The sequence below is a fragment of the Hyperolius riggenbachi genome, chromosome 1 (assembly GCF_040937935.1).
Source record: "Hyperolius riggenbachi isolate aHypRig1 chromosome 1, aHypRig1.pri, whole genome shotgun sequence".
NCBI lineage: Eukaryota > Metazoa > Chordata > Amphibia > Anura > Hyperoliidae > Hyperolius > Hyperolius riggenbachi.
The window spans coordinates 48704873-48849051 of record NC_090646.1 but is presented as its reverse complement, the minus strand read 5'-3'; the positions used below and the strand labels follow the sequence as shown (position 1 = coordinate 48849051).

At 44.9% G+C, this 144179-nt stretch overlaps 1 protein-coding gene across 1 annotated transcript; it reads right to left on the bottom strand.

Annotated features, from left to right (window-relative positions):
- Positions 1–50723: 50723 nt before the first annotated feature.
- On the bottom strand, positions 50724–137730 carry LOC137550344 (vomeronasal type-2 receptor 26-like). The gene is made up of 7 exons (XM_068271265.1): positions 137673–137730; positions 136162–136298; positions 135829–136028; positions 130259–130550; positions 105136–105771; positions 79891–80014; positions 50724–51478 (listed from the first exon to the last, which is right to left on the bottom strand). Exons 1-7 carry the CDS (start codon positions 137728–137730, stop codon positions 50724–50726), a joined length of 2202 nt encoding a protein of 733 aa, XP_068127366.1.
- Positions 137731–144179: the final 6449 nt, after the last annotated feature.

Genomic DNA, 144179 nt, shown 5'->3' with positions numbered 1-144179 from the left:
TACTGCCACTCTGTGTCTCTGCTGGGAACAGTAGTACACCGCTCACCCACCACTGTATAGCATTGTGCTCTGTATCGCTGCTGGGAACAGTAGTACACCACTCACCCACCACTGTATAGCCTGTTTATGGAACCTCTTATCTTTATTACATTTATGACTGCATGGCGGCAAAATGCATGCTATCCGCACGCTTCTTGTCCTCATGCAAGGCCTGGGTTGTTGTGTCTCAAAGCGTGGCCTTCTCCTCCTGTGCCTCCTCCTGTTCCATCACGTGTGCTGCTGCTGGCTGGGTTAGCGTTGCCGGTCCCTGTTTATGGAACCTCTTATCTTTATTACATTTATGACTGCATGGCGGCAAAATGCATGCTATCCGCACGCTTCTTGTCCTCATGCAAGGCCTGGGTTGTTGTGTCTCAAAGCGTGGCCTTCTCCTACTGCGCCTCCTCCTGTTCCATCACGTGTGCTGCTGCTGGGTTAGCGTTGCCGGTCCCTGTTTATGGAACCTCTTATCTTTATTACATTTATGACTGCATGGCGGCAAAATGCATGCTACCTGTGCAAAGAAAACAGACATTTCCCGCATTTAAAAGACAGTTTTCCCTTTGAAACTTTAAAATCGATTTTCTCAAAAATTATAAGCTCTTTTTGCTAAAAAAAATTTCCTCTTGTACCCACTCCCAAGGTGCACATACCCTGTAAATTTGGGGTATGTAGCATGTAAGGAGGCTTTACAAAGCACGAAAGTTCGGGTCCCCATTGACTTCCATTATGTTCGGAGTTCGGCGCGAACACCCGAACATCGCGGCCATGTTAGGCGAACGTTCGCGAACCCGAACATCCAGGTGTTCGCCCAACACTAGTTGTGTCCACTGGATGACCAAGGAAAAGAAATATGCTTGATATACTGAGGAAAAGGCACAGGAGAATAAGAAAACTGAGGTTCCGATTGTTAGCAGTAACTATGGGAGTGTCCCGGAAAACAAAAAAAAACATCCAATTATCAAGGCTGATGCCACAGAAAATAATACAGAACCTACAATACACCTGGCCACACTAGGGAGACCATGCCCACCTAAGCCCTAGCAGGGATCCGGATGTCTGACCCCCCCAAAACGCATCCCCCCATGCAAGATTGCCTGGTCCTTATGGGGGTTCCTGGTCCCGAAAGGGTTAAGAATAATAAACTACCATATTTTCTGGATCATAATACGCACCCCCCCCCCCCCCCCCTCAAAAAAAAAAAAAAAAAAAAAAGAGGAAATATTGGTGTGTCTTATGGTCCACATGTGCCACCCCAGACCTGCCTCCCCTAAATCCCTGGCAGTCTAGTGGTCCCGTGTATGCCGTGCAGCAGCTCTGCTGGCTATACATGTGTCCTCCTGTGTTGTGATGTCCTGCATCCCCTGTTTGGTACTCCTTTGTCCCCTGTTGTGTCATCCTGTGTCCTGTTGTGTTGTGCCATTTGCGCAATGATCTTGGCAAGCCTCTCTCCCTCTAATGTGCATAGTGCTGCTGTCTTCCCTCCCTCCCTTCAACATACCCAGTGCTGCTGCTTGGAGCGATCAGCGTTACTCACTCACTGGCTGGATAGTGTAAGGAGTGGCTGGATAGTGTAAAGGTTAAGGGCTCTGCCTCTGACACAGGAGACCTGGGTTCGAATCTCGGCTCTGCCTGTTCAGTAAGCCAACACCTATTCACTAGGAGACCTTAGGCAAGTCTTCCTAACACTGCTACTGCCTATGGAGAGCGCCCTAGTGGCTGCAGCTCCGGCGCTTTGAGTCCGCCAGGAGAAAAGCGCGATATAAATGTTATTTGTCTTGTCTTGTCACACTCTGTATGGGAGAGTGGTGGCTCTGCACGCTATACCCGGAGCCTTCTTCCAAACTCTGGCTTTAAGAATACCTCACTTGATGAGGTCAACAAGCAAGGGACCCTAAGCCAGAGTATGGAAGAATGCTCTGGGTATAGCGTGCAGAGTCACCACTCTCCCAGACAGAGTGTGAGTGAGTAATGCTGATCGCTGCAGGCAGCAGCACTGGGTATATAAGAGAGTCAGAGGGAAGATTGCAGCACTATGCACATCAGAGGGAGGGAGGGAGTCTTGAAGGGTTATTGCGCAAATGGCACAACACAGCACAAGGGACGCAGGAAGACAAAACAAGGGACACAGGAGGACACAACAGGGGACACAGGACGACATAACAGGGGACACAGGAGGGCACAATAGATACCAGGAGGGCACAGGAGGACACAATAGGTACAGGGGGGACACAGAAGGACACAAAGGGGACATGGGGGCACAGCAGGACACAATAGTGACATAAGATACAAGAGGGACATAATAATTGGGAGGAGAAGATCCATAAGACGCCCCTGCACCATGAACACACCAGGGCTAGTATATTTTTTTACCTGTTTTTTGTCCTGTAAACCTAGGTTTCTGAATGATAACTATTCTTGCTGTTTTATTTTTATTTCATACTACCTCAAGAGCTGGCATTGTCCGGGTATGTATTTCGTTGTTGTTGTTGGGTCCAGGCTCTTATTCTAACTTTGACACACAGTCAATCAATGACCAGGTTTGTGAGCTTTCGTGCCCTTGGCATTAATAATATGAGAATAGAAACAGTTACAATGTTCAAATGAAAATCAATCAAACAAATCTGATAGACCATTAGTGTCTCTGCCCCCTTTACAAAATTTGAACCCTTGTCACCCAATAATCAACTGTGGATGTTTGTTGTTCCACCCAGGTGTGTGTGTGTGTGGGGGGGGGGGGGGGGGCATGAGACCCCCAGAACCTATATTTCCAGGTAGTAAGGGATCTGTACACCAAAGTTTGTTAAAATTGGTCAAGTGTTTTTGAGTGATTGCAGCACACATATAAACACACACAAAGCACAGACCTGGCATTGCTTGAGTATGTATTTGGTTGTTAATGACCAAGTTTGTGAGCTTTGGGATCCTTGGCATCAATACAATTGGAATGGAAGCAGTTCTTGAATAAAACACATGTGCTTGACTGTTTTTGGCTTTGCACCTTTTCTGAATTTGAACCCCAGTCAACCAGTGACCAATTGTAGCAGGTTTGAGGCCTTTACAATTAACAATGTAAGAGTGGCATCAGCTTGAATATTTCCCTTAAAAATCAATAGGTGAATTTTGATTGGCTGTTGTAAGCTCCACCCATATTAATCCCATTCACTTAATGACCAACTGTGCCAAGTTTAAGACCCCTGCCATTAACAGTCTAAGAAAAGCTGCATTTCCCCATTTAAAATGAATGGCTGAAATGTGATGGTCTGTTTTAAGCTCCGCCCATTTTTCCCTGGATTGTTAACCTAGGTCAACAAGTGACCAATTGTGCCAGGTTTGTTACTGTAAAAATGGGAGCCTTCCGCTTGCAGCAGTGTGGTGTGTGTAGGGGCTGTCAGGGAGGACAGGGAAGGGAGCTATGGGTGCCATGGGTTGTGGGTGTGATACATGTTGATAGGGAGAGGGCAGTGGGTCCAGACAGCCAAATTCCCATTGGTCTGTTAAAAGAACAATGGGGGCTCATTTAGAGATGTTTTGCCATGGCTTGCTAATGCTATACTTAAGTATGGCAATGTGTGTGGACATTGTTTGTCAGGGATATTCAAACAAGATAGCATGAGACAATTGGCAGGGGATATTTCTGAGGATATTGATGTGGGGTTAGATTAAGCTAGGTATTTCTGATTGTTAAGAAAAATAAAATACCTTTTTTGTCTTTGTGTTTTTATTTCTTATTTATTCTTTGTGGAAATGGGTAAGGAGTACATCAGTTCTATATGCATTTCACCCAGGAAGCAGGCATCCGGGGGTCCCCTTGTTAGGTCATGTACCCCCCCTCTCCTCTTGAGCAGTGGAATTTGGAAAGTGCCTCATGCCAATGGTATGGTCAAGAGCTTGGAAGAGAGGGGAAGGCTTTGCCATCTAATATCATGGACCATGCGGGCTGGCATAGCTAAGGGTGAAGGAGCCCCCATGCAATCCAGGTTCCCCATTCTGTCTATACCAGCCTGCATGGGTGACAAGTGCTTTTAAGCACTTGTCTCCACAAATGGTGTGGGGACCCCACATCATTTTTTTATTTTTTTTATTTATCTATTTACTTAATGTTAAAAATTACAATATTTGCCAAAAATCCTTATACAGCAGTATTGCAGCTGCACAGTGATTCCTGGCAAAAGTTTTGCTACATTGCCCAGAGGTAGAGATGGGCCGAACGGTTCGCTCGCAAACGGTTCCAGGCGAACTTTGGGTGGTTCGCGTTCGCCGGCTAAGGCAATCTTTTACAGAAGTTCGGTTTGCCCCCATAATGCTCCATTAGGGTCAACTTTGACCCTCTACATCACAGTCAGCAGGCACATTGTAGCCAATCAGGCTACACTCACTCCTGGAGCCCCACCCCCCTTATAAAAGGCAAGGTTCTCCAGCCGTTTTACTCACTCGTCTGCCTACAGTAATTAGTGAAAGGACAGCTGCTGACAGACTCTGCTAGGGAAAGCTTAGTTAGGCTCTTGTAGGCTTGTTAGCTTGCTCCTGGCTTATTCTTATTCCTTGAACAGCAACCCACAACAGCTTCTCCCTCCTCCTCTTTTGGAGGAAGATCTTGTCTTTCAGGGATTTGTAGGATGTCAAAAACATACTCACATACATTGGCCAGGATTCAAACCCAGGTCAACTGCTTGGAGGGAAGCTATGCTCACCACTATACCACCAACACTACAGGCTGAAGCCAGCCTAGCTGGCCTGGGAAGGATGAAAAGCTAGGTGGCCATGCAACCATTCCTGCTAACCTAAAGCTTACTTGTGTCTTACAACACATTGGCTTAAGACTTTACCAAATCCAATGCTCCAATATGGGGACGCTTCTCTGTTTGCTGTTTTTTTTTTTTTTTTTTTTTTTTAAGTGTGGTGTCACAGTTCGCTCATCTCTTCAACTACAATAAAGGCCCAGGAGTAGTCTTAGCTACCGTAATATCTATGTTACGGCAGGGCCCTTATTACACTTTCTCTTACAGGGCTACGGAAACCGTTCTCCCCATGCAATAAAGCGAGGTGCAAAAATGCAAGCTAATGTACCCTTCTTAAACTTGAAGATTGTATACAAATGTAAGCAGACTGCAGATCCTACAAATCCCTGGAAGACAAGATTCTCCTCCTCCAGAGGAGGGATTACACTTCCTGATGGATGTATACACATGCAATATGTTGTGAAGCAGTTTAGGCCTGCAATTCAACATTCAATGTGATTTCTGAACTTAAAACAGTGGTTTGCATCAAATATAGGTTTTTTTATTGAGACTTTTGACGTGTATCCCAGTCAACCATGCCTCCGTCCAGGTATTAGACCGCTTGAAACATCTTTTCCATCATTTTTTGGGCAGCATAATTTTTTCTCTCCATTGAAGTCTAATGCGGTTCACCGAAAGTTCGCGCGAACAGAACCTTCGTGGTAGGTTCGCAAACCGGGTTCGCGAACCTAAAATCGGAGGTTCGGCCCATCTCTACCCAGAGGTTGCCGCTGTGTCAGTACGCAGTAACTATAGGGTTGCCTGTGTGTCAGGCAGAAAATTCATGCTGTTTCGGTGGAAATATGTACATTGTTACTACCAATGGGTGGATACGTTTATCTATCATTTAACCACATTTAAAAAACATTTTTCTACTGTAACTTCAAAATAGATTTTCTCAAAAACGACATGGTGTTTTTGTTCCCATTGATCTCCTTTATACACCGAGCAAATTTGATGATGGTAGCATGCAAGGGGGCCTTACTGTTTACCATTAAAGGTGGCGCCATTGATTTCAATGTAACTCGTAAACTGTTTTATAAAGTGACTCCGAGAAAAAAAAAGTAGAAATTACATAGATTAAAAAAAAAAAATCATTGTAGGAAGCAGTGGGATTGATTTTAACCACCTTAGCGGTATGGACGAGCTCAGCTCGTCCATTACCGCCGGTGGCTGCCGCTCAGGCCCTGCTGGGCCGATTTGCTCCCCGTAAAAAGCAGCACACGCAGCCGGCACTTTGCCAGCCGCGTGTGCTACCTGATCACCGCCGCAGCGCGGCGATCCGCCGCGTGCAGCGGCGAAAGAGGGTCCCCCCAGCCGCCTGAGCCCTGCGCAGCCGGAACAAACAGTTCCGGCCAGCGCTGAGGGCTGGATCGGAGGCGGCTGACGTCAGGACGTCGGCTGACGTCCATGACGTCACTCCGCTCGTCGCCATGGCGACGAGCAAAACGAAACAAGGAAGGCCGCTCATTGCGGCCTTCCTTGTTACTGCGGATCGCCGGAGGCGATCAGAAATATGGGATAGGAGCGCTCTCTAGTGGGCTTTCATGCAGCCAACTTTCAGTTGGCTGCATGAAATAGTTTTTTTTTTATTAAAAAAAAACCCTCCCGCAGCTGCCCTGGCGATCTTAATAGAACGCCAGGGTGGTTAAAATGTATGAACTCTCCCCCTGCTCATAGCGTATTTTTTTTCTTTCCATTTAAACTTCATTCCCTTGAAACCAAAAATATACTGTTTTTTTTTTTACTTAACGTTTTGGTATGCTTCCACAGTTCAATGCGATACATGAAGCCAATTTGTGGTTTTGATACTAGCGAGCCTGGAAGTTTAATGCAAAATATTTGGTGTTACCAAAACAAGGAAATAAGCAATCTTTGACTATTGTAATTCCATTCAGAAATTTCCAAATCCAAATCCAATTAGATTTTTAAAATGTGCAATGTTGCCAGAACGGAGACCAATGATCCCTGTTCTGGTGGGTTTTTTTTTTACACTTTTATTAGTTTATTAGAAGTAGTTTTTTGTTTTTGACTTGTTTTTCATTTTATAAATCCTTCAACTATTTGTCCTTATATTGTTATCTCCTTCATTTTCAACATTTTAAACACTAAAGATTTAACAAGTAAAACACTTAAAATAAAAATAAAGCAACCAAATAATATTGAAGTTTCTATGCTTACTTTTTTAAAAAGAAATTTTACTGTACAGTTGAAGTAAAAAATTAGCATGGAGAAATGATTCAAGAATTTTTTCTGAATCCACTCCAACATGAGAATTTAGTACAGGTATAAACATAAATCTGTTTATATCTGTTTCAAAATTTTTATTAAAGTTTTTCCATTTAACATTGTATAAAGTTTGTGCAAGAAAAACCTGCTTATCACAACAGTTGAGTTAGGGTACAACATTGAGTAGCTTATAATACAGCTGGGTTCACGTCATGTCTATCTTTTGCTAAACTCATTTATTCTGTTGATATTGTCCTGACTCTATTCTAAAGAGTGGGCCGAGGCCCTAACATGAAACACACAAAGCACATACAGGAGTGGGTATGGAAGGAAAGAGCTAGAGGTGGGAAGAGTAGTGGAGGGGGGGGAGGAGGGGGGGGTAGATAAGGGGGTTCGAGGTCCCTGCTCCAGTTCGCAGGAGAGTAAACATTACGGGTAAAAATTTTCTGGATACTAGGTAGAGGCTGAGGTAATGTAATGATTCCATGTGTCCCATATTTTATGGTATTTTGATACTTTGTCTTCGAATACCCCGGCCATCTGTTCCTGTATCATATAGGCTGATACTCTGTTTTTCAGTTCTTCAAAAGAAACAAATTGGGTTTTCCAGGCTTTAGCTATTGTTTGCGAGGCTGCTACAAAGATAAATTGGGCTAGCGCATTTTGATATTTCGTAAGGGATTCCACTTTATAATGTAAAAGAACAGACCACGGGTCTCTGGTAACTGTTTTGTTGAATAAGGCTTGTAGCATCCTGTATGTACGGGACCAAAATCTGGATATCATTGGACATGTCCAAAAAATATGGAGTATGTCTCCCTTTGTTTGGCAGCCGCGAAAACAAAATCCTGGGTTTGTTTCGGAGACATGTCGGAGTCTGGCTGGAACCCAGTACCATCTTAGCAATACTTTGTAAGATGATTCTACTAAAGCTAAGTTTAGAGATAGTTTAGACGTGGTGGCCCAAATAAACTCCCACTCCTCTTTCGATTTTGTCCCTCTGAGTTCAGTCTCCCATTTTTTAACATACTTGTGCTGGAATGGCCTCGGTGGGTCATTTAGTAGAGCATATAGAGTTGAGATGGCCCCCCTGGCAAAGGGTTCCAGGGCACAGAGTCTCTCAAATCTGGTGAGAACAATCGGGAATTGGGTCTGTGATGGGAAAAAAGATTTCAGCCAATGTTTTAATTGAAGATAGCGGAATTTTTCTTGAGATGGGATTTGGTATTTGTCTCTTAAATCTTCCCATGATATTAATCCAGGACTATTAGTAAGGGACTTTATCTGCTCTAGACCCTGGTCTCTCCACCACTTAAAACCTCTCGGATTTTCGTAGGCTGGAAGGAACAGGGGGTTGTCTATGAAGGATAAGAGCGGTAAAGTTGGAGACATTAAATTTTGGGAGTATCTGACCGTGTCCCACACTGAGAGACAGTGGCGCATCACTGGACTTAGGCCTGCAGGGCGGAACTGTTTAGGCAGCCATGTGGGTGTTTGAATTGATTGAGGTGCGGCTGCAGGTATATCAAACAGAGTCCATGCTGGCATGCTGGATCCTTTATACAAACTAAGAAAATGATTTAGTTGGGCCGCCTTATAGTAGTCGGAGAGATTGGGAACTCCCAATCCCCCTTCCCTTTTGTGTACATATAGCGTGCTCTTACACACTCTCGGGGAGGCGTTATCCCAAATAAATCTATTGAGTTTGTTCTGTAACATTCTGAGGAAGTGAGGGGGGATTCGGACAGGCAACAATCGGAAATGATATAAAAGTTTAGGGAGGAGCGTCATTTTAATGGAGTTTATCCGACCCAACCAAGACAGACCATAGGAGGACTAGAGATGAGCGTAATGACCTAATTACGATTTCGCGAAATTTCGCGTAATTAGTGTAATTACGATTATGGCCGTAAGTACATAATCATAATGAAGAAGGATTTCGCGAAATTTCGCGTAAGCGTAATTTTCGCGTAATTTTCGCATTACAGTCGTATCGTGCCGTAATTTCGCATTAAACGCTACCGTAATTTCGCGTTAAACCATAACACTCCGTATAATATAAAAAAGCCGCCGACTTTAAGGGTTAATAGCAAAGCCCCCTTAAATGCTAAAAGCCTCAAATTTGGAGAATATATTAAGGAGATCAGGAGGAACAAGAGGAAAAAAATTTTTTTCAAAAAGACCTTATAGTTTTTGAGAAAATCGATGTTAAAGTTTCAAATGAAAAATGTAAACATTTAAAAACCCGCCGACTTTAACGGTTAATAGCAAAGCCTGCTTAAAGTTTAGGAACACCAAATTCCCAGGGTATATTAAGGGGATCAGTGGGAATAAGAGGAAAATTTTTTTTTTCAAAAAGACCTTATAGTTTTTGAGAAAATCGATTTTTAAGTTTCAAGGGCGAAAATGTCTTTTAAATGTGGAAAATGTCAGTTTTTTTTTCACAGGTAACAATAGTGTATTATTTTCATAGATTCCCCCAAGTGGGAAGAGTTTTACTTACTTCGTTCTGAGTGTGGGAAATATAAAAAAAAAAACGACGTGGGGTCCCCCCTCCCAGACCTCTTTAACCCCTTGTCCCCCATGCAGGCTGGGATAGCCAGAATGCGGAGCACCGGCCGCGTGCGGCTCCGCACCCTGACTATACCAGCCCGCATGGTCCATGGATTGGGGGGTCTCGGAAGGGGAGGGGCAGCCAAGCTTTCCCCTCCCCCTCCGAGCCCTTGTCCAATCCAAGGACAAGGGGCTCTTCTCCACCTCCGATGGGCGGTGGAGGTGGAGGCCGCGATTTCCTGGGGGGGAGGTTCATAGTGGAATCTGGGAGTCCCCTTTAAAAAGGGGTCCCCCAGATGCCCACCCCCCCTCCCAGGAGAAATGAGTATAGAGGTACTTGTACCCCTTACCCATTTCCTTTAAGAGTTAAAGTAAATAAACACACAGACACTTAGAAAAAGTATTTTAATTGAACAAAAAACATAACCACGAAAAAAGTCCTTTAATATTCTTAATTAACCATTAATACTTACCTGTCCCTTTAAATAAATGATCCCTCGCAATATCCTCGGAAATGTTCTATCAGTTACAATGTAACAAAGTTATTACAATGTAACAACTTTGTTACATTGTAACTACGCCGCACCCGACGTCACTCACCGCCGCCGCCGCCGCCGCCGCGTCTGTGCTGCAGGACCCGACAGAGCTCTGAGCTATAGCTCAGAGCTCTCTAAGCATCTTTGTATTTGGGCTCCAAGGAGCCTCATTGGTCCTTAGCAGACCAATGGGGTTCCTTTAAATCAGAAGGAACCCCATTGGTCTGCTAAGGACCAATGGGGCTCCTTGGAGCCCAAATACAAAGATGCTTAGAGAGCTCTGAGCTATAGCTCAGAGCTCTGTCGGGTCCTGCAGCACAGACGCGGCGGCGGCGGCGGCGGTGAGTGACGTCGGGTGCGGCGTAGTTACAATGTAACAAAGTTGTTACATTGTAATAACTTTGTTACATTGTAACTGATAGAACATTTCCGAGGCTATTGTGAGGGATCATTTATTTAAAGGGACAGGTAAGTATTAATGGTTAATTAAGAATATTAAAGGACTTTTTTCGTGGTTATGTTTTTTGTTCAATTAAAATACTTTTTCTAAGTGTTTGTGTGTTTATTTACTTTTAACTCTTAAAGGAAATGGGTAAGGGGTACAAGTACCTCTATACTCATTTCTCCTGGGAGGGGGGTCGGGCATCTGGGGGACCCCTTTTTAAAGGGGACTCCCAGATTCCACCATGAACCTCCCCCCCAGGAAATCGCGGCCTCCACCTCCACCGCCCATCGGAGGTGGAGAAGAGCCCCTTGTCCTTGGATTGGACAAGGGCTCGGAGGGGGAGGGGAAAGCTTGGCTGCCCCTCCCCTTCCGAGACCCCCCAATCCATGGACTATGCGGGCTGGTATAGTCAGGGTGCGGAGCCCCACGCGGCCGGTGCTCCGCATTCTGGCTATCCCAGCCTGCATGGGGGACAAGGGGTTAAAGAGGTCTGGGAGGGGGGACCCCACGTTGTTTTTTTTTTTTATATTTCCCACACTCAGAACAAAGTAAGTAAAACTCTTCCCACTTGGGGGAATCTATGAAAATAATACACTATTGTTACCTGTGCAAAAAAAACTGACATTTTCTGCATTTAAAAGACATTTTCGCCCTTGAAACTTAAAAATCGATTTTCTCAAAAACTATAAGGTCTTTTTGAAAAAAAAATTTTCCTCTTATTCCCACTGATCCCCTTAATATACCCTGGGAATTTGGTGTTCCTAAACTTTAAGCAGGCTTTGCTATTAACCGTTAAAGTCAGCGGGTTTTTAAATGTTTACATTTTTCCTTTGAAACTTCAACATCGATTTTCTTTAAAAACTATAAGGTCTTTTTGAAAAAAAAAAATTTCCTCTTATTCCTCCTGATCTCCTTAATATATTCTCCAAATTTGAGGCTCTTAGCATTTAAGGGGGCTTTGCTATTAACCCTTAAAGTCGGCGGCTTTTTTATATTATACGGAGCGTTACGGTTTAACGCAAAATTACGGTAGCGTTTAATGCGAAATTACGGCATGAACGAAACGCGAAATTACGCGTTGAAAATTACGCTTACGGTATTTTCAATTATGATTTTAATGGCAATTACACTACCGTAATTTCGCATCGTAATCGCAAATTTCGCATGCGTAATTTTAGTAATGCGAAATTACGAAAATTTCGGCTCAACTCTAAGGAGGACCATTGAGCCAGGGAGCGAGTGATTAATTTGGCCAATGGGTAGTAGTTATGTTGGAACAGTGTGTCATATGAAGGGGTAAGATTAATTCCCAAATACTCCAGGCTAGGATCTGCCCTCTCGAAGTGATTTTGGGATTTTAGTGTTTGGCAAATTTCTGGCGGTAAACTAATGTTAAGCATTTTGGACTTGCTGGCGTTTATCTGCAGTCCCGAGATTAAGGAAAATTTGGATATAAGGGACATTAGTGCTGGGATTGTGGATTGTGGCTGTGTGATAAAGAGTAACAGATCATTTGCGAAGAGGTTCAGTTTATGCTGTACCCCTGCTAATTCTACCCCTTTTATATCTTCTTGCTGACGGATGGCAGCTGCCAGGGGTTCTATGGCCATGATAAAAAGAATGGGCGATAGGGGGCAGCCCTGGCGGGTGCCTCTCTGGATTTGAATTGTGGAAGACGCCGAGCCTGCATAATGAATGTTAGCAGATGGGTTAGAGTATAAGGTTCTAATCCAGGTGGTAAAGGAGCCTCCTAGACCCCATTTACACAGTACCTCATATAAATAGTCCCAAGAAAGTTGATCAAAAGCTTTATAGATATCGAGCGATAGATAAAGGCCAGGGATATTTCGCGTTTGTAATATTTCGGTTATCTGAATTGCACGTAAGGTAGCGTCTGATGCTTGGCGCCCAGGCACAAAGCCTGATTGGTCCTTATGTATTATATCGGCAAGGAATCTGTTAAGTGGCCAAGATCTTCCCCAGTAGTTTATGGTCTATGTTCAGTAAAGATATGGGTCTGAATGTTGTGGCTCTAGAGGCTCCTGATCTGTCTTTGGGATCATAACTATGTCTGCTTGTAGTGAGCTGGGGTGCGGGGTTTGGCCTGTTTTATAGGCATTAAAGAGAGGGGCGAGTAGCGGGCTCAGAGCCGTTGCAAATTTTTTATAAAACAGGCCTGAAAACCCATCTGGTCCCGGGGTTTTGGAAGTCTTAAGGGTTTTGATTGCCAAATTAACTTCTTCTGGTGTTATGTTGCTATTTAATTGGTCTATAAAGGCTGTGGGGACATGGGGGAGAACTATAGAATCTAAAAAGGATCTAGTTTCCCCTGTGGGAGGAGGGTTTGGGGAGGAGTATAGGTTGCTTAAGAACTTTTGAAAGCCTTGCGTAATCTTTTGTGGATCTAAAGTAGTTTGCCCTGTGGGTAGGCGGACTGACAACGTGGGAGGTTTATATACTCTATGCTTTAATTTGTTGGCTAGTAAAGTGCTACATTTGTTAGCCCATCTATAATATCGATTTTTCTGACATCGCAGCTGCTTTTCCGCGTTGTCAGTGAGCCTAAGATCGAGCTGAGTGCGTAGGAGATCCCTATCTCTCTTCCGGGGAGCAGTGTCGTTTTCCTTCCAAGCTGCCTCAGCTTTCTCTAAGCTAGTGGTGAGGTCAAGTATCTCCTTCTGTCTTTGCTTTTTCCTAAATGAGGCTAGACCTATAATTTGTCCTCTCACTGTCACTTTTAGGGCCTCCCAGAGCGTAATGGGGGACATAACTGACCCACCATTCTCCTCCATGTATTCTTCTAGGTAGGTTTGGATTTTATCTAGGGAGTCTGGGTCTGAAAGCAACAAGTCGTTCATGCGCCATCTATAGTGTGATTTCCGGGGGGCCAAAGATGAGAGGTTTATTAGAAGGGGACTGTGATCAGACCAGGTGACCGTAAGGATTTTAGCTCTGGTCTGGTTATGTTGGGGAGAAGTTGCTGGTGTAGGAAAAAGTGATCTATTCGGCAAAAGCTATTGTGTGGATTGGAATAGAATGTAAAATCTTTGGTAGTGGGGTTAAACTCTCTCCAAGCATCAAAAAGGTTTTGTGAACGGAATAAGACCTTAATTGCTGAAGGGTTTGGAGCTCCGACTGGTTTGGGTAAAGTAGATTGACTAGTAGGTTTTGATCTATCTAGGGCCTCATCCAATACTGCGTTAGTGTCGCCACAGAATATGAGAGTACCTGTGCTATGTTGGTTTATTACTTGTACTAGGTGGGAGAGGAAATGCTCCTGAAAAGTGTTGGGGGCATAGTATGAGACCAGGGTAATATTTATATCCCCCAATGAGCCTACTAGAAGTACATATCTCCCGGTTGGGTCGGATATACTTTTTGCACATTTGAATGGAAGGCCCCTGCGAAATGCTATTGTCACCCCCCTCACTTTCTCTCGTGCCCATGAACTGTAGGTCTGTGGGAAATGATAACTAAGGAAGGAGGGGTGGGAGGAAACCGAGAACCTTGTTTCCTGTAAGCAGACAATGTCCGCTTTACAGGATTTGTAGTAATTGAAAGCCTTGGTTCTTTTCTGCGGAGCAATAAAACCTTGCACATTGTGGGATATTATTGTGAGTCCCTTTGTTGTGTCAGCAGATGCCATGGTGTGTTTCTTTGTTTTTTAAAGCTCTATATACTTCTCCCGCTCTTGGGGCTAGTGACCTCGAAAAGGGGGGTAGTGGGTGGGGAGAAGGGGGGAAAGGAGTACAAGGAAAAGAAAAGAGAAAAGCAACATTAAAGCGCGTCCCTCTGGAAGGAGTCCAAACAGAGGGAAGCATAACATTCTGAACAGGTGGCTGTCGCTGTGTCTGAAAGACACAGGGAGAGCCAGAGTCATTCCCGGTCGTACCTGGGAATTAACCTAACGTTCGGCGGGGGTCCAGTAACCTCCTCCGGCTGCATAGCTTAACTCAAAAACTCAAATGAATGAAAATTGAATGCTTGTCACGCTTTTGACTAAACAGTATAATAAACAATTCTTCTGAACAGCAGAGGTTCTACTGCCTTAAAAGGATCAATAGCATGCATAACCTATTTACAGATTTAAAGCAGTAGTTGCTATATATAGGACAAACAGGTGCCTAAGAAGATAGAAGGATCCATAGGATAAAAACTAAGTAACAACAGGTCTTTATCTTAAGTATGGCTTCCTGCCTGGTGCCAGTTAGCGTTCCGTGTGGTGTGAGATAAAGTACTCGATGCTCAGGACCTAAAACAAAAGCGAAAAGGCCCTGGCCATTTTAAACACAAAATCTGGTGATACCCCATTTTCACCCTGGGTCTGACATTCTCGAAGGAGAGCATGAAGGATCACGTCGTCTCGAGGTGGTGCGACGAGCCTTAACCGTTTCCCATAAAGGCGCTGAGCGTGCAGATGTCGTGCTGCGGGCGGGGGACCCGGCTGGTAGGCATAGGTGCAGTGCTTCAAGTTTTTGTTGGGCCTCTTCAGGGGATGCTACAGACACTTGCTTATCACGATAAGTGAAATTCAGTTTAAAGGGGAACCCCCATTTGTATTTAATTTTGTGTGCCATCAGGATCTGTAAAATTGGCTTCATTGCTCTTCTTCTCTGAATTGTGGCTGGGGCCAAGTCAGTAAAGATCTGATAAGAGTGTCCTTGAAAGGTTAAATTGTCCTTATCTCTTGCTGCACGCAGTAAGGCCTCTTTAGTGTTGTAAAAGGTAGGTTTTACTAGTATGTCCCGGGGTGGGCCGTTAGGTTTCAACTGGGTGAGGGCTCTGTGAATCCGGTCAAATTCCAACCGTTCTATCGGGATGGTGGGATCTAATTCTTGAAACAGGGCTGTGATGGTAGAAGTTAGATCAGTTACCGATTCAGGGATCCCACGGATCCGGAGGTTGACCCGCCTTGCCCTGTTCTCAAAGTCCTCCAGTTTAAGTTGGTTCAACTGCGTTTCTGATTGCACTATCTCTATGTCCTTTTCGTGTGCCTCCAGGACCACTGTAGCATTGTCCATTCTCTGCTCTAGTGCGTTCGTTCTGGCCCCGAGCTCTCTTATCTCCCTTTTGAGCTGGTGGGTGATACGGGCTGAGGCCTCGTCTAGCTTTAGTTGTAAAATCAGCTCAAATTGCTCTAACAGGATCTTATCCCTGTCCGCTATGTCCCCAGTACCTTGTATGATTGTCTCGGTTTGCTGCTGCTGTTCCTGTGCTGTCAGCGATGTGAATGCTGAGCTGTTTGCTTCAGATGCCGGGCCTGGGGATTCAGTGCGTGGAGACTCGGGCGCCATCTTGGTTGTCTTGGTGGAGGAGGAGGTAGGCTGCTGAGACTTGCTCCCAGGTGTCTTGCCTTTGGCCGGACCCTGTTGCCTCTGGGTTTTGCGGTCCCCCTGTTGCTGTTGCGAGGCCAGACTGCTCTCACTCGTGGACTGGGTGGGAGAGGCCGCCCCCGATTGTCCGTGCGCCATCTTGTTTCTATTGCCGGAGGCCGGGACCTGTTTGTGAGTCTCGTTCTCCGCGGTTTTGTCGGTTCGGCGACCGCCCATCTGGATGCCGGGTGTGCTGGGGGTCTTCTCTGAGCTAGTGAGCGCCTTTTGGATGCGCTGTGACAGGCATATATCGGGCGAATGCAGCCGGAGGGTGCAGAGCGGAGCTAGCACACGTCCATCTGCCTCGGCTGCCGGCCACGCCCCCCCAAATCTGTTTATATCTGAAGTACATTTTCACAATGAAAAACTTCCTCTATGTACAGTACAGACCAAAAGTTTGGACACACCTTCTCATTTAAAGAGTTTGCTTTATTTTCATGAGTATAAACATTGTAGATTCACACTGAAGGCATCCAAACTATGGATTAACACATGTGGAAGTATAGTACATAACCAAAAAGTGTGAAACAACTGAAAATATGTCATATTCTAGGTTCTTCAAAGTAGCCACCTTTTGCTTTGATTACTGCTTTACACTAGTGTTGGGCGAACAGTGTTCGCCACTGTTCGGGTTCTGCAGAACATCACCCTGTTCGGGTGATGTTCGAGTTCAGCCGAACACCTGATGGTGTTCAGCCAAACTGTTTGGCCACATGGCCGAACTAAGAGCGCATGGCCGAACGTTCCCCGAACGTTCGGCTAGCGCTGTGATTGGCCGAACGGGTCACGTGGTTCGGACCCGAACGCGCTCTGATTGGCCGAACTGTCACGTGGTTCGGGTAAATAAATACCCGAACCATGTCATATCTCCGCCATTTGTCTGTGGGTTTAGCTTTGGGTAGGCAGGCAGGGTAGTTCGCGCTCCAGCCACGCTAGCCAGGGTCCCCCCAGTCATTGTGTCGCTGCTGGGAATAGTAGTACACCGCTCGCTCAGCCACACTATATAGCATTCTGTTTACTGCCACTCTGTGTACCTCGCTCAGCCACACTATATAGCATTCTGTTTACTGCCACTCTGTGTCTGCTGGGAATAGTAGTACACCGCTCGCTCAGCCACACTATATAGCATTCTGTTTACTGCCACTCTGTGTACCTCGCTCAGCCACACTATATAGCATTCTGTTTACTGCCACTCTGTGTCTGCTGGGAATAGTAGTACACCGCTCGCTCAGCCACACTATATAGCATTCTGTTTACTGCCACTCTGTGTACCTCGCTCAGCCACACTATATAGCATTCTGTTTACTGCCACTCTGTGTCTGCTGGGAATAGTAGTACACCGCTCACCCGCCACTGTATAGCATTGTGCTCTGTGTCGCTGCTGGGAATATTGGTACACCGCTCACCCGCCACTGTATAGCATTGTGCTCTGTGTCGCTGCTGGGAATAGTGGTACACCGCTCAGCCACACTATATAGCATTCTGTTTACTGTTCTGTGTCTGCTGGGAATAGTAGTACACCGCTCGCTCAGCCACACTATATAGCATTCTGTTTACTGCCACTCTGTGTACCTCGCTCAGCCACACTATATAGCATTCTGTTTACTGTCACTCTGTGTCTGCTGGGAATAGTAGTACACCGCTCACTCGCCACTGTATAGCATTGTGCTCTGTGTCGCTGCTGGGAATAGTGGTACACCACTCACCCGCTACTGTATAGCATTGTGCTCTGTGTCGCTGCTGGGAATAGTGGTACAGCGCTCACCCACCACTGTATAGCATTTCTGTACTGCCACTGTACTGCTGCCAGTCAGCGTGTACTTTAAGGATAAGTGAAATGAGGAAGAAATCCGGTGAAAGAGGGAGGGGCAAGGGAAGAGGTGTTTCCCTTGACGGTTCACGTACAGGCCACAGGGGAGCACCCAAGAAAACCCACTCAATACCGCCCATGTTGTCCAGGACAACAACCCTCACAAATCCAAAAGAACAGGACCAGATAATTACTTGGATGACCTCTCAAGCGTCCAGCAGTGGGTTAAGCAGCACCAGCACATCACGCACGAGGTCCGAGTCCTCAGCCAGTTACAAGGAGCCAGTGGGCACAAAGCTGACACAACCGGCAGCGACACCACGCACACAACTGCCAGATAACCAGTTCGATGAATTACCTCAGGACACAATGGGGTATTCGCAGGAGCTATTCCCAGCCCAACAAACTTCCACCTTTCAAAGGTCAATGGAGGAACAGCCAGAAATGTTGTGCCCGGATTCACAACCATTAACTGTGGGAAATGCACCGTGCACTGAAATACAAGGCGAGTCCGAGGAGGACTCGGAAACTTAAATCCCAGAGCAAGTTGGGCAGGAGGGGTTGCAATTGCAGGAGGTCGGCCGACAAGATCTTGAAGACGACGTTGGGGTGAGCTGCGCAGAGGTTGTTCTGGGGAGCTCTACTCCACGGCGGCGGCCCCCCACAATGACATATGATGAGTTTCAGGAGATGGAAGAGGAGGGTATGGACAATGTGGACAGAGACCCAGATTTTGTTTGTGAACGAGAACATTGCCGTCGTAGCAGCAGCACAGATGAGTCTGTTGAAGAACCCACTGCTGCACAAGTTCGCCTTATGCCACAAGGTAGGCGGCGCGCAATTTCAGGCACCACAAGCGTGGAAGTTCAAGTGAGAGGCAAAAGAGGCGCAAACAGAAATCGCCAGCAAGGCAGGTGCTCCAAAGTCTGGGCTTTCTTTGAAGACTAAAGTTGAAGAGAAATCGAGAGCCCAATATGGTGTAGTATGTCAAAATTGATTGGATAAATGAAACAGTGAGATGGTAATACTCACAAACACGGGTTACCACCTAGGTAACCACTCATTAGGCAGGTGAGGAGATTAGACCTGTCCTCACTCAGGATTAAGAAGTCGCTCTCTGTAGATAGGAAGAAAGGGGGTAGATCACCCCTCCACCTGGGGTGGACTCAAATATATTGGTAGGTGAACAGAGGCGCCAGAAGGATAAAAGTACATAAAATTTTTTAAAAATTGCTGGGAGGAAGTGGTGGACTCGCCTCCGTTAAAGCAGACACCAAGGACTGTAAATGTATAGATATACACATTTATTGAAAATACCCCAAAGATGCAACGCGTTTCGCGGGCATAGCCCACTTCTTCAGGCAATAAGCAGGGGATAAACAACTGTAAACAAAAGACAGAGGCATAGCTATAAATGTTGCCATAAAAAGATACAAATGGATTATTATTTAGTGTAATAAGAATAGTATTTCAAACATAGTGTTTAGTGATATGTTATAGTAGGGGGGTGATTGCAAGGAATGGGTCGGTGTAAACTACATAATGTGTATAGGGGAATGGACTAGATAACAGTGGTAAAAGGTAGTGGTGCTCAAATACCCCTTTTTAAAATTCGAGTTTGGTCGAATTCGAATAGTAAATTATTCGAGGTCATTCGAATATTCGAGTCGAATAATTTTTACTATTCGATTCGACCTCGGACTTCGAGCTCACTATTCGAGTCGGTATTCGAGCTAACTATTCGAGCTGACTATTCGAATTGGCCTTAAATAGCTTCCAACACTTGTTTTGAGGGTGAATGATGCAAGAAACCTCTTTTTTTCCAAGTAACAACAGCAAGTGATTATGTGGGGATGTTCCTTTAAAAAAAAATGTGGAAAGAGAAGTTGTGTCCTTAATTTTGTTCAGTAGTGTTACTGTATATACTTCTTCTTCTTCTTCTTCTTCTTCTTCTTCTTCTTCTTCTTCTTCTTCTTCTTCTTCTTCTTCTTCTTCTTCTTCTTCTTCTTCTTCTTCTTCTTCTTCTTCTTCTTCTTCTTCTTCTTCTTCTTCTTCTTCTTCTTCTTCTTCTTCTCCTTCCTTTTCAATATCGTCTTCTTCTTCTTCACGTATTTCTCTTTTCAATTTTTTTTTAAAGAAATGCAGCTATTTTTGAGCGTAACAAATAGCTGGTGGGCGCACGCATGTTGGAAGCGCCATTGTATGTGCTCCCTGGCAGTGGAAACACAAAGACAGCAGGAGGTAAATTCATCAGCAGGAGGAGGAGGATGAGTGTGTGGCAGCAGGCAGTCAATGAGGCAGGCAGCTCGCCGTGACATAATAGCCCTGGTACCTAGCGGTGATACCAGGGCTGTAAATAAACACAACAGGAGGTCCCAGACAGCGGTCGTGCAGCCCACATTGTGTCCAATACACAACTGGGACAACACAGTTTTCAACCCGGGCACCTCAGAAAAATTAAACCTTTTTTTTTTTTTTAATGGTTTGTTTGGTTTTGGTTTTGCAACCAATATAGCTATTGTTTGACGTAATAGCTGGTGGCAGAGTGGCAGCAGAAGGTAAATCATCTGTGTACCCTGGCAGTGGGAAACACAGACAGACAGCAGCAGCAGGAGGAGGAATGGAGGAGTAGGCGAGCAGCTATTGTTTGACGTAATAGCTGGTGGCAGAGTGGCAGCAGAAGGTAAATCATCTGTGTACCCTGGCAGTGGGAAACACAGACAGACAGCAGCAGCAGCAGCAGGAGGAGGTATGGAGGAGCAGTGTGAGTGTGGCAGCAGGTAGGCAGCGTGACATAATAGCCCTGGTACCTAGCGGTGATACCAGGGCTGTAAATAAACACAACAGGAGGTCCCAGACAGCGGTCGTGCAGCCCACATTGTGTCCAATACACAACTGGGACAACACAGTTTTCAACCCGGGCACCTCAGAAAAATTAAACCTTTTTTTTTTTTTAATGGTTTGTTTGGTTTTGGTTTTGCAACCAATATAGCTATTGTTTGACGTAATAGCTGGTGGCAGAGTGGCAGCAGAAGGTAAATCATCTGTGTACCCTGGCAGTGGGAAACACAGACAGACAGCAGCAGCAGCAGGAGGAGGTATGGAGGAGCAGTGTGAGTGTGGCAGCAGGTAGGCAGCGTGACATAATAGCCCTGGTACCTAGCGGTGATACCAGGGCTGTAAATAAACACAACAGGAGGTCCCAGACAGCGGTCGTGCAGCCCACATTGTGTCCAATACACAACTGGGACAACACAGTTTTCAACCCGGGCACCTCAGAAAAATTAAACCTTTTTTTTTTTTTTTAATGGTTTGTTTGGTTTTGGTTTTGCAACCAATATAGCTATTGTTTGACGTAATAGCTGGTGGCAGAGTGGCAGCAGAAGGTAAATCATCTGTGTACCCTGGCAGTGGGAAACACAGACAGACAGCAGCAGCAGCAGCAGGAGGAGGTATGGAGGAGCAGTGTGAGTGTGGCAGCAGGTAGGCAGCGTGACATAATAGCCCTGGTACCTAGCGGTGATACCAGGGCTGTAAATAAACACAACAGGAGGTCCCAGACAGCGGTCGTGCAGCCCACATTGTGTCCAATACACAACTGGGACAACACAGTTTTCAACCCGGGCACCTCAGAAAAATTAAACTTTTTTTTTTTTTTAATGGTTTGTTTGGTTTTGGTTTTGCAACCAATATAGCTATTGTTTGACGTAATAGCTGGTGGCAGAGTGGCAGCAGAAGGTTAATCATCTGTGTACCCTGGCAGTGGGAAACACAGACAGACAGCAGAAGGGCAGTACACAGCAGCCCACTGTAGGTGTAAAATGTGTGGCTGCAGGTGACGTAATAGTCAAAGTGAACCAGGCTGGCTTAGTGAGCAGGAGCCAGGAGGTGGTAAAGGGTGGTAAGGCACATTAACGATGGTTCCGGCAGCCAGTTCATGTCCCCCTCTCGCCGACAACAGGGGCCAGGAACTCGCCTTCCACCCACGCCTGGTTCATCTTGAGAAACGTCAGTCTGTCCACAGACTTGTGAGACAGACGTGAGCGTTTCTCGGTGACCACGCCACCAGCTGCACTGAAGCAGCGCTCGGACAGCACGCTGGAAGGGGGGCAGGACAGCACTTCCAGGGCGTACTGCGCCAGCTCGCTCCAGATCTCCATGCGCTTGACCCAATACTCCATGGGATCAACAGGGGCATCGCTGTCAAGCCCGCTGTACGACCCCATGTAGTCAGCCACCATGCGGGTCAGGCGCTGGCTGTGACCGGAGGAGGATGCTGCTGCATGCATCTCCTCTCTAGTCACTGCTGCCGGAGCCTCTACAGTCCTGTAGAGCTCGTGGCTGAGAGACAGCAGGTCTGTGGGGCGCTTGCTGCTGCTGGATGCAGGCACCTGCTGCTGCCTCTGTGCTGGCTGCTGGACAGTGGGGGTGGAAGGCTGGGGGAAGGCTTCCTCCAAGCGCTCAACAAGGGCCTGCTGCAAGCTCCTTATTTGTTGCGCTGGGTCTCCTCCTGCAGGCGGCAGGAACTGGCTCAACTTCCCCTTGAGGCGTGGGTCCAACATCATGCTGATCCAGATGTCCTCCCTCTGCTTCATCTGGATCACCCTGGGGTCCCTGCGCAGGCACGTCAGCATGTGCGCTGCCATTGGGAAGAGGCGGGCCACGTCTGCTGGCACATCGACGTCAGTGCTGTCCTCATCCTCCTCCTCTGCCGCCTCATCCTCTCTCCACCCCCGCACCAACTCAGCTGCGCTGTGCTGATCCCCCTCATCAGCTGCCAGGTCAGGGACCTCCACCAAGTCCTCCTCCTCCTCCCCCTCAGAGGTGGACTGCGCAGCTGGTTGCCGCTCCTGCTGGTCCAAGGCTGCCGCTCCCTGTTCCAGCAAAGCATCGAGGGCCCTGTTCAGCAGAGAAACCAGGGGCACCCACTCGCAGACCATAGCATGGTCCCTGCTCACCATGTTTGTGGCCTGCAGGAAGGGAGCCAGCACTAAGCACACCTGCTGCATGTGCCTCCAGTCATCATCGGGGACGATGGACGGGATGTTGCTGGTCTTGTCCCTTCTCTGAGCTGCGGAAACATTGGCCAGGGCAAGGTACTGGTTGACAGCGCGCCTCTGTTCAACCAGACGCTCCAACATCGCCAGGGTGGAGTTCCAGCGAGTCGGAACGTCAAGGATCAGCCGATGGCGTGGCAGATCCAGCTCCTTTTGCACGTCTTCCAGGCTCGCACAGGCTGCAGCCGAGCGCCGGAAGTGACGCACAACATTCCTTGCCGTTTCCAGCAGTTCGCCCATCCCCTGGTAGGTGCGCAGGAACTTCTGCACCACCAGGTTCAGCACGTGGGCAAGACAGGGGATGTGGGTCAGGTTTCCCCTGTGTATTGCGGCAACCAGATTGGCCCCATTGTCGGCCACCACCTCTCCGACTCTGAGGCCTCTGGGGGTCAGCCAAATCCTCTCCTGCTCCTGGAGTTTGGCCAACACATGGGTTGCCGTCAGCTTGGTCTTCCCAAGGCTGACCAAGTGCAGCAGCGCTTGGCAGTGGCGGGCCTTCACGCTGCTGCTGAGGCGGGGGGTTTGGCCAGGTGTGCCGGAGGATGGCAGAGGATCGGAGGAACCTGCTGCAGTTCCCCTGACCCTGCGGGGTGGCACCACCCACTGTGTTGCTGCTGCTGCTGTGCCCGCTGCTGCTCTCCCATCCTCACCCCCTTCCACCAAGCTGACCCAGTGGACAGTGAAGGACAGGTAGCGGCCTGTCCCGAAGCGGCTGCTCCAGGAGTCCATGGTGACGTGGACCCTTTCACCAACCGCGTGCTCCAGCCCTCGCTCCACATTGGCCATCACAAAGCGGTGCAGTGCAGGAATGGCCTTGCGGGAGAAAAAGTGTCTGCTGGGGAGCTGCCAGTCTGGGGCTGCGCAAGCAAGCAGCGCACGAATGTCGCTCCCCTCCTGCACGAGCGTGTACGGCAGGAGTTGGGAGCACATGGCCCGTGCCAGCAAGCCGTTCAGCTGCCGCACGCGACGGCTGCTGGGAGGCAGAGCCCTAACCACCCCCTGGAAGGACTCGCTCAAAAGGCTCTGGCGTGGCCTTTTGCTGACACGGGAATCAGCAGACACAGCAGAGGAGGCCACTGAGGACTGGCTGCCAGAACAGGCCTCAGTTTCGGCGGCAGGAGTTGCAGAGGGGGGAGGAGCAGTGCGTTTCCGCACTCCTGCTGGTGCTGCTGGAGGAGCAGGAGGGCGGGTGGCTGCTGTTGCTGCTGCTGCTGCTGAAGGCTGTGCAGTGATGGGTGTGGTGCCACTGCCAGCACCAGATGCCTTCAGCCTCTGGAACTCCTCATGCTGGTGGAAATGTTTAGCCGCAAGGTGGTTGATGAGCGAGCTGGTGCTGAACTTTAAGGGGTCTGCACCTCTGCTCAACTTCCGCTGACAGTGGTTGCAAGTGGCGTACTTGCTGTACACAGTGGGCATGGTGAAAAAGCGCCAGATTGGTGACAGAAACATCCCCCTACGGCATGGAAGCGCTGCTGCCTGTCTCCCTGTGGTGGTTGGGGGGGGGGCTTGGGTGCGGCTGGTGGTGGTACTGGCTGCTGCTGCTGCTGCTGCTGCTGAGCCTGAGACACCAGCAGGGTGTGGGACGCTGCCAATGCTTGCAATGATGCGCCTCCTTGCAAGGCCCACAAGCGCATCCTCCTCCTCCTCCTCAGAGCTGCTGAGGACGACATCCCCTGGAGGTGGTGGCACCCAGTCTCTGTCTGTCACCGGGTCATCATCATCCTCCCCCTCCTGAAACATGTCCTGCTGGGATGAGGACCCCCCAAACTCCTCTCCTGATGCATGGATGGGCTGCTTGACTGTCGCCACAGTCTTGCTGTCCAATCCCTCATCCCCCAAAGTGCCCATCAGCATCTCCTCCTCAAGATCGCCAACAACAGCAGACAATTTACTCATGATGCCTGGGGTCAAAAGACTGCTGAATGACAGGTCGGCGAGTGACGGTGAACTGGCCTCCTCCCCAGACCCTGCTGGGCGGCTGCTGCGAACAGGGGTGGTGGTGGTGGTGAGGGTGGAGGCCTCGGATGCAGAGCTGATGGCGGGCTGCTCATCCTCCGTCATGAGTTGCACCACAGTGTCTGCATCCTTTTCCTCAATGGGACGTTTCCGACCCGGCTGGAGGAAAATGGGAGCAGGTGCTACACGCTGCTGCTGCTGTGTCTCTGCAGCGTGAGTTGCAGATGCTCCTGCTGGGCGGCGCCCAAGGCGTCCACGGCCAGTGGCTATGGGAGGAATGTTAGCCACTGACGCTGCTGCTGCTGCTGCGGAACTGTGCATGGTGGCGCGCCCGCGGCCGCGGCTTGCCACAATGCTGCTCCCTCTCCTCCTGATTCCCTTGCTGCCCTTCCCCTTGCCCAAACCGCGCTGGCTGCCACTTCCAGACATCTTCAATGTTTTGGGCGTATAGACAAAAGTTTTTTAAAAGGGCGGGTGAAAAGTGGGGTACTTTAATGGAGTGGGTTGGTTGGTGAGGTGACTGAGTGAGTGTCCCCTAGTACAGTAAGTAAGTAGTAACAGTCAGGAAGTACAACTAGCAGTTACAATAATCAGTAGTAATCACAAGTAAATTTAGTGTGTGTACACTCAGACAGTGAGTGACCGCACGCAGGAGCTAGTAGCCTATGAACACAGTGACTGAGTGTCCTAGACTCCTAGTACAGTAAGAGTAAGTAGTAACAGTAAGTAGAACTAACTAATAATCAATCAGCGATCAGAAGGAAATGGAGTGTGGGTGGTGTGTGTACACTCAGACAGTGAGTGACCGCACGCAGGAGCTAGTAGCCTATGAACACAGTGACTGAGTGTCCTAGACTCCTAGTACAGTAAGAGTAAGTAGTAACAGTAAGTAGAACTAACTAATTACAATAATCAATCAGCGATCAGAAGGAAATGGAGTGTGGGTGGTGTGTGTACACTCAGACAGTGAGTGACCGCACGCAGGAGCTAGAAGCCTATGAACACAGTGACTGAGTGTCCTAGACTCCTAGTACAGTAAGAGTAAGTAGTAACAGTAAGTAGAACTAACTAATTACAATAATCAATCAGCGATCAGAAGGAAATGGAGTGTGGGTGGTGTGTGTACACTCAGACAGTGAGTGACCGCACGCAGGAGCTAGTAGCCTATGAACACAGTGACTGAGTGTCCTAGACTCCTAGTACAGTAAGAGTAAGTAGTAACAGTAAGTAGAACTAACTAATTACAATAATCAATCAGCGATCAGAAGGAAATGGAGTGTGGGTGGTGTGTGTACACTCAGACAGTGAGTGACCGCACGCAGGAGCTAGTAGCCTATGAACACAGTGACTGAGTGTCCTAGACTCCTAGTACAGTAAGAGTAAGTAGTAACAGTAAGTAGAACTAACTAATTACAATAATCAATCAGCGATCAGAAGGAAATGGAGTGTGGGTGGTGTGTGTACACTCAGACAGTGAGTGACCGCACGCAGGAGCTAGTAGCCTATGAACACAGTGACTGAGTGTCCCAGACTCCTAGTACAGTAAGAGTAAGTAGTAACAGTAAGTAGAACTAACTAATTACAATAATCAATCAGCGATCAGAAGGAAATGGAGTGTGGGTGGTGTGTGTACACTCAGACAGTGAGTGACCGCACGCAGGAGCTAGTAGCCTATGAACACAGTGACTGAGTGTCCTAGACTCCTAGTACAGTAAGAGTAAGTAGTAACAGTAAGTAGAACTAACTAATAATCAATCAGCGATCAGAAGGAAATGGAGTGTGGGTGGTGTGTGTACACTCAGACAGTGAGTGACCGCACGCAGGAGCTAGTAGCCTATGAACACAGTGACTGAGTGTCCTAGACTCCTAGTACAGTAAGAGTAAGTAGTAACAGTAAGTAGAACTAACTAATAATCAATCAGCGATCAGAAGGAAATGGAGTGTGGGTGGTGTGTGTACACTCAGACAGTGAGTGACCGCACGCAGGAGCTAGTAGCCTATGAACACAGTGACTGAGTGTCCTAGACTCCTAGTACAGTAAGAGTAAGTAGTAACAGTAAGTAGAACTAACTAATTACAATAATCAATCAGCGATCAGAAGGAAATGGAGTGTGGGTGGTGTGTGTACACTCAGACAGTGAGTGACCGCACGCAGGAGCTAGAAGCCTATGAACACAGTGACTGAGTGTCCTAGACTCCTAGTACAGTAAGAGTAAGTAGTAACAGTAAGTAGAACTAACTAATTACAATAATCAATCAGCGATCAGAAGGAAATGGAGTGTGGGTGGTGTGTGTACACTCAGACAGTGAGTGACCGCACGCAGGAGCTAGTAGCCTATGAACACAGTGACTGAGTGTCCTAGACTCCTAGTACAGTAAGAGTAAGTAGTAACAGTAAGTAGAACTAACTAATTACAATAATCAATCAGCGATCAGAAGGAAATGGAGTGTGGGTGGTGTGTGTACACTCAGACAGTGAGTGACCGCACGCAGGAGCTAGTAGCCTATGAACACAGTGACTGAGTGTCCTAGACTCCTAGTACAGTAAGAGTAAGTAGTAACAGTAAGTAGAACTAACTAATAATCAATCAGCGATCAGAAGGAAATGGAGTGTGGGTGGTGTGTGTACACTCAGACAGTGAGTGACCGCACGCAGGAGCTAGTAGCCTATGAACACAGTGACTGAGTGTCCTAGACTCCTAGTACAGTAAGAGTAAGTAGTAACAGTAAGTAGAACTAACTAATTACAATAATCAATCAGCGATCAGAAGGAAATGAAGTGTGGGTGTTGTGTGTACACTCAGACAGTGAGTGACCGCACGCAGGAGCTAGTAGCCTATGAACACAGTGACTGAGTGTCCTAGACTCCTAGTACAGTAAGAGTAAGTAGTAACAGTAAGTAGAACTAACTAATTACAATAATCAATCAGCGATCAGAAGGAAATGGAGTGTGGGTGGTGTGTACACTCAGACAGTGAGTGCCCGCACGCAGGAGCTAGTAGCCTATGAACACAGTGACTGAGTGTCCTAGACTCCTAGTACAGTAAGAGTAAGTAGTAACAGTAAGTAGAACTAACTAATTACAATAATCAATCAGCGATCAGAAGGAAATGGAGTGTGGGTGTGTGTACACTCAGACAGTGAGTGCACGCACGCAGGAGCTAGTAGCCTATGAACACAGTGACTGTCTGACTGAGTGTCCTAGACTCCTAGTACAGTAAGAGTAAGTAGTAACAGTAAGTAGAACTAACTAATTACGATAATCAATCAGCGATCAGAAGGAAATAGAGTGTGTGTTGTGTGTGTACACTCAGACAGTGAGTGCAGTGCGCACACGCAGGAGCTAGTAGCCTATATGAACAGTGACAGTGAGTGTCCCTACGGGTACAGTAAGAGTAAGTAAGTACAACTAACTAACAATAATCTATCAGTAATCAGAAGGAAATAGAGTGTGTGTACACACAGACAGTGAGTGAGTGCACACACGCAGGAGCTAGCTAGTAGCCTATAAACAGTGACAGTCAGTGAGTGTCCTACTCCTAGTACAGTATAACTACAATACTATTAGTAAAGGACAGCAGAAATACTGGTATAGATGAGAGAAATAAACAGAGGACAGCTGCCCACAGAGGCAAGGCCCCCCTGAGGCCTAAACCTGTAAGCTTGCAGCAGCTGCCTGTCTCTAATGTAACACACAAGCTACTAACTAAAATACAATGTCTATCTAACTAACAACAATATAGGTGTATATGGCAGGTGTAGGTGAGCAAAAACGCTAGGTAAATGATCACAATAGAGCACTTGCTAAGCCAAAGCACAAAGGAGCAACTCTCTCTCTGTACAAGTCTCAGGCAAGCATGGAGAAACGGAACATGGCGGCCGCTATTTATAGGGTAGGGGCTGGCCAGGGTCCCCCTCTGTGATTGGCTGCCGTCAGAGGGCCTGGGAGCCCTCTGATTGGCTCTAAGGACATCAATCTGGGCTATGACGCTATTCGAGCTCGGTACCGAGCTCGAATAGCGCCGTTTGCTCGAATAGCTCGAATAGTGAATGGGCTATTCGAGTGTACTCGGATAGCCCATTCGAATAGCTACAGCTATTCGGAGCTCGAATACCGAGCTCGGATAGCTGAAAAAGAGCTCGAATATTCGAGCTACTCGAATATTCGAGCTCTGCTGAGCACCACTGGTAAAAGGTAGTTAGTAAATCAGATTAAGTTGGTATCAAATTGACCGCTTTAGGTATATTTCAGTAGAAGGTAGGGAATGGAATAAGTTGTAGCTGGCAAGAGAGAAAAAAAGGCATGTGTAGTGATTAAAAATAAAGATAAAGACTTACCAGCAATTCAGTTATAGCAAGCAGAGCACCTCTGTACTGTTGTGAGGTCGCTTGCTGCTTTAAATGTGTTAATGCTGGCAGCTCTGGCCTATCCAGAAGCTGCTCCAGTGTGGGTGGGTGGAGTCAGTGGCCATGGTGACAGAGAGTCCTCCAATCAGCTGCTGCCAGCTGTAAGGAGTAGATTGGTGTGCATGTGGTCTTACATAATATGCATGCTTTCTCTGCATGCACAGGGCAGTGTTGTCAGTGGGTGGAGTCAGTGGCCATGGTGACAGAGAATCCTCCAATCAGCTGCTGCCAGCTTTAAGGAGTAGATTGGTGTGCATGTGGTCTTACATAACATGCATGCTTTCTCTGCATGCACAGGGCGGTGTTGTCAGTGGGTGGAGTCAGTGGCCATGGGGACAGAGAGTCCTCCAATCAGCTGCTGCCAGCTGTACATAACATGCATGCTTTCTCTGCATGCACAGGGCAGTGTTTAGAAAGGGAACATGGAGCACAGTGGTGTGTTTGCTGCCATCTAGTGGTTCAAAAGAACAAGTACAGTGAAGAGACTTCAAATGTCATTATACATGCTGAAAGATAATGAAGATAAAAGCATGAACAATGTCCGACTTTTTACAATTGGTAAATAAAATAGTGTATACTTCTGAAATAATAATAATAATAATAATAATAATAATAATAATAATAATAATAATAAAATATATATAAAAAATATAATAAAGATTATAAAAAAAATAATAATAAAAATTTATATTAAAAAATAATGTGAATATGACATGAAGATATAAGCATAAAATCGAAGAACACATAAAAAACATAAAAACAATTGTAATATATCCAAAATATGAGGAGGCCATTGGCAAAAATTGTCCAGGCCTGGTAATATATAGTGTATAATCCCGTCTACGGTTTTGATATCATAGACGAATATTTTCAGCTGTAATAATTATCATTGTATTAGAAGGATGATAATAATAGTCATAATGAAGATAATAATAAACATCAGTAATAGAAGATAAGATATATATATATACATATATATACATACATATATATATACACATACATACATATATATATATATATATATATATACATACACATACATACACATATACACACACATATACATAAAAATATTTTTTTTTTCCCTGGGGGGGGGGGGGGGGGGGGGGGATAAAAGAGAGCGACCAAGATAAAAGCAAAACTTTTGACAGGGGTGGTTAGTGGATTTTTTCTATAACTTCGTTAAGGCCCTCCGGGGATAAGGTTCTTAATGTCTGTATCCAGAACATTTCGTGTTTTTTGAGGAGATCAAATGCATTTGGTTTTCTTGTATCCACTGAGTCAATCAGTGTAATATTGAATAGCAGTGGATTACTGTTGTGATGGGTGCTGAAGTGACGTGACACACTGTGAAGGGGAAATTGTTTAATGATATTTCTTTTATGTTGTCCGATTCTGCTGCGTACTAATTGGGTGGTTCTCCCCACATACTGGAGCCGGCACGGACAGGAGATGAGATAGATGACATATTTGGAGTCGCAAGTAAACCGTTTTTTCAAAGGGAAATTGCAGTTGGTACTGGTAGAATAGAATGATACACTAGTGTTGATGAATTGGCAGGCTGTGCAGCGGGTCTTGTTACATGGAAATCAGCCTGGTTTGAGTGGTTCTGAATGAGTGGGCAGGGGCTGTGTGGGCGGACGCAGTTTACTGGGTGCAAGAATGTTGCGGAGATTGGGAGCTCTCCTATATGTGATGGATGGTGCTTTGGGTAATAGCGGCCTTAAAGCGGACCCAAACCAAACATTTTTTTAATGAAAAATATTTAGTTGCACCACTCTGACACATACAAAGATAAATAAACACTCCTTCAAACCTATGATCATTTCAGTGCATGCTTTTCACCCTTCTCTTTTCATAAATAGGGTTATACTGGGGGCAGCCATTAGCAATTTCTCCATTCCCGGACACCATCTACTCCACCAGTTTGCCGGAAAAATCCCGGCAATTTGAAAGGAAGGGAGGGGTTCCTCCAATAAATGTAAAATATTTTATATTTGTCATCATGCAGCTGAAAAAATGCTGCTATTTATTATTATAATTTAGAAAATAGATTTTATTTCTGAAATCTTGTATTTTTAATTTGGGTCCACTTTAAGAAGGGGTCCTGCATCAGGATCTCCCATCTGTTGGTTAGAATGTCACGAATGTGCCAATGCTGGGCATTGTATTGAGTGATGAACCTTGGAGGGCCTGTGTTGTTAGTTAGTTTTGCATCAGTACTCGGGGGGTTGGGGCGTTTGGCTTTAAATTTAGCATTTTTTATCAAGGTCTTAGGATATTGGCGGTCCGTGAATTTTTTGGTGAGGATATTGGATTGGATGTCATATTGTGATGTATCTGTGCAATTCCTGTAGATTCTCCTGAACTGACTGTATGGTGTATTGGTAATCCAGGGGTGATGATGGAAACTTTTGAAGTGAATGTAATTATTGGCATCGACCGGTTTGAAATAAGTTTTTGTTTTGATGTGATTCGATTCAATGTATAGGGTAAGGTCAAGGTATTCTATGGAAGATGTGTGATGGTGTTATGTAAATTGTAACCCTGCTGGGTTGGAATTAAGATAATCAATAAAATGTGGGATGGTAGAAATGTCGCCTTTCCAAATAAAAATAAGGTCATCAATGTAACGTCTGTAAAATACTATATTATTGAAAAACTGGTTGCCAGGGGAGAGTTTCATTTGTTCGAGGTAACCCATCGTGAGATTAGCGTACGATGGGGCAAACAAACTCCCCATCACCGTTCCACTAATCTGATGGTAAACTTGTTCATTGAATGTGAAGATATTATTCTGAAGGATAAATTCAGCTCATTGTAGCAGAAACGTTTGTTGTGTTGTAGGCATGGAGGGATTGGAGGCTAGGAAATATTGTAGTGCGCTGAGGCCGAATGGATGGGGGATGTTGGTGTAGAGGGCAGAAACGTCACATGTCAGCCAGACATAGTCAGGCTGCCAGGGGACATCCTGCAATAAACAAATGAGTTGCTGAGAATCTTTGAGGAATGATGGAAGGGACTGGACATGTGTTTGTAAATGTTGATCAAAAAATTTGGAGAGATTGCTGGTGATTGAGTTGACTCCTGAAATAATCGGTCGGCCAGGAGGTTTATGGAGACTTTTATGGATTTTGGGTAAATAATAAAAGTTCGGAGTGGTTGGTTGGGTGTTGATTATAAAATTCTTTTCATTTTTGGTGATGATGTTGGATAAAAAGGCATTATTGATAAAAGTTTTCAATGTGAGGTTAAGCGTGGGTGTTGGGTCTGATGTCAAGATTTCGTAATGTGTGGGGTTGTTGAGGAGTCTAGCTGCTTCATCTAAGTAGTCGGACCGATTGAGTATGACAATGCCACCCCCTTTGTCGGCTGGTTTGATGATGAGATTATGATTTTTTTGTAAGGATTTAATAGCAGAGGTTTTGTTACGGTTGAGGTTGGAATTTAGTGGAGGTGGATTGTTGTGTAAAGTTTGTAGATCATTGAGTACCATGGAGTAGAATGTATCAATAAAGTGACCCTTGGAGGCCACTGGATAGAATCGTGATCTACCTTTCAGTTGTGTGGTAATGTATTTTTCAGTGTTTAGTTCAGCTTGTGTAATGAATGAGATGGGTAGGGCGTCGTTGTTCGTGATTATGAGTGAGGGGGGATCGGGGTCAGAGCTGGGTTTGAAAGATTTTATTGCAAAATGTCTTTTTAAAGTGAGCTTTCGAATATAGCTGTTAAGATCGGCAAAGAGTTCAAAAGTGTTGATTTGGTTGGTAGGACAGAAGGAAAGACCTTTCTCCAATACTGCTGTTTCATGTGCATTGAGGGTATGGTCAGACAAATTGAAGATACATTTATTTTTAGGGGTCAGGGAGTTTTGTGTGATTGGGGTTTGCTTCTTTTTCCTTTTTCCTCTACTTCCTCTTTTTCTAGGTCTGGTAATTGGCGTTTTGATTTGTTCGGAGGCTGGAGATATACCTTCTCTGAACGGGGGCTAATTATTACAGCTGCAAATATTCGTCTACGATATCAAAACCATAGATGGGATTATACACTATATATTACCAGGCCTGGACAATTTTTGCCAATGGCCTCCTCATATTTTGGATATATTACAATTGTTTTTATGTTTTTTGTCTGTTCTTTAATTTTATGCTTATATCTTCATGTCATATTCACAATATTTTTTATTATACATTTTTATTATTTTTTTTTATTTTTTTTGTTTTATAATCTTTATTATATTTTTTATATATATTTTATTATTATTATTATTATTATTATTATTATTATTATTATTATTATTTCAGAAGTATACACTATTTTATTTACCAATTGTAAAAAGTCGGACATTGTTCATGCTTTTATCTTCATTATCTTTCAGCATGTATAATGACATTTGAAGTCTCTTCACTGTACTTGTTCTTTTGAACCACTAGATGGCAGCAAACACACCACTGTGCTCCATGTTCCCTTTCTAAACACTGCCCTGTGCATGCAGAGAAAGCATGCATGTTATGTACAGCTGGCAGCAGCTGATTGGAGGACTCTCTGTCCCCATGGCCACTGACTCCACCCACTGACAACACCGCCCTGTGCATGCAGAGAAAGCATGCATGTTATGTAAGACCACATGCACACCAATCTACTCCTTAAAGCTGGCAGCAGCTGATTGGAGGGTTCTCTGTCACCATGGCCACTGACTCCACCCACTGACAACACCGCCCTGTGCATGCATATTATGTAAGACCACATGCACACCAATCTACTCCTTACAGCTGGCAGCAGCTGATTGGAGGACTCTCTGTCACCATGGCCACTGACTCCACCCACCCACACTGGAGCAGCTTCTGGATAGGCCAGAGCTGCCAGCATTAACACATTTAAAGCAGCAAGCGACCTCACAACAGTACAGAGGTGCTCTGCTTGCTATAACTGAATTGCTGGTAAGTCTTTATCTATATTTCTAACCACTACACATGCCTTTTTTTCTCTCTTGCCAGCTACAATTTATTCTATTCCCTACCTTCTACTGAAATATACCTAAAGCGGTCAATTTGATACCAACTTAATCTGATTTACTAACTACCTTTTACCACTGTTATCTAGTCCATTCCCCTATACACATTATGTAGTTTACACCGACCCATTCCTTGCAATCACCCCCAATGTACTATAACATATCACTAAACACTATGTTTGAAATACTATTCTTATTACACTAAATAATAATCCATTTGTATCTTTTTATGGCAACATTTATAGCTATGCCTCTGTCTTTTGTTTACAGTTGTTTATCCCCTGCTTATTGCCTGAAGAAGTGGGCTGTGCCCGCGAAACGCGTTGCATCTTTGGGGTATTTTCAATAAATGTATATATCTATACATTTACAGTCCTTGGTGTCTGCTTTAACGGAGGCGAGTCCACCACTTCCTCCCAGCAATTTTTTAAAAATTTTATGTACTTTTATCCTTCTGGCGCCTCTGTTCACCTACCAATTCTTTGAAGACTGCACTGAGGATGGTACTATGGCGATTTGCAAGGTGTGCAAGACCCGCCTGAGCAGGGGGAAAAGTATTAACAACCTCTCCACCACCAGCATGAGCCGCCACATGCTATCCAAACATCCCACTCTGTGGGCAAACGCGGCAGGACAGGGTACCAGCAACACTGCCTCCCTTGGGGTCACCAGACTCACCACCAGACCCGCCTCAGCAGCAGCAGTAGCCCAGCCATTGCGTGGTTCACAACATTCACAAACATCAGACGCTGACACTGTCACTTTCCGGAGTAGTGCTCTTGAGGTCTCCCAGTGTTCATCAAACACAACAACCAACAGCCCTTCAGTGTGCAGCCTTACGATTCAGTTGTCTGTCTTGGAGATGTTTGATCGCAAGAGGAAATTGCCAGCAAATGACCCCCGGGCCGTGGCAGTAACAGCCAGCATAGCCAAGCTTCTGGCGTGCGAAATGCTGCCATATCGAGTGGTGGAGACAAACAGCTTCAAGGGCATGATGTCAGTGGCCATCCCACGTTACGTGGTTCCCAGCCGCTACCACTTTGCGCGCTCTGCAGTGCCTGAGTTGCATGAGCACGTGGTCAGCAAAATAACCCGAAGCTTGAAGAATGCCGTTGCCTGCAAGGTTCACCTCACCACTGACACCTGGACGAGTGCGTTCGGCCAGGGTCGATACATCTCCCTTACCGCGCACTGGGTGAACCTTGTGGAGCCTGGCAGCGATTCCTCACCTGCTACGGCGCGGGTGTTGCCCACGCCGCAAACAGCTGCACCGCCGTCCCTCCCACTGGATAACAACAGCAGCACCTACCTCTCTGACTCCTTCTCCTCCAACGCATCTCAAAGCTGTACCTCATCCGGAAACGCTAACTCAGCAGCAGTAGGATCGTGGAAGCAGTGCAGCACAGCTGTTGGCATGCGTCAGCAAGCGTTGCTGAAGCTGATCTGCCTTGGGGATAAGCAGCACACAGGGGAGGAAATTTGGAGGGGAAGAAAGGAACAGACGGATATGTGGCTGGCACCGCTGGACCTGAAACCGGGCATGGTTGTGTGTGATAATGGGAGTAATCTCATTCGCGCTTTAAGGTTGGCTAAGCTGACACACATCCCTTGCCTGGCGCACGTGATGAACCTAGTAGTTCAGCGGTTCCTGAGGACATACCCAGGCGTGGCCGACCTTCTGTTGAAGGTGCGATGAGTGGCCAAACATTGCAGAAATTCCAGTACTGCTTCGGGGGCACTCGCCAAGATGCAGGAGCGCTTCAATCTCCCCCACCATCACTTGCTGTGTGATGTCCCTATGCGCTGGAATTCTACGCTGCACATGCTAGCCCGCTTTTGCGAGCAGAAGAGTGCAGTGGTCCAGTACATGACGGTGCAGTACCGAGGCACATCCGGACAGCTGCCAAGCTTCTGTGGATCCGATTGGGCCAACATGTTGGACCTCTGCCAAGTCCTCCAAAATTTTGAGCAATCCACGTTGCTTGTGAGCAGTGACAACTCTTCAGTCAGCATTACCATACCACTGCTGTGTTTACTGAAGAGGTCAATGTTGAAAATCAAGGAAACAGCTGTCATGATGCAACTGGGGGAATCTGAAGGAGAAAACGATCAGCGTGATGGTACCAACAGCAGGCCATCCGCATCAGGAAACGCTGGCCCCAGCAGCTAGGACGAAGAAGAGGAGGAGGAACAGCTGGAGTTGGAGCAGGAATTTCCTGCCACCACTGACGAGGGCCAGAGCGGTGCACGTTGGACTTCCACAATTCAGCGCGAATGGTCAGCAGAAGCAGACCAGGACGAAGGTGACAACTATGATGCATCACAACAACTATCACAACGCTCACAAGAGGATGATGAGGATTCTGGCAGGACTCTGGCACACATGGCTCAATTCATGCTAGACTGCATTGAACGTGACCCACGCATTGTGCGCATTCTGGACAACACCAATTACTGGGTTTATACCCTTCTGGATACACGGTACAAACACAATGTTCCAAAACTGCTTGAAGAAAGAGTCAGACAGGTCAAAATGGAAGAATACCAGCAGGCCCTTGTGGAGACTTTAGAGAGGAGATTGACATCCTCCCCCTCCTCTAGCCAGTTGTACGCCGACAGACTGACTTCCGCAAACCCAGGACGACCAGGAGGGCAGCAAACAACACAAGCCGCAGCTAGTGCCCAAAAGGGAATGGTATCGGCAGTGTCCTTGGAGTGGGAAAATTTTATGACACCCATGCAGCAGCAGCCCACAGAACAGCAAGCGTGCAGATCCACCTCCAACACCGATCGCCTGGAGAAGATGGTCAAGGACTACATGTCAGATGGCGTAGCTGTGTTGAACAATCCATCTGCACCCTTCAACTATTGGGTATCGAAGCTAGACACCTGGCACGAACTGGCAATGTACGCAATAGAGGTGCTGGCTTGCCCGGCAGCCAGCGTTATGTCGGAACGCTGATTCAGTGCTGCCGGAGGCATCGTCACAGATCGGCGTATCCGCCTCTTCACAGAAAATGCAGACCGTCTGACTCAAATTAAAATAAATCAATCCTGGATTGGAAACGACTACGCAACACTCCTGGACCCCAACCAAGTAACATGAACAATGGCCATCTGATGGGTTAGCGTTTCCGGTCCCTGTTTATTGAACCTCTCATCTTTATTACATTTATGACTGCATGGCGGCAAAAAGCATTGCTATATCCGCACGCTATTTGTCCTCATGCAAGGCCTGGGATGTTGTGTTTCAAAAAGCGTGGCCTTCTCCTCCTGCGGCTCCTCCTGTTCCCTCACGTGTGCTGCTGCTGCTGGGTTAGCGTTTCCGGTCCCTGTTTATTGAACCTCTCATCTTTATTACATTTATGACTGCATGGCGGCAAAAAGCATTGCTATATCCGCACGCTATTTGTCCTCATGCAAGGCCTGGGATGTTGTGTTTCAAAAAGCGTGGCCTTCTCCTCCTGCGGCTCCTCCTGTTCCCTCACGTGTGCTGCTGCTGCTGGGTTAGCGTTTCCGGTCCCTGTTTATTGAACCTCTCATCTTTATTACATTTATGACTGCATGGCGGCAAAAAGCATTGCTATCCGCACGCTTCTTGTCCTCATGCAAGGCCTGGGTTGTGTCTCAAAGCGTGGCCTTCTCCTCCTGCGCCACCCTCCTCCTGTTCCATCACGTGTGCTGCTGCTGGGTTAGTGTTACGGTTACCGATCCCTTTTCCTGGAACCTCTTCTCTGTATTACATTTATGACTGCATGGCGACAAAAAACATGTTACCTGTGCAAAGAAACATGACATTTTCCACATTTAAAAGACAGTTTTTCCTTTGAAACTTTACAATCAATTTTCTCAAAAACTATAAGCTCTTTTTCAAATATTTTTTTTCTTCTTGTACCCACTCCCAAGGTGCACATACCCTGAAAATTTGGGGTATGTAGCATGTAAGGAAGCTTTACAAAGCACGAAAGTTCGGGTCCCCATTGACTTCCATTATGTTCGGAGTTCGGCGCGAACACCCGAACATTGCGGCGATGTTCAGCGAACGTTCGCGAACCCGAACATCTAGGTGTTCGCCCAACACTACTTTGCACACTCTTGGCATTCTCTTGATGAGCTTCAAGAGGTAGTCATCTGAAATGGTTTTCACTTCACAGGTGTGCCCTGTCAGGTTTAATAAGTGGGATTTCTTGCCTTATAAATGGGGTTGGAACCATCAGTTGCATTGTGGAGAAGTCAGGTGGATACACAGCTGATAGTCCTACTGAATACACTGTTAGAATTTGTATTATGGCAAGAAAAAAGCAGCTAAGTAAATAGAAATGAGTGGCCATCATTACTTTAAGAAATGAAGGTCAGTCAGTCCCAAAAATTGGGAAAACTTTGAAAGTGTCTCCAAGTGCCTTCTCAAAACCATCAAACGCTACAAAGAAACTGGCTCTCATGCGGACCACCCCAGGAAAGGAAGACCAAGAGTCACCTCTGCTGTGGAGGATAAGTTCATCTGAGTACCAGCCTCAGAAATCACAGATTAACAGCAGCTCAGATTAGAGACCAGGTCAATGCCACACAGAGTTCTAGCAGCAGACACATCTCTAGAAGAACTGTTAAGAGGAGACTGTGTGAATTCAGCCTTCATGGTAGAATATCTGCTAGGAAACCACTGCTAAGGACAGGCAACAAGCAGAAGAGACTTGTTTGGGCTAAAGAACACAAGGAATGGACATTAGACCAGTGGAAATCTGTGCTTTGGTCGGATGAGTCCGAGTTTGAGATTTTTGGTTCTAACCACTGTGTCTTTGTGCGACGCAGAAAAGGTGAACAGAGGGTCTCTACATGCCTGGTTCCCACCGTGAAGCATGATGGAGGAGGTGTGATGGTGTGTGGGTGCTTTGCTGGTGACACTGGGGATTTATTCAAAATTGAAGGCATACTGAACCAGCATGGCTACCACAGCATCTTGCAGCAGCATGCTATTCCATCCGGTTTGCGTTTAGCTGGACCATCATTTATTTTTCAACAGAACAATGACCCCAAACACACCTCCAGATTGTGTAAGGACTATTTGACCAGGAAGGAGAGTGATGGGGTGCTGCGCCAGATGACCTGGCCTTCACAGTCACCAGACCTGAACCCAATCAAGATGGTTTGGGGTGAGCTGGACCGCAGAGTGAAGGCAAAAGGGCCAACAAGTGCTATGCATCTCTGGGAACTCCTTCAAGACTGTTAGAAGACCATTTCAGGTGACTACCTCTTGAAGCTCATCAAGAGAATGCCAAGAGTGTGCAAAGCAGTAATCAAAGCAAAGGGTGGCTACTTTGAAGAACCTAGAATATGACATATTTTCAGTTGTTTCACACTTTTTGGTTATGTACTATACTTCCACATGTGTCAATTCATAGTTTGGATGCCTTCAGTGTGATTCTACAATGTTCATAGTCATGAAAATAAACAAAACTCTTTGAATGAGAAGGTGTGTCCAAACTTTTGGTCTGTACTGTATATCTAAACATTCATACGTTACATTCCAGTGCTGATTCTGATGATGTAATATAAAAAGATCCCTTGAAAGTCAACCCTGACACAATTTGTTGGTTCAAAAAAGAAAAGTGTGTTATATTTCTTTTATCCTCTTCTACAGTTACCTCCTCACATTCACGTGTACAAGACTTCTCACGTGCCTCACCCCTCCTGGAATGCCCTTCCACAGCACATCCGCCACTCTCCCACCTTGGAAATCTTTAAACGCTCCCTCAAAACCCACCTTTTCCGACAAGCATATTCTCTAGCTTAGGCCATGCAACCACTAAATAACCTAATTACGCACTGCCTGTACATATACTGCATACTTCCCCACCTCTTGTTTCCACCCCATTCCTTTAGATTGTAAGCTCGCAAGGGCAGGGCTCTCACCCTTTTGTGTCATGGAATGTTATTAATTTAATTGCTTGCACTCTGTTAGACATTTATACATTTTAGTCATCATGTTAAATTTTCTATTGTAATCAGCAGTTCTGTATTTTGTATCAGTGTTCATATTTTATGTATATTATTGTCTGTATTATTATTCCCTTGTTTGTTTTCTTACATTGTACAGTGCCGTAGAATATGTTGGCGCTTTATAAATAAATAAATAATAATAATAATAGTTTATAAATAAGGAACACGCGCTAGTGATAATGATTTAATCTATAAAATTCTCATGTACATAGATAAAATGCTAAAAAAAACCACACCTATAACAAAACACTCATGCCTTTCATACTATTCACAATCATACCATAAATTCATCAGGTGTATCAAAAACCTCTTCCTAACAACCTGAGCTAATTAAGATCTACACCTAGACTCTTGATTGCTTGTTGGCAGTCCTTAATAGCATATGATTCCTGGAGCATAGAAAAAAGGCTTTTTTCTTTTCTTTCTTCCCAGCAACTATTCCAAAAATAGATCGTATATTAAGATCCTATTCATGAGAAGAGTTGATCAATTTTGTGCAATAAACAATTGTCAGTTCCAACAGTGCATCACTCAGCCTCAGTGGATTCAGCCCGTTTGATATGTGCTGTCAGTTTTTCACACAGGCATCTTTTAAGACTTTATAAGTCACACTGCATAGATCAGCCTCAGTGGATTCAGCCCGTTTCATATGTGCTAACAGTCTCGTTTACAAACGCTTTTTCAAGCGTGACTTTACAGCAAACTATGTTCAATCAGAGTACCTCTATGTCTTAGAAGCTCCTCTCCCCGATCTTCAAGCTATAGACTCAGCCGGGTACTTCAGAGCTCCCTTTTCCGTTCAGCTCTCGGGGATGCTTGGTCGCATACGTCACTTCCTGCTGACAAGTTCAGCGTGACGCCCGCTGTCTGTTCCAGCAAGCCGTAAGCTGCTCTTTCTGGTGACGTCACCTTAAAGCAATAGGATCCTTTGATGTGCAAATGGTCGCTAAGCGCTATTGCGGCCAGTTTAGTTCCTAAATGCTCCAGAAACGGTTTGTTCAGTTACAAGAGAACCTCTACGCGTTTCAGCTATAATACGTTAGCCTTCTTCAGGAGGATTGATTTTACTCGACATAGTTCATCCACTTAAATAGGTTTTTGCCTGTTCCACCACCCATGTGCAGGTTTATCTCCGCCCACCTCATCATTATGCAAAGTGTGGGTTTATGCAAGTACTTAGCTCATTTTGGCACCTCACAGCTTTTCTTATGCAGATTTATCAACACCCACCTCATCATTATGCACATGTGGGTTTATGCAAATCCTTATACTACCTCTATGACATCTCACAGCTTATCATGTGCATATTTATCTTCACCCTTCTCATCAATATGCAAATGTGGGTTTATGCAGATATTTTACTCATAACTTATCATACTACCATCACAGCAATCCATGCATAATTCTACTCCTTTCATCAATCATGCCTATTGTTTGAATGTATAGTCATTCATTAAAAAAAGCGAATGTTTCCATCTCGCTATTTAATCCTTTTGGCATCAATGTGTCCAGCTGAAAGATCCACCTGGATTCATTCCTAGACATTTTCCTAATAAAATCACCCCCCCTCGGACTCCTCTTTATCACTTCTAAACCAAAAAAGATTGTACCTTTCAAACTTCCATTATGTCTCTCTTTATAATGGTTAGAAAGTGGGTGTTTCTCATTTTTCTTAAGTATATTTTTAAAATGTTCCCCTATACGTGTATGCAATACTCTCTTTGTTCTCCCAACATATCTTTTATGACAGGGACATTGGATACAATATATGACCCCCTTCGTATTGCATGTTATGGAGTCTTTAATTTTAAAGGACACCCCAGCCGGTGTGATGACTTCAGTGACTTTTCCAGGATTATGTGTCATTCTGCAGTTATTGCAGAATCCACATCTTTTAAAACCCTGTTGTCCTTTTAATATCATTGACATATCTCCTTTATTAATTTCATTAGCAGCTGTGGCAATAGAAAGGCCCACATTAGGAAGTTTGAAAGGTACAATCTTTTTTGGTTTAGAAGTGATAAAGAGGAGTCCGAGGGGGGGTGATTTTATTAGGAAAATGTCTAGGAATGAATCCAGGTGGATCTTTCAGCTGGACACATTGATGCCAAAAGGATTAAATAGCGAGATGGAAACATTCGCTTTTTTTAATGAATGACTATACATTCAAACAATAGGCATGATTGATGAAAGGAGTAGAATTATGCATGGATTGCTGTGATGGTAGTATGATAAGTTATGAGTAAAATATCTGCATAAACCCACATTTGCATATTGATGAGAAGGGTGAAGATAAATATGCACATGATAAGCTGTGAGATGTCATAGAGGTAGTATAAGGATTTGCATAAACCCACATGTGCATAATGATGAGGTGGGTGTTGATAAATCTGCATAAGAAAAGCTGTGAGGTGCCAAAATGAGCTAAGTACTTGCATAAACCCACACTTTGCATAATGATGAGGTGGGCGGAGATAAACCTGCACATGGGTGGTGGAACAAGCAAAAACCTATTTAAGTGGATGAACTATGTCGAGTAAAATCAATCCTCCTGAAGAAGGCTAACGTATTATAGCTGAAACGCGTAGAGGTTCTCTTGTAACTGAACAAACCGTTTCTGGAGCATTTAGGAACTAAACTGGCCGCAATAGCGCTTAGCGACCATTTGCACATCAAAGGATCCTATTGCTTTAAGGTGACGTCACCAGAAAGAGCAGCTTACGGCTTGCTGGAACAGACAGCGGGCGTCACGCTGAACTTGTCAGCAGGAAGTGACGTATGCGACCAAGCATCGCCGAGAGCTGAACGGAAAAGGGAGCTCTGAAGTACCCGGCTGAGTCTATAGCTTGAAGATCGGGGAGAGGAGCTTCTAAGACATAGAGGTACTCTGATTGAACATAGTTTGCTGTAAAGTCACGCTTGAAAAAGCGTTTGTAAACGAGACTGTTAGCATATATGAAATCCACTGAGGCTGATCTATGCAGTGTGACTTATAAAGTCTTAAAAGATGCCTGTGTAAAAAACTGACAGCACATATCAAACGGGCTGAATCCACTGAGGCTGAGTGATGCACTGTTGGAACTGACACCTGTTTATTGCACAAAATTGATCAACTCTTCTCATGAATAGGATCTTAATATACGATCTTGTTATAAACTGTTCTTATCACCTTGCTTCGACACCATCGTCTCACAGACTGTGAGATCACTTGACTCTCCACACAGCAAACAGGAAATAGACTTTCTCAGGCTTCTCCAATGTTTCCGTTATTTATTCAAATCACAGAAAGACAGATAGATACAGTCATCATATCCTAGCTATGCAAATCTTCATGTTGCGTTACAAGCTCATGATTAGACTCCCTACTGAAGTCACTCAGGCACTTCTTCCTACCTACGTTACACTAAACTACCTATGTACATAGCATACATTATATCAGATTACATAAAGGAAGAACATGCTTAGAGAAATAATTGGGTTCCAGTCAGTATTGCGAGCTAGTGCGGCAGGAAGAAGCAGAAGTGAGTTCCCCATCGCTCGCTCCAGATTTAATACCGACTAGGAAAGAGTTAAATATGACATCATCTTCGCCACCCCCTATATCAGTCTATTGGTGGACCCACTCGTGGTGTCATCATACCCGCCTACTCGATTAATAATCAATGAGGCACTTGGCCTATATGCAGGACCGTGGATGTTTAGTAAACATGGCCAATGTTTTCTGTTCCTGTGGTTGAGGTCAGAGTAGTCCGATGGCCTTCTCTTAGGAACATGTTCTCAGTATCTGCGTGTATCCTCTGCTACACGCAGACCCTGAGATGCCTCTGCCTGCATCACAAAACCTCTATTTATTTTAAAGGCATACACAGCGGACAAGCCTTTTACACAAAACTCAGGCCAAGTAACTGAGGCCTACTTAAATTATAACAATCCCCCCTAAAACGGCTTGACCCGCAGATCCCAGCGTCTGAACCTCCCAGTACCTGGTTTCTTTTCTTTTATGTTTCACTTCTCGATGTTCGTGCTCACACAACTTCTCTGCTCTAGGCGATTACCCCTGGAAGAGAGAGAGCAAGACCTCTTGGTCTTCCTGTAACCAGGCTCTCTGGGGATGCCCTACTTCTAAGTCCCTCTATACCACATGCTCAGCATTTGCGTCACTTGCGTATCACTCACAAACTTGCATGACCACAGAAAAGTGAAACTCGTTTGTTTGTTACTCGATGGAGCAGTGCCAGGTGCCTTCTAAAAGAGCGCCTTTATACAATCAGCTCCATCACAGGTACTACTAAACCTATACCCGTAACCCTGTAGATCCCTTAATTTAAACTATTGGTTCAGTAGATTGTTTATGAGGCACCAATCTCTGGACCAGGTTAATTTATTTTACGTAATTTTAACCCGCAACCTCACCTGGACAATGATGCCTAAAGTTGTCATCCCCATCCAGACGACCAGTGGGTGTAGAAAGAACTTTGGAACTGCAGATGCCCCGTCCAAGTGTCCCTGGAACATCACTGGAACCTTTGTCCACCAGGGCAGACTGGAACTCACCTGCTCATTTTTGTGTTCTACCTCGTTAAGATCACCTGTATCATGGTGAAATCTTACCTCTAACTTAGTGTACTGTTTGTTTAACCTTTGTAACAAAATGTGGTCGTCTTGAATCAAACCCTGTTCCCCTTTGTCCCATGTCGGGTTCTCTTTCAGGACGGGAACTACCCGTGAAACTTTGACCTTTAGAGTTCTCTTAACAATTTGAGAAACAACGTCATCAAACCTGGATGACAGGATCCATATGGGATCTCCACTCACACAATATGTTCCCCTTGGAAACTCCCCCTTATCGGAACAATTATGAGAATATACCTTGAATGTATCATTAGACCTTATGTTAAAAAACCAAACCTTTCCTTCAGCCACCGGAACTATTGGTTTGGCTTCAGGGTGGATCTTTTGAATGGTAGCCTCGCATTCTGCGTTATTGAGCCTGCAGGCTTCTTCACTAAATTTGGCTTGCCCCGGCCAATGCAGATACTTCTGCAAGAATTGCCCACAGGAGGACAACTCTACTTGCTTCACCTCCCCGTCTAGCACCAAAAAAGGTTGACCTCTCAGGTCCTGGTGTAAGACACGGGTTGAGGTGGGAACTAAGGAAGTAGCGGTGCCTAAAGGAATGTTGCACCGTTTCCATTTGTTCACCCAAACATCTCGAAGCTGCCATGCAAAAGATCCTTCTCCAGAAAAATTAATATACCTCCCCTTGTCCAATCTCTCGCTGACAAAATATGTCCCCAGCTGTCCTGTTTGGACCTCTTCCCCCCTTATGTCCTGAGGCACACTATGTACCTGAGGTCGGGAAGACGGTACTCTCTGCAACCGTTTGATTAAGAGTACCTCTTCACTTACCCAATTATCATGAGGATAAGCTGCTGCATATGGACTGTGTAATATCGTCCCCTGTTGTGACCCGTGTGGTGTGGATGGGGTTCCCTGTGTGGGCTTTCCCTCCCCCGGGACCGCTCTCCCCACCCTCTTTGTCACCTGGAAATGTGGCTTGATCTCGATTTTTACTTCTTGTTTCGAGAACCACCCACCTTTGGCTTTCCAGCCTTTACGTGTGTATAGTTGTTTCAGAGGCACTCTCTGTTGGTAGCTCCAGAGTGTGATGTTGTCCCCTGTGTCTCTCTGGTAAGAGAATTGACGCCTCCTGCTTGTTCCTCTCCAATCTGGAACCATCTCACTCTGCATAACCAAGACAAGGTACCCCTGAATCACACACTCCACCTTTTGCATGTACCCATTGTACTGCAATGTACCTTTTACCAAACCTTTGGATCGGTGCATTGATTCTGGGAGTGTGGCATTCAATAGCAGATTTACACTGCCATTAAATTCCCACTGCCCGCACACTTGACCCTTCAGACCTTTCACCCACCTTGTGCCATGAAATTTGCTTTCTCCTGGCACAAGTGCTCTTTTCCTCCGTCCCTGCATGGTCCATCTGTGCCAAGCGGAGGGAGGTGTGAAAGGATCAGTACCTTTGTCACCCAACATTAACATGCTTGGGCCTTGCATTCTCATTAACCCCTTATTATACATGAGAATGTCCTCTCTTCATTCTCCTAGGACGGAATGGCAACCTAGGATCACCATCAGCATGGTACTCTTCATTATAAAAGCACCACCTTGGGAAAGAAAAACATTAGCACTTTGCATTATGCTTTGCTCCGACAGTTTTGTTAGTCTCTTTCCGATCTCCGAAATCTCGTGTTTTAGTCTCTTTCCGATTTCAGGAATCTCGTGTTTTAGTCTCTTTCCAATTTCAGGAATCTCGTGTTCCTCCAAGCTTAGATTGGCATCTGGAACCTTTCGCTTATCCGACTGACATCTCCATCTTTGCTGCCAGCACTGCAGCTGTCTCAATTCCATATTGCCAAACACCTGAAATCGAAATACAAACAAATCAATTCTTATTAATGATTTGGGATTCGCCCTGCGGCTTGTACTTTTTACACTTTAAATTGATCAATATATATCGTAATTGATCTCGTTGCTTTATGGTTCTCCTGAACTCTGTTTACTCTTATTGGTAGATTGGAGTTAAACTTCACCCCCCTACCTCAGTACTATCCTCAGTACTTACCTGTTTAAAATATGCTCCCGCGGACTTCACTTGTGGAAGCTCTCACCTCATTGCAGCTCACTCCACATCCCCCCTTATCTGTCCATGCGCGGCCGTCGCATGCACAGATTACGGATGCCACACCTGATGCTGCTTTGCAGGTGAGCCTGCAATACTCTTACTCATTATCGCATTTACTTATCTAGAACTTCATCGCGATACCAGCTCTGCTAGAAGTTCTGTGTGTTGTACCCTCTGATCCATGTTTGCCGTGCCACTACCCCCAGACTTCACAAAAAAACGGCTGCCTCCCTGTAGGAAGGAGCTCTTTACACTTAAACTACACAGGGTGCAGGGCTAAGCATACCAGCGTCACATGCCTGTATGCAGATCCCTGAATGCCCACATGGAAGGTAGTCCCATGGCAGACAGCGTACTGATACACTGTCACTCTGTAAACGGCAATTCTATCATCTGTATAATTGCCCCATGAACTGCTGTCAGTCCTTGTTCTTTGTGCTACAATTGATAGGAGCTGGAAAAAACATATTTGACCAATCAGTGGACCAAAAAAAAAGCACACAAAAACAGCTCCAGCCCAGCATAGACCTCTCAGTCCAGCTCTGGCCCTGTTCACGACAAAACCGGAAAAAACGTTACCGCTCTGCAGAAGCGGCGACGGAAACCCGAATTGGTCAACTCCCTTTTTTCCAACTCCGGCACCCCCCTGATGCACTGTCCCCCCCTATACTCTATTGGGAACTCATGCTGCACCACCCATTAAGGTGCCCCACTTACAGGAATAATCCCATAAGCAACCCAGTACAGACCCTTTCCTGATCTGCACTGCTACGTGTGTCCCTGCACCTAGCTGGGAAACACTTCCTATTCTGGCATTCCTGTCCATGGACCCAGGGAAAAGCTCTGGGGAAATACTTTGAGAACCGAGACACACAGGAGAATGTCTCTGTATTTCTACCCCCCTTCCTTTCAGCTGCTCTGCCCGGAGCCGCGAGCACAGCCTGACGTGACGTGGATCCCCCAGCCCCTCCTCCCCCCCTGCCATGACGTGTGGGGGCCATGACTCTCGGGGGCGGGCTCTCTCCACTGCCGCCATTTTGAGTCCTGGACTGCCAGCTAAGATGGCTGCTCCCATAACAGCCTCTCGTTCCTATACCTTAGGAAAGAAAACAAACTCAAATAGAACATACATTTTTTTTTATGCATAGTTACACACAGCATCTATCCACAGTGCACAAAAATCAGCCTCAGCATTCCTTCACGTCTCAGCTGTAATCCGAACTGCAATCAGACATACGGATCCCCAGAGACGTAGGAATCTTTCTCACTCTATCACAGACATAACTAAGAACCGCCCGAGCGAGCTATACGACTCCAAACCACTGTAACTGTTTTAACTGTTAACATCCCAGCTCGAACTTCAACACAATACAGACATTGAAAAAACATGTTAGCAGCAGCACCGACTGGAAATGCGAGAAACGTGCAGAACATCTCACAAACAGAAAGACACTTGCTTTCCTCCTCTCTCCCTCTATCCCCTCTCTCCACAACTCATCTGCAGCTTATCTCAGCCATAACTCAGAACTATTACAGCGCTATTACTGAGACGAACAACAGACGAGCTGGCTGAACAACATAACAGATGCAGATATTTACAAGCATGTTAGCAACTCTGACTGGAAACGCGCGGAGGAAAGACAAACAAAAACCTCACCCATTATCTCAGCTGTCCCTCTGCGAACTTCCACAGCTACCCAGAGACAAGGGCTGTCCACCCAGCTCCCCGAGAAAAACTTACTTCTAAGTTTTACAACTGTTCTCTCCTATCTACTCTGCTACCTCTCCCCCCTGTCCACCACTAACACTGTTGGTTTCCCTCTGCCGCGGGGGACCCCCCCCCCCCTTATCTATCATCCTGCCCAGTCTCTGGACAGGGAGAGAAAAACAAAACAAAACCCAGAGAGAGAGAAAACAAAACATCTGCCACACAGGAACATCGAATCCTAAGAAACAATCAAAGCGCATAAACTCTGAAAACACGTTCTGTATTTACATCAGAGCTGCACCTCTCCTCACCCCTCCCTTCACGCACAGGAGAGATGAGAAGCCCGCAGCCTCCACTCTGCAATTAACACAGAATGTACACATTAACACAGATAACGCCATATAACAACGTAAAACATACTTGCCTGAGCAGAAGACTTTGCAAGCCTGCGAATTCGACCAGCTTTTGGCAACTTTCCACGACACTGAGTGGATCTCTGGAACTACTGAGCGTCAGCTCTGTGTACCCACACTGGCTCAGCGGATCAATCTCCAGCGGCAGCTGCCAGCAGGCCTCGGAGCCTTCCAGTCACCTGTGATCCGGTTTAGGCTGTGACTGATGTGCACTGTCAGTCAAAGTTTAACATCCACGAGTGTCGCCGCTGGTTTCCCCGAATTGCAGCCCGTGCCCGTGTGTGCTCGGCTCCCACACACTACTCACACCAGCTTATCAGTCTCAGCTTGATAAGCTTTACAGTCCGTGTCCGTCTATTCCGCTTGTTTTGCTGTGGAATATCTTGAAACCATTTTCCTTCGTCCCCGGCCCCGTCTGCCTGTTTTGCTAGGCAGGGAAGGATTTCAGGCACCACTGTTATAAACTGTTCTTATCACCTTGCTTCGACACCATCGTCTCACAGACTGTGAGATCACTTGACTCTCCACACAGCAAACAGGAAATAGACTTTCTCAGGCTTCTCCAATGTTTCCGTTATTTATTCAAATCACAGAAAGACAGATAGATACAGTCATCATATCCTAGCCATGCCAATCTTCATGTTGCGTTACAAGCTCATGATTAGACTCCCTACTGAAGTCACTCAGGCACTTCTTCCTACCTACGTTACACTAAACTACCTATGTACATAGCATACATTATATCAGATTACATAAAGGAAGAACATGCTTAGAGAAATAATTGGGTTCCAGTCAGTATTGCGAGCTAGTGCGGAAGGAAGAAGCAGAAGTGAGTTCCCCATCGCTCGCTCCAGATTTAATACCGACTAGGAAAGAGTTAAATATGACATCATCTTCGCCACCCCCTATATCAGTCTATTGGTGGACCCACTCGTGGTGTCATCATACCCGCCTACTCGATTAATAATCAATGAGGCACTTGACCCAGATGCAGGACCGTGGATGTTTAGTAAACATGGCCAATGTTTTCTGTTCCTGTGGTTGAGGTCAGAGTAGTCCGATGGCCTTCTCTTAGGAACATGTTCTCAGTATCTGCGTGTATCTTCTGCTACACGCAGACCCTGAGATGCCTCTGCCTGCATCACAAAAACCTCTATTTATTTTAAAGGCATACACTGCGGACAAGCCTTTTACATAAAACTCAGGCCAAGTAACTGAGGCCTACTTAAATTATAACAGATCTATTTTTGGAATAGTTGCTGGAAAGAAAGAAAACAAAAAAACGTTTTTTCTATGCTCCAGGAATCATATGCTATTAAGGACTGCCAACAAGCAATCTAGAGTCTAGGTGTAGATCTTAATTAGCTCAGGTTGTTAGGAAGAGGTTTTTGATACACCTGATGAATTTATGGTATGATTGTGAATAGTATGAAAGGCATGAGTGTTTTGTTATAGGTGTGGTTTTTTTTAGCATTTTATCTATGTACATGAGAATTTTATAGATTAAATCATTATCACTAGCGCGTGTTCCTTATTTATAAACTGTTTATAGTTGATTTTTGAGGGTCTTGGGATTCCCTCTTTGGAACTTGCAGCTTAGGTGCTCTAGTCTCCTTAGCGCCAACTTCTGCTAATAAAATAATAATAATATTTTCTACTCAATCTTTATTTTGTAAAGCACAGAGACAACATTTAACCTACAATAAGGTGTTATGTAATAAATGCCTTCTGTCATTCATTTCAGGCCTCAGCAATATATTGTAGCATTTAGGGATGAATATACAGCCCAGTATTCCGATACTTGAGGCCAGTATAGCAAATATCTCCACAATGACCATTTGTTTCCCCTTACTGCTCAGGTAGGCCGGGATGGCAGCAATCCAAACACTGCAGAACACCAGCATGCTGAAGGTAATGTATTTGGCCTCATTAAATATGTCAGGTAATGTCCTCACCATGAAGGCCAGAACAAAGCTCACAGCGGCCAGAAGTCCCATGTAACCCAACATAATATAGAAAGCCAGAACAGAGCCTTCATTACACTGAACAATGGTCTTCCCCGGAGAAGAGTGGAAATCATACTCTAGAAATGGGGGAGAAACTGACAGCCAAGTAATTCCAGTGATCACCTGAACAGATGAGCAGACTATCATGACTGTATTGGGAAATCTGACTCCCAAACACTTCCTCCATATTGAACCAGGTTTGGTGGCATTGAAAGCAATGCAAACCATGATAGTCTTTGCCAAAATTGATGACAGAACAATAGTGAAGCAGATACAAAAGAACACTTGGCGCAGTAAGCAGGTTATATCCACTGGACGACCAAGGAAAAGAAATATGCTTGATATACTGAGGAAAAGGCACAGGAGAATAAGAAAACTGAGGCTCCGATTGTTAGCAGTGACTATGGGAGTGTCCCGGAAAACAAAAAAACATCCAATTATCAAGGCTGATACCACAGAAAATAATACAGAACTTACAATAAAAAATAAGGTTACATTATCCCGAAAATATAGAAATTCCTGATTTCTGGGAACACATTTATTTCTTGCTTCATTTGGCCACTCATTATCAGGACATTTTTGGCAATTCTCACTGTCTAAATAAAATTAGAGACATGTAAAGGTAGTCACTCTTGATGTTTTTTTTTTTAAATAAAATCAATTTCCTGCTCGATCCAATAATAAAAAATTAAAAAAAATGAACCGATACATCGTTCCCTTATGAATATTTTTTTAATAGATGTCAGAAAAAAAAACAATCAACTAAAACATTCAGTTTTTCTATATTTCTGTATTATTTTTTCATCTGATCAGATTTTTAATGAATACAATTTTTAAAATATCGATTATTTTCTCTTCATTTAAACAACCAAAAAAGCTTTCCAATTTCATATGCAAGTGATCTTTTTTATTTTAAAACTAGCTGATGACCCGGCGTTGCCCGGGTATGTATCTGGCTGGTGTCAGCTCCGCCCACTTTTTATAACCCTAACACAAAAATGCTCAATGACCAAGTTTGTTAGCTTTGGCATCAATAATTTGTATATTCTCACAGAAATTATGCAAATCAGATTGGCGGTTTGTGACTCTGCCCCTCTCCAGCATTTGAACCCTATACACCCAATGACCAACTGCAGCAGGTTTCAGGAATCTGCTATTAGCAGTGTAAAAAATGGCAGCAATTTAAATATTCCCCTTAAAAATCAACAGGTGAAGTTTGATTGGCAATTATAGGCTCCACCCACTTCCCTGGATATTAATCTCAATCACCCAGTGACCATCTGGGAAAAGTTTATATTTTCCCAGTGAAATTTGTTTTTGGCTCTGCCCACTTTTTGTAACCTGGACACACAGTCACTCAATTACCAAGTTTGTGAGCTTTCAGGTCCTTGGCATCAATAAAAACAAATCTGATTGGCTTTTTGAGAAAGAGAAGAACCGAGAGCCCAATATGGTGTAGTATGTTAAGACAAATGGATAATTGGAACAAGTATAAATTGAATACTCACAAACCAGGGTTACCTCCAGGCAACCACTGTATAGGCAGGTGAGGAGATTAGCCTGTCCCCACTCAGGATTAAGAAGTCGCTCTCTGTAGACTTGAAGACAAGAAGGGGTATCCCCCTCCACCAAATATGGATACAATATGTTTTATAATAGAGAACAGAGGCGCCAAAAGAATAAAAACAGTACTTAAAAGCCTTAAACATTTTGCTTAGGAGGCACTGGTGGACTTACCTCCCATAAGCAGACACAACAAACTGTGTATTCACAAAAGGGATATTTATTGGTATACTCCAAAAGTAGTCTACTTTTGGATTATACCAATAAATATCCCTTTTGTGAATACACAGTTTGTTGTGTTTGCATATGGGAGGTAAGTCCACCACTGCCTCCTAAGCAAAATTTTTAAGGCTTTTAAGTACTGTTTTTATTCTTTTGGTGCCTCTGTTCTCTATTATAACACTGATTGGCTTTTTGTGGCTCCACCCCTTTTCTGGATTTGAACCCCAGCGACCCAATGACCAACTGTACCGGGTTTGAAACTTGTGTCATTAACAGTGCAAGAATGGCAGCAATGTAAATATTCCCCTTGAAAATAAACAAGTGAATATTGATTGGCTTTTTTAGGCTCCACCCAATTTTCTGAATATAAATCCCAGTCACCTAGTAACCAACTGTGCAAAGTTTGAGAACCCTGCCATTAACCAGTTCACCCCCAAGGGTTTTTATCCTAACGGACCAGAGCAATTTTCAGTTGTCAGCGCTTCTCCCTTTTATTCCCTAATAACTTTATTACTACTTATCACAAGAAAATGATCTATACCTCGTTTTTTTCGCCACCAATTAGGCTTTCTGTGGATAGTACATTTTGCTAAGAATTTTTTTATTCTAAATGCATTTTAATGAGAAAAACAGAAAAAAAAGAAAAAAAATCATTATTTCTCAGTGTTCAGCCTTTATAGTTTTAAAATTAAACATTCTCCTGTGGATAAAACAAACACATTTTATTTGCCCAGTGGTCTCGATAATTAAACCGTTTAGATTATGTCCCTACCACAATGTATGGCGACAGTATATTATTTTGAAATATAAGTGGTTATTTTTCTGTTTGTTCTGGCCATAATTACAAGCCCCTATGTAATAAATTAAAATTAATTTTCCCCCATAAAATATAGAATAAAAAAAGCTGAGTCCCTAAGGCAACTATTTATTTATTTTTTTTAAGCTGATTTTTTTTTTTACAAGTGTTTTTTTTGGGGGGGAGGGTTGGAAGTGTAATTTTATTAATGATGTGTATATACTTGAAAATGTATGTATTTTGTAGGTGTAATATACTTTTTGGCCACAAGATGGCGCTAGTGAACACGCATAGGACGTGTTCACTTTTTTTTTTTTTTTACACTTTATTAAACTGTTACATTTCCTGTTTATGTGAATGGACGTAGCCGCTGTTCGCGGTCACGTCCATTCACTCCAGGCACTGCGATTGGGTAGAGGACTGTTCGGTCCTCTTCCCCAACCGCCCAGCACGGGATCCCGACGGTAATGGCGGCGGTAGCGGCAGACACACGGCGGTAGCAGCGGCGGGAATGCACGACGTATTAAAACATCATGTTGCTGTTAATAGCGGTAAGCATGACGTTTTAATACGTTAGGATGGCGGTAAATGGTTAACAATGAAGAAGGGCTGCAGTTTACATTTTCTCAAGGAAATCTGTGTATTTTATTTTATTTTATTTTTATTTTATTTTATTTTTTGGCAATGGACATGTGGGTTGCTTATCAATGCAAGGGTATTGGAATTGCAACTTTTGCAGTAATAATTAAAATATTTGCATTCAATGTAAAGCTTATTATATTTAATTTAATGTAAATGAATATCATTGGTATGCACTAAATATCTTATTCTGAAAAATCACATATAAAATGCTCACAAAAAAAAAGAAGATTCAGCACTTAAAAATTGCAAGATGGAAAAATTCAAATATGAGAAAATGTGTCTGGAAGTTTCAGGGATAAGTGTGAAGGCTGCTTAATTCCCCATCCACCACCACTGCCTATATAGGCCTTGATTCACTAACCGGTGCTAACTCAGTTAGCACGTCTTAAGGCTTTGGATGTGCAAACTAGGGTGCTAAGTAGTTTGCACGTCCAAAGCTATTAGTGTTCGCGCACAAAGTTTAGCGCTGCACGGTGCAATGTTTTGGGCGCACCGGTGCGACACTTTGTGCACGCTAAGGGTTTTTTCACTGGCGTGCTAACACTTAGCACCCTTTTGTGAATCAAGCCCATAGTGTTCCTTACATGTTTGGGGGATGAGGGGGGAATAGGATAAGCTAAGGGAGCCTCAGTCTAACAAAGTGCATACATTGCAGAAACAGAAACTGGTACATTATAAAGCAAATTCAGACATTTACCCAAAATGACTGATATCTCTCCATCTGAACATGGAACACAGTCATAGCAACACATGTGGTATCCTTCCCTCAGTGCTTTCCTGGTTCCTGTGGGACAAGGTCCAGAACAGCGGCCTTGTGGTACCTAAGATAATGATGTGATATAAAATAAAGAAAGGAATGTCAGTGGAGATTATTGCCAGCTGATTGAGGCCCCTTTTACACTGCATCACCTAGTGATACTCTTCCCCGCCCAAAGCTCATTGCAACAAAGATGAAAGTCAAAAGAAAACTTTCATACTTAAGCAATGCGGCACACCACGATGGAAGTGTCGATTTTGTCGCAATGCTGCTGCAAAGTCAACAGTGTGTTACTGCATGAACCGTGCCTACCACACGGATTATGCAGTAATACAAATCAATGGGTGATGCAGTCAATATAAGTAGCAGAGTTTTGTGCCATTCGCATCTGAAAACCAACAGGAATCTCAGTGACATACTTCATGCTCGGCAGGCAGTACATCACTGAGTGGGAGGGACGGGTCTATGCATATGACCCTGTGGTGGTCATGTGACTGCAGGCTTCCATGCCACACAATTAGTGCATCACAACCGGCCTAATGGTTTATACATGAAGCCACATTTGGTTAAATATACATTACACACATACTGTATACATTACACACATTATACAACAGACCACATTACACTGTGTAGGTATGGAACATTTTGATTTCACGTGCATAAATGTTTCACGGTGAGCTCCATTGACTTAAATAGCAGGGAACTTGTAGTTTTTGAAAAAAAAATATTTTAACCACTTGGCCAAAAGGGTACAGTATATCTACGCTAGTTATATGCACCTTCCGCCGCTACCGCTGCTTCCGCCACTGTCCGCACTCCCGCTCGCACGTGCGCGTGCTCCCGCAATCGTACACGCCACCGCCTGCTCGGCCGGAGATCAATGAATGGGAAAAACCATTCCCGTTCGTTGATCTCTGCCCCCCAGCAATGATCGGCTGCTTCTATGAGAAGCAGCGCGATCATTGTGAAAATCCCTGAACTTCCGGCAAGCGTGCTTCCTACGCTTGCAGGACGCATTTACAAAAAAATTACTGTGGCCATCTTGTGGCCAAAAAGTAAAACTACACCCAAAAACATGTTTCATATACAAATACATTATTTTACAAGATAAATTAACTGATTAACTCCCACACTCCCCAATTGTTACCATTTTTTTTTTTTTGTAATAAAAATAAATAAAAAAAAATTACAATAAAAAAAAGCATAAATAGTTATCTTAGGGACTGAAATCTTTAAATATTTATGTCAAGAGGGTATAACACTGTTACTTTATAAATTATGGGCTTGTAATTAGGGATGGACGCAAAACTGAAAAAAAATGCACCTTTATTTGCAAATAAAATATTGGCGCCAAACATTGTGATAGGGACATAATTTAAATGGTGTAATAACCGGGACAAATGGGCAACTAAGTTACATGGGTTTTAATTACAGTAGCATGCATAATTTAAAAACTTTAATGGCCAAAAACTGAAAAAGAATGATTTGTTTTCCAAATGTTTTCCCATTTTCCCATTAAAACACATTTAGAATAAAATAATTCTTGGCATAATGTCCCACCTAAAGAAAGCCTGGTGGCGAAAAAAAAAACAAGATATAGTTCATTTAATTGCGACAAGTAATGATAAAGTTATAGGCGAATGAATGTAAGGAGCGCTGAAAGGTGAAAATTGCTCGGATGCTGAAGAGGTAAAATCCCTTAGTTGTGACGCGGTTAATTTTATGCATGGAAACATTTTTTTTCCTTTTAGGTGTTGTTAAATGGCATATAACGTTTAACCTATTAGTAGTGTAAATTTGCATTTATCAAAAGAAAGAGCAGTGAATTTCTTGCCTGGATTTCCATGTGGTCACTATGACCACCAGGAAAGCCCATGTGGCAACGCTTTAGCCAGAAATTGCTATACCATTAGTTGGATACCGTCTGTAGAACGTCTTGTATTATGCATGTTATGTGCCTTCTATGTCCTAGTTTCTTAACGTGTGTGGTACACGTAGCCCAGGGGGGACTTCTGATGGTTCCAGGGGGTACTCGGGCTTGATATACGTAACCAAGAAAAACAAACTTAGAGTTGTATAAAATGATAAACCTTATTTAACCTTCCTGGCGGTAAGCCCGAGCTAAGCTCGGGCTATGCCGCGCAGGAAAATATCTCAGCCCCTGGTGGGGCGATTTCCTCCATTCAAAATGCTGTACGCGCAGCTAGCACTTTGCTAGCCGCGCGTACAGCTTGATCGCCGCCACTCTGCGGCAATCGCCCTTACGTAGCGGCGCAAGAGGCCCCCCCCCCGCCACAGCCCTGTACTGCCCAGACCAATGAGTTCTGGGCAGCGCTATGGGCTGGATCGGAGGTGTCTGACGTCAGGACGTCGGCTGACGTCCATGACGTCATTCCGATCGTCGCCATGGCGACAGGAGAGGCCAAACAGGGGAACGCGTTATATACGCGTTCCCCTGTTTGCTATTGATGCCGGCGACGATCGCACTAGAGGGACACATGCGCCCTCTAGTGGTGTTTCATGTAGCTACCACTCTGGTAGCTTTACATGAAACACAAAAAAAAAAAAAAAAAAAAAAAAAGGATTTTTGCCAATTTGGCAAAAAAAAATTAACCGCCAGGGAGGTTAAACAACACCAAATTAGTATATCAGCTATTTAAACATAATAGTAAAAGCTTGGAAATTGGTTAGAACCAATTATCATGCACTACAATTAAATATAAATTTGTCAAGGGGTACTTGTGATAATGATTACTAGGGGTGGGACGACGAATCCGGCGAATCCACAAATCCCTCGAATATTAGGAAATATTCGAGATTCGTGGATTCGAATCCCGACGCCATTTTCCACTATACGAATCCGCCGAATCCCGACGCCGCATCGCCGCGCATCCGCCGCTCGCACTCGTCCTCCTCCGACCTCATCCGACCCCCCCACGCCTCCTCCGCTCGCCCCCCCCTGCCCGCATCCACTCACCTATCCATAGCGGAGCGCAGAGCGGCAGACCTCTCGCCGACTTCCTGGTTCCCCCTAGTGACCGGCTCTTACGTCATCAGTAAGAGCCGGTCCGGCCACTAGAGGGAACAGGGAAGTAACGAAGAGGTCTGCCGCTCTGTGCTCCACGGGAAAGGTGAGTAGATTATTATGCAGGGGTGAGCGAAGGAGGCACGGGGGACGGAGGGGGCCGTGGGGGGGGGGGGGTTGGCGGGGGCGGGGGGTTCTATCTATCTACCTACCTACCTACCTACCGACCTAACACTATCCATACCTACCTACAGGCCGCTATACCTACTTACCTACAGGCCCCTATACCTACCTAAAGGCCCCCTATACGCACCTACCTGCCTACCTAAAGGCCCCTATACCTACCTAAAGGCCCCTATACCTACCTACCTAAAGGCCCCTATACCTACCTACCTACCTACCTACCTAATGGCCCCTATACCTACCTACCTACAGGCCTCAATACCTACCTACCTACCCACCTACCTACAGGCCCCCTATACATACCTACCTACCTAAAGGCACCTATACCTACCTACCTACCGGACACTATACCTACCTACCTACAGGCAACTATACCTACCTACAGGCCACTATACCTACCTACCTACCTACCTACCGGCCACTATCCTTACCTACCTACAGGCTTCTATACCTACCTACCTACCTACCTACCTACAGGCCGCTATACCCACCTACCTAAAGGCCCCCTATACCTACCTAAAGGCCCCCTATACGTACCTACCTACCTACAGGCCCCTATACCTACCTACCTACCTAAAGGCCCCTATACCTACCTACCTACCTACAGGCCACTATACCTACCTACAGGCCTCAATACCTACCTACAGGCCCCCTATACGTACCTACCTACCTAAAGGCACCTATACCTGCCTACCTACATACTTACCTATGCTTAAGGCCCTATACCCTGCTACCTATACTGAAGGTCCCTTTACCTACCTACCTACCTAAAGGCCCCTATACCTACCTACCTACATACCTACCTATACTTAAGGCCCTATACCCTGCTACCTATACTGAAGGTCCCTTTACCTACCTACCTACCTACACTGAAGGCACTTGTACCTTACTACCTATACTGAAGGCCCATATACCCTGCTACCTATACTGAAGGCACATATACCCTGCTACCTATACTGAAGGCCCCTATACCTAGTTACCTACCAATACTGAAAGCACATGTACTGTGCTACCTATACTGAAGGCCCCTATACCTTGCTACCGATACTGAAGGCACATGTACCTTGCTACCGATACTGAAGGCCTCTATACCCTGCTACCTACCTATACTGAAGGCACATATACGCTGCTACCTATACTGAAGGCCCATATACCCTGCTACCTATACTGAAGGCCCATATACCCTGCTACCTATACTGAAGGCCCATATACCCTGCTACCTATACTGAAGGCCCATATACCCTGCTACCTATACTGAAGGCCCCTATACCTTGCTACCTATACTGAAAGCTACCAATATTGAAGGCACCCATACCTAGCTAGCTATACTGAAGGCACCTTTACCTCGCTACCTAAGCCTGGGTACCTATACTGCGGGCAACTATACCACGGATCGCACAATTTTTATGTGCAGGATTCGTTAGATTCGGGATTCGAAAGGTCTGAGATATTCGAGAACCTTTTTAGATTCGGATCCGGATTCAGATTCGAAGAAATTGTGGATTTGTCCCATCCCTAATGATTACTATGCTAGGGGGTACTTGGTGAGTGCAGGGTTTAAAAAGGGGTACATACCCATATATTGTTGAGAAACACTGTTTTATGTGATGTCTGATTAGAATGCTATAAAAATGTTATAAAAAAAAGAAAATATATATAAAAAAAAAGAAAAAGAAAAAATAAAAGAAAAATACATTTCTATACAGCAGCAATACTGCTTTTATGGAATCCCTGGCAAATGTATCTATGCTTTGGCCATTAAAAATTTAAATAAAAGAATAATGATGTGAGTCCCCACTTCTAATCCTCTTTTACCCCTTGTCACCCATGCAGGCTGGGATAGCCTAGGGCCTTCTAATAGCCTTCTAACCCTAACACACAAATACTCAATGATCTAGTGTGTGAGTTTTGTGGTCTTTGGCATCAATAATTTGCATTGAAATGAAACAAATCTGACTATTTGTGGCTCCACCCCTTTTCTGAATTTGAACCCCAGTCACCCAATGACCATCTACACCAGGTATGAGGCTTGTGCCATGCTATTTGTGGATCCACCCCTTTTCTGATTTTGAACCCCCATTCGCACAATGATCAACTGTACCAGGTTTGAGGCTTGTGCCATTAACAGTGCAAGAATGGCAGCAATGAAATATTCCCCTGAAAAATCAATAGGCTTTTGTAGGCACTGCCCACTTTTCTGAATGTTAATCCCAGTCAACCAGTGACTAACTGTGCAACGTATGAGAACCCTACCCTTAACAGTGTTATGCCTCATACTCACGGGCTACAAAAGTGGCCTGTCGCCAGAACACGTGAGCGTGTGCACGACAGGCCGGCGACAGCTCGTTGCCAGGTCCCTCCACATACACACGTGGAAGAAGGAACAGCTGTGCGACAGAAGCTGTCGCTGACGCCCCCCCCCCCTCGCCGGAAGCGCCGTCTATTTTCAATGATGTTGCTGTCGCTAGTCCGCATACTCATGCGGACTAGCGACAGTTGCGGCGGAGTTGACCGCGTCGATCGCCTAGCGACATCAGCGATGAGCGATGGTTCGGGGTGCGCGCCCGTGTAAAGCCTCATATTCACGGGCGACCTCATACTCACGTGCGTGCCGCGTGTTGCGGCAACAATTGTAGCCCGTGAGCATGGGCCATAAGAATGGCTGCTGTTTACTTTTTCCCAGTAAAATTTGTATTTGATTGATTGATTGATTGGCTGTTTGTGGCACCACCCCTCTTTCTCAATTTGAACTGCCAGTCACCCAATGATCAACTGTACCAGGTTTGAGGCTTGTGCCATTAACAGTGCAAGAATGGCAGCAATGTAAATATTCCCCTTGAAAATCAATAGGTTAATTTTGATTGGCTTTTATAGACTCCACCCACTTTTCTGAATATTAATTTTAGTCACCCAGCGACTAACTGTGCAAAGTTTGAGAACCCTACCATTAGCAGTGTAAGAATGGCTGCTGTTTACATTTCCCAGTGAAATTTGTATTTGTCTCGCCCCACTTTTTAGTAATGGGAATAAAAAGTATCCTATGCTTTATTCCAGGTAATGTACTATGTGTGCGCCAAATTTCATTCAAAACCATTCAGCCATTTATGCGTGATCAAGTAACAAACATCCAAACATCCGAACTTTCCCATTTGTAATACTAGCTGGTCGCCCGGCGTTGCCCGGGTATGTATTTTGCTAGTGTTGGCTCTGCTCACTTCTCCTAATCCTAACACACAATTACTCAATTACTCAATGACCTAGTTTGTGAACTTTGTGGTCTTTAACATCAATGATTTTCATGATTTTTCATGATTTGAACCCCATTCACTAAAAGGCCAACTGTACCACGTTTGAGGCTTGTGCCATTAACAGTGCAAGAATGGCACCAATGAAATATTTACCCTTGAAAATCAATAGGTGAATTTTGATTGGCTTTTGTAGGCTCCACCCACTTTTCTGAATATTAATCCCAGTCACCCAGTGACCAACTGTGCAAAGATTGAGAACTCTACCATTAACAGTGTAAGAATGGCTGCAGTTTACATTCTGGCAGTGAAATGTGTATTTTCCTCCACCCACTGATGTAATGACGTTTCCCGGGTATGTATTTGGCTGGTGTTGGCTGTGGTCACTTTTTCTAACCCTAACACACAATTACTCAATGACCAAGTTTGTGAGCTTTGCGGTCTTTGGCATGAATAATTTGCATTGAAATAAAACAAATCTGATTGGCTGTTTGTGGCCCCACCCCCTTTTCTGAATTTGAACCCCAGTCACATACTGACTAACTGTACCAGATCTGAGGCTTGTGCCATTAACATTGCAAGAATGGCAACAATGAAATATTCCCTTTCACAGTGCGATGTTAAAGTCAGGGCCGCCATCAGAAATTTTGGGGCCCCTCACAAATCATCAGTCCGGGCCCCCCCCCCAAACTGAGAAATGTGCGTAGCCATTACATGTTGGCAGAGCTAGTTGGAGGCTTGCTGTCCACAAATTAATCACGAATAACCACGGTGGATACTCGTGATTCAAGTTAGCTCTAATTGCCTAATTGCCACAGCTGAGCGGCTAGATGCGGCGGGGTTAATTACCCAGAAAGCCGCTCTCCGCCCAGCGTTTCAACGAGGTGCAAGTTTCCGAATGGACGCGTTGCAAGCCTCGATATCGAGCACTTCCTCCTTCAAGCCGGAAGGAGGAAGTGCTCCATCATTTTTTTAGAACCTCCCAGTTTTATTTTCTGTTTAAAAAAACTAAAAAAGTAGGTTTAATGCTATTGTCTCATATGGTAATGATTCAGCTTTTCCCATAGTCTCGCAGTTAGCAATCATGTGACCCCCAACAAGACAAATTCAGCAATCATGAGGCCCCCAACAAGACAAATTCAGCAATCATGAGGCCCCCAACAAGATAAATTCAGCAATCGTGAGACCCCCAACAAGACAAATTCAGCAATCATGAGGCCCCCAACAAATCATGAGGTCCCCAACAAATCATGAGGCCCCCAACAAGACAAATTCAGCAATCTTGAGGCAATGAGGCTCCCAACAAATCATGAGGCCCCCAACAAGTAAAAATTCAATCATTAGGCCCCCAACAAGACAAATTCAGCAGACATGAGGCACATAAATAGACAGCATTTCACATAAATAGGCATAATGCCCCCTTATTATGGTAGACACCTCTCACCTGGATTCTGACAGGGACCCCCAGGTTAGGTAGTGAGTGACATGGAGCCCTTTTAGGTAGTGAGTGAGTGACAGGGAGCCCCTTTAGGGAGTGAGTGAGTGACAGGGAGCCCCTTTAGCTAGTGAGCGAGTGACAGGGAGCCCCTTTAGGGAGTGAGTGAGTGACAGGGAGCCCCTTTAGGGAGTGAGTGAGTGACAGGGAGCCCCTTTAGCTAGTGAGTGAGTGACAGGGAGCCCCTTTAGCTAGTGAGTGAGTGACAGGGAGGCCCTTTAGGGAGTGAGTGAGTGAGTGAGTGACAGGGAGCCCCTTTAGGGAGTGAGTGAGTGACAGGGAGCCCCTTCAGCTAGTGAGTGAGTGACAGGGAGCCCCTTTAGCTAGTGAGTGAGTGACAGGGAGCCCCTTTAGCTAGTGAGTGAGTGACAGGGAGCCCCTTTAGGGAGTGAGTGAGTGTGACAGGGGGCCCATTTAGCTAGTGAGTAACAGGGAGCCCCTTTAGCTAGTGAGTGAGTGACAGGGAGGCCCTTTAGCTAGTGAGTGAGTGACAGGGAGCCCCTTTAGCTAGTGAGTGAGTGACAGGGAGGCCCTTTAGCTAGTGAGTGAGTGACAGGGAGGCCCTTTAGCTAGTGAGTGAGTGACAGGGAGCCCCTTTAGCTAGTGAGTGAGTGACAGGGAGGCCCCTTTTAGCTAGTGAGTGAGTGACAGGGAGCCCTTTTAGCTAGTGAGTGAGTGACAGGGAGCCCCTTTAGCTAGTGAGTGAGTGACAGGGAGGCCCTTTAGCTAGTGAGTGAGTGACAGGGAGGCCCTTTAGCGAGTGAGTGAGTGACAGGGAGCCCCTTTAGCTAGTGAGTGAGTGACAGGGAGGCCCTTTAGCTAGTGAGTGAGTGACAGGGAGGCCCTTTAGCTAGTGAGTGAGTGACAGGGAGGCCCTTTAGCGAGTGAGTGAGTGAGTGACAGGGAGCCCCTTTAGCTAGTGAGTGAGTGACAGGGAGCCCCTTTAGCGAGTGAGTGAGTGACAGGGAGCCCCTTTAGCTAGTGAGTGAGTGACAGGGAGCCCCTTTAGCTAGTGAGTGAGTGACAGGGAGGCCCTTTAGGGAGTGAGTGAGTGACAGGGAGCCCCTTTAGCTAGTGAGTGAGTGACAGGGAGGCCCTTTAGCTAGTGAGTGAGTGACAGGGAGGCCCTTTAGCTAGGGAGTGAGTGACAGGGAGGCCCTTTAGCTAGGGAGTGAGTGACAGGGAGGCCCTTTAGCTAGGGAGTGAGTGACAGGGAGGCCCCCCCCAGCCGCCACCGCTGCTTCCCCTACCTTGCCAGGCTGCCAGCAGCATCAGACCTCAAGATCAGCGGCGACCCGACCAGTAAGAGCGGGCGCTGGACGCACCCGCTCTATATGCGGAAGTGACGTCACTTCCGCATATCAGTGCGGGCGCTGGGTCCTAGCGCCCGCACTATTGTCGCCGCCTGATCGGGGTCTGACGCGGCTAGAGGGATGGAGGGAGCAGCGGCCAGGGGAGGTTGAGCGGCGGTCGGGCGGCACCCGCTAGGGCCGCGGCGGGGATGGGGCCCCCCTGCAGGCCCGGGCCCGTGACGGCAGTCACGGATGTCCCCCCCTGATGGCGGGCCTGGTTAAAGTTGCACGTTAAAACAACATTTAACACAGAATAACTGACTGCAATGAAAAATCATTGACCTGTTCACAGTGCACACATTGCGTTGGTGTCTAACGCTGCACGTTAAGTGAATGTACTGCATGCAGTGTGTTATACACGTTATTAGCTGTGTTAGACTGTTTGCACATGCTCAGTAATGACTTGGAAGCATACTTTTCATTGCTTGTATGCTCTACTGTATGCAACGATAATGGGGCATTAAATTGCGTTGCAACTTTTTTGGGGCATTGCATTGTAATTTTGCATTGCGACTTTAACGTTGCATCAAAACACAATATCCTACTGTGAAAGAGGCCTGAAAATCAATAGGTGAATTTTGATTGGCTTTTGTAGGCTCCACCCACTTTTCTGAATATTAATACCAGTCACCTAGTGACCAACTGTTTGAGAACCCTCCCATTAATAGTGTAAGAATGCTGCAGTTTACATTTTCCCAGTGAAATTTGTATTTGTCTCCGCCTGCTGATGATCTGGCATTTCCTGGGAATGTACTTGGCTGGTGTTGGCTGTGCCCACTTTTTCTAACCCTAACACACAATTACTCAATGACCAAGTTTGTGAGATTTGTTGTGTTTGGCATGAATAATTTGCATTGAAATGAAACAAATCTGAATGGCTGTTTTCTGCTCCACCCCTTTTCTAAATTTTTAACCCCAGTCACCCAATGACCAACTGTACCAGGTTTAAGGCTTGTGCCATTAACAGTGCAAACACGGCAGCAATTACATTTTTGCCTTGAAAATCAATAGGTGAATTGTGATTGTTTTTTGTAGGCTTCAACCACTTTTCTGAATATTAATCCCAGTCACCCAGTGACCAACTAGGTAAAGTTTTAGAACCCTACAATTAATAGTGTAAGAATGGCTGCAGTTTACATTTTCCCAGTGAAATTTGTGTTTGTTTCTGCCCACTGATGACCCGGCGTTGCCCAGTTATGTATTTGGCTGCTGTTCACTACGGCCCCTTTTTCTAACCCTAACACACAATTACTGAATGACCAAGTTTGTAAGCTTTGCAGTCTTTGTCATCATTAATTTGCATTGAAATGAAACAAATATGATTGGCTATTTGTGGCTCCACCCTTTTCTGAATTTGAACCCCAGTCACCCAAAGACCAACTGTACCAGGTCACCCCAGTCACCCAGTGACCAAATGTGCAAAGTTTGAGAACCCTACCATTAACAGTGTAAGAATGGCGGCTGTTTACATTTCCCAGTAAAATTTGTATTTTTCTCCACCCACTTTTTAGTAATGGGAATAAAAAGTATCCTATACTTTATTCCAGGTAATGTACTATGTGTGTGCCAAATTTCATTCAAATCAGTTCAGCCATTTTTGCGTGATCGAGTAACAAACATACAAACATCCGAACTTTCCCATTTATAATATTAGTAGGATTAGGATATACAATAGGGGGTAATTTATAACAATAGCTTCAATTCACTAAGCAGTTTAGACTTAGTCTACTGACGGTTTTTAGTCTACTGATGGTTTGGTCAGTTGCATCAAACAGGAATTCACTATTACCAAATGTTTTAGACCTCTTTTTAGACCTGGTCTAAACCATTCAGTATCTAGGTCAGTAAAGCAGGGGAAATGATCAAAAGATGCAATTCACACACGAGTAGCTATAACTGACATCCTTCTCCTCTGATGAGCTCTCCTCTGCATACAATTAAACTCCTGCATAATTAATTCAAAAGGTTCCATCCTCACTTCTAAAATACCTCACAGAATTACTGTACCTACAGAAATCAGCTGGTGTAATCTCTGTCAGAAAAAGTGTGCGTGGTTACTACTTGTTTGCCTTTGTGAATTGTGTAATTACTGAATGTTAGACCTGGTCTAAAAACAGGTCTAAAACATTACACCAAGCCATCAGTAGACTAAAATCCATCTGTAGACTAGTCTAAACTGTTTAGTGAATTGAGGCCATCGTAAGCCAATATAGGGTAATTTTTATTGAATTGTGCCAGTATGGAATAATATATATTCATCTATGCCAAATGATGTTAATATATAGGGGCTAATGAAATATGATGTATATAAGCCAATCTATAGCTACTTGTATAATTTATGGAAATAGATGTTATTAGTACTGTTTCCTGCTAACTTATGTGCAATACTTTTATGAATATAGAATTAAAACAGCAGGCACAGTGGACTTCTGCGTTGGGGAGGGTTTTACCTTCTGGTACAGATACTGTATATAGGGTAACACCTTTTGCGTGCTTCAGATAGTTGAAAAAACGTCACAGTATAATAGAAACAAAGGATGAAAACATCTGGCACAGCTCCAAGGTCTTCATTCTGTCAGTTTAATATCATACTGTGTTACATGTACAAGGGTTCATTCCACATCAGACTGTACATGTCCGTGCGCACGGAGCCTCAGAAGAAGCTCGTTGAGCGAAACGGTCATCAGGCAGGCCGCTGCTGCTCCCACATTGCCCCACAGCAAGGATGAATATAGGGTAGGTCAGAGTTTACTGTACAGTCTGATGTGGAATGAACCCTTGTACATGCGATATGATATTAAACTGACAGAATGAAGACCTTGGAGCTGTGCCAGATGCTTTCATCCTTTGTTTCTATTAACTTATGTGCAATATGTGGTAATTTACATTACTTTATGCTAATGAGGGTTTACAATATTTGTATAAAATATGGGTGATGTATGCAATATGAGGCATGCTATACTAATTTATGCTAATGTTTGGATGTTCATGCTCATTACGGAAATGTAATGCAATTTATGCAAATACGTACAACAACATGGATGCTGACACACACTCTGCAGAGGGAGGGAAGCAGGGGCACATCTGTGCATAGGGACGGGGGGGGGGGGGGAAGAGGCACATACGGCTATCTAAAGGGTGCACATGCATCTAGCTATGGGGGGGTGTGAAGGAGGGGGCATGTCTAGCTATATAAATGGGGGAAAGGGGGGTACATATGGCTGTCTATTGGGGGGAAGGGGGCACATCTAGCTATCTATGGGGAGAGGAAGGTGGGGTGTATCAAACTATCAGAACAAGGAAAGGGGGCACATCTGGCTACCTATACAGGAGGGGAACCTGGCTACCTGTACTGAGGGAAGGGGGGCACATCTGGCTACTTATAATGACATCTTCTAAAGCATTTGTTCATTTGGTTCCACAGATGACCAAGCCCACATTTCACTGCGTAACTTACCACAACAACTGTCTTTGCCCCCAGACGCTGAAACCCTTAGTCACAGGCCGGCCCTAGAGTTTTTGCCACCTGAGGCAAATTTTTAAAAACTGCTGCCCCCCCCCCCCCCCCCGCCGAGCTGGAGGGGTAGCGGGCAGGACGGGGGTATTGGGCCTAGTGGTGGGGAGGGGGGTTGGACCCCCCCTCCCTCGCCTGGGTCCCCCGATCTGCGCTCACCTCCAGCTTTAAATAGTGAGTAAGCAGCCGACAGTAAGAGGCACGGGATGGGGATCACTCACCTCTTCCTCGTTCCAACGTGCGCTCCACTGACGTCACTTCCTGCAACGCCGGCCACGTACAATACAGTGGGCGGCGTTGCAGGAAGTGACATCAGTGGAGCGCACGCTGGAACGAGGAAGAGGTGAGTGATCCCCCTCCCGTGCATCTTACTGTCGGCTGCTTACCCACTATTTAAAGCTGGTGGGGGGTGCAGTTCAGGGGACCCAGGCGAGGGAGGCCCACCGCTAGGCCCAATAACCCCGTCCTGCCCGCTACCCCTCCAGCTCAGCGGCCGCCACCCCCCCCCCCCCCCGTACCCACGGACGGGCGGATGCCGCCCCTAGAAGTTTGCCGCCTGAGGCAAAAGTTTCACCACGCCTCATGAGTGGGCCCGCCTCTGACTACAATCATTCCCAGCTAATGCCTACAGCAAATTTCCCCAGCTTCCGGGATTGTTACTCACCCTGTTATCTTTCCATGTAATTAACTGCATTGACATATTCAGCTGCTGATCATCAGGTGCCGTTCCATCAAATAAACCAACTTCTAGAATATTGTAAGTACCTCCTTCTTGTCCTACATATGATATCCAATTCTCAATCTGGAGAGGACTGGGTAATTCTCCCTTCTCATTAAGAATGATGTACTTATTGTTTTGATCTATGTAGCTAACTCTTCTGATGTACCGAATGAGCTTAAAAAGAAGTGCGAGAGAATGGAAGCATATTTACCATATTTATCTCTAAAGCTGTGAGAAGTAATGTGTGAGAAGCCAGCGTGTGATCAGGTGACAGGTGTATTAGGCTCTGATTTGCTGCTTATAATCATGTAGTAAAGGAGGGAGTTATAACTGCAAATCAGAGCTTTACAGATCTGTCATGTGATCAAACTGATCATCATGTGATCCTCCATGACTTTGGCATTGTGTTACAACATATACTATTTTATTTGATGCATTTGTTGCATGGCATGCACGAGTATCACTGAGGCAGAAAAAATGCGCACATATGAGAAATGGACAAATCAGGTGCCACCATTCACTCCAATGATAAATATTGGCTATTGGGCGCAAAACTGGATGCTTTGGGCACCAAGCGCAGCACCCATTAAAAAACATTTTTTTTTGTTTACAGAATTAGTGGTTTGAAAAATATTGTTTGAAAATTTGTTTTGACAATTATAATTTTTGTTAATTATCGTTTTAACTTTTCAGCATTTTGAATGGAAGTATTCTATCCATAAAACCTGTACATTGATTGTTATTAGGGATGATCGGAACGAACGAATTCCGTTCCGCCAGAATTTGCGGATTCCGCCAGGTCTAAATTCCGTCGCTATGAAAAGGGAGGGAGGAAGGAGTGAGGAGAAGGTAGAGGAGGGAGTCCACTGAGTAGAAAGACTTCTTATTAGGCAGAAATCAGTTAGGGAGTGGGGGTGGGGACTGGGGGTTTGAATTCCACGGAAATCCGTTTTGTTCCGCGGAATTCCGAAAAACGGCTATAGCAATTCCGTTCTGTCGCTTCTGAACCGGAATGACCAGATTCCGTCCGGAATTGCAGAATTTTAAATTCCGCGGAATGCAGCAACCATCCCTAATTGTTATGAAGAAAAGTTGTGATCTCGGCCTGTATCTCTACAGATGCAGAGGAGGAACTGTGCTGAAATTGGATCTGTAGTGAAAATAGCATCTATATATATAAAATCGGATGTGGGTGTGTATGTGTGTGTGTGTGGGTGTGTATGTGCCGCGATCACTCGAAAACGGCTTTACCGATTTGAACTAAACTTGGTATACAGATGCCTTACTACCTGGGATGATAGGTTCTGGGGGTCTCGGGTCCCCCCTGCTCACATGGGCGGAGCTACAAACAGCAAATCACATTTCACCCATTCATGTCAATGGAAAAAATGTAAAAGGCTGCCATTCTCACAGTAAATAAGCCAGAGTCCCCACACTTGGCACAGTTGGTCACTTGGTGACCAAGGTTACAAATCCAGGAAAAGTGGGTGGAGCATAAAACAGCCAATCAAATTTCACCATTCATTTTAAATGGGAAAATGTAAACTGCAGCCATTCTTAAACTGTTAATCGCAGGGCTCTCAAACTTGACACAGTGGGTCACTGGGTGAATGCGATTAAGATTCAAGAAAGTGGGTGGAGCCTACAACAGCCAATAAAAATTCACCTATTGATTTTCAAGGGGAATATTTAAACTGCTGCTATTCTTACACTGTTAATAGCAGAGGCTTCAAACTTGCTACAGTCGGTCATTGGGTGACTGGGGTCCAAATTCACTAAAGGGGCGGGGCCACATACAGCCAATCAGATTTCCTTGGTGGATAAACTGCTTCCATTCACACATTTTTGATGCCAGGAATCTGAAAGCTCACACACTTGGCCATTGAGTGACTGTGTGTCAAGGTTACAAAAAGTGGGCAGAGCCAAAAACAAATTTTACTGGGAAAATATAAACTGCAGCCATTCTTACACTGTTAATGGCAGAGTTCTTAAACTTTGCACTGTTGGTCACTGGGTGAATGAGATTAAGATTCTGGAAGGTGGGAGGAGCCTATAAAAATTTACCTTTTGATTTTCAAAAGGAATATTTAAGCTGCTACCATTCTCTTATACTGTTAATAATAGATGCCTCAAACCTGGTACAGTTGCTCACTGGGTAACTAGGGTTCAAATTCAGAAAGGGGGCAGAGCCACAAACATCCAGATTTGTTTATTTTTCAATGGGAATATACAAAGTATTCATACCATGGACCCCAAAGCTGATAAACTTGATAATTTGACTGTATTTCAAGGTTAGAAAAAGTGGGTGGTGCCAACATCTACTTTTTTTACAAGGCAGGGTTCCCAAACTTTACTCAATTGGCCACTGGGTGACTGGGATGAATATTCAGAAAGTGGGTGGAGCCTACAACAGCCAATCAAAATTCACCTATTGATTTTCAAGGGGAATATTTACATTGCTACCATTCTTACACTGTTAATGGCAGAGGCCTCAAACCTGATACAATCAGTCATTTGGTGACTGGGGTCCAAATTCACTAAAGGGGTGGAGACACAAACAGCCAATCATATTTGTTAGATTGATTTCAGCCATTCTGTTATTGGCAGGGCTCTCAAACATGACACAGTTGGCCACTAGAGATGACGCGAACGGTTCCTGGCGACCTTCGGAGGTTCGCGTTCACCTACCAAAGGCGACCTTTCTCGGAAGTTCGATTCGCCCCATAATGCTCCATGGAGCAGAACTTTGACCCTCTACATCACAGTCAGCAGGCACATGATTGCCACTCAGACTGCACTCACGCCTGGAGCCCCACCCCCCTTTATAAAAGGCAAGGTCCTTGAGCCTTTTTACTCACTCGTCTGCCTACACTAATTAGTTAAGGGACAGCTGTTACACACACTCTGCTAGGGAGAGTTTAATTAGGCTCTTGTATGTTTACTCCCTCCTACCCTCTACCCTCCTACCGGAGGGAGGAGGGTCTCATCTGCCAGAGAATTGTAGTATTTCAAAAGCCGGTTTACATACCATGGCTGGGAATTGACCCACGTCTCACTGTGTGGTAGGCAAGTACCTTAACCGCTGTACCACAACAGTACTAACTGAAGCTGGCCTAGCATTTACCATTTATGCTCAATCCAATGGAAACATTAGGTTGCTTAAAGGGACCCTTAACTGAGAGTTATATGGATGTTTCCTGTTAAACAATACCAGTTGCCTGGCAGTCCAGCTTATCTCTGTGACTGCAATAGTGGCTGAATCACATCCTGAAACAAGCATGCAGCTAATCAAGTCTGACTTCAGTCAGAGCACCTGATCTGCATGCTTGTTCAGGGGTTGTGGCTAAAAGTATTAGAGACACAGGATCAGCAGGCGATTCAGGCAACTGGTATTATTTTAAAAAGAAAAATCCATATCCTTCTCAGTTTAGGTTCATTTTAAGGTTTAGTAGCATAAAAGCCAACTCACATTGGCTGGGAATTGAACCCAGGTCTCACTGTGTGGTGGGCAAGTACCTTAACCGCTGTACCACAACACTACTAACTAAAGCTAGCCTAGCATTTCCCATTTATGCTCAATCCAAGAGAAAAATTAGACAAGACAAATAACATTTATATCACGCTTTTCTCCTGGCGGACTCAAAGCACCAGAGCTGCAGCCACTAGGGCATGCTCTATAGGCAGTAGCAGTGTTAGGAAGACTTGCCTAAGGTCTCCTACTGAATAGGTGCTGGTTTACTGAACAGACAGAGCCAAGATTAGAACCCTGGTCTCCTGTGTCAGAGGCAGAGCCCTTAATCATTACACCTTCCAAACATTGCTCAAGGCTTTGTAGCCAGGCATGGCCTTTTACTTTTGTGTTCAACAGTTGTCAAGAGAAAAATTAGACAAGACAAATAACATTTTTATTGCGCTTTTCTCCTGGCGGACTCAAAGTACCAGAGCTTTGGCTCCGCCCACTTTTTCTAACCCTAACACACAATTACTCAATTACTTAAAGCGGTATTGTCACCATAAAAATCAAATTTCAACAACAACTGGTCTGAGTGAATTAAATGATACAGATGCTAATCCTGCATTCAAAACTTTTTCTGCTGTTATGATTTGGAGTTATCACATACTTTAGGAGCTCTGGCCCTAGTGCCAAACAGTGCCAAAAAGTTGAATGCTGGGATTTCTTTTGAATGCTGGGAGTTCTTTTTATCTATAATATATTCCTCCTCTTCCATATATTTCCCTGCCTAGCTGATCACTTGTGTTTACAAGCAAGGCTGAGGTGACTCAGTGATTGGATGTGTAAATAAAAAAAAGACTCTGGGAGGAGGGCAGCTAATGAATAAACAATGAGCAAGAGAAGGGAGGGGAGGATATGGTGTCAGCATTAGCTTGGCAAAATGGCCACTGCCTTGAATAGGATTTTCTGCTTTTCTTTTATAAAATTCAAGGGAATCCTTACGTGGATAACACAATACATCTGTTATGTAAGTGGTAGTAGTATTTATCTACTTACCGTATTTCGCACCATATAAGACGCTCCGGAATATAAGACGCACCTAGGTTTAGAGGGCAAAAACCAGGGAAAAAAATATATATACTAAACCTGGTGCGTCCATATTCCCGGAGCGCTTTGTACATGTTATCCCTCAAATGGTAGCCTCCTGTGTCTCCCATGTATCCTCCATGTCTGTCCCATGTGTCCTGTGTCCCCATGTCTCCCCCATGTGTCCGCATGTCTGCCCCATGTGTCCTCCTGTCACCCCCACCATGTCGCCTCCTGTCTCTTATGTGCCTCATATGGTCCTCCTGTCACCCCATGTGTATTCCTGTCTCCCCCACCATGTCTCCTCCTGTCTCTTATGTGCCCCCCATGGTCCTCCTGTCACCCCCATGCATATTCCCATCACCCCACCATGTCTCCTCCTGTCTCTTCCATCTCCCCCATGGTCCTCCTGTCACCCCCATTATGTCTCCTCCTGTCCCTTCTGTCTCCCCCATGGTCCTTTTGTAACCCCCCCACCATGTCAGCTGCCGTGTCTTAAGTCCCCGCTATGGTCCTTCTGACTCCCGCATGTGTCCTCGGCCCCCCGCATGTGACGCGTCATTAGAAGCCGTCACTAGAGGAAGCCGCACACAGAAGCTGGAGGTCTGCAGTCCACGCGGGCATGATGGAAGAGGTAAGAAGCTGCCGCTAAACACCCGGGGTGGCCAGACCACACAAGGGGAGGGGGCGGAAACACCCGGGGGGACATACAACACAGGGGAGGTAGCGGAAACACGTGGGGGGGGGGGGGGGCGCGGACACATGCGGGAGTCAGGACCATAGCGGGGACTTAAGACACGGCAGCTGACATAGTCGGGGGTTACAAAAGAGGCAGAATTAGGATGCACACAGGCAGGGAATCCCCGACATGGTGGCGGTTCGTATCGGCGAGTGTTCGGAAGTCGGGGATTCCCTGCCTTTGCCGTATAAGACGCAGGGACTTTTTCTCCCCATTTTTTAGGGAGAAAAAGTGCGTCTTATCCGGCGGAAAATACGGTATATATGTGTTTTTTATTTCTAGGTTAGCATGGGTGTTGCTTGTTCATTAGTGACCAAGTTTGTGAGCTTTGCGGTCTTTGGCATCACTAATTTGCATTGAAATAAAAAAAAATCTGATTGGATTTGGCTCCACCCCTTTTCTGAATTTGAACCCCAATCACCCAATGGCCATCTGTACCAGTTACAGGTGATTAACAGTGCAAGTGGCTTGTGCCATTAACAGTGCAAGGATGGCAGCAATTAATTATTCCCCTTGAAAGTCAATAAGTGAATTTGCATTGGCTTTTTTAGGCTCCACCCACTTTACTGAACATTATATCCAGTCACCCAGTGACTAATTGTGCAAAGTTTGAGAACCCTACCATTAACAGTGTAAGAATTGCTGCAGTTTACATTTTCTCAGTGATATTTGCATTTGTCTCCGCCTACTGATGACCCGGCATTGCCTGATAATGTATTTGGCAGGTGTTGGCTGCGCCCACTTTTCACACAATTAATCAACTACTCAATGACCAAGTTTGTGAGCTTTGCGGTCTTTAGCATCAATAACTTGCATTAAAATGAAACAAATCATATTGGCAGTTTGTGGCTCCACCCCCTTTTATAAATGTAACCACTTAAGGACTGCAGTCATAAAACCCCTTAAGGACCAGAGCCTTTTTTTCCATTCGGACCACTGCAGCTTTCACGGTTTATTGCTCAGTCATACAACCTACCACCTAAATGAATTTTACCTCCTTTTCTTGTCACTAATACAGCTTTCTTTTGGTGCTATTTGATTGCTGCTGCGAGTTTTACTTTTTATTATATTCATCAAAAAAGACATGAATTTTGTCAAAAAAAATGACTTTTTTAACTTTCTGTGCTGACATTTTTCAAATAAAGTAAAATTTCCTATACATTTGAGCACGAAAGTTATTCTGCTACATGTCTTTGATAAAAAAAAAAAACATTCAGTGTATATTTATTGGATTGGGTAAAAGTTATAGCGTTTACAAACTATGGTGCAAAAAGTGAATTTTCCCATTTTCAAGCATCTCTGACTTTTCTGCGCACCTGTCAGGTTTCATGAGGGGCTAAAATTCCAGGATAGTACAAATACCCCCCAAATGACCCCATTTTGGAAAGAAGACATCCCAAAGTATTCAGTGAGAGGCATGGTGAGTTCATTGAAGATTTTATTTTTTGTCACAAGTTAGCGGAAAATGACACTTTGTGACAGGAAAAAAAAAAAAAAGTTTCCATTTCTTCTAACTTGCGACAAAAAAAATGAAATCTGCCACGGACTCACTATGCTTCTCTCTGAATACCTTGAAGTGTCTACTTTCCAAAATGGGGTCATTTGTGGGGTGTGTTCACTGTCCTGGCATTTTGGGGGGTGCCTAATTGTAAGCACCCCTGTAAAGCCTAAAGATGCTCATTGGACTTTGGGCCCCTTAGCGCAGTTAGGCTGCAAAAAAGTGCCACACATGTGGTATTGCCGTACTCAGGAGAAGTAGTATAATGTGTTTTGGGGTGTATTTTTACACATACCCATGCTGGGTGGGAGAAATATCTCCGTAAATGACAATTTTTTTATTTTTTTTACACACAATTGTCAATTTATAGAGATATTTCTCCCACTCAGCATGGGTATGTGGAAAAATACACCCCAAAACACATTATACTACTTCTCCTGAGTACGGCGATACCACATGTGTGGCACTTTTTTGCACCCTAACTGCGCTAAGGGGCCCAAAGTCCAATGAGTACCTTTAGGATTTCACAGGTCATTTTGAGAAATTTCGTTTCAAGACTGCTCCTCACGGTTTAGGGCCCCTAAAATGCCAGGACAGTATAGGAATCCCACAAATTACCCCATTTTAGAAAGAAGACACCCCAAGGTATTCCATTAGGAGTATGGTGAGTTCTTAGAAGATTTTTTTTTTTTGTCACAAGTTAGCGGAAATTGATTTTAATTGTTTTTTTCACAAAGTGTCATTTTCCGCTAACTTGTGACAAAAATAAAATCTTCTATGAACTCACCATACTCCTAACGAAATACCTTGGGGTGTCTTCTTTCTAAAATGGGGTCATTTGTGGGGTTCCTATACTGCCCTGGCATTTTAGGGGCCCTAAACCGTGAGGAGTAGTCTTGAAACCAAATGTCGCAAAATGACCTGTGAAATCCTAAAGGTACTCATTGGACTTTGGGCCCCTTAGCGCACTTAGGGTGCAAAAAAGTGCCACACATGTGGTACCGCCGTACTCAGGAGAAGTAGTATAATGTGTTTTGGGGTGTATTTTTACACATACAGATGCTAGGTGGGAGAAATATCTCTGTAAATGACAATTATTTGATTTTTTTTACACACAATTGTCCATTTACAGAGAGATTTCTCCCACCCAGCATGGGTATGTATAAAAATACACCCCAAAACACATTATACTACTTCTTCTATGTACGGCGATACCACATGTGTGACACTTTTTTGCAACCTAGGTGCGCTAAGGGGCCTAACGTCCTATTCACAGGTCATTTTGAGGCATTTGGATTCTAGACTACTCCTCACGGTTTAGGGCCCCTAAAATGCCAGGGCAGTATAGGAACCCCACAAGTGACCCCATTTTAGAAAGAAGACACCCCAAGGTATTCCGTTAGGGGTATGGTGAGTTCATAGAAGATTTTATTTTTTGTCACAAGTTAGTGAAAAATGACACTTTGTGAAAAAAACAATAAAAATCCAATTTCCGCTAACTTTTGACAAAAAATAAAATCTTCTATGAACTCATCATACACCTAACAGAATACCTTGGGGTGTCTTCTTTCTAAAATGGGGTCACTTGTGGGGTTCCTATACTGCCCTGGCATTTTACGGGCCCAAAACTGTGAGTAGTCTGGAAACCAAATTTCTCAAAATGACTGTTCAGGGGTATAAGCATCTGCAAATTTTGATGACAGGTGGTCTATGAGGGGGCAAATTTTGTGGAAACGGTCATAAGCAGGGTGGCCTCTTAGATGACAGGATGTATTGGGCCTGATCTGATGGATAGGAGTGCTAGGGGGGTGACAGGAGGTGATTGATGGGTGTCTCAGGGGGCGGTTAGAGGGGAAAATAGATGCAATCAATGCACTGGGGAGGTGATCGGAAGGGGGTCTGAGGGGGATCTGAGGGTTTGGCCGAGTGATCAGGAGCCCACACGGGGCAAATTAGGGCCTGATCTGATGGGTAGGTGTGCTAGGGGGTGACAGGAGGTGATTTATGGGTGTCTCAAGGTGTGATTAGAGGGGGGAAATAGATGCAAGCAATGCACTAGCGAGGTGATCAGGGCTGGGGTCTGAGGGCGTTCTGAGGTGTGGGCGGGTGATTGGGTGCCCGCAAGGGGCAGATTAGGGTCTAATCTGATGGGTAACAGTGACAGGTGGTGATAGGGGGTGATTGATGGGTAATTAGTGGGTGTTTAGAGGAGAGAAGAGATGTAAACACTGCACTTGGGAGGTGATCTGATGTCGGATCTGCGGGCGATCTATTGGTGTGGGTGGGTGATCAGATTGCCCGCAAGGGGCAGGTTAGAGGCTGATTGATGGGTGGCAGTGACAGGGGGTGATTGATGGGTGGCAGTGACACGGGGTGATTGATGGGTAATTGACAGGTGATCAGTGGGTTATTACAGGGAATAACAGATGTAAATATTGCACTGGCGAATTGATAAGGCGGGGGTCTGAGGGCAATCTGAGCGTGTGGGCGGGTGATTGGGTGCCCGCAAGGGTCTAATCTGATGGGTAACAGTGACAGGTGGTGATAGGGGGTGATTGATGGGTGATTGATGGGTAATTAGTGGGTGTTTAGAGGAGAGAATAGATGTAAACAATGGATTTGGGAGGTGATCTGATGTCGGATCTGCGGGCGATCTGTTGGTGTGGGTGGGTGATCAGATTGCCCGCAAGGGGCAGGTTAGGGGCTGATTGATGGGTGGCAGTGACAGGGGGTGATTGATGGGTGGCAGTGACAGGGGGTGATGGACAGGTGATCAGTGGGTTATTACAGGGAAGAACGGATGTAAATAATGCACTGGCGAATCGATAAGGGGGGGTTTGAGGGCAATCTGAGCGTGTGGGCGGGTGATTGGGTGCCCGCAAGGGTCTAATCTGATGGGTAAAAGTGACAGGTGGTGATAGGGGGTGATTGATGGGTGATTGATGGGTAATTAGTGGGTGTTTAGAGGAGAGAATAGATGTAAACAATGGATTTGGGAGGTTATCTGATGTCGGATCTGCGGGCGATCTATTGGTGTGGGTGGGTGATCAGATTGCCCGCAAGGGGCAGGTTAGGGGCTGATTGATGGGTGGCAGTGACAGGGGGTGATTGACGGGTGATTGACAGGTGATTGACAGGTGATTGACAGGTGATCAGGGGGGATAGATGCATACAGTACACAGGGGGGAGGGTCTGGGGGGGTCTGGGGAGAATCTGAGGGGTGGGGAGGTGATCAGGAGGGAGCAGGGGGCAGTTTAGGGACTAAAAAAAAAAATAGCGTTGACAGATAGTGACAGGGAGTGATTGATGGGTGATTAGGGGGGGTGATTGTGTGCAAACGGTGGTCTGGGGGGTGGGCCGGGGGGGGTCTGAGGGGTACTGTGGGCGATCAGGGGGCAGGGGGGGGGCAGATCAGTGTGTTTGGGTGCAGACTAGGGTGGCTGCAGCCTGCCCTGGTGGTCCCTCGGACACTGGGACCACCAGGGCAGGAGGCAGCCTGTATAATACGCTTTGTAAACATTACAAAGCGTATTATACGCTTCCTATCCAGCGATCGTCGGGTTAACAACCCGCCGGCACTTCCGATTGGCCGGCGGGTTGACGTCGCGGGTGGGCGGAGCCTATTGCCGGCGGATGCGCGCGCATCCCAGCGCGCGATCCCCGGCCAGAGAGTGCCCCAGGACCTGACGCCAATCTGCGTTACGTGGTCCTGGGGTTGCCACTTTGCCGCCGCCAATATGAAGTAGGCGGTCGGCAAGTGGTTAAACCCCAGTCACCCAATGATGAACTGTACCAGATTTGAGGCTTGTGCCATTAACAGTGCAAGAATGGCAGCAATGTAAATATTCAATCAAAAAAAGAGGTCTGCACACCTGATGCACAAATTTGCACAAGATAGCAATAAATCTTTTATGAAGCTAACATGGGTGCTGGATCGTGGATTAGACCACAACCATAAGTAGCAAAATCAATATAAAATGATCCGCACACCAAGTAATAGTTTGCTCAAAATTGTATTAGAAAGGTAAAGTACAAGAAAATTACAAACATGTAAGGCCGGTATTGCCTGTCAACATCAGCAGCTATTGGCACAATGGTTATACAAAATATACATAGATTATAACAGGTTCACACAAGCAAAAGATATGGTATATATGCTAAGCCCATAAATCGAAGCAATGATACAAGCTGCATGTATGTAAGTAAAGGACTAGCAAAGGACTAGCAATATCAACAATGTCCAAGTGAAACTTCGCTCATAAATCCAAAAGCCCTGACAGCGCTGTTTCGTATACCTTTTTCAAAGGGTTCTGGATATCAGGATCAGGCTGCTGTAGATGATACCGGCATAGGGCGTTGTTTAAATAATCCCTAAAGCCCTCAATTGCCGGACTGGACACCAGGGGCCGGCCCCTGACGCGTCTGACGTCACGCGTCGTAATCGCCGCGGCGTCATCGCGTCACTTCCGGTTGCACGGAGCTTGGTGACATGCCGCCAACCACCAGGGGAAGGGAATACCAACCCCAAAATGGCCGCCGCGCATGCGCGCACCGGGCACTCACTGCCGGGAGACTTCTGCACAAAATAATGAAACATAGCAAAGAGGCGGTGCTGGAAGTCGCAGTAGACCAGTGTTGGTTTATCATGGAAGGCGGTGTCCAGCGGCGAGGGGCGGATTATGTTAGTCTAAAGCAAAAGACAAAAAAATTAAAATTAAAAAACTGCCATTGAATACAAACTAGCCTGAAAATAGAAAATGTTCGTTAAAACAGGGTAATATATTTTAAAACTGTATATAGCCAGACGGACGACGGGCATGGAACAGGAATACAAACGCCCACATCATTGGAGGAATGAGCAGGTTTGCAAATATCCGCTCCTCTTAAAGGAACAGTAAGATGGGACATAACAGAAAATAGCGCAAGTGTCATAGACAGACCCAGAGAATCGCCTCATAGAAACCGAATGAAAGCAGAGGGTTAACACAAGGGAATTAAGAGCAAGAAGCGTTTCCCTTGACAACTACAAAAAAGAGGTCCTTACCAAAAAACTAGACAAATTTAGAAGAGACACCTTGGACTATCAGGAGGACTGCGTCTATAGTTGGCGAAACGATAAACGTCCTAGACGCCGTACCCTAACCCCTCAAGGAAATCCTCCCTCAGATCAGAATTCAGGGGAAGGATCCTCTGGTTCATCGGGAGCTTTTTTAGGCAACCACCCCCGGGGCAGGGGAGGAAGAGGAAGAGGACGAGGAGGGGCAGAAGGGGCCCCAAAAGACACCAGAGTAACCAGGAGCCAGACACAAGGGAGGAACTAATAGTCAACCTCTCCTCACATATTCTCACTGCTACGGAGAAAAAGGTACTGACCTGGGGGTTGGGATTTGTTCCCACACATCCGGGCTCGGCACTTGAACTTGATTGGGATTTATTCAATTTTTATAGGACTTTACGCATTAAGGCTTTCTTCAGTAATCCTTCCAATATGGTTACCTCCCAGAACCCTCCTATCAATCTGTTCCCCCCAGAGGTGGATCTCACTAAATGCAGAGCCAAAAGTAAGTGGATCCCCCCAAATTCATCGCATGCAATCGATACATTTGTCGATTTGGTTCAGCGAGATCTCTCCCTTGTCCGCTGGCCTAGTTTCACACCGCATCGGAACTTGTCACTCTCAGAAAAACAGTCTCTCCAGACACTGAGGGACAATTCCCAATTAGTGATTAAGCCGGCTGACAAGGGTGGAGCAATCGTTGTCATGGATTCAAGTACTTATAGACAGGAAGTTCAAAGACAGTTGAGGGATTCTAATGTGTACCTTAAACTTACAGGTGACCCCACTACTGCAATTAAGGATATTATTGACAGCCTCGTTATACAAGCTCTTGAGGTAGGCCTCATTTCCAAACAACTTTCTGATTTTCTCATCACACCGTTTCCTCTTATTCCTCTGTTTTATGTTTTACCCAAGATTCAAAAATCACTGGTGAACCCACCTGGGAGACCTATAGTGGCAGGTACTAACTCTGTTTTCTTACCGTTGGCAATTCTTCTTGACCAGGTCTTACGTCCTAGGGTTTCTCTCATGCGTTCTTTTCTGCTTGACACCACTGATTTTCTTTCTAAAGTCACTAACTTTGGCTTTTTCTCTTCCCCAGTTTTTCTTTGCACTATGGACGTCACTAGTCTTTACACTTCAATCCCTCATGCAGCTGGTATTGAGATCATTTGGTCTAATTTTGAGAAAATGTGCCTCCAACCGAGCCTGTCTTAGTTTCTTCTCTCACTGCTTCAAATTGTCCTACAGAGGAATTATTTTTCCTTTGAGGGACAGTTCTTCCAATAGTTACAAGGTACGGCAATGGGGAGCAATGTAGCTCCCGGATATGCCAACCTGTTTATGGAACATTTCGAGGAGGTGTTTGTTTATTGTCATCTGCTGTACCTCAGCCAGTCTTTATGCTGGCTGAGGTATATCGATGACATTTTTTTCACCTGGTCAGGGACTGAGTCCACTTTGCTTTCTTTTCAAAATGCCCTGGACAATTGCTTCCCGACGATTAGCTTCAGCCTTGACTATAGTCAGACCGAGGTACACTTTCTCGATGTCCTGGTCCAACTCCAGAATGGTAGGATTCAGACAACTCCCTATCGTAAACCAACTGACCGAAATACCTACATCTCCACAGGCAGCTTTCATCCGCGTCTACAGACGCGGTTTTCTATAAGGAGGCACAAAAGATGCTTGATAACTTTGTTGCTCGAGGTTATGATGTAAATCATCTTAACCAGGCCTTGACCAAAGCAGCTGCAAAAAATCGTTCTGATCTGTTATCTCACCAGCTTCGTACTAATCGCAACAGGATTCCAATGGTATTAACATATTCGCCTCTTTCTTTACAGGCCCAAAAAACTGTCAAGAAACACTGGCATGTTCTCAGCAGCGACCCAACAATCGCCAATGTATTTCAAGAACCACCAATGTGTGCCTTCCGTCGGTCAAAAAGTCTACGGGATTCTCTGGTACATGCCAGGAGCAATAGACAACTGTCAGCAACTGCAGGTAATTGGCTTACTAATCTTCCCCCTCCGCAGGGGATGTTCCCATGCGGAAATTGTGCCCAATGTGGCTACGTGAGTCGAGGGAATTCGTTCCCTCATCCACAAAGTGGCCAGTCTATTGCACTCAATGATTTTTCCAATTGCTCAAGTAAAAACGTTGTCTACTGTCTCATTTGCCCTTGTGGTAAACTGTATGTGGGCCAGACTACACGAGATATAAGAACGCGCATTAATGAACATGGTAGCAACATCCGTTGCTACAATGTGGATTCCCCTCTTGCTAAACACTTTATGGAGGCAGGGCACAACGTGTCCCAACTCAGATTCAGGGTCATTGAATTAGTGCGTCCATCGGCAAGGGGTGGGGATATAGAGTTAAAACTACTTCAACGAGAACTATTTTGGATTTATAAACTTAAAACTAAATTTCCATTTGGCATGAATGAGGATGTGAGTCTCACACCCTTCATTTGTTGATTTATTCTTCCCTAGGCAACTTTTGTGGGCATTCTCAGATCTGTCGCCTCTGGTTCCGTGTGGCTGCATTGGGTTTTCCACTCAGTTGCTGACGCTTCTTGCTCTTAATTCCCTTGTGTTAACCCTCTGCTTTCATTCAGTTTCTATGCGGCGATTCTCTGGGTCTGTCTATGACACTTGCGCTATTTTCTCTTATGTCCCATCTTACTGTTCCTTTAAGAGGAGCGGATATTTGCAAACCTGCTCATTCCTCCAATGATGTGGGCGTTTGCATTCCTGTTCCATGCCCGTCGTCCGTCTGGCTATATACAGTTTTAAAATATATTACCCTGTTTTAATGAACATTTTCTATTTTCAGGCTAGTTTGCATTTAATGGCAGTTTTTTAATTTTAATTTCTTTGTCTTTTGCTTTAGACTAACATAATCCGCCCCTCGCCACTGGACACCGCCTTCCATGATAAACCAACACTGGTCTACTGCGACTTCCAGCACTGCCTCTTTGCTATGTTTCATTATTTTGTGCAGAAGTCTCCCGGCGGCGAGTGCCCGGTGTGCGCATGCGCGGCGGCCATTTTGGGGTTGGTATTCCCTTCCCCTGGTGGTTGGCGGCATGTCACCGAGCTCCGTGCGACCGGAAGTGACACAATGACGCCGCGGCGATGACGCCGCGTAATGTCAGACGCGTCAGAGGCCGGCCCCCGGTGTCCAGTCCGGCAATTGAGGGCTTTAGGGATTATTTAAACAACGCCATATGCCGGTATCATCTACAGCAGCCTGATCCTGATATCCAGAACCCTTTGAAAAAGGTATACGAAACAGCGCTGTCAGGGCTTTTGGATTTATGAGCGAGGTTTCACTTGGACATTGTTGATATTGCTAGTCCTTTACTTACATACATGCAGCTTGTATCATTGCTTCGATTTATGGGCTTAGCATATATACCATATCTTTTGCTTGTGTGAACCTGTTATAATCTATGTATATTTTGTATAACCATTGTGCCAATAGCTGCTGATGTTGACAGGCAATACCAGCCTTACATGTTTGTAATTTTCTTGTACGTTATCTTTCTAATATAATTTTTATGCAAAGTAAATATTCCCCTTGAAAATCAATAGGTAATTTTTGATTAGCTTTTGAAGGCTCCACCCACTTTTCTGAATATTAATCCCAGTCACCCAGTAACCAACTGTGCAAAGTTTGAGAACCCTACCATTAACAGTGTAAGAATGGCTGCTGTTTACATTTTACCAGTGAAATTTGGATTTGTCTCTGCCTACTTTTTGGTTATGGGAATAAAAAGTATCCTATACTTTATTCCAGGTAATTTACTATGTGTGTGCCAAATTTCATTCAAATCCATTCAGCCATTTTTGCATGATCGAGTAACAAACATCCAAACATCCGAACTTTCCCATCCTACTAATATAATAAATGGGAAAGTTTGGATGTTTGGATGTTTGGACGTTTGGATGTTTGTTACTCGATCACACAAAAATGGCTGAACGGATTTGAATGAGATTTGGCACACACATAGTACACTACCTGGAATAAAGTATAGGATACTTTTTATTCCCATAACCAAAAATGGGGTGGAGACAAATACAGATTTCACTGAGAAAATGTAAACAGCCACCATTCTTACACTGTTAATGGTAGGATTCTCAAACTTTGCACAGTTGGTTACTGGGCGACTGGGATTAATATTCAGAAAAGTGGGTGGAGTCTACAAAAGCCAATCATAATTCACCTATTGATTTTCAAGGGGAATATTTACATTGCTGCCATTCTTGCACTGTTAATGGCACAAGCCTCAAACCTGGTACAGTTGATCATTGGGTGACTGGGGTTCAATTTTGAGAAAGGGGGTGGAGCCACAAACAGCCAATTAGATTTGTTTCATTCCAATGCAAATTATTGACACCAAACACCACAAAGCTCATAAACTTGGTAATTGAGTAATTGATTAATTGTGTGTGAGGGTTAAAAAAGTGTGCACAGCCAACACCAGCCAAATACATAAGCGGGAAATACGGGGTCAAAAGTGGTTGGAGACAAATACTAATTCTACTGGAAAAATGTAAACTGCAGCCATTCTTACACTATTAATTGTAGGGTTCTCAAACTTTACACAGTTAATTACTGTGTGACTGGGATTAATATTCAGAAAAGTGGGTGGAGCCTACAAAAGCCAATCAAAAATTACCTATTGATTTTTCAGGGGAATATTTTGTTGCTGCCATTCTTGCACTGTTAATGGCACAAGCCTCAAACCTGGTACAGTTGATCATTGGGTGACTGGGGTTTAAATTGATAAAAAGGGGTGGAGCCACAAACAATCTTATTTGTTTCATTTTAATGGTTATGGATGCCAAAAACCGCAAAGCTCACAAACTTGGTCATTGAGTAGCTGAGTAATTGTGTGTTAAGGTTAGGAAAAGTGGGCACAGCCAACACCAGCCAAATACATAATCGGGCAATACCGGGTCATCAGTGGGCAGAGACAAATAGACATTTCACTTAGAAAATGTAACCTGCAGCCATTCTTACACTGGTAATGGTAGGGTTCTCAAACTTTGCACAATTGGTCACTAGGTGGCTGGGATTAATATTCAGTAAAGTGGGTGGAGCCTACAAAATACAATCAAAATTCACCTATTGATTCTCAAGGGAAATATGTAATTGCTGCCATTCTTGCACTGGAAATGGCACAAGCCTTAAACCTGGTACAGTTGGTCACTGGGTGACTGAGGTTCAAATTTAGACAAAGGGGTGGAGCAACAAACAGCCAATCAGATTTGTTTAATCTCAATGCAAATTATTGATGCCAAAGACTGCAAAGAGCAAAAGTTGGTCATTGAGTAATTGTGTGTTAGGGTTAGAAAAAGTAGGCGGAGCCAACACCAGCCAAATACATACCCGAACAATGTTGTAACGGTTGGATGCTGCAACTCAGACGTCTGATTATTAGGTGATCTGCAGTATCATCAATAATGCAGACACTATACCTGATTATGTGGTGATCTGCAGAATCACCAATAATACAAGTATAGCTGGCAAGGATACTGTGAGAGTAGTGTTTTGGTGCAACCGTAACTTTAATAGCTGTGCGAGACCTTTCCAGAGGAGCTGGTTAGGTACTATCAGTACACTGACTGTAGAGAATAGAACAGACCTCTCCAGAGGGGCTGGAAAAGGTACTAACAAAGAATACAGAAATATACAGACTAGTTCTCACCAGAGGAGCTGGCAAGGTACTAGTAAAAAAGGTGACTGTATAGACTTGATCAGACCTTTCCAGTGGAGCTGGAAATTTGCTATCAGTCACTAACTGAGCAATAAGGAATCACCTCACCAGAGAAGCTGGTGAGTAAATAACACCCCCCAGTGGCGAGGGCCCACTGGTGAGTAGAGTGGTCAGACAGGCAAGGTTCGGCAACAGAGAGGTAAGTATCAGTACAGAATCATGAGGCAGAAGAATAACGAGTAATCAGGCAGAGGTTCAGCAACTAGTCAGATAGGCAGAAGTACAGAATCGTTAAGCAGAAAGCAAAGTCAGACGTCTAGCCAGAATCATACACAGGTAATCAAAACAATGTAACAATAATCCTAGTCTTGGTGTGAAGTCCTTGGTTTCAACACCTGGAACTAGTCTAAGGTCTGAGCGCTAACACAAAGTATTCACGACAGCAGACAGCGAATGAATGAAGACTGGAGGCTTAAAGAGACTCTGTAACATTCAAAACATCCCCTGGGGGGTACTCACCTCGGGTGGGGGAAGCCTCCGGATCCTAATGAGGCTTCCCACGCCGTCCTCTGTCCCACGGGGGTCTCTCCGCAGCCCTCCGAACAGCCGGCGACTGTGCCGACTGTCATTTCAATATTTACCTTTGCTGGCTCCAGCGGGGGCGCTGTGGCGGCTTTCCATTCCGAACTACACGGAAATACCCGATCTCATTCGGGTCCGCTCTACTGCGCAGGCGCAGGAAACTTGCGCCTGCGCAGTAGAGCGGACCCGACGGCGATCGGGTATTTCCGTGTAGTTCGGAGCCGACAGCCGTCAGAGCGCCTGCGCAGGAGCCAGGAAGGTAAATAATGACGTCACCGCTGCCCGGACTCCACGGAGGGCTGCAGCGAGACCCCTGACGGATGGAGGACGGCGTGGGAAGCCTCATTAGGATCCGGAGGCTTCCCCCACCCGAGGTGAGTACCCCCCAGGGGATGTTTTTATGTTACAGTTCCTCTTTAAGAAGCGGAGACACGTTTCCAGCCACTTCCACCTCGGAACCAGCCAATACGAACGGCGAGAGTCACCAGTGACGTCAGCCGACCGGCAGGTCAGCTGACACGCCTTCTGCTCGCATAAAGGTCCTGTCTCCGCGCACGCCCGCGCGAGACAGAAACTCTATGAGCTGGGGACAGCACGGCTCTCGGCGTGCTAGATGCTGAGAGGAGAAACAAAGCTTGACTGCAGGAAAGAGAGGCAGTTGCAGACATACCCTGCTTGTCCACAGCTGCCAAACCACCGATCGTTACAGTACTCCCCTTCTAGACGTGGACTCGGACACAAACCCCAGGCTTTCTCCCCCAACCTGCTCACCCCAGCTTTCTCGGGGAGGGAAGGAGAGGAAGGTCCCTGCTCCAATGAGCCAGAACGAAAGGCAGAAAAAAATCTTGACTTTCTAGACCTGGCTGGCAGAGCCCAGAGTATGTCTGCTGGACTGACTTTCCAATCCACCATTTGTCCCCCACTGTCCATCAAGGAAGAACTTATACTGGCAGTCGGCCCAACTTGAAGCCCCATGGTTGCAATAACTATTCTTTCAGGAAGAATTCCGACTGGAGTGAGTGACTGCACAGACTCAGGTTCAAAACATCTTGACAGCGCGTCTGCCTTCACATTTTTGCTACCCGGCCTGCAGGTGATTACAAATCTGAACCGCGTAAAAAATAGTGACCACCGAGCCTGTCTGGGGGTAAGACTTTTGGCCCCGTCGATATACTCTAAGATTTTATGATCTGTATATACTGTTATCGTGTGCTCAGCCCCCTCAAGCCAGTGATGCCATTCTTGGAATGCAAGCTTAATGGCCAACAGCTCGCGATTCCCAATATCATAGTTTTTCTCAGCGGAAGAAAATTTCTTAGAAAAATAGGCGCAAGAATGCAATCTGCCCCGCATGCTAAGATAATACAGCCCCCACTCCAATTTCTGAAGCATCCACTTCTACCACGAAAGGAAGGGACACATCCACATGCCTCAAGATGGGGGTGGAACAAAACAACTGCTTGAGTGAGGAGAATGCGGCCTGTGCCTCCGATGACCAGTTGTCCGCCCCCTTCTTGGTGAGATCCGTGAGGGGTGAAACTATAGAAGAAAAACCCTTTATAAATCTATATATATAAAATCGGATGTATGTGTGTGTGTGTGTGTGTGTGTGTGTATGTGTGTGTGTGTGTGTGTATGTGCCGCGATCACGCGAAAACGGCTTGACCGATTTGAACGAAACTTGGTACACAGATCCCTTACTACCTGGGATGATATGTTCTGGGGGTCTCGCGGCCCCCCTGCACACCTGGGCGGAGCTACAAACAGCAAATCAGATTCCACCCATTCAAGTCAATGGAAAAAATGTAAAAGCCTGCCATTCTCACAGTAATCAAGCCAGAGCCCCCACACTTGGCACAGTTGGTCACTTGGTGACCGAGGTTACAAATCCAGGAAAAGTGGGCGGAGCATAAAACAGCCAATCAAATTTCAGCCGTTCATTTTAAATGGGAAAATGTAAACTGCAGCCATTCTTACACTGTTAATCGCAGGGTTCTCAAACTTGCCACACTTGGTCACTGGGTGAATGTGATTAAGATTCAAGAAAATGGGTGGAGCCTAGAACAGCCAATCAAAATTCACCTATTGATTTTCAAGGGGAATATTTAAACTGCTGCTATTCTCACTCTGTTAATGGCAGAGGCTTCAAACTTGCTACAGTGGGTCATTGGGTGACTGGGGTTAAAATTCACTAAACGGACGTGGCCACATACAGCCAATCAGATTTCCTTGGTGGATAAACTGCTTCCATTCACACATTTTTGATTCCAGGAACCTGAAAGCTCACAAACTTGGTCATTGAGTGACTGTGTGTCAAGGTTACAAAAAGTGGGTGGAGCCAAAAAAACTTTTACTGGGAAAATATAAACTGCAGCCATTCTTACACCGTTAATGGCAGGGTTCTCAAACTTTGCACAGTTGGTCATTGGGTGACAGATTAAGATTTTGGAAGGTGGGTGGAGCCTACAACAGCCAATAAAAATTCACCTTTTGATTTTCAAAGGGAATATCTCATCTGCTACCATTCTCTTATACTGGTAAAAGCAGATGCCTCAAACCTGGTAGAGTTGGTCACTGGGTGACTAGGGTCAAAATTCAGGAAGGGGGCGGAGCCACAAACAGCCAGATTAGTTTATTTTTCAATGGGAATATACAAAGTATTGATACCAAGGATTCCAAAACTGATAAACTTGATAATTGAGTGACTGTATGTCAAGGTTAGAAAAAGTGGGCGGTGCCAACAACTTCATTTTTTTACATTGCAGGGTTCCCAAACTTTACACAATTGGCCACTGGGTGACTAGGATGAATATTCAGAAATGTGGGTGGAGCCTACAACAGCCAATCAAAATGTACCTATTGATTTTCAAAGGGGAATATTCACATTGCTACCATTCTTACACTGTTAGTGGCAGAGGCCTCAAACCTGATACAGTCAGTCATTGGGTGACTGGGGTCCAAATTCACTAAAGGGGTGGAGCCACAAACAGACAATCAGATTTGTTAGATTGATTTCAGCCATTCTGTTATTGGCAGGGTTCTCAAACGTGACACAGTTGGCCACTGGGTGACTGGGACTAATATTCAGAAAAGTGGGTGGAGCCTACAGCAGCCAATCAAAATTCACCTTTTGATTTTCAAGGGGAATATTTACATTGCTGCCATTCATGCACTCTTAATGGCAGAGGCCTAACATCTGCTACAGTCAGTCACTGGGAGACTGGAGTTTAAATTCTGAAGGGAGCGGGCCAAAAACAGCCAATCAGATTTGTTTAATTTCAAAGGTAAAATGCAACTTATTGATGCCAAAGACCCCAAAGCTCATAAACTTGGTCATTAAGTGACTGTATGACAAGATTAGAAATAGTGGGCGGAGCCAAAAACAACTAACTTTGTACATGGGGAAATGTAAACTGCAGCTTTTCTTACACTGTTAATGGCAGGGTTCTCAAACTTCACACAGTTGCTCACTGGGAGACTAGGATTAATATTCGGAAAAGTAGGTGGAGCCTACAAGAGCCAATCAAAATTCACTTATCGATTTTCAAGGGGAATATTGAAACTGCAGCCATTCTTACACTGTTAATAGCAGAGGCCTCAAACCTGCTACAGTCGGTCGTTAAGTGTTTGGGGTTCAAATTCAGTAAAGAGGCGGAGCCAAAAACAGCCAGATTTCTTTGCTGGATAAACTGCTTCCATTAGCACAATTTTGATGCCGGGAACCCAAAAGCTCACAAACTTGGTCATTGAGTAGTGACTGTGTGTCAAGGTTACAAAAAGTGGGTGGAGTTAAAAACAGATTTTTCGGGGAAATTGTAAACTGCAGCCCTTCTTCACTGTTAATGGCAGGGTTCTCAATCTTAGCATAGCTGGTTACAGGGTGACTGGGATTAATATTCAGAAAAGTGGGTGGAGCCTAAAAATGCCAATCAAAAATCACGTCACTTTTCAAGGAGAATATTACAATTGCTGCCATTCTTGCACTGTTAATGGCACAAGCCTCAAACCTGGTACAGTTGGTCATTGGGTCACTGAGGTTCAAATTCAGAAAAGGGGACAGAGCCACAAACAGTGAATCAGATTTGTTTCATTTCGTGGGAAAATACAAATTATTGATGCCAAGGACCCAAAAACTCACAAACTTGGGCATTGAGTAGTGACTTTGTGTCCAGGTTACAAAAAGTGGGTGGAGCCAAAAACAAATTTCACTGGGAAAGTGTAAACTGCAGCCCTTCTTACACTGTTTATTTCAGGGTTCCCAATCTTTGCCCAGATGGTCACTGAGTGACTGAGATTAATATTTAGGGAAGTGGGTGGAGCCTATAATAGCCAATCAAAATTCACCTGTTGATTTTCAAGTGGAATATTTAAATTGCTGCCATTTTTACACTGTTAATAGCAGATGCCTCAAACCTGCTACAGTTGGTCATTGGGTGACTGGGGTTCAAATGCTATAGAGGGGTGAAGCCACAAACAACCTATCTGATTTGTTTAATTTCTATGGGAATATACAAATGATTGATGCCAAGGACCCCAAAGCTCACAAACTTGGTCATTGAGTGTTTGTGTGTTAGGGTTAGAAAGTGGGCGGAGCCAACACCAGTCAAATACATACCCAGGCAACGCCGGGTCATCAGTGGGTGGAGACAAATACAAATTTCACTGGGAAAATGTAAACTGCAGCCATTCTGTTAATGGCAGGGTCTTTAAACTTTGCACAGTTGGTCACTGGGTGACTGGGATTAATATTCAGAAAAGTGGGTGGAGCCTACAAAAGTGAATCAAACTTCACCTGTTGCTTTTCAAGGGGAATATTTAATTGGTACCATTCTTGAACTGTTAATGGCACAGGCCTCAAACCTGGTACAGTTGGTTATTGGGTGACTGGGGTTCAAATTCAGAAAAGGGGGTGGAGCCACTCACACCCAATCAGATTTGTTTCATTTCAATGCAGATTATTGATACCAAAGACTGCAAAGCTCACAAACTTGGTCAGTGAGTAATTGTGTGTTAGGGTTAGAAAAATTAGGCGGAGCCAACACCAGCCAAATACATACCCGGGCAACGCCGGGCAATCAGCTAGTATATAATATAGTAAGTACCTCAACCTTCAAGCAAGAAGAAGAAGTAGCGCCCTGCCCCCAGGGCCGGTCCAAGCAAGAAGAAGAAGTAGTGTCATATTAAACCAAGGGCAAAAAGGGATAATTTGCATATTCAGTAGCAGTGCATTGTGGGTAACCACAAATGTTCACTTATAGCTGAATTATTTCAGATTTGCTTCTATTTTAAGAAGGAAAATTACACCAAGCTTTGCTTTTTTTAGTAGGAGGGATTTTTGGTCTCTTTTATCCTCCTATACATTCTTAGTGGTTTGGGTCACCCTGAGCTGCTTGGTTACTCTGTTGTACTGGTCCAAGCCCTATCTCAGACAGCCATATCAATCCTTGCCAATACAGATGAGGACCAAAAGTCTGAAACATGCTGTCACATGTGCGTTTGATATGACTGTGTAAAATTTAAAGCTATAGGCTTGCTATACACCAATGGTTCTGGATGCTTGCTTGTCTTACTAAGGGTGCAAAATAATTATTTGCATGTTTAGTAGCAGTGCATTGTGGGTAACCACAAATGTTCACTTATAGCTGAATTATTGCAGATTTTCTTCTGTTTTAGTAAGGCAAATTACACCAAGCTTTGCTTTATTTTAGTAGGAGGTCTTTTTGGTTCCTTTTATCCCCCTATACATTCTGAGTGGTTTGGGTCAGCCTGAGCTGCTTGGTTACTCTGGTGAACTGGTCCAAGCTCTATCTCATACAGCCGTGTCAATCCCTGCCAAGTACTGATGAGGACCAAAAGTCTGAAACAGGCTGTCTGCATGTGGGTTTGATATAACTGTGTAAAATTTAAAGCTATATGCTTGCTATACACCAGCGGCTCTAGATGATTGCTTGGTTTACCAAGGGGGAAAATGAATAATTTGCATATTTAGTAGCAGTGCATTGTGGGTAACCACAAATGTTCACTTATAGCTGAATTATTGCAGATTTCCTTCTGTTTTAAAAAGGCAAATTACACAAATACAGTGTGCAGCATTGCAGGAAGTGACGACAGTGGAACGCACGATGGAACATGGAAGAGGTGAGTCATCACCGCCCACTGCCTCTTACTAATAGTGGTGGCTGCTACTGTGCTTAAGCAGGAGGGGGAGGTTCCTGCTGAGCTTAAGCTGGAGGTAGAGCACACATGGGGGACCCAGTTGAGGGGGGGTCCAACCCCCCTCCCCGCTGCTGTGCCCAATACCCCTTCCTGCCCTCTACCCTCTTATGTGGCGTATGCTACTCCGCGGGTCGGCTAGTCTATATATATAATAGAGTAAGTGCCTCACCCTTCCTGCAAGAAGAAGTAGTAGCGCCCTGCCCCCAGGGCTGGTCCAAGCAAGAAGGGGCTGGTCTAAGCAAGAAGAAGTAGTGCCATATCAAACCAAGGGCGAAGAGGGATAATTTGCATATTCAGTAGCAGTGCATTGTGGGTAATCACAAATGTTCACTTATAGCTGAATTATTGCAGATTTGTTTCTGTTTTAAGAAGGTAAATTACACCTAGCTTTGCTTTGTTTTAGTAGAAGGGCTTTTTTGTCCTCTGGTCCAAGCCCTATCTCATAAAGCCATATTGATCCCTGCTATGTACTGATGAGGACCAAAAGAGTGAAATAGGCTGTCACATGTGGGTTTGATATGACTGTGTAAAATGTAAAGATATATGCTATATGCTAAAGCCACTCATGACAAACCACTAGCAGTTTAGTAAAAACCGCTACACATTGTTGCAAATGGCAGTGTTTTCACTTCTGTGTTTGGGGTTAGCGATAACTGCCAACACCTTTCATGCAGCAGTTTGCCGGCGATTTGCGTTTAGCGATTGTGATTAGCGTGCAAAGCACGCTAATCGCGATCACTCCAAAACCGCCGCAGTGTCCAGTGATTTTTCTGCGTTAATTGCGGGAAAATCACTCCCGCAAAGGTTTGCGATTATAGGTGTGGACGGGCCCAAAACAATATGTGTAATCTGCTACCCGAAAATGCTCCTAAAACCGCTAGGCATGTTTAGAAAACGTCTCTAAACATGCCTAGAATTGCTCTGAAAATCTGCTCCAAAAAACGCTAGCATTTTGTAGATCTGCTAGCGTTTTTGGTGTGCACTGGGCCGGATAGTGGGTGTGTGAGTTAGTAGTACACATTGCCAGCAATGATATTTGGTGTGTGAGTAGTAGTTCACATTGCCAGCAGGGATATTTGGTGTGTGAGTAGTAGTACACATTGCCAGCAGAGATATGTGGTGTGTGAGTAGTAGTACACATTGCCAGCAATGATATTTGGTGTGTGAGTAGTAGTACACATTGCCAGCAGTGATATTTGGTGTGTGAGTAGTAGTACACATTGCCAGCAGTGATATTTGGTGTGTGAGTAGTAGTACACATTGCCAGCAGTGATATTTGGTGTGTGAGTAGTAGTACACATTGCCAGCAGTAATATTTGGCATGCAAGACAAGTTAACTTAACTTTAACTTTAACTTTAGTTAACTTTGTAACCAAGAGCTGCTGCCTGTGGTGACTGTAACCTGATCCCTCAGTGATCTCAGCTGGGAGGAGTTGCCTCTCTCACTCCATCCCTATAGGGCTCTTTTCCACTATGAAATGCGATCGCGATTGCGATCGTGATTCCGATCGCGATCGCAATCGCGTTTCAATTTCCACCATGCGATTGCGATTGCGATTGAGCTACTATACTCATTATAGTCCAGCTCAATCGCATACAAAACGCGGCAGGACAACGATTGCGCTTTGACCAAAACCGCATCGCAATCGGATCGCACTAATGGAAATTGCTGCTGCAGTTTCCATTAGTTTAATGTACCTTGAGATTTGCGATCAGAAGCAGATCGCAAATCGCAGGCTAGTGGAAAAAGGCCATAACTCTTCGCTGCGCTTCCTGTTTCTTCCACTGTGATCTGAATCGTTCACTGTGATGATCCAGATGATTCGACTCACAAAAAGGATTCGGATCAAAGATCTGAATCGTTCATGATCCGGACAACACTAATACACCAGCAGTTCTAGATGCTTGCTTGGCTTACCAAGGGTGAAAATGGATAATTTGCATATTTAGTAACAGTGCATTGTGGGTAACCACAAATGTTCACTTATAGCTGAATTATTGCAGATTTCCTTCTGTTTAAAGAAGGCAAATTACAATAAAGCTTTGTTTTTTTTAATAGGAGGTCTTTTTGGTCCTTTTTATCCCCCTATACATTCCGAGTGGTTTAGGTCACCCTGAGCTGCTTGGTTACTCTGTTGTACTGGTCCAAGCCCTATCTCATACAGCCATAGCAATCCCTGCCATGTACTGATGAGGATCAAAAGTCCAAAACAGGCAGTCTACATGTGGGGTTGATATGATTGTTTAACATTTAGAGCTATGTGCTTGCTATACACCAGCGGTTCTGAATGCTTGCTTGACTTACCAGGGGTGAAAAGGGATAATTTGTGTGATATTTAGTATCAGTGCATTGTGGGTAACCACAAATGTTCACTTATAGCTGAATTATTGCAGATTTCCTTCTGTTTTAAGAAGGCAAGTTACTCCAATACAGTGGGTAGCATTGCAGGAAGTGAAGACAGTGGAACGCACGCTGGAATGTGGAAGAGGTGAGTCATCCCCACCTGCTGCCACTTACTAATAGTGGCAGCTGCTGCTGAGCTTAAGCTGGAGGGGGAGCGCACATGGGGGACCCAGTTGAGGGAGGGGGGTCCTGCTGAGCTTAAGCTGCAGGGGGAGTGCACATGGGGGACCCAGGTGAGGGGGGTCCTGCTGAGGTTAAGCTGGAGGGGGAGCGCACATGGGGGACCCAGGTGAGGGGGGTCTGACCCCCCTCCCCGCCGCTGTGCCCAATACCCCCTTCCTGCCCTCTACCCCCTTATGCGGTGTATGCTACGCCGCGGGTCGGCTAGTCATATTATAATTTGAATTTCTTTTTGTAACTATGATTATGATGATAATTATAATTATGGCAATTATTGCATAGCTATCCATAGTCATAATTGGCTATTAGGGCCAACCCTACTGTAGAGACATACCTGCTGCAAGTATATGAAACACATCAGTGACTGTGTTTGGTTGTGCGAAAAGATTCTCATTCATAATACTGAACAATATTCACAGCTCACATAGGTATTTTGAGATACAAAAAACAATGCACTCTAACCAAAGTGTGTGCTAGGAGCAAAAAATGAATTACAAAAGTACCAGAAAACTCACAAGAACAGCACCACACTTAAATGAAGTATCAAAAAATTCATAAACATTTTATTTCAATACTAGCTGGTCGCCCGGCGTTGCCCGGGTATGTAATTGGCTAGTGTTACCTCTGCCCACTTTTTCTAATCCTAACACACAATTACTCAAGGATGACCTAGTTTGTGAGCTTTGCTGTCTTTGGCATCAATAATTGGCATTGAAATGAAATAAATCTAATTGGCTGTGGCTCCACTCCTTTGAAATTCAATAGGTGAATTTTGATTAGCTTTTGTAGGCTCCACCCACTTTTCTGAATATTAATCCCAGTCACCAACTGTGCAAAGTTTAAGAAACCTGCCATTGACAAAGTAAAACAAAAGTTTGCTTTCTTAAAACAGAAAGAATTTGCGATAATTCAGGTTGGAGTGAGCTTAAAATGTCTCCCAGTGCATCACTGTTAAATATATGCAAATTAACCATTGTTACCCTTAAAAGCTAACACTTCTCCAGAACTGCTGGAATGAAATGATGTGTCAGTTTGTTAATCTGTACAGAACCATAATAATTCAACATGCATTCAGACTGTTTAGGATTGTTTGATCCTCATCAGTGCATTGCATGGATTAATTTGGCTCTATGCAGTAGGGCTTGTAACACCAAGAGGTACAGACTAACCAGTAAGCTCATGGTGACCCAGAACTCATTGGAGTGTGTAAGGGACTACAATGGTCCTAAAAGCCCCCTTACTAAGATGTTAAAGGATACCACAACTGAAATGTGACTTAATGAGATAGACATGTGTATGTACAGTGCCTAGCACACAAATCACTATGCTGTGTTCCTTTTTTTCTTTCTCTGCCTGAAAGAGTTAAATATCAGGTATGTAAGTGGCTGACTCAGTCCTGACTCAGACAGGAAGTGACTACAGTGTGACCCTCACTGATAAGAAATTCCCGTTTTTTATCTCTTTACTGCTCTCAGAAGCCAATTTCTGCTAGGAAAGTGTTTTATAGTTGGAATTTCTGATCAGTGAGGGTCACACTGTAGTCACTTCCTGTCTGAGTCAGGACTGAGTCAGCCACTTACATACCTTATATTTAACTCTTTCAGGCAGAGAAAGAAAAAAAGGAACACAGCATAGTTATCTGTGTGCTAGGCACTGTACATACACATGTCTATCTCATTATGTCACATTTCAGTTGTGGTATCCTTTAAGAAAAACAAAAGTTTGCTTTCTTAAAACAGAAAAAATTTGCGATAATTCAGGTTGGAGTGAGCTTGAGATGTCTCCCAGTGCATCACTGCTGAATATATGCAAATTAACCATTCTACCCTTAGAAGCTAAACACACCTCCAGTGTAACAGTGTAAGAATGGCTGAAGTTTACATTTTCCAGTGAAATTTGTATTTGTCTCCGCCCCCTTTTTGGTTACGGGAATAAAAAGTATCCTATACTTTATTCCAGGTAATGTACTATGTGTGTGCCAAATTTCAGTTTACATTCTAGCAGTGAAATTTGTATTTTTTTCCATCCACTGATGTCCTAATGTTTCCTGGGTATGTATTTGGCTGCTGTTGGCTGTGGCCACTTTTTCTAACCCTAACACACAATTGTCAATAGTCAATTACCAAGTTTGTGAGATTTGTGGTTTTTGGCATGAATAATTTTCATTGAAATGAAACACATCTGATTCGCTGTTTGTGGCCTCACCCCTTTTCTAAATATTTAACCCCAGTCACCCAATGATCAACTGTACCAGGTTTGAGGCTTGTGCCATTAACAGTGCAAGAATGGCAGCAATTAAATATTTGCCTTGAAAATCAATAGGTGAATTATGATGGGTTTTTTAGGCTCCACCCACTTTTCTGAATATTAATCCCAGTCACCCAGTGACCAACTGGGCAAAGTTTTAGAACCCTACAATTAATAGTGTAAGAATGGCTGCAGTTTACATTTTCTCAGTGAAATGTGTGTTTGTCTCCACCCACTGAAGACTCGGCATTGCCCAGGTATGTATTTGGCTGGTGTTGGCTCCGTTCACTTTTTCTAACCCTAACACAAAATTACTTAATGACCAAGTTTGTGAGCTTTGCGGTCTTTGGCATCAATAATTTGCATTGAAATAAAATAAATCTGATTGGCTGTGGCTCCACCCCTTTTCTGAATTTGAACCCCAATCACCCAATGGCCAACTCTACCAGGTACAGGTGATTAACAGTGCAAGATGCTTGTGCCATTAACAGTGCAAGAATGGCATCAATTAAATATTCCCCTTAAAGATTAATAGGTGGATTTTGATTGGCTTTGTAGACTCCACCCACTCTTCTGAATATTAATCTCAGTCACCCAGTGACCAACTGTGCAAAGTTTTAGAACCCTACCATTAACAGTGTAAGAATTGCTGCAGTTTACATTTTCTCAGTGAAATTTGTATTTGTCTCTGCCTACTGATGTCCCGGCATTGCCCGATTATGTATTTGGCTGGTGTTGGCTGCGCCCACTTTTCCTAACCCTAACCCTAACACACAATTACTCAATGACCAAGTTTGTGAGCTTTGCGGTCTTTGGCATCAATAACCTGCATTAACATGAAACAAATCATATTGACTGTTTGTGGCTCCACCCCCTTATGTAAATTTAAACCCCAGTCACGCAATGATCAACTGTACCAGGTTTGAGGCTTGTGCCATTAACAGTGCAAGAATGGCAGCAATGAAATATTCCCCTGAAAAATCAATAGGTAATTTTTGATTGTTTTTCGTAGGCTCCACCCACTTTTCTGAATGTTAATCCCAGTCACCCAGTAACCAACTGTGCAAAGTTTGAGAACCCTACCATTAACAGTGTAAGAATGGCTGCTGTTTACTATTTCCCAGTAAAATTTGTATTTGTCTCCGCCCACTTATGACCCTGCGTTGCCCGCTTATGTATTTGGCTGGTGTTGGCTGTGCCCACTTTCCTAACCCTAACACACAATTAATCAATTACCAAGTTTGTGAGCTTTGCGGTGTTTGGCAACAATAATTTGCATTGGAATGAAACAAATCTGATTGGCTATTTGTGGCTCCACCCCCTTTCTGAAATTGAACCCCAGTCACCCAATGATCAACTAGACCAGGTTTGAGGCTTGTGCCCTTAACAGTGCAAGAATGGCAGGTTTGAGGCTTGTGCCATTAACAGTGCAAGAATGGCAGAAATATTCCCCTTGAAAATCAACCAACTGTGCAAAGTTTGAGAACCCTACCATTAACAGTGTAAGAAAAACAAAAGTTTGCTTTCTTAAAACAGAAAGAATTTGCGATAATTCAGGTTGGAGTGAGATTAAAATGTCTCCCAGTGCATCACTGTTGAATAAATACAAATTAACTATTACTACCCTTAAAGTGGTCTAACACCCAGCATTTCAACTTTGCTTTAAAAGATTGCTTACAGCTTATAAACTATTATGCCAGATTTTTTTTTTAGCAGAAATTCACTGAATGGATTAAACATGACATTTTAGTGCTGCATTTAGCTAGAAATCCTCCTCCATGCTTGCTTGTTTAGTTACAAATGTATCTATCTACAATGTAACAAACAAACACTGCTTTGAGAGAACAAAGAGGGCTTCCCCAGCAGGCTTTTCAAAGGTCTATTTATATTCCAAATAAAGATACATTTGTAACTAAAAGATAAGAACTTCCTAGTTAAATCCAACACTAAAATGTCATGTTTAACCCATTCAGCAAATTTCTGCTTAAAAAAAAATCTGGCATAATAGTTTGTAAACTGTAAGCAATCTTTTAAAGCAAAGTTGTAATGCTGGGTGTTAAACCGCTTTAAAAGTTAAACACACCTCCAGAACTGCTGGAACGCAATGATATGTCAGCTTGTTCATTTGTACAGAGCCATAATAATCCAACATGCATACAGACTGTTTTGGATTATTTGATCCTCATCAGTACATGGCATGGATTAATTTAGCTCTATGCAGTAGGGCTTGTAACACCGAGAGGTACAGACTAACCAGCAAGCTCATGGTGACCCAGAACTCATTGGAGTGTGTAAGGGACTACAATGGTCCTAAAAGCCCCCTTACTAAAATGTTAAGAAAAACAAAAGTTTGCTTTCTTAAAACAGAAATAATTTGCGATAATTCAGGTTGGAGTGAGCTTGAGATGTCTCCCAGTGCATCACTGCTGAATATATGCAAATTAACCATTCTACCCTTAGAAGCTAAATACACCTCCAGTGTAAGTGTAAGAGTGGCTACAGTTTACATTTTCCAGTGAAATTTGTATTTGTCTCTTTTTGGTTATGAGAATAAAAAGTATCCTATACTTTATTCCAGGTAATGTACTATGTGTGTGCCAAATTTCATTCAAATCCGTTCAGCCGTTTTTGTGTGATCGAGTAACAAATATCCAAACATCCAAACATCCGAACTTTCCCATAAATTATATTAGTAGGATACATAATTCCGATACACAATTGAATAAAAACATCTAAAAATTGACCAACCTAAAACTTCCACATATATACTAGATGCTATCCATGATGATGATAAATGCTGGGTCATATAGATCAAACAATGAAACCTTCATTGACAATTCAATAAAATCCGGTGTCGGGTGCTCAAAAATTTAGCACTCTGGCACCTATGAACCCGGGTTCAGTACTCCAAATAACTGTGAACATGTAATAAAGTGCAATAGTGAACATAAATCTGAGAATATTATATGCATTAAACAGTGAAAATGACAATAGCCATAACGACCAGAAGTGCTGAATTTGAATGTGACAGACCATAGGTAAAACATACAGTGAAGTGGATCAGGGAGTATACTTAGCAGGTATCAGAAGACCCGAGAAGTGTGTAAGTAAAGATGGGAGCCCTCGGTGGACTTCTCCACCGGTTCCGCGGCCGTCACGCCACTTTTTCAAAGAGAGCGAGGGAATCTCCATGCTGTTACAGCGCATTAGTGCTGTTTAAGTATCGGAGGGGCGCCAGTCACGTGAGAGCGCCGTATCGGCGCATCACCTGTGACGTCACCACGGAGGAAGGACTGGACGGTGGCCGGGGAAGATCGAAGAGAGCCACGCTGGAGCGCACAAGGAGGAAGTAAGTATCAAAAGACACGTAACAGCCCATGGGAGAAACCTCGGAAATAGAAGAAAGCCACGCTGGAGCGCATGAAGGAGGAAGTAAGTATATAGATACAAGAAAAAATCATATACAAATGTCAATATATACGAAACATAACACAATCATAGTCATAATTCCTCAAAGTATAGCGCCCACAAATAAACAAGCAATAATACAATAGTACACACATAGCTCATGTAGCAAAAATACGTATGCTTATCTACAGACATGATAAGGGCCATAATCAACATGGACAATCAAGAGGTACAAACAATTAATTATGTCATTAAAAAAGAAACAGTAGCCCTCTGCGAAGCAAGTAATCCTCAGAGGGGCACTGTTAAATAGTACACATGAAAAAACATCGCATGGAATGCCACAATGTACAGAGCCACACCGACATAGAAGCAAAGTCCCCATCCAGGTGTACTTGTCCAATGAGAGAACGGAACAGCGGCGCAAAATATGCAAAAACGCGTCGTATATGCAAAAATAATTTGAAGAGGAGTCCAAACTGTTCAAAAAGGCAGGATAGTCCATACGTCCATAGTAATCCAAATAGATAATAATAATACGAACATTTGTATAGCGCTTTTCTCCTGTCGGACTCAAAGCGCTCAAGAGCTGCAGCCACTGGGACGCGCTCAGGAGGCCACCCTGCAGTGTTAGGGAGTCTTGCCTTGAACTCCTTACTGAATAGGTACTTGACCTAGCCAGGATTCAAACCCTGGTCTCCCCTGTCAAAGGTAGAACCCTTAACCAGTACACTATCCAGCCACTACTAAATAAATAACAGGAGTCCATAATATACATCCGCATGAGTCATATATACACAATGATACCACTTAAAGCATGATCTGAAATACAGAAAACATATGTTGAGCACATTATTGAATAAACCCTGAATAGTCAATCTCCTCATTCAACCCTGAAGGGGAGCGTGCAACGTTTGCCCTTACATGAGTGGCCAATCAAGGATCCACAATACTTCTCAGTCTAGGACTTATGAGCTTAACCATTACATAAATTGCCGCACTCAAGGAGTGGTTTATGTACTAAAATGTAGTTGTCCCAAACTTTATGTGGGACAAACAAAAAATGCCTTAAAGGTTAGAATACAACAACATATGTCCAAAATCAGACTGGCAGAGAGGGACCGTAGAGAGGGTCATAAATTGACCTCAGTTGGGGCTCATTTCCTAGATTACCATGCAGGCTCATATAGTCAACTAAAAGTATTTGGCTTGGAGCAAATCAAAGTCACTAGTAGGCGGGGAGATATTGTTTCTAAATTATTACAAAAAGAAGCTAGGTGGATATATTGTTTGAAGTCCATGTCCCCTTCAGGGTTGAATGAGGAGATTGACTATTCAGGGTTTATTCAATAATGTGCTCAACATATGTTTTCTGTATTTCAGATCATGCTTTAAGTGGTATCATTGTGTATATATGACTCATGCGGATGTATATTATGGACTCCTGTTATCTATTTGGATTACTATGGACATATGGACTATCCTGCCTTTTTGAACAGTTTGGACTCCTCTTCAAATTATTTTTGCATATACGACGCGTTTTTGCATATTTTGCGCCGCTGTTCCGTTCTCTCATTGGACAAGTACACCTGGATGGGGACTTTGCTTCTATGTCGGTGTGGCTCTGTACGTTGTGGCATTCCATGCGATGTTTTTTCATGTGTACTATTTAACAGTGCCCCTCTGAGGATTACTTGCTTCGCAGAGGGCTACTGTTTCTTTTTTAATGACATAATTAATTGTTTGTACCTCTTGATTGTCCATGTTGATTATGGCCCTTATCATGTCTGTAGATAAGCATACGTATTTTTGCTACATGAGCTATGTGTGTACTATTGTATTATTGCTTGTTTATTTGTGGGCGCTATACTTTGAGGAATTATGACTATGATTGTGTTATGTTTCGTATATATTGATATTTGTATATGATTTTTTCTTGTATCTATATACTTACTTCCTCCTTGTGCGCTCCAGCGTGGCTCTCTTCTATTTCCGGGGTTTCTCCCATGGGCTGTTACGTGTCTTTTGATACTTACTTCCTCCTTGTGCGCTCCAGCGTGGCTCTCTTCGATCTCCCCCGGCCACCGTCCAGTCCTTCCTCCATGGTGACGTCACAGGTGATGCGCTGATCTGGCGCTCTCATGTGACTGGCGCCCCTCCGATACTTAAACAGCGCTTATGCGCTGTAACAGCACGGAGATTCCCTCGCTCTCTTTGAAAAAGCGGCGTGACGGCCGCGGAACCGGTGGAGAAGTCCACCGAGGGCTCCCATCTTTATTTCCACACTTCTTGGGTCTTCTGATACCGGCTAAGTATACTCCCTGATCCACTTCACTGTATGTTTTACCTATGGTCTGTCACATTCAAATTCAGCACTTCTGGTCGTTATGGCTATTGTCATTTTCACCGTTTAATGCATATACTATTCTCAGATTTATGTTCACTATTGCACTTTATTACATGTTCACAGTTATTTGGAGTACTGAACCCGGGTTCATAGGTGCCAGAGTGCTCAATTTTTGAGCACCCGACACCGGATTTTATTGAATTGTCATTGAAGGTTTCATTGTTTGATCTATATGACCCAACATTTATCATCATCATGGATAGCATCTAGTATATATGTGGAAGTTTTAGGTTGGTCAATTTTTAGATGTTTTTATGCAATTGTGTATCGGAATTATGTATATTGAAATAAAATGTTCATGAATTTTTTGATACTTCATTTAAGTGTGGTGCTGTTCTTGTGAGTTTTCTAGTACTTTTGTATCACATAGGTATTTTGAAATGTAACTTCAGCTTATTATGTCATTGTTAGGTTCCCAACGCTGTCCTGGGTGTCACCTAGCAGACAGAGACAGCAATCAAGTCCTGACTTATGGTACAATGCATCCTAAATCGATTACATATGTTCTGGCTGTGTTAAAATTTAGATGCAGAGACAAGCCAGAAAATGTCTCTCCCTGCACTAGGTAATCTCGGACTATACAACAAATATATTCCTACCAATTACCTAATTAATTTCTTTTTGCATGTAATTTGAGATACGGATATTGCTGAACCTGAATTATGGTGATTTCATCATAATTTTGGGTGTGGCTATTGCCGATGTCCAAATTACTCAGTGCCGCTATAGCCATATTAACCACTTTATGACAACCTGATTTATAAAAACATCCTGCTAGAGCCTCTTACTGGCTCCAGGACATTTTTGTAAGTCAGACAGTGCTGTTGCCGCTTAGCGCGTGCACGTGCACGCGCGTGCACATGCGTGCTCCCACGGGTGCACGTGTGTGCTCCCACGGGCGCACATGCATCCGCACGTGCACATGAAAATTGTGAAAAAAACGTACACCTTTATTTTGAAATGATATATTGTCACCATACTTTGTATTAGGGACATAATTAAAATCTTGTGATAACCAGGACAAATGGGCAGATAAAATGTGTGGGTTTTATGTACAGTAGCAGTGTTTATATTAAAACCATAGGGGATGAAATTGGAGAAATAGTGTATTTTTTTTCATTTTTTTCCTTGTATTTCCCTTTAAAATGCATAGAAAATAAAGTAATTACTGAAAACAAATATCAACCCCAAAAAGCCCAATTTGTGGTGAAAAAAACAAGATATATATAATTTCATTGTGATTAGTAGTAATTAAGCTATTGGCAAATGAAAGGGATGAGCACTGAAAGGTGAAAATCACTCTTGTCCGTTAGGGTAAAAACCGCCTTGGGGTGAAGTGGTTAAACAAATGTGGTGCAGTGCTGGTGCTGAATTTACCTGACTCATCCAAAATCTGTTCATCAAATTTAAACATTTACCTTTGTTTTGTATTGATGTTTTTTCATATTCCATCTGTCTTTTGTTCCATGTGTATGTAGTGACGTATATATATCATTTAAAGCTTTAACCACCATATCCACTGCAAGGTACACTCTATCTTGGATTGTATCCACAAAATTCTTTAAATTTCTAACTGTCTCTCTTTTGGTGCAGTTATGAAGTATCTGTTTAGTTATCTTGGGGATCAGATTGTTCTTCAGTTCATTTCCTGATAGACAGTGATAATAAGTTATCAAGAGATCTTCCTGTAATGGGTCTTCCCTGCTAGTGTTTGACACAAAAGTGATGAAGAATTCTTCTATTCCAGGAACAGAGAATCTCTGAGTTACAAACGCCAAACTACAATTAGTGTAGTAGATAAAGTCAAAATCCCATGACCAATAAACTGGAAAAATCAATGTTTTTCTCTTACAAAAGCTGGAAGAATGACACAGAAATCCAGCAAAACTTCTGGCATAGGTGCCACAGATAATGATGATGTCAGTGGTTGATGTTTGAAATTCTTGAGGTATTTTACGATGATTTTTAACAGACACAAGAATCTTGAATTCTATACAAATTCCATGATTGGCCAGATGCTTGCTCAGTTGCTGGAGTTCCCTCTCTCCATAATCATCATCTGATGCCACAATCCCGACCCAATTCCACTTAAATGCCTCCAGCAGCTTAACCATTGCCTCGTACTGAATCTGGTTATCTTGTACTGTTCGGAAAAAATTGGGATAAAGCCTTCTGTCACTTAGCAAGGTATCCCGGGCTCCATAACTGACCTGGAACAAGAAAATTATATTGATTGTTAAGAGATGTGGTAGGATTCCTGCTTCCTGCATTTCAGCAGGGACAACCCAATACGGATCTGGGATACTGAAGGCCAGACTTCAATGCAGAAAATTTAGCTTTCAACTTAAAATATTAAGCTTTCTCAGGTTATATAGACATGTCACCTGGCCTTTACCCCAAAACAAGTCCTAGCAACCAGTCATTATAAGCCAACCCCATGTAGCGTAAATAAAATAGGGTTCCCTGCTCTGTAGGTTGCAGTCATCAGTCATTAGAGCTGTGCTAGGGCCTGAAGAAAAGATTGTACACAGCTATAGCTTTTAAAGAAGGGGAAAAATGTTTCATTAGGTCATTTTGCTATTGTCTGTACAGGTGAGTGTTAGGGTCTGCATCTCAGAGATTTATCTAGTTTTCATTTACTGAAATCTAAAAAGAAAAATAATATTTTTGGGGGTTTATCATTCGTATCTTTGCCTATTCTAGTTTTTACCAGTTAATGTCAATCTGTTCCCAATTATTTTACTTTTTTTGCTTTACTTAATCAAATGCACTAATAGCTAGTGGTGCTCACCACGAACTCGTGATCATGGATTACCCGCAGGGGCGTACCTAGAAATCCCCGGGCCCCCCTGCAAACAATAAAACGGGCCCCCTCCCCCCTCCCTAGGGTCCGCTCAGGAACTTTTGTGGGGCAGGAGAGGTCGCAGCATAAGAGGAGAGCGTGGCCGCAGATCGGTGGGGAAGGGGGACATTCCCCCCCCCTCCCTTACCTTGGGCTCTCCTCTCAGCCCTTCCCTCCTGCAATCATTGGTGGCAGCGGCAGCAGCGGCGGCAGGCTGAACACATACCTCCTTCTCGCCGGAGGTCTTCCGATCTCAGTGCTTCATGTCACTTCCTGTGTAAACAGGAAGTAACATGTAGCTCTTAGAGATCGGAAGACCTCTGGCGAGAAGGAGGTATGTGCTCAGCCTGCCACCGCCGCCGATGCTGCTGCCCGCTGCCTCCAATGATTGCAGGAGGGGAGGGCTGAGAGGAGATCCCGAGGTGAGGGAGGGGGGGGATGTCCCCCTCCCCACTGATCTGCAGCCACACTCTCCTCTTATGCTGCGACCCCTCCTGCCCCACAAAAGTTCCTGAGCGGGCCCTAGCCATGATTCACAAGCATTTATTGACTATTCGGCTTCGAAATCTGGACCTGTGGATTGAAATTGAACCATGGAAAACGGCCACGACAGGCCGTGATTTTGTGTATCCGGAATTCATTCAGGATCGTGAACACGGAGGAAAACCGTGGTTAGGATGGTGTAATGGTTAAGGGCACTGCCTCCGACGCAGAAGACCAGGGCTCGAATCTCTGCTCTACCTGTTCAGTAAGCCAGCACCTATTCAGTAGGAGACCTTAGGCAAGTCTCCCTAACACTGCTACTGCCTATGGAGCGTGTCCTAGTGGCTGCAGCTCTGGTGCTTTCAGTCCTCCAGGAGAAAAGCGAGATATAAATGTTATTTGTCTTGTCTTGTCTAGGTTGTGATTAGCAGAAATGGGCAGAAATTACTTCCCTGGGCCAATCAGAGGCCCACAGCCAGGGCTCTAGCAACCAATCATAGGAGGGGAGGCTATGCCCTCCCCTCCTGTATATAAAACAGAAGCTATTGAAGCCAGCTCCATCCTTGCTAGACTGTGGCACTGAGATCATCTCCAGGCCATTGTTACTTCAAAAGTGCATTATAGTGGGAAAAGCATAGCATTTTTACTACCAACATTGCACTGATAATGTAAGTTGTATTTAGCTAGCTAGCCTGTTAGTGAGTTTGTACTTCAGTAAGCTGTAGTTAGTGAGTGTAGTCATAGTGAGAGCGTGTACTACTGATTACTGTGCTTAGTGCAGGCAGGCAGGCAGGTTCAGACTGTTTATACTGCTGTACTGTATACTTGTTAGCTAGCTGAGCCAGCCAGCCAGTGATCAACTTCAGTTATTTGCAGTTACTGTCACTGGTCAGTTACTAAGTTTACTCTGTGACCTTCTACTGTGTGGTACTAGTCTAGTGTGCAGCCTGGCTGTTAGTTTGCTGTGCGCATAGTGCATGCAGACCGCTGTCCACTACTGTTTGCGCTCTTTATTATTTTATTTTACTGTATCACTGATTGCTTATATTCAGCACATTAGCCAGTGATAATCTTCAGTTACTACTTGCTGACAGTCAGTGCCACTGTTGTTCAGTCACTAAGTCAAGTCAGTGACATTGTACTGTGCTCCTAGTGCAACCGTTTTGTTTGCTGTGTGCATAGTGCAGGCAGACCGCTGTCCACTACTGTTTGTGCTCTTTATTATTACACAGTCATATCAAGCCCACATGTGACAGCCTATTTCAGACATTTGGTCCTCATCAGAGCATAGCAGGGATTGATAAGGCTGTATGAGATAGGGCTTGGACCAGTACAACAGAGTAACCAAGCAGCTCAGGGTGACCCAATTCACTCGGAATGTATAGGTCAGGGGTGTCAAACCCAAATACAATGTGGGCCGAAATTGTACACTGGGACCTAGTCGCGGGCCAACCTCAATGTCTAGTGGCCACATCCCTCCCTTATAAAGTCCCAGTTTTCTAATGCCCCCTCCCTTCCAACTCCTATACAGCTCCCTAGTGTCTAGTGGTCCTCCTCTCCTATACAGCTCCCTGGTGTCTAGAGACCCCCACCCTCGCCTATATAGTTCCCTAGTGTTTAGGGCTTTCCCCCCTACCTCCCCCATATGGCTTCCCTGGTGATCTAGGGCTTCATTTCCAGTACAGTTTCCCTGGTGGTCTAGAGTGGGCCAAACATAATGCAAAGTGGGGAAACCCCTTGAGGGCCAAATTTAATAGCCCTGAGGGCCAGATTTGGCCCGCGGGCCGGAGTTTGACATATATGGTATAGGTGGATAAAGGGGACCAAAAAGACTTTCTACTAAAAAAAAATTAAAGCTTGGTGTAATTTGCCTTCTTAAAACAGAAGTAAATCTGCAACAGCTCAGCTATAAGTGAACATTTGTGATTACCCACAATGCACTGCTACTGAATATGCAAATTATCCCTCTTTGCCCTTGGTTTGATATGACACTACTTCTTCTTCTTACTTCGACCAGCCCTGGGGGAAGGGCACTACTTGCAAAATTGCAAAATATTCCTTTTCATCATTGGTAGGTCAAGCAAGCCTTTATAGCTTTAAGTTTTACACAGTCATATCAAACCCAAATGTGACAGCCTATTTCAGACATTTGGTCCTCATCATTACATAGCAGGGATTGATATGGCTGTATGAGATAGGGCTTGGACCAGTACAACAGAGTAACCAAGCAGCTCAGGGTGACCCAAACTACTAAGAATGTATAGGAGGATAAAAGAGACCAAACAGCCCTCGTACTAAAAAAGCAAAGCTTGGTGTAATTTTCCTTTTTAAAACAGAAGCAAATCTGTACCCCTGTACCCAGCTGCAGCCCACAGTGTGCACCTAACCAACCCCCATATCACAAATCAATCAATCCCTGTCCCCACCTGTCACTCTTATCCATCAGATCAGACCCCCAACTACCCCTTAGGGGTATCTGATCACCCCCCCACCCCTTCAGATCTCCCCCACCTCTGTCCCCTTCTTTGCCCCCCCTGTATACTGCATTTATCGGACTCCCCTGTAATTGCCCATTTATCTGCTATCAGTCCCCTATCAGTCACCTGTCAGTCATCCCTTGTCACCACCTGTCACTGTCTCCCATCAGATCAGACTCCCAACTGGCCCTTAGGGGCTTCTGATCACCCACCCACCCTTTCAGATCCCCCCGAGACACCCCCCCCCCCCCGATCACATCAGCAGTCCATTGTTTACATCTGTTTTTACCTGTAAACATCCACTTATTACCCGTCAATAACCTATCTATCACCCCCTGTCACTCCTATCCATCAAATCAGACCCCCAACTGCTGATCACTAGTGTTGGGCGAACACCTGGATGTTCGGGTTCGCAAACGTTCGCCGAACATGGCCACAATGTTCGGGTGTTCGCGCCGAACTCCGAACATAATGGAAGTCAATGGGGACCCGAACTTTCGTGCTTTGTAAAGCCTCCTTACATGCTACATACCCCAAATTTACAGGGTATGTGCAGCTTGGGAGTGGGTACAAGAGGAAAAAAATGTAGCAAAAAGAGCTTATAGTTTTTGAGAAAATCAATTTTAAAGTTTCAAAGGGAAAACTGTCTTTTAAATGTGGGAAATGTCTGTTTTCTTTGCACAGGTAACATGCTTTTTGCCGCCATGCAGTCATAAATGTAATAAAGATAAGAGGTTCCATAAACAGGGACCGGAAACGCTAACCCAGCAGCAGCAGCAGACGTGATGGAACAGGAGGAGGCGCAGGAGGAGAAGGCCACGCTTTGAGACACAACAACCCAGGCCTTGCATGAGGACAAGAAGCGTGCGGATAGCATGCCTTTTGCCGCCATGCAGTCATAAATGTAATACAGATAAGAGGTTCCAGGAAAAGGGACCGGTAACGCTAACCCAGCAGCAGCAGCAGACGTGATGGAACAGGAGGAGGCGCAGGAGGAGAAGGCCACGCTTTGAAACACAACAACCCAGGCCTTGCATGAGGACAAGAAGCGTGCGGATAGCATGCTTTTTACCGCCATGCAGTCATAAATGTAATACAGATAAGAGGTTCAATAAACAGGGACCGGAAACGCTAACCCATCACAGATGGTCATTGTTCATGTTACTTGGTTGGGGTCCAGGAGTGTTGCATAGTCGTTTCCAATCCAGGATTGATTCATTTTAATTTGAGTCAGACGGTCTGCATTTTCTGTGGAGAGGCGGATACGCCGATCTGTGACGATGCCTCCGGCAGCACTGAAACAGCGTTCCGACATAACGCTGGCTGCCGGGCAAGCCAGCACCTCTATTGCATACATTGCCAGTTCGTGCCAGGTGTCTAGCTTCGATACTCAATAGTTGAAGGGTGCAGATGGATTGTTCAACACAGCTACGCCATCTGACATGTAGTCCTTGACCATCTTCTACAGGCGATCGGTGTTGGAGGTGGATCTGCACGCTTGCTGTTCTGTGGGCTGCTGCATGGGTGTCAGAAAATTTTCCCACTCCAAGCACACTGCCGATACCATTCCCTTTTGGGCACTAGCTGCGACTTGTGTTGATTGCTGCCCTCCTGGTCGTCCTGGGTTTGCGGAAGTCAGTCTGTCGGCGTACAACTGGCTAGAGGAGGGGGAGGATGTCAATCTCCTCTCTAAAGTCTCCACAAGGGCCTGCTGGTATTCTTCCATTTTGACCTGTCTGACTCTTTCTTCAAGCAGTTTTGGAACATTGTGTTTGTACCGTGGATCCAGAAGGGTATAAACCCAGTAATTGGTGTTGTCCAGAATGCGCACAATGCATGGGTCGCGTTCAATGCAGTCTAGCATGAATTGAGCCATGTGTGCCAGAGTCCTGCCAGAATCCTCATCATCCTCTTGTGAGCGTTGTGATAGTTGTTGTGATGCATCATAGTCGTCACCTTCTTCCTGGTCTGCTTCTGCTGACCATTCGCGCTGAATTGTGGAAGTCCAACGTGCACCGCTCTGGCCCTCGTCAGTGGTGGCAGGAAATTTCTGCTCCAACTCCAGCTGTTCCTCCTCCTCTTCTTCGTCATAGCTGCTGGGGCCAGCGTTTCCTGAGGCGGATGGCCTGATGTTGGTACCATCACGCTGATCGTTTTCTCCTTCAGATTCCCCCAGTTGCATCATGACAGCTGTTTCCTTGATTTTCAACATTGACTTCTTCAGTAAACACAGCAGTGGTATGGTAATGCTGACTGAAGAGTTGTCACTGCTCACAAGCAACGTGGATTGCTCAAAATTTTGGAGGACTTGGAAGAGGTCCAACATGTTGGCCCAATCGGATCCACAGAAGCTTGGCAGCTGTCCGGATGCGCCTCGGTACTGTGCCGTCATGTACTGGACCACTGCACTCTTCTGCTCGCAAAAGCGGGCTAGCATGTGCAGCGTAGAATTCCAACGCGTAGGGACATCACACAGCAAGCGATGGTGGGGAAGATTGAAGCGCTCCTGCATCTTGGCGAGTGCCCCCAAAGCAGTACTGGAATTTCTACAATGTTTGGCCACTCGTCGCACCTTCAACAGAAGATCGGCCACACCTGGGTATGTCCTCAGGAACCGCTGAACTACTAGGTTCATCACGTGCGCCAGGCAAGGGATGTGTGTCAGCTTAGCCAACCTTAAAGCGCGAATGAGATTACTCCCATTATCACACACAACCATGCCCGGTTTCAGGTCCAGCGGTGCCAGCCACAAATCCGTCTGTTCCTTTATTCCCCTCCAAATTTCCTCCCCTGTGTGCTGCTTATCCCCAAGGCAGATCAGCTTCAGCAACGCTTGCTGACACATGCCAACAGCTGTGCTGCACTGCTTCCACGATCCTACTGCTGCTGGGTTAGCGTTTCCGGATGAGGTACAGCTTTGAGATGCGTTGGAGGAGAAGGAGTCAGAGAGGTAGGTTCTGCTGTTGTTATCCAGTGGGAGGGACGGCGGTGCAGCTGTTTGCGGCGTGGGCAACACCCGCGCCGTAGCAGGTGAGGAATCGCTGCCAGGCTCCACAAGGTTCACCCAGTGCGCGGTAAGGGAGATGTATCGACCCTGGCCGAATGCACTCGTCCAGGTGTCAGTGGTGAGGTGAACCTTGCAGGCAACGGCATTCTTCAAGCTTCGGGTTATTTTGCTGACCACGTGCTCATGCAACTCAGGCACTGCAGAGAGCACAAAGTGGTAGCGGCTGGGAACCACGTAACGTGGGATGGCCACTAACATCATGCCCTTGAAGCTGTTTGTCTCCACCACTCGATATGGCAGCATTTCGCAGGCCAGAAGCTTGGCTATGCTGGCTGTTAGTGCCACGGCCCGGGGGTCATTTGCTGGCAATTTCCTCTTGCGCTCAAGCATCTCCGAGACAGACAACTGAACCGTAGGGCTGCACACTGAACGGCTGTTGGTTGTTGTGTTTGATGACTGGGAGACCTCAAGAGCACTATTCCGGAAAGTGACAGTGTCAGCGTCGTCTGATGTTTGTGAATGTTGTTGTTGTGAACCACGCAATGGCTGGGCTACTGCTGCTGCTGAGGAGGGTCTGGTGGTGAGTCTGGTGACCCCAAGGGAGGCAGTGTTGCTGGTACCCTGTCCTGGCGGCCACAGAGTCGGATGTTTGGATACCATGTGGCGGGTCATGCTGGTGGTGGAGAGGTTGTTAATATGTTTCCCCCTGCTCAGGCGGGTCTTGCACACCTTGCAAATCACCATGGTACCATCCTCACTGCAGTCTTCAAAGAAAGGCCAGACTTTGGAGCACCTGCCTTGCTGGCGATTTCTGTTTGCGCCTCTTTTTTGTCTCACTTGAACTTTCACGCTTGTGGTACCTGAAATTTTGCGCCGCCTACCTTGTGGCACAAGGCGAACTCGTGCAGCAGTGGGTTCTTCAACAGACTCATCTGTGCTGCTGCTACAACGGCGATGTTCTCCTTCACATACAAAATCTGGGTCTCTGTCAACATTGTCCATACCCTCCTCCTCTTCCATCTCCTCAAACTCGTCATATGTGATTGTGGGCTGCCGCCGTGGAGTAGAGCTCCCCACAACAACCTCTGCGCAGCACACTCCAACGTCGTCTTCAAGATCTTCTCGACCGACCTCCTGCAATTGCAACCCCTCCTGCCCAACTTGCTCTGGGATTTGGGTTTCAAAGTCCTCCTCGGACTCGCCTTCCATTTCAGTGCGCGGTGCATTTCCCACAGTCAATGGTTGTGAATCCGGGCACAAAATTTCTGGCTGTTCCATTGACCTTTGAAAAGTGGAAGTTTGTTGGGCTGGGAATAGCTCCTGCGAATACCCCATTGTGTCCTGAGGAAATTCTTTGGACTGGTTATTTGGCAGTTGTGTGCGTGGTGTCGCTGCCGGTTGTGTCAGCTTTGTACCCACTGGCTCCTTGTAACTGGCTGAGGACTCGGACCTCGTGCGTGATGTGCTGGTGCTGCTTAACCCACTGCTGGACGCTTGAAAGGTCATCCAATTAATTATCTGGTCCTGTTCTTTTGGATTTGTGAGGGTTGATTTCCTGGACAACATGGGCGGTATTGAGTGGGTTTTCTTCGGTGCTCCACTGTGGACTGTACGTGAACCGTGGCCTGTGTGTGAACAGTGGAACCGTCAGGTCACTTATCCTTAAAGTACACCCTGACTGGCAGCAGTACAGTGGCAGTACAGAAATGCTATACAGTGGCGGGTGAGCGGTGTACTACTGTTCCCAGCAGAGACACAGAGTGGCAATAAACACAATGCTATATAGTGTGGGTGAGCGGTGTACTACTATTCCCAGCAGCGACACAAAGCACAATGCTATACAGGGTGAGCGGTGTACTACTGTTCCCAGCAGACACACAGAGTGGCAGTAAACACAATGCTATATAGTGTGGGTGAGCGGTGTACTACTATTCCCTGCAGCGACACAGAGCACAATGCTATACAGGGTGAGCGGTGTACTACTGTTCCCAGCAGACACACAGAGTGGCAGTAAACACAATGCTATATAGTGTGGGTGAGCGGTGTACTACTACTGTTCCCAGCAGCGACACAGAGCACAATGCTATACAGGGTGAGCGGTGTACTACTGTTCCCAGCAGACACACAGAGTGGCAGTAAACACAATGCTATATAGTGTGGGTGAGCGGTGTACTACTACTGTTCCCAGCAGCGACACAGAGCACAATGCTATACAGGGTGAGCGGTGTACTACTGTTCCCAGCAGACACACAGAGTGGCAGTAAACACAATGCTATATAGTGTGGGTGAGCGGTGTACTACTACTGTTCCCAGCAGCGACACAGAGCACAATGCTATACAGGGTGAGCGGTGTACTACTGTTCCCAGCAGACACACAGAGTGGCAGTTAACACAATGCTATATAGTGTGGTTGAGCGGTGTACTACTATTCCCAGCAGCGACACAGAGCACAATGCTATACAGGGTGAGCGGTGTACTACTGTTCCCAGCAGAGACACAGAGTGGCAGTAAACACAATGCTATATAGTGTGGCTGAGCGGTGTACTACTATTCCCAGCAGCGACACAGAGCACAATGCTATACAGGGTGAGCGGTGTACTACTGTTCCCAGCAGACACACAGAGTGGCAGTAAACACAATGCTATATAGTGTGGGTGAGCGGTGTACTACTATTCCAAGCAGCGACACAGAGCACAATGCTATACAGGGTGAGCAGTGTACTACTGTTCCCAGCAGACACACAGAGTGGCAGTAAACACAATGCTATATAGTGTGGGTGAGCAGTGTACTACTGTTCCCAGCAGCGACACAGAGCACAATGCTATACAGGGTGAGTGGTGTACTACTGTTCCCAGCAGACACACAGAGTGGCAGTAAACTCAATGCTATATAGTGTGGTTGAGCGGTGTACTACTATTCCCAGCAGCGACACAGAGCACAATGCTATACAGGGTGAGCTCTGTACTACTGTTCCCAGCAGACACACAGAGTGGCAGTAAACAATGCTATATAGTGTGAGTGAGCGGTGTACTACTACTGTTCCCAGCAGCGACACAGAGCACAATGCTATACTGGGTGAGCGGTGTACTACTGTTCCCAGCAGACATACAGAGTGGCAGTAAACACAATGCTATATAGTGTAGGTGAGCGGTGTACTACTACTGTTCCCAGCAGCGACACAGAGCACAATGCTATACTGGGTGAGCGGTGTACTACTGTTCCCAGCAGACACACAGAGTGGCAGTAAACACAATGCTATATAGTGTGGTTGAGCGGTGTACTACTATTCCCAGCAGCGACACAGAGCACAATGCTATACAGGGTGAGCGCTGTACTACTGTTCCCAGCAGACACACAGAGTGGCAGTAAACACAATGCTATATAGTGTGGGTGAGCGGTGTACTACTATTCCCAGCAGCGACACAATGCCCGGGGGACCCTGGCTAGCCTGGCTGGAGAGAGAACTACCCTGCCTGCCTACCCAAAGCTAAACCCACAGACAAATGGCAGAGAAATGACGTGGATCGGGTATTTATTGACCCGAACCACGTGACCCGTTCGGCCAATCAGAGCGCGTTCGGGTCCGAACCACGTGACCCGTTCGGCCAATCACAGTGCTAGCCGAACGTTCGGGTAACGTTCGGCCATGCGCTCTTAGTACGTCCATATGGCCGAACAGTTTGGCCGAACACCATGAGGTGTTCGGCCGAACTCGAACATCACCCGAACAGGGTGATGTTCTGCAGAACCCGAACAGTGGCGAACACTGTTCGCCCAACACTACTGATCACCCACCCCCTCAGATCCTCCCCACACCTCCCTAGTCCATTGCTTGGGTATATTCCCCCCCTGCCATTGTGTATCTTATCTCCTGTCTGTAAGGCTTGATTGTGCTTTGTTTGGCTACAATTGTCTCAATTGCCCTGTGATTGGCATCGATTGTCACGTAATTGGTTTTCGATTGCTCAGTGACTGGCTTCAATTGCCCCGAGATTGGGTTTGATTGCACCAATTGCCCTCTGATTGGCTGTTTTGCCCTGTGTCTTGATTGTCTCAATTGCTCTGTGATAAGGCATCGATTGTCGTGTGACTGGCTTTGATTGTCACGTAATTGGTTTTTGATTGTCGTGTTATTGGATTCAATTGCTCCTTGATTGGCTTTGATTGCACAGATTGCTGTAATTGTGTTGTAATTGCCTCGTGATTGTTTTTGATTATTTGTGATTGCTCCCCTCCACGTCACTATCCTAGTGATCTAAAAACAGTGATCAGTGAAAACTGTCACTTTTTTAGTATCTCTAGTGGTAACAATTAGGCCAGTTAGCTAGGCAAAAGGGTTGTTAGTGTCAGTTGGTGCTCAGCCCACTGCACCACAGTCACTAATTAGCGTCATCACTGTCGCTAATCAGCATTGGTACTATATAGTATCTGTAAGTGATCATTAGTGATCACAGTCACATCTATATTAGGGTCACTAGGATCCACAAAAAAAATGCAGTGTTTGCCCGATCAGACATGATCGTTCGCCTGCACTGCGTTCAGCCTGCCCCACCGCAGTGACAGAAATTTTTTTTTGATCACTGCAAATAACACTGTACACTAGCTGTGGCACTGTAAACATCAGTTTTGATTTTTCGTAATCAAAACTCAGTGACCACAGCTTTCTACCTCTCAAATACTCCCTTTCGCTAGGTAGGTGCTCTTTTTCCTGGGTAGTCTCAGAGGAATACCTCCTAAATTTAGCAGGCCACCATGGCAAAAAAGAGGTTTTCCAATGAAGACATCTACAGGTACACGGACCAGTCGGATGAGGATGATTGGGTCAACTTATTCGACGAATCTTCTGGTTCAGAGTACGATCCTGTAGACAGCAGTGGCTCTCTGACCGATAGTTCCGATGACGAGGTTGAGGTCCCGGCTAGAGCCAGGCGTACCACACCCCATGTCACTGGACTGCAGGTGGCGGAAGATCAGTCTCAAGGGCAGCAGAGTGGTGCTGGCACTGATCTGATTTTTCTTGGTGAGGCATGCACCAGCAGCGCAGCATCTCCTGGACCTATCAACACCAGTAGAAGACCCTGGTGAAGTGGCGAGCACCAGCCTGGTAGTAGAAGTAGCAAGTAGATGGGCCCGTACTCCCATTAGTTTTCCAGAGGTACTGGCAAACCCTGATTGGCATTCCCCTGATTCCGCCGCACCCGTACTGCGCCTTTCACCGCCCAGTATGGAGTCCAGGTGGAGACAGTTGAACTAGGATCGGCCCTAGACTTTTTTGAACTGTTCCTCACCCAGGATCTCCTTGACTTAATTGTGGCTGAGACCAACCGTTATGCCACACAATTTATAACCGCCAATCTGAAAAGCTGCCACGCCCAGCCTTTTCGGTGGAAACCACTCCAAGTTTCCGAACTTAACATTTTTTTGGGCCTTCTCCTCAACATGGGTATTACCCAAAAAAATGTATTGCGCTCTTATTGGTCTACACGTCCAATACATAACATGCCCATGTTCTCTGCTGCCATGTCCAGGTCGCGATTTGAGATCATCCTGCGCTTCCTGCATTTCAATGACAACAAAACCTGTCATGCAAGAGACCACCCAGCTTATGACCGCCTCCACAAAATTAGGCCCCTAATAGACCACCTGTCATCCACATTTGCAGATGCTTATACCCCTGAACAGAACATCTGTGTAGACGAGTCCCTCGTACATTTTACCGGGCGCCTTGGCATCAAACAGTACATCCCAAGCAAGCGCGCCCGGTATGGGGTGAAACTGTATAAGCTCTGTGATAGGGCCACAGGCTATACATCTCGTTTTATGAGGGAAAAGACTCAAAATTGGAGTTGGTCGGATGTCCTGACTACCTGGGGAGCAGTGGAAAGATTGTGTGGGACTTGGTGTCACCCTTGTTCCATATGGGGTACCATCTTTATGTGGACGATTTTTACACAAGTGTGGCCCTCTATCAGCACTTAAAGTTAGAAGGAATCCGATTCTGTGGCACCGTGCGGCCTAGTCGCTGGGGCTTCCCCCAACGGCTCGTTAACACCAGACTTCAACGGAGGGAGAGGGCCACCTTGTGTACCGATGACTTGCTCTCGGTGAAATGGAAGGACAAGAGGGACGTTTACCTTCTGTCTACCATTCACACAGACACGACAGTATAAATTACACGGGCAACAGAGGTAATTGAAAAGCCCCTCGTCGTCCACGACTATAATGCCAACATGGGAGGGGTGGACTTCAATGACCGGATGTTAGGGCCCTATTTAATTTCCCGGAAAACCAGACGCTGGTATAAGAAAGTGTCTGTGTATTTAATTCATTTGGTGATGTACAACAGCTTCGTTCTCTACAGTAAGGCTGGGAGAACTGGATCTTTCCTTCAATTCCAGGAAGAGATCGTTTCGGCACTCCTGTATCCAGGAGGTGCCAGAGCCCAACCCCCAAATGCAACTAGCCGGCTGAATGGAAGGCATTACGCCTACCCGATTCCCAGTACCCCAACTCAACACAACCCCAGAAAAAGATGTCGTGTCTGCAGCAAGGCTGGAATAAGGCGTGACACCCCCGTTTACTGTCCCTCCTGTCCTGACTAGCCTGGCCTATGCCTAGGGGAGTGTTATGAGAGGTACCATGAGAAGGCAAACTTTTAGAACCTAGGGAACTACAGACACAGCAGTAGGCACACAAGGGTCTCTCAGTGCTGGCGCGATGCGTTAGGGCAAATTGCCTAGCAAAAGTCACACTTTGCGGTCCCCCCCTACGCCGGAAGTGCTTGACTTAACGCTAGTGCATGCCTACGTTACTGCGTGGCTTCTGCGGCAATTTGGGTCGGCCCGGAAGTCATGTTAGTCTACGGTGACGCAGTTAATTACTAGGCCGAATGCTACTCTTGTGGTATTCCCTGATGGTCTGTTTTGGGCGAGACGGTGCGGCGGGCTCGACCGACCGGATAGGCCAGTATGCAGTGTGAACCCAAACATCAGGTTTTGAGAGATCCAAATACACTTGCGTGCCAGAAACCTCTCCTTTCACTTGGGACAGAATGCATAATGTACTTTGCCACATATCTGTGCGATTTGCACTTTGCACATTGACCTATGGGGGAGGAGAAGTTTGTCCTCAGATTGCAAGTAAAAAACAAACACAGGTAAGCAAAAAAGTTAATGTTTGGTTACCAATGTTATTGTTTGGTTTGAACATCTATATATATATATAAAATCGGATGTATGTGTGTGTGTATGTGTGTTTGTGTGTGTGTGTGTGTGTGTGTGTGTGTGTGTGTATGTGCCGCGATCACACGAAAATGGCTTGACCGATTTGAACGAAACTTGGTATGCAGATCCCTTACTACCTGGGATGATATGTTCTGGGGGTCTCGGGTCCCCACTGCACACGTGGGCGGAGCTACAAACAGCGAATCAGATTTCCCCCATTGAAGTCAATGGAAAAAATGTAAAAGGCTGCCATTCTGCCAGTAGTCATGCCAGAGTCCCCACACTTGGCACAGTTGGTCACTTGGTGACTGAGGTTACAAATCTAGGAAAAGTGGGCGGAGTATAAAACAGCCAATCAAATTTAAGCCGTTCAATTTCAATGGGAAAATGTAAACTGCAACCATTCTTAGGCTGTTAATCGCAGGGTTCTCAAACTTGCCACAGTTGGTCACTGGGTGAATGCAATTAAGATTCAAGAAAGTAGGTGGAGCCTAAAAAAGCCAATCAAAATTCACCTATTGATTTTCAAGGGGAATATTTAAACTGCTGCCATTCTTACACTGTTAATGGCAGAGGCTTCAAACTTCCTACAGTGTGTCTTTGGGTAACTGGAGTCCAAATTCACTAAAGGGGCGGGGCCACAAACAGCCAATCAGATTTCCTCGGTGGATAAACTGCTTCCATTCACCCATTTTTGATGTCAGGAACCTGAAAGCTCACAAACTTGGTCATTGAGTGACTGTGTGTCCAGGTTACAAAAAGTGGGCGGAGCCAAAAACAAATTTGACTAGGAAAATATAAACTGTAGGCATTCTTACACCGTTAATGGCAGGGTTCTCAAACTTTGCACAGTTGGTCACTGGGTTAATGAGATTAAGAATTTGGAAGGTAGGTGGAGCCTATAACAGCCAATAGAAATTCACCTTTCGATTTTCAAAGGGAAAATTTAAGCTGCTACCATTCTTATACTGTTAATAGCAGATGCCTCAAACCTGGTGCAGTCGGTCACTGGGTGATTAGGGTTCAAAATCAGAAAGGGGGCGGAGCCACAAACAGCCAATCATATTTGTTTCTTTTTCAATGGGAATATACAAAGTATTGATACCAAGGACCCCAAAGCTGATAAACTTGATAGAGTGACTGTAGGTCAAGGTTAGAAAAATTGTGCGGCGCCAACAACTAAATTTTTTACATAGCAGGGTTCCCAAACTTGACACAATTGGCCACTGGGTGACTGGGATTAATATTCAGAAATGTGGGTGGAGCCTAAAAACAGCCAATCAAAATATACCTATTGATTTTCAAGGGGGAACATTTACATTACATTTCACTCCGTCTAATCTGGGCTGCGTGTGTGTTCCAATACACCAAGGGTCACATGCTAATCATGTGACGCTTGGTGTAATGGAGCGCACACGCAGCCCAGATTAGACGGAGAGGACAGCGTGCTTCTGAGCCGAAAGCTATGCGCCGGCCAGAAGTGAAGAGGGAAGAAATATGTCCAGGTCAAGGGTCAAGCAAGTCGCCGGGACACCGGCATGAATAGTGCACGAACAGCGGCAGATGGAGGGGGCAGGAGGAGGTCACAGTATGTACTTTTGACCCCCCACACACTGGAGTTATCTGTTTATTCAGCTGTGGAATCTTTTAATGGCAGAGGTCTCAAACCTGATTCAGTCAGTTATTGGGTGACTGGGGTACAAATTCACTAAAGTGGGTGGAGCCACAAACAGCCAATCAGATTTTTTAAATTGATTTCAGCCATTCTGTTATTGGCAGGGTTTGTCAAACTTGACACAGTTGGCCACTGGGTGACTGGGACTAATATTCAGGAAAGTGGGTGTAGCCTACAACAGCCAATGAAAATTCACCTTTTGATTTTCAAGGGGAATATTTACATTGCTGCTATTCATACACTCTTAATGGCAGAGGCCTCAAATCTGGTACAGTCAGTCACTGGGAGACTGGGGTTTAAATTCTGAAAAGGGAGTGGGCCAAAAACAGCCAATCAGATTTGTTTAATTTCAATGGTAACATGCAACTTATTGATGCCAAAGACCACAAAGCTCATAAACTTGGTTAGTGAGTGACTGTATGTCAAGGTTAGTGGGCAGAGCCAAAAACAACTTTTTACATGGGAAAATATACATTGCAGCTATTCTTACACTGTTAATGGCAGGGTTTTCAAACTTGACACAGTTGGTCGCTGGGGGACTAGGATTAATATACGGAAAAGTAGGTGGAGCCTACAAGAGCCAATCAAAATTCACCTATTGATTTTCAAGGGGAATATTGAAACGGCTGTCATTCTTACACTGTTAATGCAGAGGCCTCAAACCTGCTACAGTCGATCATCAAGTGACTGTGGTTCAAATTCACTAAAGGGGTGGAGCCACAAAAATCCAATCAGATTTGCTTTTTTTTGGATAAACTGCTTCCATTCACACAATTTTGATGCCAGGAACCCAAAAGCTCACAAACTTAGTCATTGAGTAGTGACTGTGTGTCAAGGTTACAAAAAGTGGGTGGAGTCAAAAACAGATTTTCTGGGAAATTGTAAACTGCAGCCCTTCTTCACTGTTAATGGCAGGGTTCTCAAACTTTGCACAATTGGTTACTGGGTGACTGGGATTAATATTCATAATAGTGGGTGGAGCCTAAAAAAGCTAATCAAAATCAACTGTTGATTTTCAAGGGGAATATTAAAATTGCTGCCATTCTTGCACTGTTAATGGCACAAGCCTCAAACCTGGTACAGTTAGTCATTGGGGTTCAAATTCAGAAAAGGGGACAGAGCCACAAACAGTTTCATTTCTTGGAAAATACAAATTATTGATGCCAAGGACCCCAAAGCTCATAAACTTGGTCATTGAGTGACTGTATGTCCAGGTGACAAAAAGAAGGCAGAGCCAAAACCAAATTTCACTGGGAAAATGTAGACTGCAGGCCTTCTTACACTGTTAATGGCAGGGTTCCCAAACTTTGACCAGATGGTCACTGGGTAACTGAGATTAATATTCAGGGAAGTGGTTGGAGCATATAATAGCCAATCAAAATTCACCTGTTGATTTTCAAGGGGAATATTTAAATTGCTGCCATTTTATACACTGGTAATAGCAGATGCCTCAAACCTGCTACAGTTGGTCATTGGGTGACTGGGGTTCAAATGCTGGAGAGGGGCAGAGCCACAAACAGCCAATCTGATTTGTTTAATTTCTATGGGAACATACAAATTATTGATGCTAAAGACCCCAAAGCTCACAAACTTGGTCATTGAGTGTTTGTGTGTTAGGGTTAGAAAAAGTGGGCGGAACCAACAAATGTCAAATACATACCCGGGCAATGCCGGGTCATCAGTGGGTGAAGACAAATACAAATTTCACTGGGAAAATGTAAACTGCAGCCATTCTTACACTGTTAATTGGAGGGTTCTTAAACTTTGCACAGTTGCTCACTCAGTGAATGGGATTAATATTCAGAAAAGTGGGTGGAGCCTACAATAGTGTATAAAGCTTCACATATTGCTTTTCAAGTGGAATATTTAATTGCTACCATTCTTGCACTGTTAATGGCACAGGCCTAAAACCTGGTACAGTTGGTCTTTGGGTGACTTGGGTTCAAATTCAGAAAAGAGGGTGGAGCCACAAACAACCCATCAGATTTTTTCATTTCAATACAAATTATTGATGCCAAAGACCACAAAGCTCACAAACTTGGTTATTGATTAATTGTTAGGGTTACAAAAAGTGGGTGGAGCTGACATCAGCCAAATATACAGTGGTGTGAAAAACTATTTGCCCCCTTCCTGATTTCTTATTCGTTAAGTTATTCGTTAAGTTCGTTAAGTTATTTTTTAACAAGGGGGGCAATCACTTTTTCACACAGGGCCATGTAGATTTGGAGTTTTTTATAATAAAAACCATCATTTAAAACTGCATTTTGTGTTCAATTATGTTATCTTTGACTAATAGTTAACGGTTTTTGATGAGCAGAAACATTTAAGTGTGACAAACATGCAAAAGAATAAGAAATCAGGAAGGGGGCAAATAGTTTTTCACACCACTGTATTCCCGGGCAACGCCGGGCAATCAGCTAGTATCTAATAAAGTTTAAAAAGTTAATGTTAATGTTATTGAAGTGCTTTGCTGCTTGCTTGCTTGCTTTTTTTTTTCCAACTGACCAATCAGCTGTAGCACTGATAGTGCATCCTGACAGAAGCATTGCGCTTCTGTCAGGTTACACAAAATCAGTGCATGCAGCGCTGTAGGACAAGATTTCTCCTCCACAGTAAAAAAGATACGTTTGCCGAGGCATATGGGCCGAGGAGGGGTGTTGGGGTTCATAGGCTTTGACAAGCACTTTGTATCAAAAAATAACTGATTTCTCCATTCACATCGATCGATGTGGATGAATAAATCAGGTTTGTCTCATAATGACCTGTGAAATCCTAAAAGTACTCATTGGACTCTGGGCCCCTTAGCGCAGTTAGGGTGCAAAAAAGTGCCACACATGTGGTATTGCTACTACTCGGGAGAAGTAGTACAGTGTGTTTTGGGGTGTATTTTTACACATACCCATATTGGGTGGGAGAAATATCTCTGTAAATGGACAATTGTGTGTAAAGAAATCAAAAAATTGTCATTTACAGAGAGATTTCTCCCACCCAATATGGGTATGTGTAAAAATACAGCACAAAACACATTGTACTACTTCTTCCGAGTACGGCGATACCACATGTGTCACACTTTTTTGCACCCTAAGTGTGCTAAGGGGCCCAAAGTCCAATGAGTACCTTTAGGATTTCACAGGGCATTTTAAGACATTTGGTTTGTAGACTACTCCTCACGGTTTAGGGCCCCTAAAATGCCAGGGCATTATAGGAACCCCACAAATGACTCCATTTTACAAAGAGGACATCCCAAGTTATTCCTTTAGGAGTATGGTGAGTTCATAGAAGATTTTATTTTTTGTCACAAGTTAGCGGATAATGACACTTGGTAAAAAAAAAAAAAACAATAAAAATCATGTTCCGCTAACTTGTGACAAAATGTAAAATCTTCTATGAACTCACCATACTCCTAATAGAGTACCTTGGGGTGTCTTCTTTCTAAAATGGGGTCATTTGTGGGGTTCCTATACTGCCCTGGCATTTTAGGGGCCCTAAACCGTGAGGAGTAGTCTTGAAACCAAATGTCTCAAAATGACCTGTGAAATGCTAAAGGTATTCATTGGACTCTGGGCCCCTTAGCGCAGTTAGGGTGCAAAAAAGTGCCACACATGTGGTATCACCGTACTCGGGAGAAGTAGTACAATGTGTTTTGGGGTGTATTTTTATACATACCTATGCTGGGTGGCAGAAATCTCTCTGTAAATGGACAATTGTGTGTAAACAAAATAAAAAAATTGTCATTTACAGAGATATTTCTCCCACCCAGCATGGGTATGTGTAAAAATACACCCCAAAACACATTGTACTACTTCTCCCGAGTATGACGATACCATATGTGTGACACTTGCCAAACTGCGCTAAGGGGCCCACAGTGCAATGACTACCTTTAGGCTTTACAGGGGTGCTTACAATTCAGCACCCCCCAAAATGCCAGGACAGTAAACACACCCCACAAATGACACCATTTTGAAAAGTAGACACTTCAAGGTATTCATTGAGGGGCATGTTGAGTCCATGCCAGATTTCATTTTTTTTGTTACAAGTTAGCAGCCTTTTTTTTTTTGTCACAAAGTGTCATTTTACGCTAACTTGTGACAAAAAATAAAATCTTCTATGAACTCACCATGCCTCTTAGTGAGTACTTTGGGATGTCTTCTTTCCAAAATGGGGTCATTTGTAGGGTATTTATACTATCCTGGAATTTTAGCACCTCATGAAACATGACAGGTAGTCAGAAAAGTCAGAGATGCTTCAAAATGGGAAAATTCACTTTTGGCACCATAATTTGTAAACGCTATAACTTTTACCCAATCCCATAAATATACACTGAATGTTTTTTTTTTTTAATCAAAGACATGTAGCAGAATAACTTTCGCACTCAAATGTATAGGAAATTTTACTTTATTTGAAAAATGTCAGCACAGAAAGTTAAAAAAGTCATTTTTTTTTTGACAAAATTCATGTCTTTCTTGATGAATATAATAAAAACTAAAAATCAAAGCAGCAATCAAATAGCATCAAAAGAAAGCTGTATTGGTGAGAAGAAGGACGCAAAATTCATTTAGGTGGTAGGTTGTATGACTGAGCAATAAACCGTTAAAGCTGCAATGGTCTGAATAGAAAAAACAGCGCTGGTCCTTAAGGGGGGGTAAAGGCTGAGTCCTCAAGTGGTTAAGAAGGCATATTACCCCAAGCTTTGATTTTTTTAGTAGAAGGTCTTTTTGGTCCCTTTTATCCACCTATACATTCCGAGTGGTTTGGGTCACCCTGAGCTGCTTGGTTACTCTGTTGTACTGGTCCAAGCCCTATCTCATACAGCCTTATCAATCCCTGCCATGTACTGATGAGGACCAAAAGTCTTAAACAGGCTGTCTACATGTGGGTTTGATATGACTGTGTAAAATTTAAAGCTATATGCTTGCTATACACCAGCAGGTCTGGATGCTTGCTTGGCTTACCAAGGGGGAAAAGGGGTAATTTGCATATTTAGTAGCAGTGCATTGTGGGTAACCACAAATGTTCACTTATAGCTGAATTATTGCAGATTTCCTTCTGTTTTAAAAAGGCAAATTACACCAATACAGTGGGTGGCATTGCAGGAAGTGATGACAGTGGAACGCACGATGGAACACGGAAGAGGTGAGTCATCCCCGCCCGCTGCCTCTTACTAATAGTGGCGGCTGCTACTGTGCTTAAGCAGGAGGGGGAGCGCACATGGGGGACCCAGGTGAGGGGGGTTCCTGCTGAGCTTAAGCTGGAGGGGGAGCGCACATGGGGGACCCAGGTTAGGGGGGGTTCCTGTTGAGCTTAAGCTGGAGGTAAAGCACACATGGGGGACCCAGTTGAGGGGGGGTCCAACCCCCCTCCCTGCCGCTGCGCCCAATACCCCCTTCCTGCCCTTTACCCTCTTATGTGGCATATGCTACGCCGCGGGTCGGCTACTATTGTATGTTGCTTGATATTCTGTGTTTGACTTTGGCTCTCTTCTGACTTCGCTTTCGCTTATCGATCCTGTACCTTCGCCCATCTGATTCTGTTGCTGACTCTGCCTGATTAACCTCTATCCTCCTGCCTGCCGATTTTGTATTGTATCTGCCAGTCTGTTGCCAAACCTGTCTGTCTGACCACTTTACTCAACAGTGAGCCCCTGTCACTGGTGAGGTTCTTTACTAATAGTGCCCACCAGGTCCTCTGGTGAGGTTTTGTTAATACTGATCAGTTGTACTGTTGCACCAAGCACTATACACACCTGTACCTATGTGTTAGCTATACTTGCATTATTGGTGATTCTGCAGATCACCACACAATCAGGTATAGTGTAAAGGATAGCGGAGATGTCGCCGCATGGGCAAGCGGCAGGGCGGCCATCTCCGCGTTCCAGCCGGCGGCTTCTGCCGCGCAGCTACATGCTTCTGGTTCTCCTGGTCCTTCTAGTGCACACAGATTAAGAGCTACACGCGGGCGCACCAGGCGACAGGACCTTTATGCAAATAGAAGGGGAGTCAGCTGATCAGGCCGATCAGCTGACTCCAGCTATGCTCCGGATTGGATGGGTGACTGGGGCGGCGCTGTGCAGTGCTCTGGGTATATATAGGGCTTGCCTGTCAGTTGCAAGTTGTCTGCTGTTGCGAATGCTAACGTGTGAGCGCTCAGACCCTAGTCAGATCTTACAGTGTGTTAGAACCAGCTGGAGCTGGGAATTCACACTTAGTCAGATTCTGTTGTTATCTTTAAGTATTGCTATATCGCTGTTGTACCAATCTGTTAGTCTAGTTCCCAGGTGTTGAAACCAAGGACTTCACACCTAGACTAGGATTGCTATATTACTACTGTATTATCTGTTATGACCTCTCGCTCTCCTGACTACTCTCTTGGCTGCTGATTCGGTACTTCTGCCTATCTGTCTACTGTTGCCGACTCTGCCTGTACCTGGATACCGAATCACTCTTCCGCATCTATACTGTATCTGTCCATTTGTTGCTGACCTTGCTTGTCTGACATTTCTATCCCCACTAGTGGGCCTACCACTAGTAAGGGAAATCTTTAGGGCTGTCACCTAACCATTAGGTGATCAGTCTTACTGTACTATCTGTGACACCTGTTCCTCAGGTGTCTGTTAGCTGCAAATAGTGTCTGTTGATCACCTGCCCCACAGGAGATCATCTTGCAGCACAGTCAGTGGTCCCTGCTCCTCAGGGGTCCACTGGCTGCAGTACAGTCTGGTTCCCTGCTCCACAGGGAATCCTTGGCTGTACTACAGTCTTAATCACTCATTCCACCTGTGACCTCACTTGCAGCCCAGTCAGTGGTCCCTGCCCCTCAGGTGTCCACTGGCTGCAGTACTATCTGAATTCCCTGCTCCTCAGAGAATTCTTGGCTGCAGTATAGTCTGTATTTCCTGCTCCTCAGGGAATCCTAGGCTATTGTTTAGCCTGGGTCACCTGCCCTTCAGGTGATCATTCTCCTTATCACCATCAGTGGTCCCTGATGCTCAGGCGTCCACTGGCTGCAGTGCAGTCTGAATCCCCTGCCCCTCAGGGGATTCTTGGCTGCAATATTATCTGTGTCTCCCGCTCCTCGGGAGATAACTTCTCTTATTACTGTTGCACCAAACACAATACCACATTGGGTGTCCTGTGTCTAGCTATACTTGTATTATTGGTGATTCTGCAGATCACCACATAATCAGGTATAGCATCTGTATTAATGGTGATACTGCAGATCACCAATAATCAGAAAAATCTGTGTTGCTGACACCAATCGTTACATATAGTGTCTGGATTATTGGTGATACTGCAGATCACGCAATAACCAGACTCCTGTGTTGCTACACCAATCGTTACAGGCCTTTCTTGTAGTTGAAGAGATGGGTGAACTGTGACACCACACTTCAAAAAAAAAAAGAAAACAGAGAAGCTTCTCCATATTGGAGCATTGGATTTGGTAAAGTCTTAAGCCAATGTGTTGTAAGACACAAGTAAGCTTTAGGTTAGCAGGAATGGTTTCATGGCCACCTAGCTTTTCCTCCTTCCCACCCTTGTCCTGGAATCTTCCAGACTTCAAATTGCTGTCCTTTGCTGTGTGTGTTACACTAGCATCATCCAGGGGGGCACATGATCTTTCTGAAGTCTTGAATTGAAGCCTGTAAGCAGTATCACCATGTGTCCCACTGCTTTCATCTAGCAAATTAGGCAAATAAGCAAGCTCATGTTTCTCTTGGGTATATCACAATGGTACATGCTAGGCCAGCTTCAGCATGTAGTGTTGGTCGTATAGTGGTGAGCATAGCTGCCTTCCAAGCAGTTGACCTGGGTTTGATTCCTGGCCAATGCATGTGAGCTTGCTTTTGGCAGCCTACAAATCCCTGGAAGACAAGATCCATGAACAGTTAGGGCATCCCCCCACCTGCTGAGGAGAGAGAGAGATTTTTACCTTTGTAACCGGTTTGGGAGCAGTTATAAGGCCGCTTCCGTTTTTTTATCCGACTCCGACCGGCTATTGGGTTCGGATATCCGAATTGAATTTAGATTCCAAAATTTCAAACTCGGATATCCGATTCGGATCGGATATCTGGGTATCTGGATCTGAATTCAATCCAGATAGTGAAAAGTGGTATACGAGCAGCACTGCTAGTAGGTTGAAACACAGTCATTAACAGAAACAGCTGTGTAGAAGGTTTAAAACTGGGTGAGGAACAGCCAAACTACATGTCATGGAAAGACTGAGCAAAGCAACAATGCATGTTTTGCTTCGTCCTCCCTCCAGATTCCCATTGGTCTGTGAATAGACCAATGGGGAGCCTTGGAGCCAAATTTAAAGATGCTTTAGCTCTAGCTACTGTATACTTAGTATAGCTAGAGCTGCGGTGGAGAGCGTCGTGTGTGGCGGCAGGTGCATGGAGATGTTCAATCAAGCTAACTGAGGATATTGGTGTCGGACATTTCCGAGGATACAGTATTGGCATGTGAACTTTTTTTAAAGGTAAGTATTCATGGTTAATTAAGATTAATGCTTTTCTTGTGGTTGTAGTTTTATTTCATTTAAACCTTTGTGGAAATGGTAAACTCATCTCTTCTGGGGAGGGGGCAAGCATCTGGGGGTCCCCTTCTTTAACCTCTTCTGGTATCAGATCCAGTTATTCATCTCTAGGGGAATGTGTGTGTGTGTGTGTGTGTGTGTGTGTGTGTGTGTGTGTGTGTGTGTGTGTGTGTGTGTGTGTGTGTGTGTGTGTGTGTGTGTGTGTGTGTGTGTGTGTGTGTGTGTGTGTGTGTGTGTGTGTGTGTGTGTGTGTGTGTGTGTGTGTGTGTGTGTGTGTGTGTGTGTGTGTGTGGTGTGTGTGTGGTGTGTGTGTGGTGTGTGTGTGTGGTGTGTGTGTGGTGTGTGTGTGTGTGTGTGTGTGTGTGTGTGTGTGTGTGTGTGTGTGTGTGTGTGTGTGTGTTGGGACAGGGTTTAGAGTCCTCCTAGCAGTAATGCTAGAGACACCAGGTGGCACTTACCAGCGTATATCTATATAAACTTAGTAACTGTGCTATGCGTAGAGTTGTTCCAGATAGGCGATCACCAATAAATCCAGCCACTATTCCATGTTCCATACAGGAGTAATTAGGAGCCGTCATCTTGTGTCCAGACAGGATCTGCAGAACATCTTTTATAGCCTTATTCACACTTCCACAGGAATCATACACATGATATCCCAGAGTCATATTGGGCAGAATATCCGGCCTCCTGTTCAGCTCATCAATGGCAAATATAAATGCAAGAACATGCCAGTATTCTCTGTTGTTGGCACTGTAAAATATTACACCGTCACACTAGTTGTGTAACGTAGGACAATGGGAACATGGTAACACTCCCCCACCCCAAAGTTAATCTTCACTTCAGGGTACAACATTGACTTACCAACCTTTTTTCAAAATTTAGTGTAAACTGTTTAAAATGTTATTTAAAAAATAGAGATCCACTCACTCACTCTGTAGGCATTTCAGGTAGCATTGAGTTATTTTTTAGATGGGCTCTCCCTCGTATCTAAATCGGAAACTACTCTCTGTACACTGAGGCCACACCCCGCTGCTCAGGTGAAAGGCTCATCAGATGCCCCTGAGGAGTCACAATAGCGATGAAACAAGTTGGGTGGAGCTGGACATGGAAGTGTGCCAGATGTGAAAGGGAGCGGAGCTTTCCATCTGAGCAGTGTGGTGTGGCCTCTGTGTTTAGATAACCGGGAGTGAGACCAAGAGACCATCTAAAGCTATGAACACACAGGCGATAACTGTCTGCTGAAATGATGACTGTTTCAGCCAACAATCGTTATGTATGTAGAGTGGCAGATGATTGCAGTGGTGTAGCTAAGCAGCTGTGGGCCCCGATGCAAGTTTTATAATGGGGCCCCTAAGCACTCTATACAAAACAATTGATACGGCGCACCAAAACCTGCCAATGGCAACTACAGCATCAGAGGTGCAAGAAGGGGGTAGGGAACAGCTTGTTAATAATTATCACTATTCAAAGTATCTATAGAAGTGATTGTTATGAGCACAGGACCATTAGTGAGCTAAAACTGTAGTTGATGGAGGGCCCTCCGGGGCCCCTCTGGCCCAAGGGTCCCGATGCGGTCGCTACCTCTGCAACCCCTATTGCTAAGCCCCTGGATGATTGATATTGCTCAGACATCAGGGGTCAGATGCAAACTATGTACTAAAAACTAAAATCAGATTAAAAAGGAATTTAAACTGCTAATTTATAGAAATGTAAGCTTACTTATGGCTAGCTGCACCAATTTGTTCTGTCATGTTTGCATTCCATTTTAATCTGAATGTAGGTTTAAGTGGATAGTTTGCATCTGTTTTATATACAAGAAGCTTGATTCACTAAACTCATATCACGGCCGTTTTCGTGCTTGTTTTCACGTTCGTGCGCAATCGCGAATTTTTGTGCGCAATCGCAATTTTTTGCACAAAAACGACCATGATGTGAGTTATCACGGTTTAGTGAATCAAGCCCCAGGTGTGTATTTGTCCCTAGGGGGGCCCTGCATGCCTCTGTTGGTAGTCATTTTAGATGCGGCCTGATCAGAAGTGCTGCAAATTTTTCCCTGTTCTATAAAAAATGGTGTAAACAATTTTATACCAGCTGTCCTCAGGTTCACACTATGATGTTTGTTAATTAGAGGTTAGGGTCTCTTCCATGAGAGATACCTCGATGCAGTGGATGAGTCTAGTACAGAACACTGCACACAAACTGTTTTGGAAGCCAACATCCTCCAGATTGTTGCATCTGTTTTGAATGCAGGTTGTGAACTGCAGCACTGGTCAAGTTGATTTAATAGGTTGTGTAACCTGCCTATAATTAGGCACTGCACATCCTTGCTGTTGGTCAGTCAGACATTGCCTATCTTGGGAAGCAGTGCCACCTCCCCCTGCTGTTTAGAAATGTAAGTTTACTTAGGGCTACCTGCCCCCATCTGTTATTTCAAGTTCATTCTGTTTTCATCTGAGTTCATGTTTTAGTGCATAGTTTGCATCTGTTTTAAATACAATGTGAACTGCAGTGAAGTCAGCGGTGTCCCTGCTAGACCGCGTATACAGGAAGTGATCTTGCTTACTATACCTGGATATCTATACTGAGGCAACTATACCTGGCTAGCTATACTTGGGACACCTATACTTATCTACCTATATTTGGGGCACCTATACTTGGCTTCCTAAACAGACGCATACAGTGGCTTGCAAAAGTATTCGGCCCCCTTGAAGTTTTCCACATTTTGTCACATTACTGCCACAAACATGAATCAATTTTATTGGAATTCAACGTGAAAGACTAATACAAAGTGGTGTACACATGAGAAGTGGAATGGAAATCATATATGATTCCAAACATTTTTTACAAATAAATAACTGCAAAGCCCCTTTTGGTCTGAGTGCAGTCAGTTGCCCATAGACATTGCCTGATGAGTGCTAATGACTAAACAGAGTGCACCTGTGTGTAATCTAATGTCAGTACAAATACAGCTGCTCTGTGGCGGCCTCAGAGGTTGTCTAAGAGAATATTGGGAGTAACAACACCATGAAGTCCAAAGAACACACCAGACAGGCCAGGGATAAAGTTATTGAGAATTTTAATGCAGGCTTAGGCTACAAAAAGATTTCCAAAGCCAAGAACATCCCATGGAGCACTGTACAAGCGACCATTCAGAAATGGAAGGAGTATGGCACAACTGTAAACCTACCAAGACAAGGCCATCCACCTAAACTCACAGGCCGAACAAGAAGAGCGCTGATCAGAAATGCTGTCAAGAGGCCCATGGTGACTCTGGATGAGCTGCAGAGATCTACAGCTCAGGTGGAGGAATCTGTCCATAGGACAACTATTAGTTGTGCACTGGAAAACATTGACCTTTATGGAAGAGTGGCAAGAAGAAAGCAATTGTGAACAGAAAAGCATAGGAAATCCCATTTGCAGTTTGCCACAAGCCATGTGGGGGACACAGCAAACATGTGGAAGAAGGTGATATGGTCAGATGAGACCAAAATTGAACAAAACGCTATGTGTGGCGGAAAACTAACACTGCACATCACTCTGAACACACCATCCCCACTGTCAAATATGGTGGTGGCAGCATCATGCTCTGGGGGTGCTTCTCTTCAGCAGGGACAGGGAAGCTGGTCAGAGTTGATGGGAAGATGTATGGCGCCAAATACAGGGCAATCTTGGGAGAAAACCTCTTGGAGTCTGCAAAAGACTTACTACTGGGGCGGAGGTTCACCTTCCAGCAGGACAATGACCCTAAACATAAAGCCAGGGCAACAATGGAATTATTTAAAACAAAACATATCCAAGTGTTAGAATGGCCCAGTCAAAGCCCAGATCTAAATCCAATCGAGAAACTGTGGCAAGATCTGAAAATTGCTTTTCACAAACGCTGTCCATCTAATCTGACTGAGCTGGAGCTGTTGTGCAAAGAAGAATGGGCAAGGATTTCAGTCTCTAGATGTGCAAAGCTGGTAGAGACTTACCCTAAAAGACTGGCAGCTTTAATTGCAGCAAAAGGTGGTTCTACAAAGTATTGACTCAGGGGGCTGAATGATTACGCATACCCCACTTTGCAGTTATTGATTTGTAAAAAAAATGTTTGGAATCATGTATGATTTTTGTTCCACTTCTTACTTGTGCACCACTTTGTATTGGTCTTTCACAGGGAATTCCAATAAAATTGATTCATGTTTGTGACAGTAATGTGACAAAATGTGGAAAACTTCAAGGGGGCCGAATACTTTTGCAAGCCACTGTATATACCTGGCTAAGTACCTATAGAGATGTTGCAAACATCAGATTTTGGGTTCGTGGTTTTTAAACGTGATTTTCCTCAAATGTTCCTGAACCGGCTGTTTGCAGTGGGCACCATAGACTTATATGGCAAGCGAACGGCCACCAACTTTACAGCTAATAGCAAAGCCCCCTTATGTGCTAGAAACACCACATTTTCATGGTATATGGAGGGGGACAGTGGAAACCAGAGGGAAAAAAATTCAAAAAGACCTTATAGTTGTTGAGAAAATTGATTTTAAAGTTCCATTGGAAAAAAGTATACACTTAAATGCAGTAAATAACAGATAATATAGCACACCTAGTGGTTGTGTAAATTTACATATATCAAAAGAAAGAGCAATGAATTTCATGACGGGGCTTCCGGGGAGTACGTACACAGAGGAAACCTGGAAAACCCTCCGGAGCTGCAATGCTTTGGCCAGGGATCGCAAAGCTGTATAAAGATCCCTTGCAACTCTAATAAAGAAAAATAGAGGACTTCTTTTCATTGTTGTGTTTTTATTGTTGTGTTCTTTTCAACCTTTGTGGAAATGGGTAAGGGGTACTTTTTATATACTCACTTCTCCTGGGGAGCAGGCTGGTATCTGGGGGTCCTCTTCCGCAGGTGAACAGTTTGGGCCATCTTTACTGAGCAGGAGAACCATGCTCAGGTCGGGCTGTGAAAAACAGCTGCATGTGCAGCTTTCCTAGGTCCCGTGCGCGATCACGCTGCACAGCGGGACCCAGGCTTCTCTCCCCCGGCTACCTGCAGTAATTTTTGGCCACCGGGATCCCCATGTCCCCGCTATTCTTCCGGGGACCCAGCGGCCAATCTGAGCGGAGGAGCGGCAGTGACATGTACAGTATTTCTGTATGCAGCATTTATGTATAATGTATACATGTATATACATGTATATACACTTATACATGTATATACATGTATACATTTCTAATTCCTCCTCATATGATTTTTACTACTCTCAGCCTGCCGCCTGCACTGACCTCTGCCTGGATTTTGACTAATCTCTGCCTGCCGCCTGTACCGACATCTGCCTGGATTTTGACTACTCTCTGCCTGCCACCTGCACCGTCGTCTGCCTGGATTTTGACTACTCTCTGTCTGCTGCCTGCACTGACGTCTGCCTTGATTTTGACTCTTCTCTGCCTGCCGCCTGTACCGACGTCTGCCTGGATTTTGACCACTCTCTGCCTGCCGCCTGTACCGACATCTGTCTGGATTTTGACTACTCAGTGCCTGCCGCCTGCACCGACGTCTGCCTGGATTTTGACCACTCTCTGCCTACCACCTGTACCGACATCTGTCTGGATTATGACCACTCTCTGCCTGCCGCCTGGACCGATGTCTGCCTGGATTTTGACCACTCTCTGCCTACCACCTGTACCGACATCTGTCTGGATTTTGACTACTCTCTGCCTGCCTTATTTGCACAGTTTCACATTTTTTTAAGTATATTTATACATTTAATTCAACAAATTTGTGTTCTAGTCTTTTATTTATATGCAGAATGTCTACCAGGCTTTATTCTGTCATGTTTTGGTAAGTTATGACTTAAGAATTGGAGGCCTACAATTCTTGAAAAACAATGTACCGCTTTTGACTCAAAATTCCAGACAGAATTGCACCGCCAGGGAGGTTAAACAATTCTGACCTGTATTTTACACATTTCTTCTGAATTGAGTTCATCTTTGCTTCCTTCACTCCCTGGAATTATAACATCCATCTTTAATAAGAATGACTCACCTAATGCACATATCTTTGTTGAGTACATATTTTGTAGGGTCATCCCACCGCACTTCAGCAGTGTTTACAGCAAATATTCCCCCTATAATGATATCACCATCCTGGGAGTATTTATACTCAAATGAGTATTCCTTCATGGAGAGATGACATTGCTCAGCAGAGCTCTGCAGCTTAGATGAGGCCGGGGAGACACACAGGATCTGCAGCCAGAATAATGTAGAAATCAACTTGCTGGAGAAGTCTTGAATCATATCCAGTGTTGGACTGGGAGCTGGGAGAACTGAAGAGATCCCCTTGCTGGCCAAGCAGGAGTAATCAGGTGTTGCCGCTCACAGTGAAGACTTGCTGCAGGTTTCTATTCTGATTGATAACACAGGGTGACTGCTGCTTGGCCAGCAGGTGGATTTCCTCAGTTTTTCCACCTCCCAGTCCGACACTGATCATATCATTGACTTTGTCCCAATGCCTCACTGATGACACAGCACAGAGGATGAGCAATGTGTGCTGCAGTCTGCCGACAGGAGTGCCAGTGACAGCCTCTGCCTGTCTGCAGAGGAGATTATATAATGCAGAATGGGACATTCATAGCATAAAGACAAAGACGATACATTTACTGTGCAAAAAAGAAAGACATGAAAAACACAACTCAAAGAAGACCATCAAACTAATTCTGCATGTTACATTGAATGCGGTATTAACAAAAGCTTTAAAAGAATAACTGCAGGAGTTATTTTACCATTTCAAACATAAAGAAGATTATCAATATTAATATTATAAATGTGTATTTTCATAGCACTGAGATATTTTTCATCTTTTCATCATCAGACAGAGTCAGCTGTGGTGCCTCAATGGAGGGCATGCAGGGTGCTGTGGTGCTTCTTTGTGGGCATACTGGGTGCTGTGGTGCCATGCTGGGCACTGTGATGCCTTTATGGGGGCACGCAGGGAGCTGTGGTTCATCTATGGGGCATGCTGGGAGTTGTGGTGCCTCAATGGGAGGCCCGTGGTAGCATGGAAGGGAGTCCACTAGGAGGTCAGGGAATGATATGGGAGGACTGGCAGCAGGTAAGCCTGACCAGCAGAAAGCCAGACCAGCTAGCACAGAAGCCAGGTAACTCTGCCTAGTTATGTGATATGCTGCACTTTGTTCTGTTTTGTTTTTTTTTATATGAATGGAGAGGGGCCTTCACCCAGAATTTTGCTAGGTAGGCCTACTTAGACCACTGTTAAGTTCATGTACATTTGGCTCCACCCATGGCCACACCCACATTATGGTGTGTGGCCACACCCATTTTTCAGCTGGAGTGCTTAGAATCCTAGCAACGTCCCTGCGGAGAACATTGAGCAATACTTCGTCAAACTGTTTCTCAGAGGAGCTCACAATATGATGTTCCTACCACAGTCCAGGAAAGTTTATCAGCAGCCAACTATGAATCTGCTAATACGTTTTTGGTTTACGTGAGGAAACCCTCCCTTGTAAGGGCTGTTTTTCTTGTTATTGGTATATTGCTGAGGGAGGAATGTTGTTGTGTGTTATGGTCTGCATGTGCCACCACAGGCCTGCCTCCCCTAAATCCCTGGCAGTCTAGTGGTCCCGTGTATGTCGTGCAGCGGCTCTGCTGGTTATAGACATGTCCTCCTGTGTTGTGATGTCCTGCGTCACCTGTTTGGTACTCCTTTGTCCCCTGTTGTGTCATCCTGTGTCCCGTTTGTTGTGTTGTGCCATTTGCGCAATGATCATGGCAAGCCACCCACCCTCTGATGTGCATAGTGCTGCAGTCAGCATTCCCTCCCTCCCTTCAACATACCCAGTGCTGCTGCTTGGAGCGATCAGCGTTACTCACTCACACTCTGTCTGGGAGAGTGGTGACTCTGCTCGTTATACACGAAGCCTTCTTCCATACTCTGGCTTTAAGAATACCTCACTTGATGAGGTCATCAAGCAAGGGACCCTAAGCCAGAGTATGGAAGAAGGCTCCGGGTATAGCGTGCAGAGCCACCACTCTCCCAGACAAAGTTTGAGTGAGTAACGCTGATCGCTGCAGGCAGCAGCACTGGGTATATAAGAAGGAGGGAGGGAAGACTGTAGCACTATGCACCAGAGGGGGGGAGAGAGGCTTGCCGGGGTCATTGCGCAAATGGCACAACACAGCAAACGGGATGCAGAAAGGCAAAACAAGGGACACAGGAGGACACAACAGGGGACACAGGAGGACATAACAGGGGACACAGGAGGACACAATAGGTACAAGTGGTACAGGAGGACACAATAAGTACAGGGGGGACAGAGGAGGACACAAATGGGACATGGGGACACAGCAGGACAAAAGAGCGACATAAGATACGAGAGGGACATAATAATTGGGAGGAGAAGATCCATAAGACACCCCTGCACCATGAACACACCATGAACGCACCAGGGCTAGTATATTTTTTCCCTGGTTTTTGGCCTCTAAACCTAGGTGCAATTTATGGTCTGGAGTGTTTTATTTTCTGAATGATAACTATTCTTGCCGTTTTACTTTTATTTCATACTACCTGGAGAGCTGGCATTGCCCGGGTATGTATTTGGTTGTTGTTGTTGGGTCCAGGCACTTATTCTAACTTTGACACACAGTCAATCAATGACTAGGTTTGTGAGCTTTAGTGTCCTTGGCATCAATAATATGAGAATGGAAGCAGTTAAAATTCTCAAATGAAAATCAATCCAACAAATCTGACTGGCCATTTGTGTCTCTGCCCCCTTTACAGAATTTGAACTCCAGTCACCCAATAATCAACTGAGGCTGTTTGTGGTTCCACCCAGGTTTGTATGTGTGTGGGGGGAGGGATGGGGGGGCATGAGACCCCAGAACCTATATTTACAGGTAGTAAGGGATCATTTTGTATACCAAAGTTTGTTAAAATCGGTCAAGTGTTTTTCGAGTGATTGCAGCACACATATAAACACATACACACACAGACCTGGCATTGCTTGAGTATGTATTTGGTTGTTGATGGTTCCGCCAACTTTTTGTCACTGTTACACACACTCACTTAATGACCAAGTTTGTGAGCTTTGAGGTCCTTGGCATCAATAAAATTGGAATGGAAGCAGTTTATAAATAAAACACATGTGCTTGACTGTTTGTGGCTTTGCACCTTCTCTGAATTTAAACCCCAGTCAACCAGTGACCAATTGTACCAGGTTTGGGGCCTTTACAATTAACAATGTAAGAGTGGCATCAGTTTAAATATTCCCCTTGAAAATCAATAGGTGAATTTTGATTGGCTGTTTTAGGCTCCACCCATTTCCTGAATATTAATCCCAGTCACTTAGTGACCAACTGTGCCAAGTTTAAGACCCCTGCAATAGACAATCTAAGAATAGCTGCAGTTTTCCCATTTAAAATGAATGGCTGAAATGTGATTGTCTGTTTAATGTTCCGCCCATTTTTCCTGAATTTGTAACCTTGGTCACCAAGTGACCAGTTGTGCCAGGTTTGAGAACTCTGGCTTTGTTACTGTGAAAATAGGAGCCTTCCGCTTGCAGCAGTGTGGTGTGTGTAGGGGTTGCCAGGGAGGACCGGGAAGGGAGCTGTGGGTGCCATGGGTTGTGGGTGTGATACATGTTGATAGGGAGAGGGCAGTGGGTCCAGGCAGCCAAATTCCCATTGGTCTGTTAAAAGAACAATGGGGAGCTCCGGGGCTCATTTAGAGATGTTTTGTCATGGCTTGCTATACTTAAGTATGGCAATGTGTGTGGACATTGTCTGTCAGGGATATTCAAACAAGATAGCATGAGACAATTGGCAGGGGATATTTCTGAGGATATTGATGTGGGGTTAGATTAAGCTAGGTATTTCTGATTGTTAAGAACAATAAAATACCTTTTTTGTCTTTGTGTTTTTATTTCTTATTTATTCTTTGTGGAAATGGGTAAGGAATACATCAGTTCTATACGCATTTCACCCAGGAAGCAGGCATCCGGGGGTCCCCTTGTTAGGGCATGTACCCCCCTCTCCTCTTGAGCAGTGGAAGTTGGAAAGAGCCTCATGCCAATGGTATGGTCAAGAGCTTGGAAGAGAGAGAAGGGCTTTGCCATCCAATATCATGGACCATGCAGGCTGGCATAGCTAAGGGTGAAGGAGCCCCCATGCAATCCAGGTTCCCCATTCTGTCTATACCAGCCTGCATGGGTGACAAGTGCTTTTAAGCACTTGTCTCCACAAATGGTGTGGGGACCCCACATCATTTTTTTATTTTTTTTATTTATCTCTTTACTTAATGTTAAAAATTACAATATTTGCCAAAAATCCTTATACAGCAGTATTGCAGCTGCACAGTGATTCCTGGCAAAAGTTTTGCTACATTGCCCAAAGGTAGAGATGGGCCGAATGGTTCGCTCGCGAACGGTTCCAGGCGAACTTTGGGTGGTTCACGTTCGCCGGCTAAGGCAATCTTTTATGGAAGTTCGGTTTGCCCCCATAATGCTCCATTAGGGTCAACTTTGACCCTCTACATCACAGTCAGCAGGCACATTGTCGGCAATCAGGCTACACTCACTCCTGGAGCCCCACCCCCCCCTTATAAAAGGCAAGGTTCTCCAGCCGTTTTACTCACTCGTCTGCCAACAGTAATTAGTGAAGGGACAGCTGCTGACAGACTCTGCTAGGGAAATCTTAGTTAGGCTCTTGTAGGCTTGTTAGCTTGCTCCTGGCTGATTCTTATTCCTTGAATAGCAACCCACAACAGCTTCTCCCTCCTCCTCCTTTGGAGGAGGATCTTGTCTTTCAGGGATTTGTAGGATGACAAAAGCACACTCAAATACATTGGCCAGGAATCGAACCCAGGTCAACTGCTTGGAGGGCAGCTATGGACACCACTATACCACCAACACTACAGGCTGAAGCCAGCCTAGCTGGCCTGGGAAGGATGAAAAGCTAGGTGGCCATGCAACCATTCCTGCTAACCTAAAGCTTACTTGTGTCTTACAACACATTGGCTTAAGACTTTACCAAATCCAATGCTCCAATATGGGGAAGCTTCGCTGTTTGCTGTTTTTTTTGTTTTTTTGTTTTGTTTTTTTAAGTGTGGTGTCACAGTTTACTCATCTCTTCAACTACAAGAAAGGCCCAGGAGTATTCTTAGCTACCGTAATATCTATGTTACGGCAGGGCCCTTATTACACTCTCTCTTACAGATCTATGGAAACCGTTTTGCCCATGCGATAAAGCGAGGTGCAAAAATGCAAGCTAATGTACCCTTCTTAAACTTGAAGATTGTATACAAATGTAAGCAGACTGCAGATCCTACAAATCCCTGGAAGACAAGATTCTCCTCCTCCTTCCGGAGGAGGAGGAGGGATTACACTTCCTGATAGATGTATACACAAGCAAGATGTTGTGAAGCAGTTTAGGCCTGCAGTTCAAGATTCAATGTAATTTCTGACTTTAAAACAGTGGTTTGCGTCAAATATAGGTTTTTTATTGAGACTTTTGACGTGTATCCCAGTAGACCATGTCTTTGTCCAGGTATTGGACCGCTTGAAACATCTTTTCCATCATTTTTTTTGGCCAGCATAATTTTTTCAAAATTTACAAGTTCACCTTTCCATTGAAGTCCATTGCGGTTCACGAAAGTTTGCACGAACCAAACTTTCGTGGTTGGTTTGCAAACCGGGTTCGCGAACCTAAAATCGGAGGTTCGGCCCATCTCTACCCAGAGGTTGCCGCTGTGTCAGTATGCAGTAACTATAGGGTTGCCTGTGTGTCAGGCAGAAAATTCATGCTGTTTCGGTGGAAATATGTACATTGTTACTACCAATGGGTGGATACGTTTATCTATCATTTAAACACATTTAAAAAACATTTTTCTACTGTAACTTCAAAATAGATTTTCTCAAAAACTACAAGATGTTTTTGTTCCCACTGATCTCCTTTCTACACCAAGCAAATTGGATGATGGTAGCATGCACGGGGGGCTTTACTATTTACCACTAAAGGTGAGGACATTGATTTCAATGTAATTTGTGAAACTTTTTTTATAAAGTGGAAAATTACATAGATTAAAAAAAAAAAAAATCATAGTAGGTTAACAGGGAAGCAATGGGATTGATTTTAAAATTTATAAAATCTCCCCCTGCTTATAGTGTATTTTTTTTTTTCCATTTAAACTTCATTCCCTTGAAACCAAAAATATACTGTTTTTTTTTTTTTACTTGACCTTTTGGTATGCTTCCACAGTTCAATGCGATACATGAAGCCAATTTGTGATTTTGATACTAGCGTGCCTGGAAGTTTAATGCAAAATATTTGGTGTTACCAAAACCAGGAAATAAGCAATCTTTGACTATTGCAATTCCATTCAGAAATTTCCCAGTCCAATTAGATTTTTAAAATGTGCAATGTTGCCAGAACAGAGACCCATGATCCCTGTTCTGGTGGGTTTTTTAACACTTTTATTAGTTTATTAGAAGTTTTGTTTTTTTTGTCTCGTTTTTCGTTTTATAAATCCTTCAACTATTTGTCCTTATATTGTTATCTCCTTCATGTTCAACATTTTAAACACTAAAGATTTAACAAGTAAAACACTTAAAATAAAAATAAAGCAACCAAATAATATTGAAGTTTCTATGCTTACTTTTTTAAAAAGAAATTTTACTGTATCGTTGAAGTAAAAAATTAGCATGGAGAAATGATTCAAGAATTTTTTTCTGAATCCACTCCAACATGAGAATTTAATACAGGTATAAACATAAATCTGTTTATATCTGAAGTAAATTCTCACAATGAAAAACTTCCTCTATATACAGTACAGACCAAAAGTTTGGACACACCTTCTCATTTAAAGAGTTTTCTTTATTTTCATGAGTATAAACATTGTAGATTCACACTGAAGGCATCCAAACTATGGATTAACACATGTGGAAGTATAGTACATAACCAACAAGTGTGAAACAACTGAAAATATGTCCTATTCTAGGTTCTTCAAAGTAGCCACCTTTTGCTTTGATTACTGCTTTGCACACTCTTGGCATTCTCTTGATGAGCTTCAAGAGGTAGTCACCTGAAATGGTTTTCACTTCACAGGTGTGCCCTGTCAGGTTTAATACGTGGGATGTCTTGCCTTATAAATGGGGTTGGAACCATCAGTTGTGTTGTGGAGAAGTCAGGTGGATACATAGCTGATAGTCCTACTAAATACACTGTTAGAATTTGTATTATGGCAAGAAAAAAGCAGCTAAGTAAAGAAAAATTAGTGGCCATCATTACTGTAAGAAATGAAATTCAGTCAGTCCCAAAAATTGGGAAAACTTTGAAAGTGTCTCCAAGTGCAGTCTCAAAACCATCAAACGTTACAAAGAAACTGGCTCACATGCGGACCATCCGAGGAAAGGAAGACCAAGAGTCACCTCTGCTGTGGAGGATAAGTTCATCTGAGTCACCAGCCTCAGAAATCACAGATTAACAGCAGCTCAGATTAGAGACCAGGTCAATGCCACACAGAGTTCTAGCAGCAGACACATCACTAGAACAACTGTTAGGAGGAGACTGTGTGAATCCGGCCTTCATGGTAGAATATCTGCTAGAAAACCACTGCTAGGGACAGGCAACAAGCAGAAGAGACTTGTTTGGGCTAAAGAACACAAGGAATGGACATTAGACCAGTGGAAATCTGTGCTTTGGTCGGATGAGTCCAAATTTGAGATTTTTGGTTCTAACCACTGTGTCTTTGTGCGACGCAGAAAAGGTGAACGGAGGGTCTCTACATGCCTGGTTCCCACAGTGAAGCATGATGGAGGAGGTGTGATGGTGTGGGGGTGTATCTGGTGACACTGGGGATTTATTCAAAATTGAAGGCATACTGAACCAGAATGGCTACCACAGCATCTTGCAGCGGTATGCTATTTCATCCGGTTTGCGTTTAGCTGGACCATCATTTATTTTTCAACAGAACAATGACCCCAAACACACCTCCAGACTGTGTAAGGGCTATTTGACCAGGAAGGAGAGTGATGGGGTGCTGCGCTAGATGACCTGGCCTTCACAGTCACCAGACCTGAACCCAATCAAGATGGTTTGGGGTGAGCTGGACCGCAGAGTGAAGGCAAAAGGGCCAACAAGTGCTATGTATCTCTGGGAACTCCTTCAAGACTGTTGGAAGACCATTTCAGGTGACTACCTCTTGGAGCTCATCAAGAGATTGCCAAGAGTGTGCAAAGCAGTAATCAAAGCAAAGGGTGGCTACTTTGAAGAACCTAGAATATGACATTTTTTCAGTTGTTTCACACTTTTTGGTTATGTACTATACTTCCACATGTGTTAATTCATAGTTTAGATGCCTTCAGTGTGATTCTACAATGTTCATAG

Excerpts from the sequence above, each read along its gene's own strand:
- LOC137550344 (XM_068271265.1), bottom strand. The coding sequence starts at position 137,730 with ATGGAAGAAGGCTTCGTGTATAACGAGCAGAGTCACCACTCTCCCAGA. Across the intron at positions 136,299-137,672 it reads CTCTCCCAGACAGAGTGTGA|TGAGGCATTGGGACAAAGTC; the intron begins GTGAGTAACGCT and ends CTGTGTCATCAG. Across the intron at positions 105,772-130,258 it reads GTTTATATAGATATACGCTG|GTCAGTTATGGAGCCCGGGA; the intron begins GTAAGTGCCACC and ends TTCTTGTTCCAG.